Consider the following 144,179-nt stretch of genomic DNA (forward strand, 5'->3'; position numbering starts at 1 on the left):
AGGATAAAAAAATCTTCGAAAATCTTAAAAAATACTTGGGTTAAGAAAAATGTTTACCTGATGCCTACTTAAAACTAGGCAGAGTAATTTCTGTAATGAGAAAATATAAATATAAAAGAATATATTATATCAAGATTCTCTAAATACTCTGAACCCCCAAAGAAGTCTCTGAATGTAAGATTTAATTTAATAAATGTCTTTTTTGTTTATAGTATATCTTTTTGTCTGAACATTAAACTTCTAATAATTTCACCCATACTGTACTCAACAGCAAAGTTTGAAAGAATCAAAATTTTAAAAATTGTGATTTTAAAGAAAGTAAAAAGTTCTCTGATTAACTGAAAGAACTTTCACAAAGCTCATGTCCTTTATATCATGGATGAGGCCTTCAGACTCTCACTCAGAGACTATTTACTTTTATTTTGTCAAGAACACTTACAAGCTCAGTGGCTATGTTTCCAAACTGATATAAGCTTCAAAAGGCTTATGAGATCATTTCTGTTGTAACCCCAGTACTTACCACAAAACCTAGCACAGAGAGTGGGCTCAATAAATGTTTGTTAACTAATGAGAAGATTAGAAGCAGTATTTAGTAGTTGGTGTTGTTGGCTGGGAGAAATGATAGCCTGAGATCCATAGAAAGAGTGAGAAAAATCACAACAACCAGACACAAAGCTCACCAATTTAAAAACACACAGTCCCGTACATCTTACTAACCGCTGAGAGATTAGAGCACAGATACAAAAGCAACTGCCATTCTACAGTGATGATCCTGAGTCATTAGGAAAATATTCAACTTTGTTTAATTCTTGTTTAATAAAAGTCAGGGAGCTATAGAACGCACGTCTAAAATATTTCCATCGGAGAGGATTAAAATAGTCCCTCAGTGGGAACCTTTAGTCCCCTCTCTTGCTGAGATTTCCTTTTGAAAATATAATCTTGATGGTTTAATATTGCATATCTTTAAAAAAATAGACCTTGGTTCTATTCCAGGATGTCTAATTCCACAGTATCTTTTGTAGACATAGAAAGTATGCTTTTTCCTCGTCTTTTTGATTTATTAAGCTTCTCGGTAAAGACTCTGAATACATTCCACATATCCGATCTTCCTGTTTCAGTTACAAAACAGTACAGAATTGGATCAGCAACACAATTTAAACTTGTTAATGCAACTGTGATTCTATAGATTTTATAACTCTGCTTCCCAGGCTTGTTATGGTCAAACATATGTTTATCTAAGTTCATATCATGCTCTAAAACGCTGCGAATCAGCAACATCACATGAAAGGGAGTAAAACACAAGATAAAAGTCAACGTGATACTAACAAGTAGTTTTATGATTCTCTTCTTTTCCCTGTTTTCTGTGGCTTGATTTTGCTGCACAGCTTTGTAGACTTTCTGGTTGCAAGCCATTATGATGACCAAAGGTATCATATAGCCTACACACGTCCTAGCAAAGTTAAACCTGATTTGCCATTTCTCCAGAGGATATTTGTCGTAGCATAAAGTAAAGTTAGACTTTGTGGCATCACAATATTCAACAGCTGTTTCGTCTTCCCACAAAAGGACAGCATTGAAGATGGTCTCCAATATCCAGATGAAAAGGCTCACCATGAACGCACATCTTCTTGACCTTAGAAAAGAAAACATCAAAGGGTAGACAACTGCTAAATACCGATCAATCGCAATGCAGGTGAGGAAAGCTGTGCTACTGTAAAAGTTCATGTACATGAAGAAGGCACTCCATTTGCACAGGGCAGGAGAGAATGTCCAGTTGTCTTTATTCCAAGTATAATCAATCCATAGAGGGAGAGTTAAGGCATACAGCAGATCCGATAAGGATAAACTGAAGAGATAAATGCCTAATTCATTTTCCTTCTTTGCTTGCAGAAAAGACACACATAGAGAACCAATGTTGGCTGGAATGCTGACTATTACCACAAAGATGTAAACAATTGGAAACAAATAGTGATCCAAGTCATGCTGTTCTTCAATACATGTGCTGTTCATTTTTTCTTTTTTAGGTGCTGATTTTATATTCGTTCTTAGACAGTAAGTAGCAAAATAAGTCTTGCCTCTTGGTAGTTTGTTTTCAACACCTAACTCTCTTTTACTAAGATTTCTTCAGTTTTCCTTTGCTTTCAAAAGTTCTGATTGATTCATCAATGGTCTTAAAGGATGAATGGAGATCAATTTTCACACAGATATCGATGGCTGGAAGTCAGGATCCAGCCTCCTGGCAGTTACTAAAGCGATCAGTCGATTTTAATGTGCAGAAGTCCATGTGCTTATTCTCACGGCCTGCTGATGAAGAACCCTGGAGGATTCGCCACATTATCCATCAGTTTTCATAGAATGCTGTCTTCAGTTTGGTTTTCTTCACGAAACTCAGAGGAGATTGGTGCAAACGTGACTATATAAGGCTTTATTTTCACAAAGGTTGACATCTCTTTTTAAAATGCCTTCGTTTCTGTAATGAAAGACAAACTAGAATAGTTTGGATGCTTAAAAGAGACATCATGATTTTTGAAACAATCTTATTTTATTTCATTTATTGAGGATATCAAAATGCGTTAAATTGCATACAATGAAGGTGTTTAAAAAGGGAAAATTGTCTAATTGACTTCAGTAAATGAAATCAGGCTGAGATATTTGACCTTTTTCAAATAAGGATTATCCAAGGGATGCTAGGTTAGAGAGAATTATGTTTCTCACTAGACACAATCTAAGCACACAAAACTAAAGTTAAAAGTCATTTTAGAAGCTAATTTTAAAAAAGATGGCGAATTCAATTATTTGTTTGTAATCAGTAAATGCATTTGAGTATATGGTAAACTGTATGATTATAGGACTTCAAATTTTTTATTTCATATGCAATCTATGTATAAGGCACTTATTTTCAAAATATGCTTATTAGCCAAGAAAAAGTTGTCACAAGAAGTTTGATAAAGTGAAGCACTTAAAAATGTAACAGCTTGCTGAAACTTTGTAAATAATTAGACAACACTACCTCATTTGTTTCTCCTTTGCTTTCTTTGTGGGCTAATTTACTTTAACTTTCTCGTACTCTTGTGAAAGAGAGGGCAGAATGTGCTCCATTCTGGGTAAAATCTTGTGATCATCAGTTTCTACATCTATACCTGATTGTTTACTAGGTTCGTTTTTTAAAAACGTCTGATGTACATTCATGCAGGAACAGAGAATCCATCCTTCTCTCCATATTGGAATAGAAAAATACTATCTTTATTCCTCTGCTAGTGAGGCCTGTTGGTGCTTTGGATGATTTATTTGAGGGGAATCTTCACAGAAAGCTTTGTAGAGTCACCATGTAGGGGAAGGAAGACATGTCCTCTTCCTGTGTGCTGTGAGGCCTACAGGACCTCAAAACTGCCCCCTTCCAAGTGTTGATAAGCCCTTAGCACAAAAGAGACCCGCCACCACAAGGCACCAGTATTCTGCTGGGAGATTAAACCATATCCAGAGCCCACAGGATATGTCATTCTTAACACAAAATGGAGAACTAAAATTCCTGAAATCACCTAGTTTTTCCACACCTAAAAATATGAATAAACAGCCTTTTATTTTTATTTTTTTAATTTTTATTGGAATATAGTTGATTTACAAATGTTGTGTTAGTTTCAGGTGTACAGCAAAGTGAATCAGTTATACGCATACATATAGCCACTCTTTTTTTTTTTTAAGATTCTTTTCCCATATAGGCCATTACAAAGTATTGAGTAGAGTTCCCTGTGCTATACGGCAGGTTTTTATTAGTTATCTATTTTATATATAGTAGTGTTTATATGCCAATCCCAATCTCCCAATTTATCCCTTCCCCTCTTAAACAGCCTTTAAATAAATAGGGAAACCTTCCAGAGTGGAAAAAATGGAAGCAGGAGCTAAGATCAGAGAGGTAAGTGAGCAGTAAAGCTCTGGGTACCCTAAGGCATACGTGGATCTGGAGGAACTAACTAGAGCTTTGACTGCAGAGAACCAGTGACAGAGCATGGGCCAGTGATAAAGCATGGGCCAGTGACAGAGCATGAGCCAGTGGCAGAGCATGGGCCAGTGACAGAGCATGGATCAGTGGCAGGGCATGGGCCAGTGACAGAGCATGGGCCAGTGGCAGAGCATGGGCCAGTGGCAGAGCATGGGCCGGTGATAGAGCATGGGCCCACACAGGTAGCAAGGGGTCCTCGACATCCCACTCATGCTGGGATCCAGGAGCCTCAGCCATCAAAATAAACAAAATAAAATAACAAACTTTACAGATATTTGCAGACAGACAGCAGGGAAAGTTGGCAAGTTCCCTGTCTTAGCTTTGTTTCTGTGAGGAGCTATCACAAAAAAAAACAATCCCTGAGTACTCATGGCCTCTGGCTGTCCTCACTTGGGAATGGGGTCTGAGTCTATACTATTAATCCGGTTCCATAAACTTCAGGCCAATAGTGAATTAATATTGGATCTATGCGCTCAACTTCACTAGTCGTCAGAAATCTACGAACTAAAACCACAGAGAGATACAACTACACACCCACCAGAATAAACGAAATGAAAAAGACAGCAAATACCAAGTCTTAGTGAGGAGGTAGAGCACCTGGAACTCTCATATACTGTTGGCTAGAAAACTGTTTGGCTCTTATGCAAATCATGTGGTTCAGCAACTCTACTTCTAGGTATATGCTCAACAGGAATACATGCATGTGGTTCCCAAAAGACGTATGGTAGAATTAGAATGTTCACAGTAGCACTATTTGTAATATTCCCCAACTGGAATGCCTATTAGCATTAAGAGAGGTAAATAGATTGTGGTATATTAACACAATTAAAATCTATACACTAATGAAAATGAACAAATTATTGTTACATGCAATAACATGGTTGAGGCTCAGAAACAATGCAGAGGGATAGAAAAAGGCAGGCAGAAAGGGTACATATTATTTGATTAAGAACCAGGTAGTGTTAATCTATGCTGTCAGAAATCAGGGTAGCAATCCATTTACTGAGGGCTTTCTGTGTGCTGGACTCCATGTAAAATGGCGTGCATATTTATTATAATTTATGTTTTACTGTAATTCTGTGCTGTTTATTACAATCTTATATTACAAAGAAGAATTGAGCCACATATTAGGCAATTAGCCCCATATTGCCTGTCTAATCTTGGTAGAACTTGGCTGCAATCCTAGGTTTAACTCTAAAGCCTCTTGACTCAACTATTTTGTCTTCTGCCTTTTACATAAAAATACCTTAGACGTCTGAGGTATTTTTGCAACAGCACAGACTGGCTTTGTTGAAAAGGAAGAGAATATTTTCTACTTTCCACCTAAATAGTAGCACTGATGGATTAGTACAGGTCTTTCAACTATAATAGCTCTTCTAATTAAAGAAAATGACGTGAATGAAAATTTCTGCAAACTAGATATAAAATAATCAACCCTACATTTTCTAAAAGACGTCACTTTTATGTTCTCTATTAAACTGCGTGGACTCTAAATAAACTTGTGAAAATCATAACCTTACATCATGTCTCACACTCTGACAATGTGTCCTTATGTTTCCGTATATCTGTCAACACATTTTCTTTGGAAGGTTAAACATGTTCCTTTTCAGTAATTTATATAATGGATAAGGCAACAATTTTATTTAGGCTTTTATTTTTCCTGTACTTGATTTTAGAAACAGATGGCTAAAAAGGAGCAAATATCCTGCTACCACGGGTGGCGGGGGGCGGGGAGGAGAAGATCTCCCAGTTTTTTGAGTCAGGAGGCTGAATTTTGAAGGGTCTATTGTTTAGATCAGGAAACATCTGTGAATTGTTTTAAAGCCGAAATTAATTATCTTTCACCACTCACAATGTGGTAATGAAAAAAATGTAAATAAGACCAATTGGAAGTGGGAAGAACCATCATGCATTCCCTTTCTTCTCAACAAAGCCCACCTACATTGTTGCAAACAACCATGTAGAATGTCATATTAAACATTTAGTTGTTATAAAAAAACAGAGAAAGAGGAGTCAGGTGGCTGTTATCTTTTGGGGGTGTGTGGGTGGGTGAGTGATGACAGGAAGAGGGCACCAGGAGGACTTCTGAGAACTGGGTAACGTTTTGTTTCTTGATATGAGTGTTGATGCCATGAACAAGTTCAGTCTGTAAAAATGTATCATGCTGTACACTTAGGATATGTTCCTTTTTTCTGCATGCAGGTTATATTGCAATTAAGGTTAAAAAGTGAAATCAAAAGGCTATGTGAGATGAGATGTAAAGAATCTTGACAATTAACATCTGAATAACCTGCAGATAGAGCATATATGTCTTCCTAAGAAATGATATGATTTCACTTCTTTCCTGACATATAAAAAGTAATTTATAGAAACACAACAAAACAAACAATAAACAACTTAAATAATCTGAAAATAAATTCACCCACAATAAAAGTTTACCATATGAAAGAATAAGTATTCTAGGCACGTGGAGGAAGTAAATACAAATCATGCCTTGAGGAAAGCTCCCTCAACCCAGGCTTTAAAGAATTCTCACAGATCGCGTTCTAACAAATATGAGCTGATTAAAACACCCCAACCCTAAACACACTCGCTTTTAAAAATAGATGGATAAAAAGAACAAATATCCTGTTACCACACTAGAAGAAAACACACACATACACTTACACACATACATACAGAAATTAGCTGCTATGTGTGAGATTCAGCAAAAGCAAGAAAGAAGAGTACTAGATCCACAAAAGCTTTAGAGATAAAATTAATAGATATATAACACAAAACAAGTACGTTTAATACATTTAAAGAAATAAAAGAAGGAATCTGAACACATGAGTAAGGATCAAGAGACTATAAAAGATGACTAGGCATACTTTTTAAAAGGTTGAAATAGACCTTTCAGAAATAAAAAATACAATAATTTAAAATTAAAAATTAACACAGGGGGCTTCCCTGGTGGCGCAGTGGTTGAGAATCTGCCTGCCAATGCAGGGGACACGGGTTCAAGCCCTGGTCTGGGAAGATCCCACATGCCACGGAGCAACTGGGCCCGTGAGCCACAACTACTGAGCCTGCGCGTCTGGAGCCTGTGCTCCGCAACAAGAGAGGCCGCGACGGTGAGAGGCCCGCGCACTGCGATGAAGAGTGGTCCCCACTTGCCGCAACTATAGAAAGCCCTCGCACAGAAACGAAGACTCAACACAGTCATAAATAAATAAATAAATAAATAAATAAATAAATAAATAAAAGAACATGAATTTCTTTAAAAAAAAAAAAAATTAACACAGGGGCTCACCAACTGCCTAGCTCCAGCTGAGGAGAAAATTAGTATATTGTAAGATAGAGCTAAAGAAATAACACAAAATTGTCAGAGTGTTAAAGAGATGGGAAAATACCACAGAGACATGGAGGATAAAGTGAAAAGGTCAGCATATGTATAATTGAAGTTCATAAGGACAGAAGAGAGAAAGTAAGGGAGAGGCGATATTAGAAAAGATGCTGACTGAGAGATGGCATCCTCAGACTTATGAAGCTCAGCAAACCCCAAATAAGATTAGAAACAAACAAACAGAGATGGAAATCTATACTTAGTCACATTGCAATCAAGCTGCAGATCACCAAAGACCAAGGAACAAAAGAGCCAGAGAGAAAAAATGGACTACCTACAAAGGATGAAATTTCGACCGACAAAGACATTTTCAACAATGATAACATAAACCAGAAGACAGTGGATTGATACTTGCAAATTGTTATGAAAATATATGTCATCCTATAATTGTATACCCAACAGAACTAAATTTCAAAATGAGAGCACAAATAAGGATATTTTAAGATAAACTACCACTGAGAACATTGACCCCCAAAATCCTCATTAAAGAGACTTCTAAAGAACGTAAGCGAAGAAGGAAAATGACACTCAAAAAATGTCTGAGATGCACAAAATGGAAAAAGCTATAGAGGGTGGAACTCTGATGGTTACGCAACATCACGTCTATCACTAGACTCATGCGTCTGGGGAAGAACACTTAAACCATGAAAATATTCTTCCTTAGAAGGAGGACTGGGAGAGCTGGGTGATGAGCAGGAAGGTGCCCCTTCCTGCTTTGTCCATGTTACTCCACAAATACTCATCTTAAAAAAAAAAAAGATAAGAAGGGTCAAATGGAAAAATAGTTTTGAGAGGACTTACAAAATTCTCAGTGGAATAAATTTCTTTCTCTGTAGAAATATTTCCTGCCTTAACTAAAACAACCATAAGACTGAATGGTTTAATGAAGCAGATACTGGGTGTCTTCTGGGTTGGGCAACAGAGGCAGTGTTTCTGGAGGCTTGTGGTTACATGTGTGACTCCAGGGCTCTGGAGACTCAAAGGCTCTCAGCAGCTCTTGGGGGATTTGTGACCATATGTGTTCCTTCACCTCTGTAAGTTTCAATTTTCACAGGTGTTAGATAGCAACCATTTCATAGAATTCTTGTGAGGATGAAATAACACATGAAGCTCAGTACCTAGCACATGGTAAGCCTTCATGACATGTTAACTGATATTGTTCTAATGACAACACTGGTAGTCTGTGTTGTCCCTTACATTTCCTGAAAGCAGATCATGTTTGGCCATCTAGCCAGAGCATAGCAGAGAAACCACAGGCACTCAGAATATAATTTATATAATAACATTTCACATATGATACCAAACGCTGCAGAGGAGAGCTGTTAAATTAATTTGTGTGAATCTGAGATTTTAACAGAATACATAATTCTTATTATTCATACATCTTTTCAGATATTACTTTGATCGCTTTAATCATATTTTGAGAAAACTGTTTTTAGATCCAGTGCTGAGAAATTTGGATAAGTTTTTAATTCTGATTTTAATTTTTACCTGATGCCCAAAGAAGATAATCCACAGCTCCTAAAACAGTACCAACCATTGACGACAATGATCAGAAGATAAAATGTTATAGGAAACATTTGCCTTCATTTATCAGTTGAATAGCTACTTATTAAGACTCTACTGTGTGTCAATGTGATAGTCATCTATTAAGAATTATTAATTAATTAATACATACTAGAAATATTATTAATTAATACTGGAAATATTATTTTCAAATTTCACATAGTTTCTGATGGTATAAAAACATATCACTAGACCTTTATACTGATGAGGAAGTGGTGCTAGATAGCTCTACAGCCAGGAGTTGGTACATTTCTTCCCAAACCACTTAATTTTCATTTTGCCAATATACTGTTTCCTGTAGGGGAAATGGAGCATAAACATTCTTCTTTTATATTTTGATAGTGTTACCTATTTCTAAATGTAAATTTTGACATCCTTTACTACTGCTCAAAGTAGAGAAACCATGTGTCATCCTCATTTCTCCCTGTCTTATAATACTTTGCATGACCACATTTATAGAGCCCATACTAGAAAAAATGTTGCAAATATTACTGACAATCATTCAAAAGTATGTTATCTACTTAAAGTCTTATTTTTTAATCTTACACTTACCCATGTTTCTTGGGATGATGATTTTCTTGACCGAGGAGCCAGATAAATCTGCTTGCACCCAGAAGAGAAACCAACATTATTGAGGGGACAGGAAATTGCACTCATATTTCGTCACAAACCAATGAGGAAGCAGCATCTTAATGAGAAGCTTGTACATTATCCAAATTTGAGCAACAGAAGTCTCCTAAGTATTTTAAAAGATGTTTTATGTATTATTTACTGTAGTATAATTTTTATTACTCACTCTTCTCTTTGCATCTTAATTACAATTATATACTGATACTATATGTGCTTTATTTGATAGAATATGTACTAGAATCTCATTCATTCATTCACTCCCTCCCTCACTCATTTATCTGTCAACACATATATCTATCCTCCTCTCCTAAGAGACCACTGTGCTGGGAGATATATAGGACCTGGCCCTAACCCATAAGGAGCTTATCACTTAGTGAAGGAGAAAGCACTAATAACCACAATGCGATGGTAAAAATGGATAAATACTCCAAGAGAGGTACAAAAAGATAGGATGAGTCGTTGGATGTGTGGAATAGGAAAGGATGTTGTAGATGGAATCAGGGTGATCAACATCCTGGGAGAAAAACAACAGGGAGAGAATGCAGATGTGTGTATAAAGAGCATGTGCATTGCTTAATGGCATGATGGTGGCGTCAAGGTAGCCAACTAGGTAAAAGTTTTTTATTTTTGTTTTTGTTTTTTTTAAAAGGGATTATATATTAGCTCTATAGTATTTTATTGTAGGACCATTTTCTCCTTTGATTTTCCTCTTGGAAGAGAAGATTCCATCAGAAATTGCTAAACCGTGCTAAAGCCACTTGAACTAACTGGCTTAGGCAAATCAATAATTTTATGAGACTTGAACATTTATTTGAGAAAGACATGGGATGTTACAATGAAAATTCACTTAGTATAGTGACGCTTTGACAGTTGTTGCCAAATCTGTAAGTGATTTAATGTGAAGTGAAATTAGCTCCTGGAAATTTTGAGATATAAAAAAGCCAGAGACATCACTTTTGAACCTTGCCTTAATAAACTTTTATTACACATGAAGGGGAAATTTTTACTTTATAAGGACATAATTAATTTGGGATGGCAAAATTTAACTTCATTTTTAAAACTGTAATCATGACAATTTGAGCCCGCCTTTGTAAAAGGACATTAGAAGTTCCTGTTGGTAGGGTTTTTAAAATTTCTCCCCAGAACTGGAAAAGATGATCTCATGATATAACCAAGACTTTTAACCTTGAGGTTATTCAGGATGTAACGAGTGTAATGGGTTTCCTATACTTCCTTTGTAGGTCTTTTATTGAAAGTGATAAATGTAATCATTTAGATTTATAAAGTACATTTGCAAAGTAATTTAGCATATAGGAACTTAAAAATTCAGTATGCTTTCTATTTTTACTGAAATAATAAAAAATTTAAGTACAATGTAGAAAATTAATAGTAAGACAAGCCTTAAAAAAAAAATGAAAGCAATGATTTCAGTTTACTCGTCACTCTAATCCAAAATTCTCATTTTTGTTTGGTTTTGCACATCCACTCATCTGTGGCTTCTATACATGGGTGTCTCATGACACTCACAATTTCTTATTTTACCTAAATAGACTATACTTCTGCTTTTAGGGAAATGGCATCTTAATATCCACATCAGATTTTTATGTATTTTGCTCTTCAAAAGAAAAAAAGGATGTTGTTAAAAAACCCAGGAAACGCAAACTTTCACTTCTGATTAATTAGCAGAAAAATTGTGGCTACCCTATGCTGAAACTTTGTCAGTTCCACATAATAAGACACTTAAGAACCTTTAATAACTCTGCTTCTTATTTAGTCCAGAATATTTGACAATACTGTATTTTCAACCACAGAGCCAGCTGATGAAGAGATGGAAATTTCAGAGCGTTGAGTCTCTGACATTTAAACAACTCCAAGGTGAGAAAAAGCCAACTAGCAGCATTCAGAATACTACCTTGAGGGGTTTGGTGTTCCTGGCATGTCGGTATCTGGTTTTCTGAGGCCACAGAATGGACCCCCAACACTGGCCCGTGGCAGGGCACTTGGGCTGCCCATGGGGAAAAGGGGAAGTGAATGTGGTCCTGCTCGGCTCCAACTTCTCCGTGGGGCAGACAGTGGAAGAACCTAATCTGCTGACGAAGGGTCCTTTGCATCAAAAGTTTCCACTTGCTGCAATTTCACTAGTTAAAGCAGTGACTAAACATGGCAGGGGACATTCTGAAATACTGATTTATTTCCCCAGCCTTACTTCCTTTTACCCCATCCCTATTCCCCCACACACTCGATTAGCCATTTTGCATTTATTGCCTCAAGAGAAGGAATTCTTGGCAGAAAAATGTGGGGTTGGGAGGAGAAGACAATCCTAGGCTTAGAGTTTCAAAAGATTCATGCAACTCAGGAGAATGAAAAAGACTGAGGTGCAGACAATCTGCTTGGAAGAATATCTGTTGAGCTAAAGCAAAGCTTCCGGCCCCCAAGAACAGATAAAAGGTTTTGCCTGCTGGCGGGGCTGGGGCTTAGGGTTGTGAGAAAGGAAGTCACGAGAGTTCAGATGTGGTGGCCTGACACAGGGACACTGCATCCTGAATGCCTGTACCCTCTCCCTGCAATTCCTGAGGTGGGGGTGGGGTGACAGTCACTCTGATGAACTGCATGATGTGGGGAGGAGGGTGATCTCGTCTCTCATGTCCAGGGTGAAGTCCAGATAGGAGGCTGTCTCCGGACTACACGTGTGAGAGGCCTGAGACAGCCTTACCACATTCCCCTGTGCCCAGCACAGTGCTGGTCAGGGCACATGAGGGGCGCACAGAAGTGATGCAAGGCCTCAGCCCACCTCATGGCGCTTCCAATGGCCCAGTGTGTCACAGAAGAAGCCTTGTCCCCGTTGATGGGGGACAACCCAGGTGAGTCCTGCATGGGCTAACTACTGAGGACCAGAAGGGAATGAGGACATCTCACGAGAGGCCAGCATGCACAGAGGGCAGCCTTGAGAATTGGGGGTTGAGCTAAACCTCTCCAGCCTTAGCTACATACAAACTCCCTGAATCCTAGATGGTGTTATGGGCTGACTTGCATCCCCTTACCTCTCTGCCAAAATCCATATGTTGAGGTCTTAATCCCTGGTACCTCATAATGTGACTGTACTTGGAGTTAGGCTCTTCAAAAAGATGATTAAGTTAAAATAAAACTGTTAGCATGGGTCCTGATGCAATCTGATCGGTGGTGTCCTTATAAGAAGAGGAGATTTGGACCCACAAAGAGACACCAGGGATGCGCATGCACAGAGGAAAGACCAGGTGAGGACAGAGAGAGTAGGTAGACATCTGCACGCCAAGGAGAGAGACCTCAGAAGAAACCAACCCTACTGACACCTTGGTTTTGGACTTCCAGCCTCTAGAACTGTGAGAAAATAAATTTCTGTTGGTTACACCACCCAGTCTGTGGTGTTTTGTAATGGCAGCCCTAGCAAAGTACACACAGGCAGAATCCAGAGGAAGAAGAGGTAGGATCCTGAATTGACTGTGATTAAGTGCCCACCAGTTTGGTAGAATGGGGTATTGAAATGGAATTTTAGTTGAGTTACAGAAAGATAAAGAATATTTTATTTCTTGCATCTCTGATTATGGCCTGAGATTGGAATCCACTTCATGTGTTTGACCTAAAAGGTGTAATTCAGCAAATATTTATTAAGCCTTTGAATAGGACTACTGAGCAAAAATATTTTTCTCATTACTTGTCAAGGGGCCTAAAATGTAACGATTAGGTGACTTTTATTTTGGGGGGGTCTTGAAACTTTTACCAGCAAGCTTCCTTTCTAAAGATGTAAATATATTCCTTGTGTTGGGGGGGGTGGAATATTAAGTTGTCAGATAAGACCTTACTTGGCTTCTACATCATGGCAAAGCTCCCTGAGATCCATTTACATCAATGGTTCTCCAAGTGTGCTTCTTGGATTAGCAGCGTCAATGTCACCTCTGAACATTTGAGAATTAAAGTTCTCAGTCTCACCCCAGGCCCAGGGAATCAGAAGCTCTGGGGCTGGAGTTCAGTGATGTGCGTTATAAAAAGCACTCCAAGTAGTTTTGATGCTCCAAAAAATTTTTTTTTTTAAGGAACAAAGTTATTTTTTACAATAAATTTATTTATTTATTTATTTATTTATTTATTTATGGCTGTGTTGGGTCTTCGCTGCTGCGTGAGGGCTTCCTCTAGTTGAGGCGAGCAGGGGCTACTCTTTGTTGCGGTGCGCAGGCTTCTCATTGCGGTGGTTTCTCTTGTTGCGGAGCACAGGCTCTAGGCGTGCGGGCTTCAGTAGTTGTGCCACGTGGGCTCAGATGCCCCAAAGTTTGAGAACAACTGGTGTACAGGATGGTTGCCTGGGTAAGAGACTGGGGAGGTGGGTGGTAGAGAGGCAGGGAGAACAGAACCTCTAAAAAGGGAAGAGTATGGAAACACTTTATGTTCAAATTCTTGCTTGGTTTTGGTACTTTAACCCTGTCAGAAAGGAAGAAATTTTTCTCTACCCTTCTATGTTCCTCTGGCTGGTCCAAGAATGAAATTGACATGAGACAGATTAACAGGAGAAAATAAAACAAAAATTTAATAGCATGTATGCATGGGAGAGGCCCAGGAAAACTGAGTAACTCACTAAAATGGCTGAAATCCTCACCTTAAGTATTATCTTCAGTTAAAGACAAAAGAGGATGTTGGGGGTAGTTGTTCAGGACTGCAAAAGGGAGGAAGGCAATTCATGTGGAGATGGAAAAGCAAATGTTTGGTAAACAAATGTTTGCTGGGTCGTGCAGAGACAATGGGGCACAGAGAGGACTCTGATCTCTAGGCTCTGCTGAGTTTCCCCCATCACACTTAGTCCGTATTTGCAGATATCTCTGGTGATAGCTCTAATCTGGGAACAGGCCCTTTATCCAAATTCCCTTAGACAGTTAAGGGGGGAGGTAGCAAGAAAAACTTCCCAAGTCTTCTGTTTCTTAAAAATAGTCAGTCTAAATCAATCCTCATACCAAAGAGACACATTTTGGGGTGGCAGATTTTGTTCCCCTACAGCCCTATTATCCCTTCATCAGTATTTAAATTCCATTCAGCATCATTGTACCATTAGTTCACTTGGCTCTGTCCTTTTCAAAAAAGTTGAGCTAATACAGCCTCTCATTTCAGACTTGTAAATGATTTTAACTTAAAGCTTAAGTCAGAACGTAAGTATAGTAACAGTTAAAATGGAGATATGTTATCAAACTAAGGACTAGAGTCTTTAATATCTTAAATACCTTTTCAGAAGATCTAATATGTATTTCATGATGTCTGTAAATTACATAAATGCCTTTTAATGCCTTTGTTATACTCATTTATTGAAATAACCAAATTTAAGAAGATTAACTCCAAATAGTTTCCTCTGATGTACTGCGGATGTGCAGACTGCTGATTAGCTTAATTTTTAAAGTCAGGATAATAAGTGTAAGTCCTTGTGGAATTATCTGTTGAGTTTGCTTATGGTAGAGATAACCAGCTAATCATTTAAGATTTAGGATCCAAAAAATATTTCATGAATTTAGGTTTAACCAAGACATGCACTAATATTTAAGGAGGTTCAATCCAAAGGATAGGGCAGAGAAGCAGAAATGATTGGCAAAAAATTGAGTCAACTGGGGCAGAGGGGCTAGGGACAGACAGGAGGGAGGATCTGAAGCCAGCTTAAGTGTTGTGGGTTCTACGGCATCTGGACTGGGGAAGGCAGGTTCTGTTACCCAAAGCTGTGGGTCATACCAGAATCCATAGAATGAGCAGAGCAGAGCAGAGATTATAGTGAAAATCCAAGAGTGATAGGAATACCTGTCATTTTACAGAAAATAATGCTAGAGTCTTTATTTTCCTTGGTGCTTTTTTAGAGGATGCTAAAGTATCTTTGCAAATGTGCAGTAATTGAGTAAATCCCTTATGTCATTTTATCGTACTCATTCTATGAATAAGCCCACAAAATATTAGTTACTGCAATATTTAATACTACATCATATGAGTGGTTTGCTGACATGCATCATGGGTAAGTGTTGTGATTTTAAAATATGTTCACAAATTCCTTGGCACTCCTCCTTTCAAGAGGTGGAGCCCTATTTCCCTCCCCTGGAGTGTCGGCTAGACTAAATGACTCATTCCTAGCAAATAAAGCAGAAATGATGGTGCACTATTTTGGAGACTACGTCAGAATAATCCTGTGAATTCCTCCTCCTGCTCTCTTTCTCTCTGCTCACTTGGTCTTGAGGGACGCCAGCTGCCCTGTCGTGAGAAAAGGTCCACGTGGTGGGGATCTGAGTGAGCCAACAGTACTGAGTAACCATCTTGGAAGTACATCTTCAAGCCTCCAGATAATTACAGCTCCTGCTAACATCCCTACCGTAACCTCACTAGGGATCCTGAGCTAGAACCACTCAGTGAAGGTGATCCTGAATTCCCGACCCACAGAAACTGAGAGATACTAAATATTTGTTGCTTTCAGCTACTGAACTTTGGATACTTTGTGACACAGGAACAGATAACAAATTCAGTATATATATTATTGAATTGATGTGAATGTTGGGACATGGAGACTGGGTGCCAGTAGTCCGATGTAGACATAAATTATGAACTTGGGATTAATTCAGGCAAGTGTCAGTATTCAAGAAATTTTCCCTTTTTATAACCAAAATACTCTGTTAACTCTCTGGGTTTATGGCATATACTTAACTCATTTTAAACAAAATTTCCTAATAATCATGGTTACTTATTGCTGATTAAAAGACTACTGTCTGAAAAAAAAAAGAAATTTTAATCCTATGGTTTAGACATGCAAGCAGTACAGACAGACAGTAGGCTTATAAGTCATCTCAGGCTGTCATGACAAAATACCATAGACTGGGAGGTTTCAACAGTAGAAGCCTTGATTTTCTCATACTTCTGGAGGCTGGAAGTCCAAGATCAAGGTATTTGCCATTCAGTTTCTGGTAGGGGATCTTTTCCTGTCTTGCAGACAGCCGTCTTCTCACTGTGTTCTCACATGGTGGAGGTGGTGGGGTAGAAGGGATGAAGTGAGAGAGAGAGGATGCGAGGGCAGGGGGAGGGGGGAGAGAGAGCCCGCAAGAGCGCACTCTGGTGTCTCTTCTTATAAGGACCCTAATCTTATTGTATCAGGGCCCCATCCTTATGATCTCATTTAACTTTAATCACCTCCTTATAGTTTCTATCTCCAAATCCAGTCACAATGGAGGTTAGGACTTCAACATATGAATTTTAGAGGGAAACAATTTAGCCAGTAATCAAAGTCTGAGATGGGGTGGGAAAGCAGGTTGTTGTCCAAATTATCCTCTCCTGAGGTTGGGGAGAAGTGCAGTGAGTGGGGGATGGAAACCAAACAGCATCTGAGGCTTCCTTGGGGTCAGAATGCAGGAGGGGGAGGTCTTTCATCCAAACTGTTGGTGTCAAAATCAATTAAGCAAAGTGAGAAGCCTGGGCTGCTGAAGTAGCCTGTGACTGGAGGGAGAGAGCCCAAAACAATACTGACAGTCAGAGTATGGAGACAGGAGTCGGAAATCTAGGGAGGAAGATCACAGCAGTGAATGTAGAACAAATACTGGTAGGTAATTCTTACAAATAGGCATGAATGCACATAGTGGGGTTATGTTTGCTGCAGGCTGGTGCCTGGGACGACTGGCCACTACTGTTCTGTTTCTCCCTGCAGGACACCTCTGACACCCAGTGTGTGTGGGTTTTCCTTCCAGCAACAACCAGTTCTCCAGTACTCCAGACACCAGCTAGATGTCCTCCAATTTAGTTCAATTCTGACACTAATTACCTGGAGTAAGCACCAGATTCCACAAGGTAAGAGCTCCGTCCCACAGGACTGTTTCCACTTCAGATGCCGGTCACAAGACCTCAGTCTCCAGTACTTCGGACCAACTGGCTGTAATCTGGGGGTTCCCACAACCCCCTCCTCAGGTTCAATAATTTGCCAGAATGGCTCTCGGAACTCAGGAAAGCATTTAACTGACATTTACCAGTTTGTTATAACTGAACCACTGTTAGATATTGTTACAAGCTGAGTTTTGTCCGCCTCAAATTCGTATGTTGAAGCTCTAACCCCAGTACCTCAGAATGTGACTGTATTTGGAGATAGGGCCTTTATAGATGTGATTAAGTTAAAATGAAATTGTTAGCATGGGCCCTAATCCAATCTGACTGGTATCCTTATAAGAAGAGGAAATTTGGATACACGAAGAGACACCAGGGATGCGCATGCACAGAGGGGAGACCGTGTGCGGATGCAGAGGGATGGTGGCCACCTGCATGCCAAGGAGAGAGACCTCAGAAAAAGCCCAAGTTCCCAACACCTTGATGCTGAATTTCAGAACTCTCAGAAAATAAATTTCTGTTGTTTAAACCACTGTTTTGTTGTACTTTGTTATGGCAGCCCCAGCAAAGAGTGGATATTCTTCAATCTCATCTTTAGCAGCCAGAGGCAAAAGTTTACTGTGTGCCTAACCCAGGGCCTGGCATACATGAGATCTGCTCAGTCCAACCCCGGCGCCACTGGCCACATGTGGCTATTGTGCACTTGACATGGGGCTAATCTGAATTGAGGTGTGCTATCTGTGTAAAACACACTCTAGATTTTTGAAACCTTCATATGAAAAAAACCCCACAAAATCTTTTATTAATATATTTTCATATTGATTACATATTTATCAATAATATTTTGGATATCTGGGGTTAAATAAAATGTATCATCAAAAATTAATCTCACCTTTTTTTAACTTTAATGTGGCTATTAGAAAATTTCAAATTATGTATGTGCTTTGCCTTACATATGTTGGACAGAATTGTACTAGATGTTTAAAAAAAATCTTTTGAGCCATGGGAACCTCTTGTACTCTTATTTTCTTCATGCCTAAGACTTGAAATTAGGTGGACTCTAGAATTCTTCCCCTGGTAGGAGTGCAGAAAGCGGTATTGACAACCCAAAGAAGAATAGACATATCACAGGTGAAACAGGAGGACAGCAAAACTTCCTGGAGTTCCTTTATTGGAACTAATCCACGCATTAACAATTACCAACAGTGACTTCCCTGCCGGTCCAGTGGTTAGGACTCCGCGCTTCCACTGCACTGGGTGTGGGTTCAATCCCTGGTGGGGGAACTAAGATCCCACATGCCGTGCAGTACGGCCAAAAGAAAAACAAAAAACCAAAAACAACAACAACAAAAAACCCCAAAAAACCAACAAATTACCAACAAAAGAACTACAGGTGGTGAAGGCAGTGTTTAAAGCGGGGTAAATGCAGACCCAGAGGCTGAGAATTCTTTGCGATGATCACATCTGGTCTTGATTATTACCTGGTGTTTCAGTCAGGGTTCTTAGCTGCAGACAACAGCACCATCTTTGGCTAACCTGAGCAAAAATGAAAGACTTAGAAAGATATCAAGATATGGCACAGAATTGCTGCTGAGGCTGCAGAACCCGTCTTGGGAAATGGGCTAGAGCCAAAGGACTAGAAAGACAGCCCAGGTCATCCTGCCTGAGCAATAGGTTAGGATGGCACTTCTCACCCTACTGCTCCTGGCACTTGAGGCCCATCTGATGGAGCCTCTATGCCACCACCTCCTCTGCACTCTGACACTGCTCCAGGGTGCTTTCTCAGCTGTCCATACATCTAATCACTCTTCCAAGATCAAAGTCACAGGTTTGGGGAACTGACTGAGGGAGCTGGGTCACTGGGGCTCTAGAGTCCATGCTGCTGGGGGTGAGAAGAGGGAGGATGTGGCGCCTTAACTCCTGAAAGAGGTGGAATCTGCCTCCCACCAAGACTCACATGAGGGGAATCAGCCACACGGGACATGGATTTGGATGAGTGTAGACAACAAAAAAAGAAAAAAAAATTCAGACCAGTACAAAGACAGGAAGAATCCTTTTCCTCAGGACTGTCTTAGTTTTGTGGAGAGCAATAAACTCAAGAGTTACACTATAGTTAACTGTATTCTATGTATGTTATTATTTATATAATAAATGCTTTTATAGCATGCAGTGTGATATATATATATATATATATATAAATATGGTGGTCATTCTTCTAAATGTTACATAAATATTAATTCTGCTAACCTTCATATCAACTTCTCTATCATCACCTCTATTTATGGATGGTTAAACTGAAGCCCAAATTAGTAAAGTAACTTGGCCAAAATCACACAGCTAGTGGGTGGTAGGAGAGATTTGAAGCTGTGTAGTCTGGGGCTCCAGGGCTGATGGTTTAACTACTATACCACACTTCTCCTTACTATAGCAATTTTTATCTGTAGTTATACTTAAGAAGATGTTTAGGAAGCAATATATAATTTATTCCATTATGTGGGTTCTGTCCTTTGAATCATCTTTACTGTCTTTATATATAAAGCCCTGAGGTTACAGAGAGAAGTCATTGAATAGGGGGTGATGTAATTAACAACTGCAATCAAGCAACTTACGTACAAGTTGAAAAGATCAGATAAATGACAGATGTTACAGGATAGTTCATGATAAGAAAATACTTCATACTTTTGGCCCCAGAGGACTCTTACTTTAAGAAATGTTTCCAACTTCTTTTATAAATAATTCTTTTTTCTTACCCCCTTATATGATTATTCAGTCATTTTCTAAAAATCAAACTTTTATTTTGTTGTGTCAAGATACTGAGTCCTATCCAGACCCCTGGTTATACAGGAATTTACTCATGTTTTCTAATAGAACTTGTAAAGTTTCATTTATTTACATTTAGAGTTTTATCCATTTGGCGGTTATACTTATGTGTGGTGTGAGGTATAGATGTAAAATTTGATCTTTTCCCAAATAGTTATCCAGTTGTCCCAATATCATGTTTTAAAAAGCCCATCCTTTTTCAGTGATTTAAGGCACCATCACCACAGTGATTTCTGTTTCTTTAAGTTCAACTTAACTAATATATATATATATTGAGTACCCACCATGGGTTGGACACTGCACTTAAGAAGTACAAAGAAGAAGAAGACTTGGCCTCTGGCCTTGAACTTGTGGCAGCCTAATTCAGACTTCTAAAAGTAAAGCCATTTCTTAAAGTGAGACAACAGACTTTATCAATAACGTTTCATTAAAAGGCAAGATCGCTCAATTTTCTCAAGACCATCTGATTTTGATCACATTTTTCACTTTAGAAAACTGAGAAATTTGCCGTGGCTGAAGTACAGCTATGATACTCAGAAACATTGCTTATTTAAGAGAAAAACTGTCCTTACTTTTTAAACTCATCTGACTTTTGAGAACTGTGAGATGCTTCTTTCCTACTGTCTGGTGTATTTCAGGGACCCTGAAACCACAGAAGCAAGGGAAGCCAAACACACAATCACTTGTCTGATAACGGCCGTTTCCCTTTATCTCACGTCTTGAGCACATCTGAGTGCTGTGCCCAGCAGTTCAAGGATGTCTCTTTCTCAGCTTGTATTTACTGCTTTTTTATTAGAAACTTTCTTGTCTAATGGTTTCCTTAGCATAGATTAGAAATTTGCAACAAGAGACATGTTCCCTGGTAAGGAATTACTTTGGTTATGAACTAATAGGAACTAGTGGTACATACTTACTGTTAAATATTCTGTTTCCTCTTTTACAAATATCACACATTGCACAAATATTTGTGGTGTGCCTTCCAAATACAAGGTGCAACAGTGTGCTACAGAATGACATATGCTGGGTTCTGGTTTCAACTTCCCAGTTTTGCTTGTATGGTATTTTTTCCTCTATTTTCTTCTAGTTACATGATTATGCAGCTGTTACATGCATATCCCAGATATAAAACCTCAGGGTTGGTAGGAAGCTTAGCATTTACTTGATTTATCAGCCACGTCTTGCATCCACTGGTGCTCCGCTCATGTTTAAAATTTTATTAGAACAGATGGATCAGAGTGAGTTCAGAGAAGGTAAATCTATGGAACTTGACTAGTTACTGACTTGAATCATAGAATGGTGATTGTAAGGAAGGTAGTTCAGATAAGTGCTGTATGGGGAAAAGAAGAAATGGAAGAAAACAAGTGGCCAATATACAGGGAACTATATAATTTATCATACAAGCTAGAACATTTTTGAGGGTGAAAGGGATACTATTAATAATTATGTTAGGACAATAGACACAAGCTGGGACTGTCCTTGGTAAATCATAATAGACCTATAGTAATTTAGGAAGATGGAAAGAGTAAGCATACTGTCCATTAAGAACCTAGAGATATCGTAAGGGCCTGACGAGTGTTTACGGGACTGCCCAGATAAATTTTTCCTCCTGGTATAATCGTAGTCTTGACACTTAAATTTACGTTTGCAGTTAAGGGGCAAAACAATCAGATCTGGGGATCAGAGATGCTTTCTCTGAAGCCTCTCAGTAGTCTCTTCAATTTGCTTCAATACCAAGGAAATCAGAAATCTCAGAACAATGCCGGATGTGGCAGGAATCCCAGGACAATTCACAACTTCCCTGCCAATTTAGGGTTATCTGCCTGGAACCATTTCAACTGGCAGCGGCAAGTACCTTATAAAGCAACCAGGATGAAGTTGTTACCAGGATGAAGTTGTTACCAGGATGAAGAACCATGTCAGCTAAGGCTTGCTAAGTGTGTAACGCATTCAGCTAAGATTTACTGCCTGTCTGTTGCCTTACTCGTATTTCATTTAATCATATGTCCCCATGCGGCTGCTCTTCTTGCTTCATCTTACGTAAGAGGAAACTCAGGCTCAGAAAGCTAAGTGACTCCACCAAGGTGACAGCTGCACGCGGACTAGGATAGAGACTGCAAGCCCGCTCCTCTTTCTCGTTCTGCCACGTACTGGCAGGTGGCAGAAGCGCCCGGAGATGTCCGGGGAGGTCCATAGTAGGCCATGCACTGCCCTGCTCCCTTGGCCTTGGACATCCACCTCCCCTTCGATAAAGTGCTCCGGTGGGTGAAGCCGAAGGAGAGGCAGCGAACGGATACACGCGAAGGCTGAACTCGGACCCTGAACTTGGGCCGACTAGGAAAGGCTCGCTCCGCCCTCCCTCAACACTACTGCGGCTGCGTCAGCGAGCTGCGGCCCACACTCAACATGGCGGCGGCGGCGCCGGCGGCCTCCTGCCCTTCTCCATCATGGCGGTAACCGGACCCGCCTCCGTGGGCGCCGGAGTCATGTGACCCACACAATGGCTGAGCGCCTACTCCAGGCTTCCCGGCAACGCCGAGTGAAAGCCATGACGGCCGCCGCGGGTTCGGCGGGCCAAGCCGCGGTGCCCCTGCTGCTGTGCGCGCTGCTGGCGCCCGGTGGCGCGTACGTGCTCGACGACTCCGACGGGCTGGGCCGGGAGTTCGACGGCATCGGAGCGGTCAGCGGCGGCGGGGTGAGCAGCGGGGAGGTGGGACGCGCGGGTGGCGTCAGGGGACCGCTCCGTCTCGCCCCACAAGCCCCCGCGGCGTAGCCCCAAGTTTCGACGCTCTCCCTTCGCGGCCCGGTTCCCGGCGGGCCCCCCTCGCCTGGCTGTCCAGACCCGCCGGCCGCGGGGCTGGAACCTGCGTTTGCTGGTTTAAAATGAACTTGTAGAGCCAGTTAGATTTAACAGATCCGGGCGTCCACCGAGTAAGTGACAGGTCTAGATAGTGACAAGGCTGGGGCCCAAACCCTTCCTTTCCCTGGGCAGCTGGGCCTGTGTGTGTGTGTGTGTGTGTGTAGGGGGGGGTCTCTTCGCCTTGGAGAGGGCACTCTGGGAGGGTCGCTCCAGAGACGGCCAGGGAGCCGAGGAGCATCCGTCTGCTGAAGAGGATGCCCCAGTCGGATGCTTTGGCTGTGCCTCTTCTTTTTTAGGGAGGGGGGTCGGGGAGTCCTGGACCAGTACTGCAGGATGCGGTTGGGCCCTTTCAAAGGGTCAAGTACCGGATAAGTTTTTGTTTGGAGGCACAGCAGGTATCTCAAGGCCTCTTTAGGAAGGTGAGAGGCTAGAAACTGTCTGGGACTTTTAATCTTTTTCTAATGATAGGCTACACCAGTACCAACTGATAGTTTAGGATTGTTTACTGTTGGAGGATTGTTTTCCCCTCGGATGGCAAAGGCCTAAGGGGGTGAGTTGCCCTCTGGAAGGGGCAATGCCTCATTGGTGGCTATTTATGTGTGTGAGGAGAGGGAAACGATGGGTCACCAGTCAAGATAGTGACTCACCACCGTTAAGATGCATAAGAATCACCTGGTCCGTTTGTTTAAATGCAGACTCTGGCCTCCCCGCCAGCTCCCATTCTGACTTTACAGTTCTGGAGTGGGGCCTGAGAATCTGCTTTTTAACAAATGCGCCAGTGGCTTCTCATACTAAATGTTGAGAGAACTATTTTCCTTATTCAAGGATCTCTGGAGCAAGCGGTTTCTTGTTTTTTAAATAAAATCTTAATTTAAAGATAGTTTTAGATTTTCAGAAAAGTTCCCAAGACAATACAGAGTTCTCATATACCCTGCAGCCAGTTTTCTCCTGTTACCAGCATCCCACATTAGTACGGGACATTTGTCCCAACCAATATTGATTACGTTAATGAAAGTCTGTACTTCCTTTCATATTTCCTTAGTTGTTACCTAATGCTCTTTTTCGGTTTCAGGATCCCATCCAGGATACTTATTGCATTTAATTGGCATGTCTCTTTAGTCTTTTCTAGGCTGTGTCACTTGGGATAAGTTCGTATTATCTGGGCATTCTAAAATACTTATGTTAAGGGAGACATGAGGGCCATTCCAGCTTAATGCAAAATTTGTGTGGGCACAGCTGGTAATTTCCTTAGTTCCCTAGTCATGCTGATGGGTGGCTCCTAGGCCTGGGAGCTGGCCACAGTAGCATGATTGTTCTTGGCTCCTAACAATTTACTTAGTCCTGTCTCATGCTCTTTGTAACCATTGTCTTGTCTTTGTTTTATCCCCTTGTGTTTATAGCTTTTGGGTCCATGGGGTTTATGGTGGCATATCTTTGGGTGAGAGGGATTTTCTTTTTTATACCCCAGATCATAGCTAGAACTGATTTTATTTGAAAATGGTAAGGCAGAACTCTTGAATGGGTTGAATGGGTTGTTTGTTGGGTTGAGTCAGATTGGTGCTTGTATCCTTAGATGCAATTCAGAACCAGCTTGAATGCTTGCTTGCTGGGTGGATGTTTTGGGCTGGTCTCAGCCTGTTGATAACCAGTGCTGTGGAGGGACTGGCCCTTGTGCTTCTTTTTTTTTTTTTTTTTTTTTTAACGTTTTTATTGGAGTATAACTGCTTTACAATGGTGTGTTAGTTTCTGCTTTATAACGAAGTGAATCAGTTATACATATACATATATCCCCATATCTCTTCCCTCTTGCGTCTCCCTCCCACCCTCCATCCCTATCCCACCCTTCTAGCTGGTCACAAAGCACCGAGCTGATCTCCCTGTGCTATGCGGCTACTTCCCACTAGCTATCTATTTTACATTTGGTAGTGTGTATATGTCCATATATACACTACCACTCTCTCACCTTGTCCCAGCTTACCCTTCCCCCTCCCTGTGTCCTCAAGTCCATTCTCTAGTAGGTCTGCGTCTTTATTCCCATCTTGCCCCTAGGTTCTTCATGACCTTTTTTTTTTTCTTTTTTTTTAGATTCCATATATATGTGTTAGCATGTGTTAGCATTTGTTATGTTATGTTAGCATTTGTTTTTCTCTTTCTGACTTACTTCACTCTGTGTGACAGACTCTAGGTCCATCCACCTCACTACAAATAATTCAATTTTGTTCCTTTTTATGACTGAGTAATATTCCATTGTATATATGTGCCACATTATCCATTCATCTGTTGATGGACACTTAGGTTGCTTCCATGTCCTGGCTATTGTAAATAGAGCTGCAATGAACATTGTGGTACATGACTCTTTTTGAATTATGGTTTACTCACGGTATATGCCCAGTAGTGGGATTGCTGGGTCGTATGGTAGTTCTTTTTTTATTTTTTTAAGGAACCTCCATACTGTTCTCCATAGTGGCTGCACCAATTTACATTTCCACCAACAGTGCAAGAGGGTTCCCTTTTCTCCACACCCTCTCCAGCATTTATTGTTTGTAGATTTTTTGATGATAGCCATTCTGACCGCTGTGAGATGATATCTCATTGTAGATTTGATTTGAATTTCTCTAATGATTAATGATGTTGAGCATTCTTTCATGTGTTTGTTGGCAATCTGTATATGTTCTTTGGAGAAATGTCTATTTAGGTCTTCTGCCCATTTTTGAATTGGGTTGTTTGTTTTTTTGATATTGAGCTGCATGAGCTGCTTGTGAATTTTGGAGATTAATCCTTTGTCAGTTGCTTCATTTGCAAATATTTTCTCCCATTCTGAAGGTTGTCTTTTCATCTTGTTTATGGTTTCCTTTGCTGTGCAAAAGCTTTTAAGTTTCATTAGGTCCTGCTTGTTTATTTTTGTTTTTATTTCCATTTCTCTAGGAAGTGGGTCAAAAAGGATTTTGCTGTGGTTTATGTCATACAGTGTTCTGCTTATGTTTTCCTCTAAGAGTTTGGTAGTATCTGGCCTTACATTTAGGTCTTTAATCCATTTTGAGTTTATTTTTGTGTGTGGTCTTAGGGAGTGTTCTAATTTCATTCTTTTACATGTAGCTGTCCAGTTTTCCCAGCACCACTTATTGAAGAGGCTGTCTTTTCTCCACTGTATATTCTTGCATCCTTTATCAAAGATAAGTTGACCATATGTGCGTGGGTTTATCTCTGGGCTTTCTATCCTGTTCCATTGATCTATATTTCTGTTTTTGTGCCAGTACCATACTGTCTTGATTACTGTAGCTTTGTAGTATAGTCTGAAGTCTGGGAGCATGATTCTTCCAGCTCCGTTTTTCTTTCTCAGGATTGCTTTGGTTATTCAGGGTCTTTTGTGTTTCCATACAAACTGTGAAATTTTTTGTTCTAGTTCTGTGAAAAATGCCATTGGTAGTTTGATAGGGATTGCATTGAATCTGTAGATTGCTTTGGGTAGTAGAGTCATTTTCACAATGTTGATTCTTCCAATCCAGGAACATGGTATATCTCTCCATCTATTTGTATCATCTTTAATTTCTTTCATCAGTGTCATAATTTTCTGCATACAGGTCTTTAGTCTCCTTAGGTAGGTTTATTCCTAGATATTTTATTCTTTTTGTAGCAATGATAAATGGAAGTGTTTTCTTAATTTCACTTTCAGATTTTTCATCATTAGTATATAGGAATGCAAGAGATTTCTGTGCATTAATTTTGTATCCTGCTACCTTACCAAATTCATTGATTAGCTCTGGTACTTTTCTGGTAGCATCTTTAGGATTCTTTGTGTATAGTGTCATGTCATCTGCAAACAGTGACAGCTTTACTTCTTCTTTTCCAATTTGGATTCCTTTTATTTATTTTTCTTCTCTGATTGCTGTGGCTAAAACTTCCAAAACTATGTTGAATAATAGTGGTGAGGGTGGGCAGCCTTGTCTTGTTCCTGATCTTAGTGGAAATGGTTTCAGTTTTTCACCATTGAGGACGATGTTGGCTGTGGCTTTGTCATATATGGCCTTTATTATGTTGATGTAAGTTCCCTCTATGCCTACTTTCTGGAAGGTTTTTATCATAAATTGGTGTTGAATTTTGTCGAAAGCTTTCTGTGCATCTATTGAGATGATCATATGGTTTTTATCCTTCAATTTGTTAGTATGGTGTATCACATCGATTGATTTTGCGTATATTGAAGAATCCTTGCATTCCTGGGATAAAACCCTCTTGATCATGGTGTATGACCCTTTTAATGTGCTGTTGGATTCTGTTTGCTAGTATTTTGTTGAGGATTTTTGCATCTGTGTTTATCAGTGATACTGGTCTGTAGTTTTCTTTTTTTGTGACATCTTTGTCTGGTTTTGGTATCAGGGTGATGGTAGCATCATAGAATGAGTTTGGGAGTGTTCCTCCCTCTGCTATATTTTGGAAGAGTTTGAGAAGGATGGGTGTTAGCTCTTCTCTAAATGTTTGATAGACTTCTCCTGTGAAGCCATCTGCTCCTGGGCTTTTGCTTGTTGGAAGACTTTTAATCACAGTTTCAATTTCAGTGCTTGTGATTGGTCTGTTCATATTTTCTATTTCTTCATGGTTCAGTCTTGGAAGGTTGTGCATTTCTAAGACTTTGTCCATTTCTTTCAGGTTCTCCATTTTATTGGCATATAGTTGCTTGTAGTAATCTCTCATGTTCCTTTGTATTTCTGCAGTGTCAGTTGTTACTTCCCCTTTTTCATTTCTAATTCTATTGATTTGAGTCTTCTCCCTTTTTTTCTTGATGATTCTGGCTAATGGTTTATGAATTTTGTTTATCTTCTCAAAGAACCAGCTTTTAGTTTTATTGATCTTTGCTATTGTTTCCTTATTTCTTTTTCATTTATTTTTGATCTGATCTTTATGATTTCTTTCCTTCTGCTAACTTTGGGGTTTTTTTCTTCTTCTTTCTTTAATTGTGTTAAGTGTAATGTTAGGTTGTTTATTTGAGATGTTTCTTAAGGTAGGATTGTAGTGCTATAAATTTCCCTCTTAAAACTGCTTTTGCTGCATCCCAAAAGTTTTGGGTCGTCGTGTTTTCATTGTCATTTGTCTCTAGGTATTTTTTGATTTCCTCTTTGATTTCTTCAGTGATCCTTTGGTTATTAAGTAGAGTATTGTTTAGCCTCCATGTGTTTGTATTTTTTACATATTTTTTCCTATAATTGATACCTAGTCTCATAGCATTGTGGGCAGAAAAGATACTTGATACGACTTCAGTTTTCTTAAGTTTACCAAAGCTTGACTTGTGACCCAAGATATGATCTATCCTGGAGAATGTTCCATGAGCACTTGAGAAGAAAGTATATTATGTTGTTTTTGGGTGGAATGTCCTGTAAATATCAATTAAGTCCATGTTGTTTAATGTATCATTTAAAGCTTGTGTTCCCTTATTTATTTTCATTTTGGATGATCTGTCCATTGGTGAAAGTGGGGTGTTAAAGTCCCCTACTATGATTGTGTTACTGTTAATTTCCCCTTTTATGGCTGTTAGTATTTGCCTTATATATTGAGGTGCTCCTATGTTGGGTGCATAAATATTTACAGTTGTTATATCTTCTTCATGCATTGATCCCTTGATCATTATGTAGTGTTCTTCTTTGTCTCTTGTAATACTCTTTGTTTTAAAGTCTATTCTGTCTGATATGAGAATTGCTACTCCATCTTTCTTTTGATTCCATTTGCATGGAATATCTTTTTCCATCCCCTCACTTTCAGTCTGTATGTGTCCCTAGGTCTGAAGTGGGTCTCTTGTAGACAGCATATATACGGGTCTTGTTTTTGTATCCATTCAGCTAGTCTGTGTCTTTTGGTTGGAGCATTTAATCCATTTACATTTTAGGTAATTACCGATACGTATGTTCCTATTACCATTTTCTTAATTGTTTTGGGTTTGTTATTGTAGGTCTTTTCCTTGTGTTGTGTTTCCTGCCTAGAGAAGTTCCTTTAGCCTTTGTTGTAAAGCTGGTTTGGTGGTGCTGAATTCTGTTAGTTTTTGCTTGTCTGTAAAGGTTTTAATTTCTCTGTCAAATCTGAATGAGATCCTTGCTGGATAGAGTAATCTTGGTTGTAGGTTTTTCCCTTTCATCACTTTAAATATGTCCTGCCACTCCCTTCTGGCTTGCAGAGTTTCTGCTGAAAGATCAGCTGTTAACCTTATGGGATTCCCTTGTATGTTATTTGTTGTTTTTCCCTTGCTGCTTTTAATATTTTTTCTTTGTATTTAATTTTTGATAGTTTGATTAATATGTATCTTGGCGTGTTTCTCCTTGGATTTATCCTGTATGGAACTCTCTGTGCTTCCTGCATTTGAGTAACTATTTCCTTACCCATATTAGGGAAGTTTTAAACTATAATGTCTTCAAATATTTTCTCAGTCCCTTTCTTTTTCTCTTCTTCTGCAACCCCTATAATTCGAATGTTGGTGCGTTTTATATTGTCCCAGAGGTCTCTGAGACTGTCCTCAATTCTTTTCATTCTTTTTTCTTTATTCTGCTCTGCGATAGTTATTTCCTCTATTTTATCTTCCAGGTCACTTATCCATCCTTCTGCCTGTTATTCTGCTATTGATTCCTTCTAGAGAGTTTTTAATTTCATTTATTGTGTTGTTCCTCATTGTTTGTTTGCTCTTTAGTTCTTCTAGGTCCTTTTTAAACGTTTCTTGTATTTTCTCCTTTCTATTTCCAAGATTTTGGATCATCTTTACTATCATTATTCTGAATTCTTTTTCAGGTAGACTGCCTATTTCCTCTTCATTTATTATGTCTGGTGGGTTTTCACCTTGCTCCTTCATCTGCTGTGTGTTTCCTTGTCTTATTTTGCTTAACCTACTGGTTTTCAGGTCTCCTTTTTGCAGGCTGCAGGTTCATAGTTCCCGTTGTTTTTGGTGTGTGCCTCCAGTGGCTAAGGTTGGTTCAGTGGGTTGTGTAGGCTTCTTGGTGGAGGGGACTAGTGCCTGTGTTCTGGTGGATGAGGCTGTATCTTGTCTTTCTGGTGGGCAGGTCCATGTCTCGTGTTGTGTTTTGGGATGTCTGTGGCCTTATTATGATTTTAGGCAGCCTCTCTGCTAATGGGTGGAGTTGTGTTCCTGTCTTGCTAGTTGTTTGGCATAGGGTGTCCAGCACTGTAGCTTGCTGGTCATTGAGTGGAGCTGGGTCTTGGCGTGAGATGGAGAGCTCTGGGAGATTTTCGCCATTTGATATTATGTGGAGCTGGGAGGTCTCTGTTAGACCAGTGTCTTGAACTTGGCTGTCCCATGTCAGAGGCACAGCCCTGACGCCTGACTGGAGCACCAAGAGCCTGTTATCCACACTCAGAATAAAAGGGAGAAAAAAAGAAAGAAAGAAAGAAAAAGATAAAATAAAATAAAATAAGATAAAATAAAAAAATTATTAACATAAAAACCAAAAAATAATTATTAAAAATTTTTTTTAAAGTAATTAAAAAAAAAAGAAAGAAAGAAGAGAACAACTAAACCAAAAAGCAAATCCACCAATGATAGCAAGTGCTGAATAGTTTATTAAAAAGAGAAAAGAAAAAAAAAAGGACAGAACCCTAGGTCAAATGGTAAAAGCAAAGCTATACAGACAAAATCACACACAGAATCATATGCATACACTCACAAAAAGAGAAAAGGGGAAAAATATATATATATCGTTACTCCCAAAATCCACCTCCTCAATTTGGGGTGATTCGTTGTCTATTCAGGTATTCCACAGATGCAGGGTACATCAAGTTGATTGTTGAGATTTAATTCGCTGCTCCTGACGCTGCTGGGAGAGATTTCCCTTTCTCTTCTTTGTTCGCACAGCTCCCGGGGTTCAGCTTTGGCCCCGCCTCTGTGTGTAGGTGGCCTGAGGGCGTGTGTTCTTCGCTCAGAGAGGACGGGGTTAAAGAAGCAGCTGCTTCGGGGGCTCTGGCTCACTCAGGCCGGGGGGAGGGACGGGTACGGATGCGGGGCGAGCCTGCGGTGGCAGAGGCCACTGTGATGTTGCACCAGCCAGAGGCGCGCCGTGTGTTCTCCCGGGGAAGTTGTCCCTGGATCACGGGACCCTGGCAGTGGCGGGCTGCACAGGCTCCCGGGAGGGGAGGTGTGGAGAGTGACCTGTGCTCGCACACAGGCTTCTTGGTGGCTGCAGCAGCAGCCTTAGCGTCTCATGCCCGTCTCTGGGGTCCGCACTGATAGCCGCGGCTTGCCCCCGTCTCTGGAGCTCCTTTAAGCAGCGCTCTTAATCCCCTCTCCTCGTGCACCAGGAAACAAATAGGCAAGAAAAAGTCTCTTGCCTTTTCAGCAGTTCCAGACCTTTTCCCGTATACTCCCTCCTGGCTAGCTGTGGCCCACTAGCCCCCTTCAGGCTGTGTTCACGCAGCTCCCTCCAACTGGTGCAGGTCCCATCCCTATTCTTTTGTGTCTGTTTTTTCTTTTTTCTTTTGCCCTACCCAGGTACGTGGGGAGTTTCTTGCCTTTTGGGAGGTCTGAGGTCTTCTGCCAGCATTCGGTAGGTGTTCTGTAGGAGTTGCTCCACATGTAGATGTATTTCTGATGTATCTGTGGGCAGGAAGGTGATCTCCACGTCTTACTCTTCTGTCATCTTGAAGCTTCTCTGTGTGCTTTTTACTATGATTGCAAGATGCCCTCAGTGATAACCGTCAGAAAACTTTGAAAATAAAAAGTTTATTACTCACAGGTCCTGGAAAGCACTTGGCATACCTCGGCCACACAGGGAGGTTGTAGGTAGAGAGGGGGGTGTGGGCCTGGGGTTCTGCTTTCATTAGGGCCAAGGGTGAGGCCTAGGGTTTTGTGGGCTTACTTTTTATTGGTGAGTTCAAAACTTAAGAGTAGAAATTTAGTGCAGGAAGAGAAAAAATAAGTGACCCTAATGATGGTCAGTTATTGAAATCAACCAAGATCGCTAAAACAAAGAATCCCCCCCACCCGCTCCCGCCAACCCCGGCCGGCCTGGCTCTTTATCTGGTTCTGTGGCTGGCAGTGTGTTTATCTGAGATAGGTGCCTGTGAAGTGGATAATTCTGGGTGGATGCCTTGCAGTCAGAGCTTCAGTCCTGCCCGTTACAAACAAGGAGCAACCGGCTGTTGGGGACCGCACTGCAATCCACCCTTGGTGCCTGGGCATCGGAGTCAGCGGTGAAGACGTTAACTGCCCGAGTAGCTGATTTACTAAAAGTCAGGGATAAGGGCCTCTTGTAACCTAGAAAGGATTTTAGTAGCACTCCTATAATAATTATATTGTACAAACGATAGTCCTGAAATCCAGCTGGTAGCCATTGACCCAAGCTTAAAGGGTCACACCTTGAAACGAGGTCAGTGATCTTGGGGCCCTAGGGATCCGTTCAAAGATTAGAAAATGTTATGATTAACATCTTGGGACATCTGGTGTAAGTAGGTTTCAGTCTGTGCTGAGTTGGTGGATTGCTCCATATCGCACCCAACCACTCTCTTAGAATAGGTCAGTTCAATTAAAGGATTGTGTCTCATTTGAGGAGGCAGCGATGCAGGTGTGTTTATAAAGTTAGGCCTCTATGGTGCAAATATTTGATTCAGGTTATTTCATAAGAGGCATTTCTACGGAAACAAAAGAAAAACAATGGTTAGTGGTTGGAGCAGATTATAAACCTAGTCTGAGTCCTGAGGGTAGCCAGTTGAGATTTCTAGATGTAGGACTTGAAGCATCTTCAGACGGGGTGGGGACAGATGGTGGCGGTCATAGATTTTCCTGGTTTGTAGTTTGAATATCTCTGGTGGTGGTGGGGTTCTTTCTGAGTGGTCCATACAGCAAGAGGCACGAAGATTGTTCATACATGAACTGTTGTAGTGATTTCTCTGGAGTTTATATCTAGTTGTCCCACTTTAGCTTGCATGGCTTCAGGAAAAGGGCAATTTTAGTTCTCAATAATTCCAAGTCAGAAAGGTGGGAAAAAATTGGAAACAATATCTGGAGAGTTGTAGCCAGATATTAGAGGAAGTGAGAAGAATTCAGTATTCAGTCCAGTTTACAAGTAGAAAACAAACCTCAAAGGCAATTAACAGGACTAAAATCTGATATCCACAGGGTGTCCTATAGTTTCCCCTTCCCCCCACCTTTTATCAGAGATAACCCAAATAAGGCTAATTTACTTGCAAAATAAGTCTGGCCTGATTATTTAATAATTAATTTATTTATTATTTATTAAGTGCAACAAGAATAGTGATAGACCATATAGGCTCTTTCAAGTATACTCTGCTGGACCTTCACACAAGGAATCACAGATTGGACTCTTAGAAGTCTCTCTCAAGGTAGGAAGCCAAGCTATGAGCTTACCATCAGACTTTCCCTGCAGTACTGATAGATTTGGGTGAATTCCTTTCTTCTCGAGGTCTGCCAAATATCCTGAGGTTCCTACATCTGCCAGGAAGCGACCTTCCTTACTCACCTGGTAAGGCTTCTGTAAGCAAGTTGCCAGGCTGATTTTTCCAAGGAGCTTTATTGGCTCCATGAGTCAACCTTAGTTCCTTAATTCTGCCTGGTCATATCTGAGTCTATGTGCATCTCTCTCAAATATGACATTCCAGTTAAAACCTTGGTAATATAATCAGTGTTTCCAATTGTGTCCTGTTACAAGGAGGACAGATTCTTAGGAACTTATGCAAATAAATATATTGCTATGAAAATGAGAATACTCACTAAGAGTTTCTAAATTCTTAAGGGATCAGGTAGGGAGAAATTTGTTTTATCTTTGTTTACAAGGGTACACTTTACCAAATTGCTGTAAGTCATAGACAGCTTAGAAAAAAAGGTTTCCTTAAGTCTGGGGGAAAAAAAAAAACCATTCAAGAACTAACAATGTTTCAGATAAAAAATCATAAAAATTATAATTATCCTCATCAGTTCATTCAGTTCCTTGTAATTAATTCTGATTGATCTTGATCTTTAGTTAGCAGTTTTATGAATCTTTTTTTACCTTAGAGTTCTGTAAATTCTTACCCAGTTGAGCAATATGATCTGAAAATTATCAGAATCCTGTACTTTAAGTTAGAGTCCTTTCCACAAGTCTTCTTGAAGATGAAGTGCTTTTTGACGAACACTTTTGCAAAAGCATCAGAGTAAAACAATAACTGTCTGTAAATGGCAAAAAGACTTAAACACGACCATGTTAAAGATCTGATAAAGTTTATTATAATGCAAATGACAAGGAAATTAGGTTATTTCTGTGACATACAACATTTTAATATAATAACTAGAATTACAAGTGATAACATTATACCAGGATATAGCAGGTATCTAGGAATTTCATGTAATTTCTGAAACACATATATTAGTAACATATATCAATACAAATATAACCTAAAGAAGGTTTAGCATTATGTCTTTGACAGTGCTTCCCATGCAATTTAACATACCAAATAAGCCTAATTAGTTTAATGTCTGTCTTTTTATAAGGAGAAAGACCACATCTTTTGAGATGTTCCAGGGCCCATCTGGAAAAATCTCAAAGTTATTTTGAGGTCAAAAAGACTTCATTTAGAATTTGATTTTGGGAAGTTTGTCAAAATATCAAAAGGTGTTAAAACACTTGATTAAATAGGATTGTTGGTCACTGTGAAATAATACTTAGTTATCCATTTAACCAAAATGACAAGAACTTCACAGGCAAATACAAAAAGTTACTTATTTTAATCCCAGTTTAACCGCCCCAAACACACAACCTTAGCTCTTTTAATAGAGAAGACTCAGGTTTTTTGTTTTTTTTTTTAAGTAATTAAAGATTCAGTAAAGATAATGTGAAGCATAGAATATTATTTTGATAAAACACAGAATCTTTATTTCCTAGGCAGGTTACTTAAAAGGTAAAGAAAAACCTTTCACAGGCTTATCAAGGGCAGACCAATAGTCTAATAAAAATTTGTCTTTTTAGCAGATGAAAGATAATTAAGTTTTAGTTTTACATAAGTACACTATTAAAGTTTATTTTAAAAAATCCTTCTAATAAATTTATTTCATTTTTAGCTAGCTTGACTACGCAGGTAAAATTCCCTCTCTTCTTCTCTCTGTCTTTCTCTTTCCCCAGCTTCTATATCCATTCATTTTGTCTACTTTAGGACAAAATTACTTTCATTTCCCTAACAAAAATACATCTCCCTACCTCATACCTTTTCTTAGCCAAAATACATCCTACTTTCCTTGATAGAATTGTTTCTCTTATTATTTCTAGTATTTTAATTACATATATTAGTTAGAATGCTTGACTCTTATAAACCTTAATTTCTAGTGAAAACTAGGAAGTAAACAATTGTGAGCTGTTATACCAGTATTCTGTAGGTTGGCAAATTTATGAATACATTTTATAATTTCTAGAAGCATATGCTTCTTTTTTTGTACAGTTTTTCATTGTAGCACAAGACATGTTTACTAACAGATCTAAATATCTTTTGTTTCTCTGTGATAAGAAACCAAAAGTAGATAAACCTATGTTCAGTAATTAATGTTTTAGCATTTTATATTATTTGGAAATTTTCTATATATTTAATGAATTTCCATCATTTAACTTAGCAAAACTCTAAGGTTTCAAGTTACCAATGAGATTTGGGTGACTATTTTTAAGTAGACATACCATAAAACATAATTATTTTTGAAAAGTGGATGTCTCGGCGATCAGAGCTTAAGTTATGCATTTGTATTACAAGAAGGAAAACCCAGTGGATAACTTGGTCTGTAGTCTGATCACAGATCTGACCTTCTACTGTGGGAAAAAAAATCTTTTCCCTAACCCAGCTGATTTTTACACTTTTATTTCCTAATGTTGCAACCTCACTCATAGGTGCTGGTGCATATTTCAAGGTAAACAGTAGACTAATGGGCTAATGTATTTATTCTTTACTACTACCATCCTCCTTTTTATTTTTGTGGTTTAAACCTGGAATAGCCAGTATTTCATAAAATGAGGACTCATAATGTCCTAATATCTTTACTTTGATATTAAATCCATTGTTTAACTTGCTGAAAATGGAAATGTTTTGTTATTTTATGTTTATTAGCTCAGTTTAAAATTATTAAAATGAGAAGAATTGTTTCATAACTCAGAATAGGAGACTGTTATCTATTCTAATAGTGTCCTTATGTGTAATGCATCACTCATCTTAGAAGTTCGGTGAATGCCGATTGAATGAAAATGGTTGCAACGCTATATTTGTACACCACTTTCAACTTCTTTCTGAAGTCCCTGGTACCTAGCACAGTTTGTGGCAGTAAGTGTTTGGAATCTTGATATTTGATAGGGAAGGCAGTATGGTGCACGTGGACTTAAGAGCAGATTGCTAGGGATCTGTTCTGGGCCATGCCACTCACTGTACAGCCTTGGGCAGGTTATGCAACCTCCCTGTATCTCAGGTTTTTTTCTGGGGACACGGTGATACCTACCTGGTAGGAACATTGTGAGGATAGATGTCAAAGCACAGGATGGCATCTGTCACATGACTAATTTTGGTTAATATCATTCTGTTTCCTAGATTAGTGGGGAGGAAGTTATTCCAAGGATTTTAAATGAAAAACGTGTTCCGGTTTGGTTATACGATGCCTGCCATTTGTTGAGAGCTTACTATGTTCCAGCTACTGTGCTAAGGCTTCCTGGGCTGCTTGTAAAGAGCTCCAGGCCTTATTCAGGGAGCGTGATTAGTAATTTGGTAATTTGTTACTGCTTCATGGTACAATTCAACGTTTGGCTGTACTGCTCCTAACTGACTGTTGCCATTGACTAATGCTTTTGCATTGGGTGTGACTATAGGCTTGCGATAGAGTAATGATGTGGTGTGGTTACTCAAAGTTGGCACTTTCTGTGTTAGGGATACAAGAGCACAGAGAGCAAAATAACCGCCAAACAGTGAAACACATTGTTCTAACAACAATGTATATCGTTAGCATAATGCAGAGCAGGCAGCATTGTTTACCTGGGGTCAAGGATAGGTTAGTGTGCATATACAGCAGTCATTCACTTTAATATTTGAGCCTCTGCTAGTCCGTAAGCTCTTTGAGAAAGTGACTCTATTTTAAAAAACAATTTGTGTATACAGTGCCTGTCAATTCTTGGGAGCTTACTATGTGCCAGCTACTGTGCTAAGTCCTTTACATATACCTTATTTTAGTCTTAGGACAGCTGAATGAATAAGATAACCCACTTTATGATAAATTGCCCTTGGTCACATTGCTTGTAAATGATGTAATCAGGATACCAGCTTCATGGACGCAAAGCCTATATTATGTTGCCTGTGCAGTGCGACAAATGATAACATAAAAGATATTAAATAAATGGTTATTGAATAATAGAATAAATGGGGATATGAACTTGAATAAGACAGAGTCCTTGTCCTCAAGGAACTTAGAGGTGAAACAGAAAAGTAAAGCAGTGATGAGGGTGCAGGGACAGAAGAGTTATGGTAGCCACGTGGACCTTGTGCCGAGGGAGTCCACAGTCCAATCTGCGTCACCCTCCCCGACCCTTTTGGCACCAGGGACCGGTTTCGTGGAAGACAGTTTTCCCATGGACCGGGGGAGGGGGGATGGTTTCGGGATGATTCAAGTGCATTACATTTATTGTGCATTTTATTTCTATTATTATTACATTGTAATATATAATGAAATAATTATACAACCCACCATAATGCTGACAGGAGGTGGAGCTCAGGTGGTAATGTGAGCAATGGGGAGCGTCTGTAAATATAGATGAAGCTTCGCTCGCTCGCCCACCACTCACCTCCTGCTGTGCAGCCCCCTTCCTAATAGGCCACCGACTGTACCGGTCTGTGGCCCGGGAGTTGGGGACCCCTGACTTAAGTCAAGAAGGTATTCTTCCTTGAAGAGGTGGCGTTTGACCTGAAAGCTGAAGGATGAATTGGATTTGGCCAAATGAGGGTGTAGAATGCACTCCAGACAGAAGAAAGAGAAAAATTAGTTTGTTAGACCTAGATAGATGGTGTGAGAGTGATAAGGGGTAAAGTGTCAGAGTTAGAATCCAGATAATTAAGGGATTTGGGTATAAAACTGAACAATCTGAACTTTATCCTGAAAGCTCTTGGGGGAGGGAAGTCTTGGCAGGTTTAAACAGAGTAGTTTCATGGTTAGGTTTTTGTTTAGGGAAGATTAATCTGGCAAGTAGTATGGAGGATAAAATATGGGGAGGCAGATGGGAGACCCTGAAACCATTTAGGCTGTTCTAATAATTGAGGAGAGCCTAGATGAAAGTAGTGGAGTTGAAGATGAGGGGATGGATTTGAGAGATATTAAGGAGGTCTTGGTGACTGAAGATAGATGGAAAGTTTGATGAAAGGGTGACCCTAAATTTATGGCTCAGACAGGTGTTGTTCTTTACTAAGATAGCAAATACATGAGAAGGAAACAGATTTAGGAAAAAGTGCTATGTTTGGTTGGGGATGTGTTGAGCTTGAGGTGGCTAGAGAGTAGCTCCATGGGCCTGTGTGTCAGTGGCAGGGGCTGGGAAGGTCCTGGGTCTGAGACACCACCAGAATGTCAGCGGTAGCATATATGAGAGTCAAATAGAACATCAAGCCCCATGGAAGTCAAGTCTTGCCCTTGGCATGCACCTGGCACGGTGCTGGTTGTTTCATGTTAAAACCTATCTCTTTATTGCCCTAGCTCCTGTTGCTCCCCAAAGTATACATAATTGCTGGGTTACTGATTTTGTGGTTTCTTTGTTGAAGCAGTCATCAGCCATGGTTTAGGTGTGATCAAGTGTTATTTCCTGCATCTTCCACCTCTCTCTTTCCATTCTGATGGAAAGTCTTGTGTGAGGTTTCCTTAGTACAGCCTGGCCTGGGGAATCACTGTGTGGTCATTCTTAATAGCAAGAGGTAACACCTATAAATCTCTAATAAGAATGAGGAGAGTGGAGGTTCCTTTAAGCAGTGCTGCTTGTAATATTTTCTTGCAAGATGTTGAGGGGAAAAATTACCTGAGATTCATCTTTCCTATTCTGGCCCCCCAGATATTGTAGTTGACAAACAGCCTTAAGACAGAGAAACTGTTTCATTTCTTCTAAAAACCACTCTGTGAGTCAAGCTCCTCAAGATAAATTTGTAATAATGAGATTCATCAATAGACTTAGCAAGCTTACCTCCCAGCCAACCCTCATCTCAGTAGAAGAGAAACCTGGTTGTTGCTTGGAACCTATGTCTTAGCTATGGGACAGACAACAGCCGTATTTGCCCAATGATGGGCAAAACCAAGACAGGCAAACAGATAACCTGGGAAATGACTTTCCACAGCTCAGCGCTGCCCAAGAACTGGCTAAATATGGGCATGCTAGATGGCATGCATAAGCACTCTGAAAAGGTGTTCATTATTGGATTTGTTTTATTCATACTTTTGAAAACTTTTTTTATTTTTTAGGCCACCTCCCGACTTCTAGTAAATTACCCAGAGCCCTATCGTTCTCAAATACTGGATTATCTCTTTAAGGTAATGAAAAAATAATTATTTAATGGTATCTGTGATATCTTAGAAACTGTGGTGAATTTCACCAGTAGTCTTTAGTACCTTCACAATTCTAGTTTTTAAAAAACTAGGCAAATTACTTTTAGAATAAGATGCTGTTTATTTGAAGTTTTGCTTTGGTTTTCTCATCTGCAAAACCAAAGGCAGTGATTAGTAATTGTCTTAAAGTGTTTTGTCCTTCGTACAATGAATCACAGTGTAAATATTGTTACTTCTTTCCCCAGCCAAACTTCGGTGCCTCTTTGCATATTCTGAAAGTTGAAATAGGTGGTGATGGGCAGACAACAGGTAGGAGTATTTGTGGAATGGCATCGTTTTCCCCCAATATTTAAACCTATACTTAAACTTATGGACTGTGGTTTCAGAATATAAAGAATGCCAACATTTTTGTTGTTGATTACTGCTTAGATTGTTCTTTATTGTTCCTTCTTCATTCTAATTATTTTTAAAATATTATATCGAAATATGCATTTTTTCCATACAAAGCAGCTTGTGGACTTTAGATTGCTTATTTAGTTGAAGTACTAAGTAGTAAACAAATCCACAGTTTTTTATAAACTAATATTTACTAGACAGAGCATAGGGAGAGTTTGGAATTTTACTCAGAAGTTAAAAAAAGAAAGATTTTAATGTATAAAATATGTAAGATGTTATTAGCTTTAAATAAAATATGTGGCAAAAATATAAGTAATTTCAGAGATATTTCAGAGACAGCTTTTTTGTGTTTTAAAAATAAAATCATTTTTAACCACTAAATTTTCAATCTTCATTGTCATAATTTTGGCTTTGTGTAGTACATGTAGTCAATTAAAAAATTTATAGGTCTCTGGTTTTCAGGAAGAAGAAATTTCTCTCAGTGATTGTATATAACTTACTTTTTATCAGTTAGATTCCATTATAGTGAACCTTAGAGTATTGTCTATATACCCGTGTACCTGTTAGTGACTTGGAAGTGACTTTTGTTAAATAGATATATCTGTGTAGTGGAATTGGTATTTAATTCATGCTGAAGGAAACAATGCAAATGGAAAACAAAAGAAAATCCCATAACGAAACTATCCCCAACCTGTTATAAGAAGACATGCATTTTATTGTCAAACCCTATTTTGCAGAATTGATAATGACTGGCCATCTTCATTTGCTGAAGCTAAATTAGAGGTAGAGATACAGAAGCAGGTAGTTATTGTGAATTCTGATGTTTACCTTTAAGAAGAAAAGAGCTAGGGCCCCTCTCCTTCTGAGGCCCTTCTTAACAAGGGCAGATGTTTGTGAAATGTGGTAACACGTGAGGACTGATGTCACTTACCTACCTTGACACCCTGTAGAGGTTAGTATAGAATTTTCTTACAGTGGGAAAGTGTACTTGTTCCTTTTTTTCTCAAAATTCCGTTGTCTTGATTTAACAAGGCATATTACAGGCTCAAGGCATGGGGTATGGAAATTGGGGCTTTGGAGCCCAGGATTCACATCTAGGATTGAGAAGCTGGAAGCTGAGGTGATCTGAACTTAAAGTTGGACATAGGGATTTGAAAACCCCAGAGAGACCAAATCCCAGCAGAATATAGTCCTAGGAATTTTCAATTATATGAGTTGATAACACTTCTCTTAACACTGCTTACAATAGAAAGTTATGGTTTTATTATTTAAGACCTTTATGATGCTTATGGTAATGAAAAAATGAAATAATATGCTTTGATCATCCATCCTTAAGTTATATAAGATTATTCTTATGTGCCCTACATCAGGATTGGATCTGGGATACTACTTCTCTGAAATGTGTGTATGTGTGTAGGGGAGAGTGGCCTACAAAGCACCATTAACAGACAGTTTCCTTTCTGTTTTGCTCTCTCCCATTCAGATGGCACCGAGCCCTCCCACATGCACTATGAATTAGATGAGAATTATTTCCGAGGATATGAGTGGTGGTTAATGAAGGAAGCTAAGAAGCGGAACCCTAATATCACACTCATGGGTAAGAAGTGAAGTTTGATGTACTTTTGTAGTCTGTTTTCCTTTAATTTTTAAATTCTGAATCATGTATGTGGAGTATCTATTAATACTGTAGTATTAATAATGTTGTTAATACTACCAGTATGCTACCAGCAGCAAAGCACGTGCCAGGCATGATTCTTTCTTTGCTCATATATATTGTGTCTGATATTTATCATATCTCTGGAGTAAGACATTACTCTTCTCATTTTACAGAAACAGTGGAGGCTTTGAGAGCTTACACCACTGACTTAAGGTCAGAAAATTAGTAAATGTCAGAATCAGGTTTAGAACCTTATTCTGTTGTTTTTGATTTTTTGTTTTTTTCGTGGTGCTGTACTAATTTCCTGAACAAAATTTCTCATCAAAATTTGTAAAAGGGCAATACTATTTATACAATTGTATACTGTATGCAGCAGTATATCCCAACTATTTGCAAAAATTGTGTGCTACCTGCAGTAGTAGACCCCATTTCTAGATGAGGTACATACAAAAGTGTTTTTTGGTTTGTAGGTTTGTTTGTTTTGAACCTCAAGGATGTGGTGGTCACTGTTCTAGGCATTGGGGGTGCCTAGAACAATTCAGCCCCCCAGTTCCTGTCCTCGTGGAGCTTAGATTCCGGTGGCAGGATGGTTTCTTAAATGGGACTGTACTCCTTGCACTGTTCTCCTGTAGCAGTGCACAGACCTATAGAAGATTTCACACATACACAGTGGTGACTTACTTTTATCATTTGAAATGAATTTGATTCTTTTTTTTGTTTTTTTTTTTGAATTTGATTCTTTTAAACAGGCTTACACATTCAGGCTAAATTACACGAGTTAATGAGATCCATTTTATAGGACTTAATTTCAAGTTATTTTTAAAATCATTTTCAACCATCCAGTTAAAGGACAAGCATAAGTTTTTCTAAGTTAAAAAAAATGAGGAGGTCAGTGTGTTCTTTCTAAATGGACTTTTGTAAGAGATTCCAGAAATGTTTTGAGCAGTAAAAAAGCATCATTGACTTCAGCACATACTTGCCCACTGTGCTGTTTTCAAGGTCAGTTCTCATTTAAATGCAGAAAATCTGGCATGCTGAGCCATGTCCTAACAAAGACTTCACGTGGTGGGCCTTCAGAATGTATTTGGCATTTCATTGTCTTAAAACATTCCATTATTTTAATGTCACATTTATTATGTAGATACACTTAGGCATTCTTCTAGAGTTTAGAAAAATAAGCATTTTGTCACTTTGATTTTAATTTTTTTCAGTGGTGAACTAGATTGGTAATATATATTAACAGTTAAGGAACTTAATGTTGACCTTATTTTAATATTAATATATTAGTAAGAGAATTAGGATTTAGAATCACAATTAGTGCTTCTCTACTCTTCTCATTTTTTTTTTTTGATTAATAATAACTGGGGTATTGGAAGAATGTGGATTATTTGTTCTATATCGTGTAACAAAGGTATATTTCCCTATTGAGTCAATGGCATTTGTATTGACATAGGACAAACTAGTTTTGTTAAATTTGATTACCTGACTAATTAGTCTTTAAATAGCTTCAAGTTGTAAGAAGATGCACTAGTGAATAAGGAATTTGTATTGTACTTACCTCACAGAAATAGTTAAGCATAAGCCTTTCAAAACTCTTTGATTTGACCTTAGAGAACAAAAATTGAACATTGCATATCTTTTTAGCAGGAGGTGGGGAAGTTAAGTTAAATTGTAGGTTACATTTCTTTATATTGGTAAGTATCATTGAGAGAGGTGTTTGTTTTTATTTCTTTTTCTTGAAAGAGCATTTGGAATTATGGAACCTGACTCTTGGGATCAATAAGGAATTACTGTGTTCATAAACTGGAAGGGATTTTGAGAATTTGTGCATGGTGTGTAATCTTTCCTTTAGTCAGATCTTTATTGGCTTTTGGCTTAGCCTGTGTTCGTTCTTTTTGATTTATTTTGCTTTGTTTTTAATAGTGCCAGCACTGTTATACCTACTCCAACTTCGCCTCTTCCTCTCTGCAGGGCTGCCATGGTCGTTCCCTGGATGGCTGGGGAAGGGTTTCAACTGGCCTTATGTAAATCTTCAGCTGACTGCCTACTACGTCGTGACCTGGATTGTGGGCGCCAAGCATTATCATGATCTGGACATTGATTATATCGGAGTTAGTAATATATTTTTTAGAACATGATTAACCTTTGGACATTTATTTACAATTTTTTAAAGTAATTTGTGGCACTTTGTTGACTACTTTGTGTCATGAGACTAATTTGTTCTATTGGTGTCTATTAACAAATTAACTACATGTCACCATTTATTCTTTCTCTCTGCCCATCCAAATTCTTCCCACTTTCGAAAACTGTACTTAGTATATGCCTCCCGGAACTATTTCTTTGTTTTTGTTATTGGTACTACCCCAGCTCAAATTCTCCTTCTTCCAAGCTTTCCCTAGTTTCTCTAGTTCTTACAACAATATTGTGTTTACTGTATGGTTTAATGAATGATTACTCTCATTTTGCTCCATGAGTCTTCCGTGGTCCTAAACCAGAGGGTGGCTGACTTCTTCTTAAAGGGCCAGAGAGTAAATATTTTAGGCTTTGTGGATCAAAAGGCAATATTAAGGATATTATGTAGGTAATTATATAACCATTTAAAATGTAACCACTTAAAACTGTTAAAATCCATTTTTAGCTTTCAGGCTGTAAAAAGTACAAATGGCGGGCCAGATTTGGCAAGGTGGCAGAAATCTGCCTACCCTTTTCCTAAACAGTTATTTAACACCTTTTAATGATTTAAGAATGTAAGACATGATATCTTGTGTTTCTAGCTGGTCTGTTGGCAGGCTGGAGGGATACGTCGCCCTGCACTGTACCCCATAGAGCCTCACACACACTCATAGTGGGTCTCTATACACTTTTGCTTGTTAATATGCTGTCTGTCAAAACTGATTTTAAAAGTTTTTGTGCAATTAGCAAGCAGTTATTGAGCTTCTATTGTGTTGCAGGCATTGTGACTATTATGTTTTAGGGATACCAAGATTAATAAGCTCTTGAGGAGTTCAGTGAGAGAGGCAGACACTGGAACAGATAAAGTACAGTATCACAGGACATGATATAGGACATTAGGATGAGCCAAGGGCTCTAGGAAGCCAGAAGCAAGAATATACTTGTTTTTGTTATCCTTCCCCAGATTACAACAAAATTGTTTGAGAACTTTCTTAAATGTCAGGGTATGTTTAACCCATAGCGAAACTAAATGTAGGTTTGGGTCGAGCAGCATTCTATGGTAAAGTCACACTTAGAAAATGTTTCTGGTAAATAATGGGTTAGTCACATCTCTTTTAGACTCTTGATAATCACAATCTATGGTGAGGAAGCTTCTTTGATAAGAACACTTTCCAGTATCAGTGGAGGCTGAAAAGAGTACCTGGAGGCCAGGCCCATCTCTCAGCTGCAAACTGAAAGTCGTGGAAGTTCTCTTTCAACTCTAAAACCTCCTGCTACATGATTCTAAGCCTGAGAGATTTCTGCATGTTCCTTTTATCTGTCTTCATTAAGAGTTTGCTTTTGTTATGTAGCACATCGTTGTGATTCTGTGTGTGCGCTAAAAATATTACTCCTGTACATTGTCCTTATTAATACTTGGCTTTTGGGTGTGTGTGTAGGGGTCTTATAAGAATTATTATAACAATCCCATGTCTGTTAGGTCTCCAGTGCCTGCTATAGTCCTTGGCTTACATTGCCTTGTCAATCTTTGTTGAATGATTGAATGGATATTCCATTTTTAGAAATCTCTGGAATTAAGTGACTTTTTGAAAAATACCCACCTAATATTTTAAGGTTTTTAAAAATAATATTTTAATTAAAAATTATGTTGTCTTGTAAATATCTATCAATTTTATAACAGGACATTCCCTTAAGTAAGAAAAATGGATTTTCAGATGATAAGAAAGATGATGAGAGATAATATTAATGGGGAAAGTTTAATATTAATGATAATATTTGCTTTCTGACACAAAAACTTTCAATTCTGACATTTTGACTTTCTGTTTTGCAGATTTGGAATGAGAGGGCATTTGACATCAATTATATCAAGGTCTGTACAACTTTAAAATCTTTTTATCTTTAAGTTATTAGTGAAAAATTCCTTTATGGTTCCATGGAAATTAGTAGTAGGAACACCGTATTTTTTATAGCACAGTTATTTGTTTTGCTAGTTATAATATAAAATTCAAGCAAAATATTAATAATATTTATATTCCTGATTAAAGCATATGTAATTCCCTCTATGCCCCAAATTGCCTCTGTCCGTAGAGTTGTGTTGAGTTTTCCTACTTAAATATTCATTATTTGTGGAATTATGATAATCGTTATAAAAACAATTGTATCATTTTAGATTTTTAGGACTTCAAGAAATGTAGATTTTTCTTTCACTGTCATATATCAAAATTTATAGTATATAATCTCATTCTTGTTTTCTTTGGAATGCCTGTTATATTGGAGTGTGTTGGATGTTTCTATTTGTGATTAGCAAATAGGTACCAAGTAACATTTGCAAAGTGTGTTACTTTTTGAGGCACTTTCCCTAAATATTTATCTCTATTTAATTCTTACTACCTCCTTTATGAGGTAACTACTATTATTTCTATTTTTCAGTAAAGGAAAACCTGAGAATAATAACCCCTTCTGTCATTGGAAAACAAATGGCAGTTTAACTTTTCAGGTGGAGATATTCTTTAGTTTACTTTATGGTTATATTTGTCTTGTTTTATGTGTCTTTTCTCCAAGAAATATAATTTTGTGGTTATATTTTCTTTCAGTTTTAAAAATTTTTTTCTTTAAATTGAGTGTCTTATGTTTTTAGGCAGGTAATATCCACTAAATTTCTTTCATTTATTTATTCATTCAGTCTACCAGGAAGCATTTACTCAACACCTACTTTGTCAGGCATTGTGTACATGCTTGGAATACAAGGATAAAAAGTACTGTTTCTGCCCCAAAAGAGTTAACATCTGGGGACTAGAGTCCCATATGAACAACTAAGATATCAGCTATAATTTCTTTGGCACAATAATGCACAGGGTTGTCAGAAGGTACAGAGAGGAGGTGACACCTCTGCGTGAGTGGATTTGGGAAGTCTGTTGGAAGACTAGTTGGAATCTTCAAGGTGGGATGGATAGGAACTCCCCAAGTTGCTAAGGCAGGGCCATGCCTTTGATAAGAAGTGAAGACTGGGAGGTAAAGGGATTTGGGGGAAGAGCAAGTGGAGAAAGATGGATTAGACAAGTGGGGGCACTGAGCCATCAGTAGGCCATTATGTTCACTGCAGTAATGGCACAATTTAATCACTAGTTGTGGGGAGGAGAAGGCATAGATTTAGAGGACTGAATGCAGCCAGAGCCAGGTAACTCAAAGTTAACTCCATGCTGTAGGCCTTACCAGTGAAGTGATGAGAGTGTGGTGGTGTGGAGGTGGGACAGTGGAACTAGTGTAAGATTGAAGCACGAGAGTTGTTCATGGAAAGTTATGACTGCTGTGAGTATAGGTCTGATGAGAGCAGCAGGAGGACAGGGCAGAAGCCAAGTTAGTGGCTGTGTCCTGGGTAACCCTATCGTCAGGTGGACCGTGTTGCTGCAGTCATGGACTTTCCTCTTCCCAAATTTGACATTTCGTAGTTTTTTTTTTTCTCCTTGGGATTATACATGTCTCTTTAATTGTGTTCATTTCATTTGATGGAAACATGAGAAGCATTAGAATTTAGTTTCCTTTTGGAAAGTTTCCTAATGGTCTGCAACTAAGGTGGTTATTTTATTTTATTTATTTACTTTTTTACTATTAAGAGTCTGTTACTGATTCCATTGCATTCTAATTCAGCTTACCTGATTTGAAAGACTGTAGTTCCTGTTCTAAGACTCATCATCAGTGTTTCAAACAGTTCAGACTTCATTTCCTTTTCCCTGAAACTTTAGTTTACCTGCAGTAACATGTCTCAGGAAATAACTTTTAGTTTGCATTTGCCATTTTTGTAGCAAGATTTTATTGGAATCTGTGTCCTGTTTGTTAAAATGCCTATTGAAAGGGTTCAGTAATGGCAGATGAATGTAGGTGTTCAGGTTCGATAAGCTTAATGAATACATATTCCATATAGTATAATAAGATGGCCCCTGGAAATAATGAGGATTTGTTTTTAAGAGTAGAAATAAATACAGTACAAACAAGCAATGTATGTAAAGGTGGCAAGCCTATTATTTCTTTTTATTTTTGCTATTTACATTGTATTTATGATTTACTCTGGTTTTCAGTGATGTTTTTAAATTGTGTCTGGAAAATCCTGTCTAGGATCTGAGGGTGGTGGATGGAAATGGATGTGTGAGTCTCTGGACCCTCATTCAGTCCAATCAGAACAGCTTCCTTTTCATTTATCTTATAGGTAGGGTTTCTATCTAGGCTTTTTAGGGGGCAGAAAGGGATGGGTTCCACAGCAAAAACATTTGGAATACATTAGATGAAACTTTGCTCAAAGAATGCTGCTATTCATACTGATTTTGGCAATCTATTGTAAAACACAGCTTATAGACTTGTATATTTTGGAGTATTATTTGAATATATACTTACTTAAAAGTAAGCAATCTTAGAGGTGATGGTCTAGGAATAGCACTAGAAAAATAGATATAATATTGCGATAAATGCAAATGTGACTAAGTTGTTCTCCTTCCTCTCTGTAAGAATAAGAAAGAATTTCAGGGTGATGAAACTCAAGATTGGTCTCCTAATAGAGAGCTTGGGAGTCTCAATCCTACTGAATCTTGAGAGTTGGTCTTTATTTACTATTAAGGATCTGTTCAGATTTCTTCCAGAGTGGAATTGATTCATTATTTGCCTCCTAAAAGAGCACATTAATTGGAAATTTCTTTAGTTCAGAAAAGTTAGAAAGTGAAAAGAGAGCTTGTGAAATTCTTTGTTCTTTCTTACCTTAATTAATTCAACCAATGTTTATTGAGTACCTGCTACTATGAACCTGACAGTTCAGAGTGCTTGGGGGTATAGCAGTGGGTTTATTCACACCCATTGATCAAGAACTACTTCTGGGGCTTCCCTGGTGGCGCAGTGGTTGAGAATCTGCCTGCTAATGCAGGGGACACGGGTTCGAGCCCTGGTCTGGGAAGATCCCACATGCCGCGGAGCAGCTGGGCCCGTGAGCCACAACTACTGAGCCTGCGCGTCTGGAGCCTGTGCTCCGCAACAAGAGAGGCCGCGATAGTGAAGAGGCCCGCGCACCGCGATGAAGAGAGGCCCCCGCTTGCCGCAACTAGAGGAAGCCCTCGCACAGAAATGAAGACCCAACACAGCCAAAAATAAATATAAAAATAAATAAATAAATAAAAGAGCCTTCCCTAAAATTAAAAAAAAAAGAAAAGCAGCTTCATTATATATATATATAAAAAAAAAAAACAGAACTACTTCTGTTTTGAAACTAACATGGTATTGTGAAGCAATTATACTCGAATAAATATCTATTAAAAAAAAAAAAACAACTTCTGTTTCGAAATCTGAACCTCCTTCTCCTAGGTGAAATAATGTCTTCTTTTCTCTTGTCTTGTTTTATATATTGGCAATCCATACATTTCAGTATATACTACTCTCTGATTTTCTAGGACATTCTGTTAGTTTTAGTGTCCTGGTGAGTGTTTGCCACCTAACGGTGAGGACCCCATCTTGTGCTTTTTTTAGAGTCCTCATGGGGCCCAGGTACAGAACTAAATACCAGAGTAGGCACTCTGTGCTTTGTTCATTTATTTCCTGTTACAGTTTAGCTTGTTACTTTTAATCTGGTGGGTGGATAGTCCTACAGGCAGATTTTATTGCCTGTCTTGTGTATACCTATTAAAGACTTGAGGGTAACAGCAGAATATTTCTTATTTCTACTTCTAGTATGGTACAAAATACTAAGAACTGTAATATTTTCAGTAATGGCAGAATATTTAAAGACATTGGAAAATACTCAAAATAAACTAAGTTAAAGCATTTTATTTACCAAATGGTATATTTAATTTGATCCCAATTTATTGTGTCTGCGTAAGAGAATTCATGAAAGAATGCATACCAGGATAATAGTGTTTTATTTATGGGTAGTACTGGTCTGATTTTTAAAAAAAAATTTCCACCCTTGCACCCAAATTTTCTATGGCTAAACATAATTTTAAATTCAGAGGGAAAAATCCCTCTAAAACATTTTTACCTCTTCAGTTTTTTTTTTTTCTCCTTACATTCCCATGAAGTAGATTATCTTAGTGATAATGCTTTTTCCCCCCAACACGAGGCACATTTCTATTGAGGAATCATATTGACACTATCATCCAGGATGCTGAGTTTGAAGACATTTTAGCTTTCTTCGTTGTAATTCAGCCGCTGAAAACTCATTTTTAACCTTTCCTGTGTTCTGCTTATCTCTCTGAAAGGTGTTAAGAAGAATGCTGAACTATCAAGGTCTCCAGCAAGTGAAAATCATAGCAAGTGATAATCTCTGGGAGCCCATTTCTGCTTCTATGCTGCTTGACTCTGAGCTCTTGAAGGTGATTGATGTTATAGGGTAAGGAATGTTTTACTTTGAAAACTAACAGTTTCTGATTGCTTGCTGTGGATATTGACTGTGCCTTTGTTTTTGCCTGCTTCTCCCTATTTGATTATATTTTCAGAAGGTAGCTTTCTTGTATTTATTTAACCAAAGCACGTATGAATGATATTTCATTCCTTTTTTCTTTGAAGTGTTTATACTTCGGGAATCTTTCTATGACAATGGAATAATGTACTGGTAACTTAAAATATTGTTTTAATGTTTGGAGTAATAAAACATGGCTTTGTTTAGATTAAGGGGCAGAGTAGTGTTTACATGTTAGAAATTATAAAGGCAGTGTTGTGAAATTAGTTCCTAACCCTCAGACTTCCTGTGCTTGGGCGTTCATGAACACTTAGGTAAATGGTATGGTATGATCACTGACCGTGACTTTTGTCACATATCCTTAGCAGTATGGCTTTGACCCTGCTCCTTAGTCCAGTTCTGCCTTTCAGCCTTTGGGGCCTCGACCTCACTGGGTTCCAGCAGTATTTTTTTTTTTTTAAGTGTATTTGAATTTTGTCTATCATGATAATGTATATAAACATTTGAAAAATAGAATACATATATATGTGGAGTTTGTTCTTTATTCAGTGTGAAGGCTGTACTTGAACTATGTGTGCTTTTTTTTTTAACGAAGAATTTTCAGTGTGCACAAAAGTAGGCAGAATAATATGGTAGATATTCATGTTCCCATCATTCAACCTCCATAACTATGAACCCATGAACAATTCTCCATTCACATGCCTATCCATTCCTCTTTTCTTCCTCCTCACATTATTCTGAAGCAAATCCCAGACATTATATTATTTCTTCCATAAAAATTTTACCATTTATCTCTCAAGATAAAAACTCTTTCGTTTCACCATAAATAATACCATTATCACATCTAAATATGTGATGGTTTCTTGATATTATCAAATATCTGTTATTATTATTTTATAGTTTTATTTGATTGAATCTGGATCCAATTTAGATTCATACATTATGATTAGTTGATATCTAAGTCTTTTCTAATTTTTTGGTTCTTGCTCCATCTCTTTTTTTTTCCTTTTATTTGTTGAAGAAACTGGATTGTTTGTCCTGTAAAGCTTCTCACAGTCTGGATTTTACTGATTTCATCTTTGTAGTTAAGTTTAAAATGCTCATCTATCCTGTTTCTTGTTAGAAATTGGTAGAGGCGTGATTAGATTAGATTTAGGCTTATTTATTTATTTATTTTTTGGCAAGAAAAGTAAAATGTATTTTAATATTTTATACATTGAAATTAGAATGTAATTTTTGCCTTTATTGTTAAAACTTGCATAAATAGGTCAAATCTTGAGGGAAAAAAGTTGTGTTGATCTTGAATATATTTGGCTAGGAAAAAATAAATGAAAGTATGGGTTTCAGTGTATCTTCATGAAGAAGTTGGATGTTTAATTCATTTTATCTTTATTGATGTTGGTATCTTATGCAATGAATTCTCCTCTGAGCACTGCTTTAGGTCTATCTCATAGAGTCTGTTTTTTTATCATTATTTTCTAATTTATTGCATTGTGGTCATTTGATGCTGAATGTATTATTTAATTTTTTTCATAAAATTTCCCAAGGTCTTCTTTTTATCTTATTATATTAGGGTATATTTTCTATCAGGATACGAGAACTGAGTGTGTATTATCCACCTTACTGATTGCATTGTTTCACTATTCTGTATTCTAATTATTCTGCTCACTTAAACTATCCAAGTTTACTAAGAGTGTTAGTTTCCTCTTATTAGTGAGTTTCTATTTTTCCTTTCAATCTCATGCAATTTCTGCTGTTTGAAAGTTGTTGCTGTGTTATTTGGTACATAGGTATTAGTAATGTTTTATCTTTATTATGGTTTGTAACTATTATTATTAGAAAAAGTCATTCTTTGTCTCATATTATGCTTCTTGGTTGAATTTTGCTTTGCATGTAACTAAGATAGAGAACTCTGCCTTTTTTTTTTTCATTTGTATTTGCCTGATAGATCTTTGCCCATACTTTTATTCTTTACCTTTCAAGGTAATTTTGTTTTAGGTGTGATGCTGCATATAGCATAGGTTTAGATTTTGTTCTAAAAATCTTAATATTTTAGTGAGTTTAACTCATTTATATTTATTGATATAACTGAAGGTTTTGTTTTCTTTTCTATTGTGTTTCTTATTTAATGATTTGTACCATATATATATATATATATATATATTTATATATATATAATACACCCCCACACACATTCTTTTGCTATGTGATTTGTTTTCTTTGCTCTTTTTAAATGAAGTGTCTTTTTTGTTATTTAACAAGTTTTGATTCTATTGATTACATTTATGCTGATACCTTTATACCAGTAGTTCTCAACTGGGGATAATTTTGCCTCCTACAGAACATTTGGCAATAACTGAAAATATTTTTAACTGTCACTGGCGTAGGTGCTACTGGCATCTGATGGGTGGGGGCCAGGGTTGCTTCTCAGCATCTTTCAATGCACAGGATAACTCCCCCACAACAATGAATTATCCAGCCAAAATATCAGTAGTGCTGAAGTTGAGATCTGCTCTATATTAATAATCTTGGTTCTCTATTTAGATATTGTCTATTCATTTACTATAATTAATATTAAAATTATTTTATAACCACTTCTTTCTCCCCCTCTCTCCTACAATGGAATTTTAATTACCAGAGTTTCTTAATCTTTGTGCTTTTACATGAACATAAGCTTGTATGATCTTGATTTGTCAGCTGCAAGTTGTAATCTTTTACTCCCAGCTAACTGGCAAACTTAGTTTACATTTCACTTTCTTTCCTCCTTTTATTTTGTGTCAACTATATTAGTTATACATTATTAGAAAATGTAATGTTTATGTACTATTTAATTACCCTTTCTTTTATTCGAGCTCTACTGTTAAGCATATTCAATGCTCACCTGTAAGTCTTTTGCTGAAGTATCTCCTTTAGTCTCTTGAGTGTCAGGAGCTATATTTCTCAGGAAGTGCTAATGGAAACAATATTTCTTGAGCTTTTACATATTTATTACTATATATCTTTGGCCTTTAGACTCAAAGGACAGTTTGGCTGGGTATAAAATCCTTGACTCATATTTTCTTAATTCTTGAGTATCATAAAATTTGCTCCATTGGTTACTTACATAAAATGTTGCTGTTGAGAATTCTGATGCCAGACTTATTTTTTCTTATAAATGACTTGGCATAATTCTGGTATGTCCAAAGAATATTTCTCCATAACTTCAGAGTCTACTACTTTTATACTGTTTACCATTTCCCAGTAAGTAGTGTGCACCCTTTGAATATCTATATTTCAGTATTTTCTTTTTTCAGTAAGTTTTACTTAAATCTTAGTTTAAATAATCATCCTGCTCCATTACTTTGGTTTTCTTTGTAGAAAGCCCAGTTACACATATTGGATCTCCTTTGCATATTGTCTTTATTCTATATTTCTCTCAAATCTTTTTTATCTCTTTATTTATTAGACAGTGTCTAATCTGTGTTCCTTCTACTTTAGTCGTCATTTCTAAAATGCTTTTTCTTTTTAAAATAATTATTCTGTAATTCTCTCACTTTAGTTTTATATACCTCTGTTGTCTAATAATTTCATTTCCTTACAAATTATTAAGTATAACATACAAACACACACACATACATACATACAGAAGATCATAAGAGTATAGCTTAATGAATTATTGTAAAGTGAACATACCTATACAACTACCACCTAGGTCAAGAAATAGAAAATTATCAGTATCTATGAAGCTCTCCTCTTGGAAATCTTTCTAATCAGTAGCCTCTCATTTTGCACCAAAGGCAACTACTAATCTAACCTCTATTATCATAGACTAATTTTTCCTGTTTAAAAACTATTTAAATGGCATCTTAGAGTATCTATTATTTTGGTCAACACTATATTTATAAGATTAACTCATGTTGATTTTAATTGCTGTTTCAAATTCAGTTGTAGGAATATAACACAATTTATCCATCTAATCTTTGTTAAAGGTCATTTGGATTGTTTCCAATTTTTGGCTATTGTGGTACAATGGAATTTTGTTTAGGAGATGTTTATTCTGTGGCTCCCACCTCCATAGAAAGAGTATGCCTCCCTGCCCCATTCATGTTGTGCTTGACCTGCGCTATGTTTGCAGATTTTTGTTTTGCAGTTACAGTACTTTCTGGGGTCTGCTTCCTCTGGGCCCCATTCTCCCTACTGTCTAAATGTTGTCTCTCCCTCATCCTAAGGTGTTCCTGTCTTATTCAATTTGGATTCTAATTTAAGCAGCTTATTCTTAAGGTGAAACTCTACCATTGCAGAAAGGACTGTTTGCTACCTATTTCTGAAATAGTTAAGGGTTTAAGCTTGTATTGTCCAATATGGTAACCACTAGCCACATGTGTTTATGGAGCACTTGAAATATGGCTAGTCTGAATGTAGGTATGTTATAAGTGTAAAGTATGCATTGGATTTTAGAGATGTAATATAAAAAAGTAAGTTATTAATTTTTTATATTGATTTTATGTTGAATGATAATATTTTGGATATATTGGGTTAAACAGTATATAATTAAAATTTCTCTTCTGCTTTTTAACAAATGTAGCTACTGGAAGATGTAAAATTATCTGTACACTTCACATTGCATTTCTATTGGACAAATCTGGTTTAAACTGTCACAGTATTGTGTTTAATCTCTTAGTGAATTTACTGTTTTTGGCACTTGGCCCCAATTTCAAGCCTGTGAAGACATTTTCACTTTAGCCAGTTGTCCTCAATTCTTCCATTCAGGATAGAGTCTGCTCCTGGGGGTGGGTGAGTACCTGTTAGTCCCCTTTCACTTCCACTGTTTCCATATTCTGTCTGTTGATCCCGGCCAGGCCTGATGCTGCAAGGCTTGCGGGGATTCCCTGTCACCTAGTTTTGATGCGGATATTGTCTGTGGGTTTTTACTTTCCGTCATCAGGTTGGTCTGTTTGGTTTCAGGAGGAGTGCCGGGGGAGTTTCAGAAAGTAGGCTACCATGATCCACCTCATTCATAAGTTCTATTTTTCTTTTAATACACATGTATTTTTCTGTTAGGATAAACTTGGGTTTACTTTCATTGATCTTAATCTTGTCATTTAAAGTTTGAAAAATCATGCCATGAAATGTTGGAGATGTTTTTGCCTAATTATATGCATTTAAAAAATTATATTCTTAAAGAACTTTTAAATTTTGTTGAACTATGGATCTGGACATTGGGAGAGACCTGGATTTTAGTATCAGTTCTGCCCCTCTTTTCTCAGATCATTTGATAAATCAATCAGGTTTAAAATGTAACAGTTTCATTGTTTTCTGAATGAGGGATATAATGCCTATTTCTGTAACTTTAAAAGAGATACTTTTTCAGATTTTAAAAATAGTGCATGCTCACTGTAGAAAATTTGGAAAATGTAGAAAACCATAAAGATAGAGTTAGAACTTACTCATAATCTTAATATCTAGAGATCATTAATAACATAATATATTATTTTCCAGCCTGTTTTTTTTTTATATAAGTATTTTTTACCAGAGACACACCAAATATACATTTGGCTGAGTGATAACTAGATGAGTCTTAAAATTAGTATTTGGTTGAGATGTCAAAACCAAATATCATACCATAGAATGAAGTTCTGGGATATAGAATAAATCTAAAATGTAAAAGTTTATTAAAATTATATAATTTCAAAGAATAGTAGTCAGATTTTCCAAGTTGGGAATTGTAGTACCAAAACAATAATTTCTTAACCCTGTTAGGTGCTGGCTTGCTCTTGGGGTCTCTGTTGTATATGTTTACAATACTGAATAGATGCCTGTTTTCAACTGGGTTCAGTGACTCAACAAAATCTTGGTGGAATCTCATTTTTTCCCTAATTCTTTATATTCTTTATTATTTATCCATTTCTTCCTTATGAAATCCTGGAATGCCAAATTAATGTTGTGCCTTAATTCGTCTTTACTAGTATAATTAATTCCCAAGTAGGATATTTTTTTCTTAAAAGATTCATGATCTAAATGGAATTAAATAAGTAAAAACTAAAATAGGTTTTCACAATCATTCTTTTAATGTTATGAATACTAGTACACCAAACGACAAAGATTAGAATTATGATATAATCCAATCTGCGTTATTCTGCTTGTATTATTGTTAACTTATTTGTAAATAGTTGTTGGCCTAGAAAATATAACTCCTGACCCTAAAGTTATTTGGTTCATGTGCTCTCTAATTCTTATACTAACTGTTGGTCTATTTTCTATTTTCCATTTGAAATTTCTTAATTGTTTTTATATTCAATAATCAGTCACTTCCACAATCATCATTATGGCAGTATTTTACGCTTGGAACAATAAATATACATTTATATTTAGGCTGACTCCTCTCAAATGCTAGAACAAGGGAGGGGTTCATTAGTCTGGGGCAGGGTTTCTCAACCTCTGCACTACTGATATTTTTCACTGGATAATTCTTTGTTGTTGGGACCTGTCATGGGTGTTACAGGATGTTTAGCAGTATCTCTGGCCTCTGCTCACTAGATGCCAATAGCAAATCCTGCCCTGCCCTGCCTTCTCTACCAGGCAAAAAGCATTCAAGTTGAGAACTACACTGCTCTGGGATAATAACTTCTAGTTTTCCCAAGATAGTTTATTCTTTTTATTCAAAGAAGAATTCTCTGTGCATTTTTGTTTGTTTTAGTGTTTTTCTTTTTACCTGGGAATAAACAATAAATGCCTCTCTGTCTACGAGGGGTGGGAGCAGGGGAGGAGATACTACATTACATAATAGACTCATTAGTCTTATTTTTGGTTTCCTTCCTACTGTCCAAGCTCTCTATTTCCCCTGGGAAGTCTAAATCCTGTCTCCACCTCATTCATCTTTGGAGTGTTCTAGGCCTCTTCTGCTGCCTCCACCTGTCAACATGCTTCCCTCCATGTTATGGTTTCCAGAAAGAAATTTCTCATCCATTGCTATCTTCCTTCCCATTCTGTGTGTTATAGGTTTATCTCATTCTAAGGGTGTTCTGAGACACAAGGGTGGGAAGAGGATGCTTACAGTCTGACAGCCACCTGGAAGCTGCCCATTATTTTAAAATAGAAATCTTGGAGAAGATATGTATTTTTATTCACTCAATAAATAGTTACAAGTGCCATGTTCTGACCTTTTTACATTTCCCCCCACCCTTTCTTTTCTAGAGCTCATTACCCTGGGACCCGTACAGTAAAGGATGCTAGGTTGACTGGGAAGAAGCTTTGGTCTTCTGAAGATTTTAGCACTTTAAATAGTGATGTGGGTGCAGGCTGCTGGGGTCGCATATTGAATCAGAATTATATCAATGGCTACATGACTGCGTAAGTTATTAGAAACTTTTAAAGGTTTTTATTTTGAAAAATTTCAAAACACAATAAGTAGAAAAAAGTACAATGGACTTTCATAGTCTCACAACCTAAATTCAATGATTGTAAACATTTGCCTTACTTTCTTCATCTATACCTATATCTATACCTAAGCTGTGTCAACTCAAAAAAAAAAAAAAAAAAAGCAAGAAGCTGCAAATAATAGAGCTTATTTGGAGTCTGATATATTGTCTCAGATATGGTTAAGTTATCTCCCTGGCCTGATAATAGCTGTTTGTTCTTATGTTCTTTTACTCCCTTAAAATCACTTACTACTGAGACCTGTTCTGTAAGGGCAAGCATTGTGGCCAGGCTTAGATCACAAAATGGCTTAGGCCTAAAATGGCTTCTCTTATGTCAAGAAAGTTATGTCTGGTTCTCTTCCTCTGGGGAACCCTTACCCTATCTGCCTACACCATCATTTGAACCCTGGCAGTCTGACTCTAAGAGTTCTCATTTGTAAAACTTTGCAACAGCTCAGAGTGAAGTTCATAAAATTATGTCTTGAAATTGGGGCACTTAGAATGCTGACCGTCAAAAGGAAAGCCAAGTATGGATAAAGCCTTTATTTGTATTTGACTCACATTTGTGACATGTCTGGTACTGGTAGGTCATGATTCATCTTCTGGTTACACCATTCGTCAGTAAAATTATACACCTCATATACATTTGTATTTTTTATTATATGATTCACCATTAAAAATACTTAGATGCATCCAACACTTGATTCTTCAAAATGTGGGTGAACTTTAGGCAACTTATATTTTCTTGTTTTGGGTGGTAATTTTTTGTCATTTACATATATTTGTGTAAACTCTGATAAGGTCTTTTTTACTATAGGCTTGTAGATATTTACCTTTTTATTACAAGCTTCTTTGGTGTTTCCTTTTTATCAAACAAATCTTTTAGCACAATTGCTTGGAATTTGGTGGCTAGTTACTATGAACAGTTGCCGTACGGGCGTTGTGGACTGATGACTGCTCAGGAGCCCTGGAGCGGGCACTATGTAGTAGAAGCTCCTATCTGGATAGCAGGTATGATTCAGATTCCACCTTTCAATCCCTAACTTCCTCTCTAAGAGACAAAGCAGGAAACACTTAGAGGGGATTATATGAACACTGTGTGTGTGCGTGTGTGTTAGTTTTAAGTGTGTCTCTGTTTCAAGCAAGATATGTCATAGTGTTTTGTAAGAATCATTTGGGTAACTAGGCTACTTTCTGTATTCCATTCTCAATTATTCTAAGACCAGGCTTTTTTTTAGTTGATATATTTTTCTCAGAGATTTGTAGTCATGACATTATGTAACCATGACATTATTCTAAACTCAGGTTGTTCTTTCAAAAATATGGAAATGTTAAGTTGGATTTGTATATCCTGGTTGGTTAACCCCTTAAATGTTGAAATAGTTGGTCCCACATTATCTACATGAACTAATGTACTTTTCTAATTTTGTCACCGGTTAATTGTGTCACCTCCCAAAACGGACAAGGAATATTGCTCAGTACATTTTCAGGACCAACTTTGGAGGTGCCCAATAAATACATATTGTGGAAATAAACTTGTTTGAAACCATAAAGCTTAGTTTTTGGAATATTTTGTTAACTTTTTAAAAACCATATTCTTTGTAGTTATATTAGGATGGGTTAAATAGAGATCATCAAAAGTTGGGAGGGGATAACTTTATTTTTTACTCTTGGAAAAAAAAGGTTTACTCAGTAGTCTTGAACTGACAGAGTGTGGTTCATTTATTTTCACCAGTCATTCTAAGAATATTCCCATAATTGTACCATTTAACTAGAAGTTGAAACATGAGACTGGCAAGTATTCTTCTCCAAAATAGAAAATAGCTGTTAGACTCAATTAGACTTGGGGTGGAAAAGTTTTCCTTCTACCCTTCTAGGTTCTTTGGCTAATCTAATAATTAAATGGATATAAGGCAGATCACCAGGAAAAAAACTACATTTAATTTTGTACATAAAAATATGAGACTTAAATTTGCAGTCAGGCAGTTGAGGTTTATAATGCCATCCTGAGCTAAGGAATGGAATAGGGACCTGGAGCTTCAAAGGGGAGGAAGACAGTTCACAGGAAGAGAAGAGCAGATGTTTACCCTGCCATGCAGGTGAATCTTTCAGATACAAAGTTGTCTCTGGTAGTAGCTGTCTTTCTGTGCCAGGTCCCCTATCTAAATTCTTTCAGGCAGTTAAAGGAGAGAGAAAAGTTTTTCTTTTGTCTGCTAGGTCTTGATTGCCATCAGCTCAAAATAATCCACATGCTAAAGTGGCACATTTTGGGGTGGCATGTTCTGTTTTCTTTCAGACTCAAATCAGTAAACAGCTTTTTATTTTTTGATGAAATCCTATTATCACAATTTTAATCTTATTTGGGTCTTTCTCTGCTTGTCTATAGCTCATACCACTCAGTTTACTCAACCAGGTTGGTATTACCTGAAGACAGTTGGCCATTTAGAAAAAGGAGGAAGCTATGTAGCTCTGACGGATGGCTTAGGTAACCTCACCATCATCATTGAAACTATGGTAATTCTTTGTTGTTTTTATTGGATTAATTCACTTTGTTAGTATTGGAAAATATAGCATAAAACACAACTGAACACCTTTTTAAAAACAAAAAAAACAGGGGAGCTTTTCTCCTCTGCATAGGATCCCAGGACTGGGACAGCCAGTCTGTGGCTTGACCTGCTCACTCTCCAGGTTGAGAGCAAACCTTCTCTTCCTTTCAGATCCCTCCCAGGGGTGGAGGACCCAACCTTATGCCTTTTTTTCCATTCTACCCAGTTACGTGGAAATCCTTCTTGCAGCTTTGGTTGTATAGAAGTTCTTCTGCCAGTTCCTAGTTAGTTTTCTTTGAGAATTGTTCCACAGGTAGATGTACTTTTGACACGTTTGTGGGGGGGGGGGGTGAGCTCCGCATCCTCCTACTCCACCATCTTGATCCAACCTCCTCTGTTTGTTTCTTTGAATCTAAGTTGTCTTTCTTTTTGACAGCATATAGTTGGATCTTGCTTTTTGAAAAATTTAGTCTGACCTTTTGATTCAATTGCTTAATCCATTTACATTTAATGTTAATATTGATATAGTTGGATTTACATCTTTCAGCTTACTTTTTAGTTGCTATACATCTCATTATTTTGGTTCATCTATTCTTCTGTTACTGTTTTCTTTTGCAATAAGTCAATATTTTGTGATGTAATATTTAAATTATTTTATTTTATTTTTTTACTATATTTTAGTGAGTTATTTTCTTAAGTGGTTGTTCCAGGATTTAGTGTAGAAATCTTGACTTATTAGAGTCTACTTCAGATTTATATTAACTGCATTCCAGTGAGATATTCATTTTTTGAAAGGTAGTTTTGCTTAATATAAAATTCTAGGCTGACAGTTTTTCCTTGAATGTGCTGTCTTCCATTGTTTCTGGTGATAAACCAACTGTCAATCTTATTGAGGTTCACTTGTAAATGATCTTGTTCCTTTCAAGATTTTCTTCTTTTCTTTGACTTTCAGCATTTTTACTGGGTGTCTGTATGTGCATCTCTTTGTATTTATTCCTCTTGGAGTTTGTTGAGCCTCTTGGATCTGTAGATTAATGTTTTTCATCAAATTTGGAAAGTTTTTAGCTACTTTTCTTTGAATATTTTTTCTGCTCCTTTCTCCACTGTTTTCTACTGTCCCATTGTATATATTTTGGTGTATTTAATGGTATCCCACATTTCTCTGAGGTTCTGTTCATTATTCTTTATCTTTTGTTTTTTTTTTCCCCTCAGTTCCTCAGGTTGCACAATTTCTATCACTTGTTTTCAAATCCTCTAATTCATCTGCTATTTCAAATCTACTGTTGACCCCTCTAGTGAATTTTTCATTTCAGTTATTATATTTTTCAATTTCAGAATTTCCATTTGGTTCTTTAAAAATTTTTTTGTCACATAATTGATATTGTCTACTTGATGAGACATTGTGATTATATCTTCCTTTACTTCTCTAAGCCTTGTTTCCTTTAGTTCTTTAAATGTATTTATATTGGTTACTTTGAAGTCTTCAACTGTTAAATCCAGCATCTGGTTGCTCTCATAGGTGGTTTCTGTTGCCTAGTTTTTGTGTATGGGTCACACTTTTCTGTTGCTTTGAATGTCTCCTAATTTTATGTTGAAAGGCAGACCTTTTATATAATATATTGTGGTAACTCTGGGTACTGATTCCCTCCTTTCCTGGGGTTTGTTGTTTGCTTGCTTGTTTGCTTAGTGATTAGCTGGAGTAATTTAGTGAAGTTTATTCCACTAAATAAATAATTTAAGAGCACCCTTACTCTTGAACTTCCCCATGCTCTGCATTAAGTACAATCAGTTTCTTTGGGGAGACTTTCTGAACTCTTTGTTTTATGACCTGTCTCTCTCCCTGGACAAAATCTCTGAGCTGAAGCTTGGAGTTGGGGATGGGGACAAGGGTGCGTTTCTCTCTTAGTGACACCTCTGAGTTAGGAGTATGGTGCTGGGTGGGGGTTTGGAACCCCCATATTCTCAGTGTGCCTTGTTTAAGGTGAGTCTGTGAATGGAACCTGGGCAGAGGAAGGGAACCCTCAGCCTCTTGGCCACACTTATGGCTACTTGTCCTCAGCATCAGGTAGCTGAGGGGAAGGGGGGAGAGAAATGCTGATACTCTGCTTCTCTCACGAAGATATTGTTGTCTTCACCTGGGAGCTGGGAGTGAGGGAGTCCTGTGTTCTTGGCTGTACCTACTTGGCATGGAGTTTCTGTCACTCTAGGCTGAGAGGGACAGGGAGGGAGTGGATCATGGTTTAAATGCCATGAGTTTTAGTAGATTTTATTGAATAAATGTTTCTATGTTTGTTGCATGGCCTTAGGACCATTTCCAGAGACTTTATTGTAATTATTATTTAAATAATTTTCACCAGGTTCACTGGGAGCAGGTTCATGGAGCTCCTCCCATTGCCATTCTGGAAGCAGATCTCTTCTTTATTCATTATTCATTCAGTTCTTTGAACATATTTAAATACCTGATTTAATGTCTTTGTCTAGGAAGTCTAATATCTAATAAGCAATGACTGGGGTTTCTCAGACATAGTTTCTGTCAACTGCTTTTATGCCTGTGTATGGGCCATTCTTTCCTGGTTCTCTGCAAATCTCATAATGATTTGTTGAAAATTAGACACATTACATAAAATAACATGGAGACTCTGGAGATCAGATTCTTCCTCCTATCTAGCATTTGTGGTTGTTGCTCTTTGTCGTGGTTGTTGCTATTTATTTGTTTTGTGACTTTCCTGAACAAATTCTGTAGTTTGTAAGCTTTATCATTTGTGGCCACTGAAGCCTCTGCTCAATTATCTTAGTGGTCAGATCATGATTGTACAGATTTCCTTATGTTTGGAACTAGCAAGTGTTCCAGCCTTTGCTGATGGGCTCTGTGTGCATAGTTGGGGCATACCTCAATACTCAGGCAGGTGGTTTACAACTCTGCCTTAGCTCTTACTTCCTGTTTGAGCAAAGCTCCCAGGTCGACTTGAATTTCCCAGTAAAGCCATCTGGGACCACAATTTTCTCTGTGGGAAACTTTTTAACTATAGTTGCAACTTCCTTTACAGATATTGGGCTATTCAGTTTGTCCATGTCTTCTTCAGTGAGCACTGGGTTTTTGTGTCTTCAAAGAAATTTGTCTGTTTAAGTTGTTAAATTTCTGGGCACAAAGTTATTGATATTATTCCCCACTATTCTTTTAATATCTATATACTCTGTATTGATGTCACCTTTCTTAATGTTCATAATTGCAACTTGTGTTTTCTTTTTATCCTGATTTCCTAATTAGTCTGGCTAGAAGTTTATTCAATTCTATTAATCTTCTCAAAGAGTCAGCTTTTGTTTCTCAATTATTCTCTCTTGTTTTTCTGTTTTTTGTTTGATTTATCCTTTCATCTCTATTATTTTCTTTCCTCTGCTTACTTTGTTTTTTTAAAAATTTAATTAAATTTTTTAATTAAAATGTAGTCAATTTACAATATTATATTAGCTTCAGATGCACAGCATAGTGATTCAGTATTTTTATAGATTATTCTCCCTTTAAAATTATTAAAAAATAATGTCTATATTTTCCTGTGCTGTACAGTATATCCTTGCTGCTTATCTATTTTATACATAGTAGTTCGTATCTCTTAATCCCATACATACCCCATGCTTACTTTGGTTTTAATTTGCTCTTCTTTTCCTAGTATCTTAAGCTAAAGTCTCAAATCCTTTCTTCATTTCTAATCTAGGTGTTCAGTGCTATACATTTTTTTCTAACTACTCTTTTAGTGGCATCCCACAAATCCTGATGTGTTGTGTTTTGCTTTTCATACAGCTCAAAATTCTTTCCAATTTCACCTTTTATTTTAATTTTTTTCTTTGAGACATGAATTATTTAGAAATTTGTTATTTAGTTTTTAAATATTTTGGAATTTTTCCAGAGATTTTTGTTACTCATTTCTGATTTAGTTTTATTGTGGTCAGAGAACAGACTTTCTGTGACTTGAATCTTTTTGAATTTATGGAGACTTCTTTTATGGCTAAGATTATGGTGTACTTCGGTAAATGTTCCCTGTGCAATTGAAAGGAATATGCATTCTGCAATTGCTGGATGAAGTGATCTATAGATGTCAGTCCAGGCAAGTTACTTGGTAGTGTTGTTCAAATCACCTGTGTCTTTGTTGATCTTCTGTCTAGTGGTATCTCAGTTATTGAGGAAAGGTATTGAAATCTCTAACTATAATTGTAATTTAAAATTTTCCCACAAAGCCTGTCCCAGAACCTTATTGTAAGTCCTCTGTGATTGTTGAATCCCCTAAAGTAGGGATGATGTCTCAGACTTCTTTTGATCCCAGCCCATTGTAGTGATTATTTTGAAAAAAATGATGCTGGCAGTGAGATTTGTTATATGTATTTAGCTGACCTCAGTTGTGTATTTGAAGGTTATATATAGGTGAGATGCCTTTTCAGTGAAAATGTCCCAAGATTTACTTCTTTTTTGATGTATATTACTTGGAAAACAGAACATAAAAATTAATCTGTGTGCCATCAAATGACTGGAATTCAAAGTTTGATTCAGTCAAAATGCCATTGAGGTTTACTTTGACTAGGCATACACAATAGGCATTCAATAAAGGTTTTTAAGAAAAAAGTCTTTAAAAGTTTGAAATAAACAGTTATTTGTCACCTATTATGTGTCATTTCTGCTAATCTATAGGCATTAAATGTTTGTTTGTTTTTTTCCCCCCAAAATGGCTTGTATATCATTCGGATAACTTACATGATTCTTTTTTTTTTCTACTCAGAGTCATAAGCATTCCATGTGTATACGGCCACTTCTTCCCTATTTCAATGTTTCACAACAATTTGCTACCTTCATTCTTAAGGGTTCTTTTGTAAGTAAATAAGTGGAACTTTTATTTTGATTTTGATTTGAGAATTTATATATTTTATCATGGGCTAGCAGTTCTTAAGTGAAGTCTTACATTACAGGTGATTAAGAATTTGCGTATGAATGGGTAAATGCCTTGGTGTCTTATGTCTCCTGACTAGTTTGAGTCAAACATACAGAAGCCACTAGGAGGTAATGCTCTTTGTGGTTTTGAAGAATCCTAACAAAGGTCACTTGCAAGAAAGTTGTCCTTTTTGGTAGAGCATAATTTGTGTAGTTGAGGGAACTTTCAAACATTGATCTTTACAGTACTCTGTACAAAAAAAAGAGTCAAGATTCTTGTTATTTCTACCTATTGTTAGATTTGAATACAGAAATACAGTGCTCTTTCTACTAATCGTGTAAGAATTGTTTTTTCATGCCAGAAAATTCTTAAAAAGCTTTTTACATAGGTATAATAATGAGTATTTTTGAAGCAAAGACACTAAAATCTTTTTGAACATTTGCCAAAAATCTGCAGTGTTTTTAGGAAATAAAGTATTTGCTTGAATAATGTCTTCCTACTTTCAAAATGTTTACTATTTAAGATTTGAGGTGGATCTTTCGGTAAATAGAAATAGAATGCACGTTGTCATTGGTTCATTCTTGCTGGTACAAATTTTAGAAATCCTCAGAGGAGATGATGAATCACTCAACTATGCTTTGTTTGTGTTTTCTCCTTAGAGTGAAATACCAGAGCTGCAGGTGTGGTATACCAAACTTGGAAAACCATCAGAGAGATTTCTTTTCAAACAACTGGATTCTCTATGGGTAGTTTTAAATAAATTCCTATAGTGTGAGCATTGCAACAGTAAAGGGAACAGAAATTTGATTAATGAATTAATTTTTAATTTCATAACTGATTTTATGGCTGAAGCATAATAGAGGTAAAGTTTGCCCCCCATTTTTTAAAATAGAAGTCCTCTTCAAGGCAGTATGGTTTAGTAGATGTGTTTGTTCTTGGTATTTAGTTTGTCTTGGTGAATGGTACCAACCATCACTCGGTTGCTCAAGTCAGAAATTTGAGTCTCGTTTGAGACTGTCATTCCCACTCACTCTTTGTATACCATCAGTGATCAAGTATAGACAATATCACCCACATATTTCTCCTACCCATTCCTTATTTTCCATTCCCACGGCTACTGCTTGTTTCAGTTCCTCATTATGTCTCTCTTGGATTTCGGAAACCATCTCTTGTTTTTTCAGTCTCCCCGCCACCCATCACACTGCTACCAGAATGATGCGTCTAAATGCAGATCTGATTTTTGTCAGTCCCTGCTCAAATGCCTTAGTGATTTTTCCTATAAGTTCACATTCCTTAGTGTGGCGTGTGACCCACGTTATCACCTCACTAGGTAAAAGACTGCTTTCCTTTCTAGATGCATGTCCTACTAAACTGACCTTTCCTCACAGACTAAACATCTTGCATTTTTCAGAGCATGGCATGCCAAGTTAATTACTTCTGTGACTTTGCACATGCTTTTTCTTCGTCCTAGAATGCCTTCTGTTCATATCTTTGTCATCCTTCAAGACTCAGCCCAAGTGTTGCTTCCTCTGAAGCCTTCCCCACCAGCCTTAGGTCATAGCCACCTAGGGATATGTACTTACCTAGTAAACACTTTCCCCACTACACTGGATGCCTCGAGGATTGGGTCCCAGCCTTATATACCTTTTTTTCCCGGTGCCTAGTGTAGAGCTTAGCAAATGGTGGTTTCTCATGAGTAAATGTTTCAAAGAATGAATTGGCCCATGCAAGCACATCACTTCACCTAACTGACACAAATCTGCTACTTTTTATGGTAATTATTAAAGTTCTGTGACTCAACTAGTCAGTATCAATAACTGAATGCCCATTGTATATTCAATTTGAAAAAAGGAATAGTCTCTAATTTTTGCACAACACATTGCTAGAAATAGCATAATAAAACTGATTTTCCCCATAGGAAAAATAATATCATTTGGAGTTCTTCCTAAGCCAGAATATGGTATTAGATATTTCATAGATCTGACCAACAATTTATTAAAGCAAAGGTATGATATACACTTCTAATATAAAGTAGAAATAAAGAGCTACTCAGATTTCGTAAAGTGGACATAATGTTTAGTGCCTGTGTCAATTATGCAAAGGACTTCAGTGTCTTCAGAAGCCTGCTTTTACCATAGGACACCTATGATGTAGGGAAGGTTTCTCGTAGGTCACTCACTGAGCTTAGAACTTTATAAACATTTTCTCATTTAATCCTCACAATAACCCTATGAACTATGTTTTCTTCCCCTCATTTTATAGATGACGAGATTATGGCTTTATATGCCAAGGTCATAAATGTGACATAAATGTAATTTGTTAATTGAAATACATATTGAACATGTAATGAGTAGGACTTTTTTTATATAGTAAACGTTTTCTGTGTTTAACAGCTGAGTCAACAATAAGATTTTATGGATTTTTCTACCTTAGCAAAGTCCTAAAAAATAAATAAGCACATCTCTTAGTTACATGTATTGAATTATACACAGGCTTTAAGGATAGTACAGTCTAATGGAAAAGACAGAGTAATGGAAATGGATTTGGGGATCATCTAGTCCTTCTTCCTTCTGTGAAAAGAAATTCTTCTCATATCCTTTCTAGAATGTTTAATTGTATAAAGTCTTATAAATAACTTAAGAAAAAAGATTCCAAAGGCCTTGATATTGAGTGTGTCCTTCACAAGTAGTTAGGAAATTCTAAAAGAAATGAGTTTGGCCTGTCTTAAGCTTATTTTTTTTTTAGAAATTCACGTTCTTTTATTTATTTATTTATTTATTTATGACTGTGTTGGGTCTCCCTTTCTGTGCGAGGGCTTTCTCTAGTTGTGGCAAGTGGGGACCACTCTTCATCGCGGTGCGCAGGCCTCCCACCATCGCGGCCTCTCTTGTTGCGGAGCACAGGCTCCAGACGCGCAGGCTCAGTAATTGTGGCTCACGGGCCCAGTTGCTCCGCGGCATGTGGGATCTTCCCAGACCAGGGCTCGAACCCGTGTCCCCTGAATTGGCAGGCAGATTCTCAACCACTGCGCCACCAGGGAAGCCCTTAAGCTTATTTTTTAAAAAGCTGTTTGACCCGAATGGGATGAGCCAAAGCCCTTGGCTTGAACGCAGCATCGCTTCTTTCTCAGCTCCTAGACAGCGGCGGCCGCTTCACGCTGGACCTGCAGGAGGACGGGCTGCTCACGCTCACCACGCTCAGCACCGGCAGCAAAGGCAGTCACCCGCTGCCTCCGAGGTCCCAGCCCTTTCCCCGCGTCTATAAGGATGACTTCAATGTCGGTACGTTTTTGTGCTAAAACTTAACTTGGTTTCCACTTTCAGCAGTCGTGGGTAGATTTCTCCCTGTCAAACCGGTGCCTGATGGAGTGGTTGTGAGAACTACATTAATTTAGCTCTAAATCTCTACATGGTAAACGGGAGCTAATTTTTGTGTTACTTCAAAATAAATCGCAACTTGAGGGTCCTGTAATTTTCAGTGCCAGAAAAAATGTAGAGGTTATGATTGGAATGAAAGTTATACAGGCCTTCCTCAACTTACGGTGGGGTTAGGTCCTGATAAACCCATCGTAAGTTGAAAATATCATAAGTCAAAAATACCAAACCTCAGAACTCGGTCTAGCCTACCTTACCTGTGCTCAGAACACTTACGTGAGCCTACAGTTGGGCAAAATCATCTAACACGAAGCCTGATAAGGTGTGGCATATGTCATGTTGTTTATTGAAGACTGTACTGAAAGTGAAAAGCAAAGTGTCTGTCTGGGTACAGAATGGTTCTGAGTGTATCTGTTGTTCGCCCTCGTGATTGCATGGCTGACGGGGGTGTGGCTCACTGCAGCTCGCTGCCACTCCCCGGCGTCACAGGAGGGCATCCTGATCAAAGTTCAGAAGTTGAGGTACAGTTTCTACTGAATGCATACTGCTTTCGTACCTTTGAGAAGCTGAAAACTTGTCAGGGCCGTTAAGCGACTTGCCTGGGGAACCCACTGAGCTAGAATCCGAACCCAGGTCTACTTATTCCAGAACTCATGATCTTTCCTCTTAAACAGTTGCATGGATTAAGTATGTAAAGTCTGTAGGTCAAACTGATCCCATTGATGTTTAATAAAGATGATATAAAAGTCAATAGCTCTTTAGTAACCTAAACCCTAAACTTTGACTGTTTATAAGTATCATTTACTTATTTAAAACTTTTCAAAAGTATATCAAAATGTACCAGAAACTATCAGAGAGGAGAGATTCTGTAAGATTTGATACTAAACAAAGAATTTATTGTGTTCTGAACAGATTACCCATTTTTTAGTGAAGCTCCGAATTTTGCTGATCAGACTGGTGTATTTGAATACTTTATGAATATTGAAGACCCTGGAGAGCATCGCTTCACGCTGCGCCAGGTTCTCAATCAAAGGCCCATTACTTGGGCTGCTGATGCATTCAACACCATCAGTATTATAGGAGATTACAAATGGTATGTAAAATTGACATCCTTATGTAGGTCTGGCTGAAATAACCTTGTAAGGTTGTCAGGTACATTCTGAAGCCAGGACTTTTCAACAGTTCTCCTGTCCAAGAACCTGATAGGTGTGTTATAATTGTTGAATATCGCGGTGGCCATAAACCAGCCAATTGTTTTATTGCCTAAGTGTCCTTCCCTCAGATTTGCCCCAATTTAATAGTAATTGTTGGAGGATCAGATTGATTTTGATATAAAAATTGAGGACTTTTGGACCCAGTTATAATTTAAAATTTATTTATAAGCAGACTTTGTGATTTGCATGTCGTTTTTAAGTTTTTGTTTTTGCCGGAGAGTTGATTTGTTGAAATGGTGTTGCCACCTGCTGGATTCATACTTGAATTACATTGTTTTAGCTTTTGTGGAAAATCTGTTTACCAGGTGACAGTAGATGGCAACAGTAAAAAGCAAATCAGCTTTTAGTTGGCTAGAGAATTCCACTCTTTTATTTAGGCATTTGATAAAGAGAGAAGATGTATTTATTCTTCACTCAAAATATAATGGCCAAAGCAAAACTGAGAAGTCAGTTATGGAATTCCCATGTACTGACTAATTATAACTGTTTTAGGTGTTTCTTTTCTATTTTTTCTTTTAACTAGTATAATGCTACTGTGAAACATAAAACACAAGCATTTCAGGCTTAGTGATAGTAACTATTAATGTCAGGTCACCAAATAGCCATATCTGTAGCTTGGAAATTGGACAGGGAAGGGAAGATAATTTGGAAAAGAGCTTTAAATTGTTTATCTGTAGAATGCTGCAGAAAGTCTCTATCCTTTCTGTATTGCCTTACTCCCTGTTATAAATCCCAATTCTAGGCCCAAGCTCAGATAGTAAGTCTTAAGAAACTCCTATCCAGAGTTTCTAGAACCCTTACAGCTCCTTGGAGAGTTATTGGGGGTAGAGTAAAGAATTCTTGCTTAATTTAGAATAACTTCAATGGCTTATCTTTTTTACAACAGAAATACTGTTTATCCCAACATCTCTGTACCAGACACTTTATCTGGACATTCTGGTCATGTCAGCGGGGTTTGTGATTTCCTCATTTGTTACTAATGGTCTTACAGTAAGACAGGTGGCTGCGTTTAAATGTCTAAGGGATGGACCCTGTTATTTTGATCACCGGTCTGGAAGCCAGCCACCATAGAAAACCTTTAAGTTTCTGTGACAGCCCATATCCCGCACGCTCATGAACACTACATAGGGCTCTTTCTAAACCCCAAATCTATTGTTTCTGGCTGGGACTCCAGAAAAACTGAGAGACTCTTTCATTGTAGTAGTAGAGAGATGATGTAGAGCACCATCTACAGATTAGACAAAACTCTTCATAACTTTGAAGGTTTTGCAGTATTTAAATAGCAATACTCAATCTTTACTATTGCAGTGTGTAAGGAGGTGGAGAAGAGGAGGATGGGGGAAAGTGGGGAGAGAAGGAAAGAGTGACATATTCTGAAAGCAAAAGAACCACGAAATGGCAATTATGCATGTCAAGAAAGGACTGTTTTCGTCTTTCTTAAGCCCTACTTTCATCATGTTCTTTCTCTGCTCAAGAATATGCAGTGACTCTTTCCTGCTACCGAACCAGATCTGCACTTCTATGCCTGACTTCCAAGATCTTTTAAAATTTAGTCTCACCCTATTTATTTTGTGTTATTTCCCATTATCCTATCCTGGATTCAAGGGAGCCAGATCTGTTTAGAGATGTACACACATCCCATGTTCATTCCTGTTCTCTGGCTGTGATGCCCATTTATTGCAGGGAAAGGAGGGAATGAAAACTGGGTAACACTAAACACTGGTATGAGCTTCCCGTAGCTACCTTTTGGCAAAGGTAGCATCCTCTTTACCGTATAGACTGGGAAACAGAGGCTTCGGGGTAAGATTTGTTCAAGATCCCATACTTTTAAATTCCAGAATCAGGGCAAGAGGCCAGGTCTGTTTGGTGCTGTAGCCCACGCTCTTGGACTATACCTCACAGCCTTGTTTTCATCATTGTCTTCTTCCTGAGAGTAGGAAAGGGAAAGTCAGTAAGTCAGTGGAGTTTATCCATAGTGCTATTCTAGTAAATCGGCTCTATGTGAGCACGGTGCCATCAGTTCTTAGAACTATGTTTACGACAGACCTTCTCTCATATTTAGATTTAGTTAAGTATCAGCACAGTAATTTGACTATAAATGGTAGACTTTACCAAAGCTGTTAAAGATTTCCATCTTGTTAGTTAGCTTTGGTTGGGATCTGAGGACAATCACAAAATTATCTTTGGCTGCACAGACCTGAATTCTGCATCCTTTTGATCAGATTTGCTTCATTATGTTGGCTGGTTTTTGTTCTCTCAGCACTTCCAAGAGATTATGGCTGTGGAAGACTAAACCAAACTTTTATTCTATTTTATTCATTATCTGTAAAATTGCCTGTAAGTTGTGATGCAAGAATCACTTATTCTGGACTGTGATGTGAAAAAGGAAAGCATTTGATCTTCTCTCACTCTGACTCTAAATAGAATAAGTTTTTGGTGCTGACAGGATCTGTAGCACTTTCAAACTTCTGATGAGCCAGCAGGGAGGTAGGGGATGTAAGGAACAAGGCTGATCCTTGGTGGTTTCATGCTGGTGATAATCTACAGAGAGAAAAACTCCCTCTGCTGTGGCAGGACATACAAGAGAGACTGGGCTTTAGTTACTTAGCATTTGATTTTCCCGTAAAGTAGCCCAGCTTTGATTAAATGATTAAATGTAGATTTTCCTGATTGTTGTGTACCTGCTGTAGGTGCTTCTTTTTTATGTTTTCCTTTACAAAGTAAAATTTCACTGTGCAAAATTCACTGACAGGAAACTCTGAGAAATGTAAAAGTCACATAATTCTGGATCCAATTTCTCCCCATTTCCAAAATATATTTCTTGGCATTCTTAGTTTTATTTTAGATAAATTGCTTGCTTTATTACTTGACTGTGTGCAAGCTTTCTAATTCTTTTCCATTTGCACTTAGAATTTGAGTGGGAGGGGAATTATTTTCAGAGGTCGTATTGGATTGGGGTGGTTGTATCATTGCAGAAGGAATCCAGTAGCATTTGTAAAAGGAAGCCCGGAGCAGATCTCATTGTTAAAGCTCTGGTAGTTCCTGGTTGGCTGAACCTTTCTCGTCCTTTGATCTCCTGTCAGTGATACCAAAACCGGGGTTTTACTGCCTCTGCACAGACCTAGGTACTCTGTAGGGGAAAACGGTCCCCCGAGTGAGATTCCTGGGCCAGAAGCATCAGCATCGCCTGGCAGTTTGTTAGACTTGCACATCGAGGGGCCCACCCTAGACCTACTGAATCGGACCCTGAGGGGTCGGGCCCCACACTGAACTGAATAAGCCCTCCAGGGTGATTGCAATACTGCTCAAGCCTGAAAAGCCCTACTGTAGAGTCAACATAGAGTTGGCTGTGTCTTGTTAGGGTTAAATGTAAAAATTAGCCTCAAAGCAGCTTTTGTTCTCCCAGAGGCTCCTCATAGTCTCCACTGCTTCTCTTTGCTGATGGAAATGTCATAAACCTTTTTGTTCAGAATTATGTGGAAACTTATCTTTTACGTATTCCTAGAAAAAATGGCTTCTTCTTATATTCTTAGAATGAGAAATTATTTTATTAAGAAAGATAGGAAATATATTCTTAAGAAGCTTAAAAACAGTAAATATTATTTTCCAAGAGTAAGTCATTAAAAGAGACAATGAAATGACTTGACTTCAGTCATGTAAAACTTTAAAAAACCATCATCAATGAAGCCCATCCCTGTATAAGTGTGGACTTAGCAAATCACATACCTTGATTAGAAGTTTGGAAGCATGTGACTGTGAAATGAACCATTTGTGCTACATTTGAAATGACATAATTAAAAGCACTAACACTTTGATTCTGCAGGTCCAATTTGACGGTAAAGTGTGATGTGTACATAGAGACCCCTGAGAAGGGAGGTGTGTTCATTGCTGGAAGAGTGAATAAAGGTGGTATTTTGATTAGAAGTGCCAGGGGAGTTTTCTTCTGGATATTTGCAAATGGAATCTACAGAGTTACAGGTGATCTAGGTAAGTGGCTTCTTCTATAGCACATGGTTACTACGTGATACGTTGCTATATCTGTTTGTTACTTATGGGAGTAATGAAGGAGCTTTATACCTCATCGTGTTCGAACATCTAACTGAGAAGAGATTCAACATGTGTAAGCGAACGCCAAACGATTCAAAATTATAGTGTTAATTAGTACAGACAGAGGCAGCTCAGTGAAAGAGAAAATTGTGCAAAGCTTTTTGGGTATTGTAGAGTTGAGCTAGGCTGTCAGAGTAGGATTACCAGAGATTGGGGTGTGGTGGTAGTAGTAGGGAGAGAATACGCAGGAAACACTAAATAAAAGCAGGACTATAAGAATGTTGCTTGTGTGCTTATGGAAATACAAAAGGAAGGATTGATTTGCTTAAGATGGAGAATTCCTATTTCCTAATTTAGTCAATAACTTGAAAACAGCTGGACTTTTCTCATTCATCTTAACAGTCCTTGTCTTATGTAGAATAGTATTTTATCCAGAATAGGTGCTTAGAATCCGTTCAAGTTGAATTCCATCCACTTCACTTTGGTTTGGGTACACACCGCTCTGTTGAAACTAGACCTTATTGGTGGTGACTCTTCTTGATTCATAGTCTCTTGACTTTTGTCCTGCATTAATAAAAAATCTTCTCTCCTATAGTTTGTTCCCCTTTGCCTCTTCCTAAGGTGAAAAGGGCTCCAATAATAAAATAAAAATTAAAGAGGGAGTGGGTAATGAGGACATTAGAATAGGAATTGCATAATCATAGCATGACTGATCTGGAAGGTACCTTGCATTTTCCAATCCAAAAGAGAGTGCCAGAGAGGTTAATTGCTTTACCCAAGGTCCCAAAATGAGGTAGTGGCAGAATTGGAACTAGGGATTTAAATCTCTGACTTCAGTCCCCAGTGCTCTGTGTCTTAAACTGCCCATTGGACAGCTCATCCTGGCTTTCTCTCAGGCATTCAAATGTAATACATTCAAAAATTAGCTTATTATTTTCTCTCTAATTCTCAGCGAATGCTATTACCACGTAGCCAGGTACACTAGCTGGAAATCTTATGGTAGGTTTTGACTCTTCCTCCTTATCCTCCATATTCAATCCAACCAGGTGTACATGCAGACCTGAACTATACACGCTAATGCGTCATTGCACCATGCTTGGTTTGTAAGTTTATTTTGCTCGTTCTCTTGTGAGCTCACATATGGCTCAGAGTAGGACCTCTCTGCATGCTGGATGGATGCCTGAATGAAGGGTGTTTTGTTTTAAGTCAATTGTAGGTATGGAAATGTCGATCTTTATCAAGGCTGACTTTACTACATACAAATGCACGTAAGAACCCCCACTGAGTTTCGGGATTCTGTGATTTAGATTTTAAAAATACATCAACTGGGATAATCTCTTTGTGTTACAGCTGGATGGATCATATATACTTCAGGACACGCTGACGTTACAGCAAAAAAATGGTATACACTCACTTTAACTATTAATGTAAGTATTGCTGATCAGAATGCCTGAGGTAAAAATATTCTTTTCTTGTGCTTTTCTAACGTTTTCGGTTATCAAAGGGGGAAAGTAAGATAAATAGTGGAAAATAGGCAGAGAGTCTGCCGTGATACCAGCAAACCACCAGTCCCTGGGATGATAGCGTGTGTCTGGGTAAACCCACCCGAGAAGCAGCTGACTTTATCACCCCCAGTGTTTTTTTTTTTTTTGTTTTTGTTTTTGTTTTTGTTTTTTAAACTCAGGAGTAATTGGCAGAGTCAATAACTGAACTATTTTTTTTTCAAGTTTTCTTAAACCAAGACTATTATTGGAGCTAATAGGTAAAGCAAAGTCACATACATTTATTTTTTGATGGTTAAGAATGATTTGGTTTTCAGCTATAAGCACACTTTTTTAGAAGTTAGTTTCCATGACTCTTTGTCAGAGATGATACCAGATTGACTGTAGTATCATGGAAATCTAAAAATATTTGTCAGAATTATTGGTTGATCATGAGTTATTGATTGACATGCTTCCAAGGGATGCTGTGTAGAGAAATTCTTCTGTATAATATACTGCTCTCTGCCAAGACAGTGCTGTCATAATTTTGTTTAGGTTACAATAGAGATAAAAAATGGAATTCAAATAACTTTTTGAACTTGTTCTCTTCTCTTACTCAACCACCAAAAGTGACAGTACTAATTTTTCTGGCGGTAACAATATGTACTGAAAATCCAGTTTGGGTGTAACACAGTTTATATAACTATAACCACACTTGATGGGCATAACCTTGTTCCTAGTTCTTCCCTTTTGCAGTGAACTGAGGCAGTAAGGGCTGGCTTACCTGCAGATAGAGGGGAGGCATCTTTTATGTGCCTCTTGGGGGGGTACACATGTGCTGTTATTTGTTTAGGCAGATATTAGGTCTTGGAATTGGATTTTAAATTTTAACAGATCCTGCCCCTATTGCTAGCCAAACTATATCAATTTTTATAGCAGTTATAATAATATTTGATATTACTGATTTTAAAGATTTTTTTCAAATTAATAGACATGATTTTTATTTCCTTGATAATTAGGGAGGTTAAACATCTTACTATGTTTATTGGCTATTTGTGTTTTTTCTTCTCTGAAGTTACCTATTCACACTCTTTCCTCATTTTCCTATTGTGTTGTCTTTTTCTGATGGATTTGTATAAATTCATTATATATTCTGGGTAGTAACTCGTTGTCTGTTATATATGTCACAAATATTTGCTTCTATTCTGTCACATGTATTTCAATTTGCTTATGGTATGTTTCGTGAATAGAAGTTTTAAATTTTGCTACTGTCATATATTTCACTTCTTTTCATTGCTTTTATGTTTTATTTAAGAAGGCCTTCCCCTTTCTCAAGGTCAGGAACATTTTTTCCCCAAAACCAAACAAAGTTTAGGATTTTTTTAAATGTTTAAGTCTTTAATCCATCTGGAATGTATTTGTGGATCATAAGAAGAGCCCAACATAATTTTTTAAAAACAAGTGGATAGCCATCATATTTATTACATAGACTGTCCTTTTGCCCATGATTTAAAAGCCATGTTTTCGACATAACAAATCATCATGTGTACATAGGCTTATTTCTGAGCCTTTTTTCTGTTTAATTGCTTTGTTTGTTATTATCCAACATCACACCTTAAATTGTGTTTACTTTCTAAAATCTTTGATTACATGGTTTACTCCCTTACTTCCTTCAGAGTTCCTTCCTGACCACCTTATATAAGATAGCACCCCGTCTCACTCTCTGCCCCTCTTCCCTTCCTTAATTTTTCTCTGAAGCTCTTGTTAACCTCCTGACATCTTACATGTTCTGTTGATCGCTGTGTGTTTGTCCTGCTCCGTTCACTAAAACCAGGCTCCTTTAATGACAGGCGTCTGTTTTATTCACTGCTGGCTCTCTGGCACCTAGAAAAGTGCCTGGTGCACACACAGTCAGAGCAAGAGCCCTTGTAGAATGAATGAGTGGATATCCGGTGAGGCAAGTTCCTCATTATTTCTTTTTAAAAATTACCTTTGCTATTTCAATAGTATATTTACTCTCCTATTTGAATTTTTAAAACATCTTTTCAATTCCATGAAAAATGCTGCTAGCAAAAAAAAAAAAAAAAAAAAAGATGCTGCTAGCATTACACTGAATTTATACATCAATTTGGGCAAAAATAATATATTCTTTTAGAATAATGTGTTTCCAGGGACTTCCCTGGCGGTCCAGTGGTTAAGACTTCGCCTTCCAATGTTGGGGGTATGGGTTCGATCCCTGTTTGGGGAGCTGGGATCCCACATGCCTTGTGGCCAAAAGGCCAAAACATAAGATAGAAGCAATATTGTAACAAATTCAGTAAAGACTTTTTTTCTAAAAAAAAAGAATAGTGTGTTTCCCCATTCAAGAACATGGTAGCAAGAACATGCTGCATCTTACCATTTATTAAGATCTCCCACTATGTCCTTCAGTTTTATTTTTGTAGTTCTTCCACCTTACTTATTAGGCTTATTTTTAGTAATTTTATGAATTTTTTGAAATTTTGAATAGGATTTAAAAAGGTAAATTTCCTTAATTTTATTAGATATTTTGCATACATGTTTTAAAAAAAGGGCTTATCGAAAACACCTGCCTCCTTCCTCATGGCTGTTCCTGCCGCCTCACCCCATTCTGTGTTCTGCTCCTCTGACACAGCCACTTTGAACTATTTCAGCTGTTTTCTTCTGGTATGTCTTTTATATAAAGTGATTTACTACTTTCAAAAATTAGCTCCGCTCTTGCTACTGGGATGGACGGGGATATTGGTGACTTACACCTGCTCCACCCCCTACCCCATTATTTCTTGTTCCACCAACTCTGGGCATTCTGCTTCTCCCTTGCGTCTCAACTCTGTGCACATAATCCAGAGCGGTCTCTGAGGCACCCATCATCACATCAGCCTGTTTTAATTCTTCACATGCCACTTATCGCTTAGCTCTTAGGTATTGTGTGTGTTTGTGTGTCTCCTTCTACTAGAATGTAAGCTGTATAAGAGCAGGGACCTTGTTTTTCTTGTTCATCCTAAATTCCCAGGGATTTAAGCAACATTTGGCATATAAATATTTGTTGCATAAATGAAAAACAAAACAAAACAACATCTTTTATGATGTTCATTTTCCAAATGACTGCTAATATGAGGATTTTATGATTTTGAAATTGGCCATTTTTGAATTCTTCTCAGCACACATCAGATGCTTTATCTTAGTGCTGTTGCGTGGGGGTTAGAACGATACACTTTGAAGTCTATTAATAGTCACTTGCAGATATTTTATGTTGCTCCGCTTCTGTTTTACCATCATAATCTCATGAAGACACACGCTTATGCAGATTGAATGGTATCATATATAAATATATATACATGAAAGTTTGGTACAGTACCCAATATGTGGTGAGCACTTTAATGAGTCAAGTTAATATTCTTAGGAGTAGGTAGGTGTGTTAGGAACCAGACAGGTCAGCATTCATATTTCCTTACTGATATATGCTGAGACTCCCAGCAAGTTATTTCACGTTTTTGAGCCTCTGTTTCCTTATCTGTAAAATGGAGGTAAGCTCTGTAGGTTGTTCTAGAGTTAGATGTTTTTTATTCTTCATTCGACACATTTTTATTAATAGCATCTGTTACATGCACTCTTCTAAGTACTGGGGATACAACAGTGAACAAGACAGACAAGGTTCCAGCTCTCTCAGAGCCTGTATTCTTCTAGGACAGGGATTATTAAACTTTTTTTTTTCTTTAAAGAGCCAAAGAGTCAATATTTTAGGCCTTGTGAGCCCTATGGTCTACGTTGCAGTTGTTCAGCTCTGCTTTTGTAGTGAGAAAGGAGCCGTAGACTGTAGGTAGATGAATGGGGGTGGCTGTGTTCCAATAATATTTAATTTATAAAAATAGGTGGCTGGCCTGTGGGCCATGGTTGGCTCACTCCTGCTCTAAATAAACAAATAAACAAAATTATGAAGGAAAAATGAGATAATGAGATAAAGTAGCTTCCCTGCCAGATTCTCTAGATAGGTCAGGGAAGGCCTCTTGAAGTGGGTGATGTTTGAGCCGAGAGCTGAGTGGTGGGAAGAGCGGTCTGCGCACAGGGCACTGCTGTGACTGGCCTTGTGTGACGAGCTGCCAGACGCTAGGCTGGCTGACACCTGGGGGGTGAGGGGCAGGGGGAGGATGGGCTTTAGTGCTTAATATAATTTGTGTACATAAGCTCCTTGGCTCAGTGTTAATATTCACTATCCCCTAAGTGGCAGAAGATGTTCAATAAACACTTCTGGAGCTGAAGGTAGCTGTGCAGGTGTGTAGTAGCAGAAATGTATGTGGCTCTGAATGTGGAGTTGGGCAACTCAAATTCAAGTCCTAACGTTGCTGGTAAATCTGTGACTTTGATTTTTAGTCTCATTAAGTCACCGTGTCTCCATCCATAAAATAAAAGAAGTAAATGAAGGCCCCTTCCATTATAATTTTATGACTTAAGAGCAGATTTTATTTTGATTCTTGGCCTAGTCCTTTGGATCTTTCGCTCTTCACCCTTTGAAATTAGCTAGTTTTAAATGTAGCTGGAATGAGTGTGCTGTGGATATATGCTCATAAGCATGCTATAATAATGATAGTAAGAGCTGTGTGCCAGGTTAGCTGAGTAGGAATGGCAGCTGTCTGAGGAGGACATTATTTTTATCTTTCTCTGTCAGTGACTAGTAAGTTGTTTCTGTGGATATTTCTCTTCTTCTATCCACTCAACCCCCCGCCTCTCCCCAGTCATCAGTTTAACTGATGGTTACTGTTTTTCTAACTTATGGGTAGGCTCTTGATACAACTTTGAAGTGGTATTCTGTACATGAGGATAAAACAATAAAACAAAGGTTAATTACTCCTCTCCCAGCTGGGCTGAGGCTCCTTAATGAAGACCTTAAATAAACATTTTGAGGGACTTCCCTGGTGGCGCAGTGGTTAAGACTCTGCGCTCCCAGCACAGGGGGCCTGGCTTCGATCCCTGCTCAGGGAACTAGATCCCACATGCTATGCCACAACTAAGAGTTCGCATGCCACAACTAAGGAGCTGGCGAGCTGCAGCAGGCAAGCGGAAACTAACACCTGGTGCAACCAAATGAATGAATGAATGAATGAATAAATAAATAAAAAAGAAAAGCCTTTTAAATAAATAAATAAATAAAACACTTTGACCCCAGCAGTCCTGTCTGAAGAGCTGGTGGCTGTAAGCTGTCAATACAATGCATGTACATGCTACTACGTGTAAATGACAAATGTTTTTTTATTTTAGTGAGCTTTTATCTAAAATTTTATCATAATGTTATGAAAAGTGTTACATTTCTGCAGGTTTTACAGCATTTTGGTGGAGTACAAGGAACTATTGAGGTATTCTTGTACCTTGGAAACTGTTTATATAAATAGTTAAGAATCTCCTTTGAGAAAATTTTTTCTGTATTTCAAACTTTTGCTCAAACTTGTGGAATCATTTTGCTGTGGTAAATCTTAAGTGAGAAGGATATTTGTTGCACTAAGTAGGTGGGCCATCCATTAAGAAACAGACTTCAGAGGATCAGTTTCACATGTTTTTAAGGGATGTGTTTCTCCCCACTCCAGGGTGGTTTCTCTTCTGGCACGCTGAATGGCAAGCCTCTCTGGAAGAACGTCTCTGTGAACTTCCCGAAGAATGGCTGGGCTGCGATTGGAACTCACTCCTTTGAATTTGCACAGTTTGATAACTTTCGTGTGGAAGCCATACACTAATACAGAGTGCCATAGAACACTCTCTGGATTTTCTTTCTTTTTGGTTTTGGTTCAGAGCCATTTCTGGTTTTGATGGATCAATATAGGAGCCTTTTGGAAGCTACAAATAATGAAGAGTAAATGAGGAGAAAAATATATTTTTGCTTGATCATCTTGAAGATTTTTTTTTTTAGAATTCCAAGGGGAAACAGATGAATCTTTAATATGACCTGATAACGTCCGTAGATAGGACACTAGGTACGTTGGTCCCATCCTGCAGAGTGGTTTGGGTGTTCAGACCTCGAAGGCTTGTGTTAATGCTGAGGTAGCTCTCGTCATCTTATTTGCACATGATCATGCAGATGGCAAGGACTTGATCATCACTGTGATGTATCTATTCATGCTGACTGTGTATCTAGTGAGCTGGTGTCCTCGTCGTGGGTAATGCTGCTGTAACAGGAAGCTGAAGAACACTGGAAATACTGCTTTTTTTGTTGTTGTTGTTGTTCGTATTACCTTTATTTTATTTTTATTTAAAATAATTTTTTTTAACATCTTTATTGGAGTATAATTGCTTTATAATGGTGTGTTAGTTTCTGCTTTATAACAAAGTGAATCAGCTATACATATACATATATCCCCATATCTCTTCCCTCTTGCATCTCCCTCCTTCCCACCCTCCCTATCCCACCCCTCTAGGTGGTCACAAAGCACTGAGCTGATCTCCCTGTGCTATGCGGCTGCTTCCCACTAGCTATCTGTTTTACATTTGGTAGTATATATATGTCTATGCCACTCTCTCACTTTGTCCCAGCTTACTCTTTCCCCTCCCCGTATCCTCAAGTCCATTCTCTAGTAGGTCTGCATCTTTATTCCCGTCTTGCCCCTAGGTTCTTCATGACCATTTTTTTTCTTTTTTTTAGATTCCATATATATGTGTTAGCATACGGTATTTGTTTTTCTCTTTCTGACTTACTTCACTCTGTATGACGGACTCTAGGTCCATCCACCTCACTACAAATAACTCAATTTCGTTCCTTTTTATGGCTGAGTAATATTCCATTGTATATATCTGCCACATCTTCTTTATCCATTCATCTGTCGATGGACATTTAGGTGGCTTCCACGTCCTGGCTATTGTAAATAGAGCTGCAATGAACATTGTGGTACATGACTCTTTTTGAATTATGGTTTTCTTGGGGTATATGCCCAGTAGTGGGATTGCTGGGTGGTATGGTAGTTCTATTTTTAGTTTTTTAAGGAACCTCCATACTGTTCTCTGTAGTGGCTGCACCAATTTACATTCCCACCAAGAGTGCAAGAGGGTTCCCTTTTCTCCACACCCTCTCCAGCATTTATTATTTATAGATTTTTTGATGATGGCCATTCTGACCAGTGTGAGATGATATCTCAATGTAGTTTTGATTTGCATTTCTCTAATGATTAATGATGTTGAGCATTCTTTCATGTGTTTGTTGGCAATCTGTATATCTTCTTTGGAGAAATGTCTATTTAGGTCTTCTGCCCATTTTTGGATTGAGTTGTTTGTTTTTTTGATACTGAGCTGCATGAGCTGCTTGTAAATTTTGGAGATTAATCCTTTGTCAGTTGCTTCATTTGCAAATATTTTCTCCCATTCTGAGGGTTGTCTTTTCATCTTGTTTCTGGTTTCCTTTGCTGTGCAGAAGCTTTGAAGTTTCATTAGGTCCCATTTGTTTATTTTTGTTTGTATTTCCATTTCTCTAGGAGGTGGGTCAAAAAGGATCTTGCTGTGATGTATGTCATAGAGTGTTCTGCCTATGTTTTCCTCTAAGAGTTTGATAGTGTCTGGCCTTACATTTAGGCCTTTAATCCATTTTGAGTTTATTTTTGTGTATGGTGTTAGGGAGTGTTCTAATTTCATTCATTTACATGTAGCTGTCCAGTTTTCCCAGCACCACTTATGAAGAGGCTGTCTTTTCTCCATTGTATATTCTTGCCTCCTTTATCAAAGATAAGGTGACCATATGTGCATGGGTTTATCTCTAGGCTTTCTATCCTGTTCCATTGATCTATATTTCTGTTTTTGTGCCAGTACCATACTGTCTTGATTACTGTTGCTTTGTAGTATAGTCAGAAGTTGGGGAGCCTGATTCTTCCATCTCCGTTTTTCTTTCTCAAGACTGCTTTGGCTATTCGCGGTCTTTATGTTTCCATACAAATTGTGAAATTTGGAAATTCTGCTTTTTGAAAACCACTTCAACATGTTATGCTTACACTCTAAAAAGTATTTTTTCTTTTCCTTTTTAAGATGATGCTTTTGAATTATGGATATAAGGAGTGGGATGATTTGAAAAATGCCCCATTAATAAACTACCTCTAAAGCTATTTCTACAGTAATAAATATTAGCAGATTAATTAGGTTATCTGCATTTTTTAATTCTCTTGGGTCCGACTTTTAGTCTCGTGACCCTTATAACTCTCTGTGATCATTTTCCCAGGTGACTGGAAGGAGGAAGAAAACCCTATGTAGCCAGTGCTGTGAGTGGGTCCAAAGGTAAAATTGTAGCAGTTTTCTTGTGTTTCATTTCATTGTGCCTTTCATGGTCTGTCTTCTCTTGTGGCACTGGTGACAAACTAAAATAACTAATGAACACTTTTATCTCCTCATGCCTGGAATAAAAGGAACACCTATCTAGTTCATAGAATTGGATCATCCTCTAATATTTTGTGTGGTTAGAAGCATTTCTTTTGTTAAAGTACAAATATATTTAAGTATAGGTGAGCATATTTCTCATGCAGTATAATTTATATCTAATCATTAGTGTACCTCCTAGAAGCAAATCAATTATTCATGTGGATAAAGTAAATTCTGGAATTTTTTATAATGAAAGTTTAAAACTATTGAACTAATTCTACAATTTTGGAATTTGTAGTGATTTAATGTAGACTAAACTGACATGAAGTTTTGTATTACTATTGGAGACAAGAAGCTAAATATTAGAGTAAATCAGATTACAGAGAAAATTTTAAAATTAAAACCAAGTCTAAGTGATTTCCAGTTTAGGTCCCTACATATTTTTTAAAATTAACTTTATTGAGGTATAGCTTACATACAATAAAATGTTCCCATTTTAAGTTTACAGTTCAATGAGTCTTGATAAATGGATATAACCAAGATATTGAACATTTCCATCACTCCAGAAAGTTCTCTTGTATACCTGTGCAGTCATTTCCCCTCATCCCCACCCCGATCCCAGGCAACCATCAATCTGATTTCTATTACTGTTGATAAGTTTTCTTTGTTCCAAAACATTATAAAAGTGGCATCATACACTTTGTACCCTTTTATGAATGGTTTCTTTTACTCAGCATAAAGTGTTTGAGATTTGTTTATGTGCTGTGTATATCAAAGGTTTGCTCCTAATTTCAAAGAGTATTCCATTGAAGGGGTGTACCACAGTTTGTCCCCCCAATTTTTGGTATTACAAATAAAGCTGTTGTGAACATTTGTGTACAAGTCTTTGTGTGGACATATGTTTTCACTTTTTCTGGGTAAATACCAAGGAGTGAAATTGCTTGATCTTTTTGGAAAGTGTATGTTTAACTTTATAGGAAACTATCAAACTATCAAACTGTTTTCCAAAATAATTGTATGATGTTACACTCCCATTAGAAATGTTTGAGAGTTTCCGTTGCTCTGCATTCTTGACAGTGCTTCCTATTGTTATTCTTTTTAATTTTAACCCTTTCTTGTGAGTTTGTAGTAGGTGCATTAGCTGCTGGGCATCTTTTCAAGGACTTATTTCTCATTCATATATTTTTTTTGTGAAATGATTGTTCCAATCTTTTTCTTTTTTTTTTGTTCAAATCTTTTGCTCATTTAAAAAATGTGGTTCTCTGTCTTATTACTGAGTTGTAAGAGCTCTTTATACATTCCAGGTGCAATTTTTCTTTTAAATCAGTTATGTATTTTGTCAGTTTTCTCCAAGTCTATGTCTTTTGAAGAGTACAAAATTTTAATTTGGAAGTCCAATTTATCATGTTTTCCTTTCATGGTAGGTGTTTTTTTGGTGTTCTGAGAAATCTTTGTATGCCCCAAGTTCACAAGGATTTTCTCTTTTGTCTTCGAGAAGTGTAATATATTTAGCTTTTACATTCAGGTCTGTGATCCACTTTGCATTATTTTTGTACATGATGAGAGGTGAGGATTGAGGTTCAGTTTTTTCCTATATGGATATTCAGTTTTTCCAGCATCATTTGTTGAAAAGACCTTTCTTGGTCAAAAATCAATTGACCATATATGTGTACAACCAATAATAAACTCTCTATTCTGTTCTACTGATCTGTGTGTCTATCCTTAGGCAAATACCACATTGTCTTCATTACTATAGCTTTATAGTACATTTTGAACTCAGTTTAAATCCCCCAACTTTGTTCTTCAGAATTGTTTTGGATAATTTAGGTCCTTTACACTTCCATAAATTTTAGACTCATTTCTGCAAAGGCCTTTTTGGAATTTTGATTGGGATCACACTGAAAGTACAGATGGGGAGAATGGATATCTTAATAATATTGACCCTTCAATCCGTGAGCATGTTCCATCTCCATGTTTTTAGGCTTTCTATAATATCTCTCAGCAATTTCTGTAGTTTTCAGTGTACAGGTCTTACACATATTTTATTAGATTTATCCTTAAATCTTTTATTTTTTGATGCTATTGTAAATGTTGTTTTCTCATTTTATTTTTCAGTTCTTTGTTTTGCATACATTGAAATACAGTTGATTTTCTTTTGTCAACCTGCAGTCCTACTGCATTTCTAAATTCACTTATTTTAGTAGCATTAAAAAAAAATAAAATCCTTAGAATTTTCTACATGTACAATAATATCATCTGTGAGTACAGATAGTTTTACTTCTTCCTTTCTGAAACATATAGGTGTCGTTTCGGGGGGCTCTGAGGAGCCCAGTCCTTTATGTCTCAGTGCAGAAAGAATTCAGTGAGAGGCAAAGTGATAGATAAGAAGTGGTTTATTAGAACAGGACGTTTTTGAGGCTTACAAGTGGGTGGGCAAGAGGGTGCTGTGCCCTAGAACTTGGTGGGCTACAGCTTTATAATCAAAGGAAAACTGGGGAGGGGAAAAGACCACTTTCTTCATTCTTGAGTAGACGTCATGCTTTCATCATCAGCTTCTCCTCCAGGTTGGGCAGGGGAGTTTTTTGGCCTTACATGGTCAAGCCAGGACTGTAAAAATTATTTCAGGTCTCTGTACAATGAGCACCTTTCCATAAATTATTGTTTTTTATGTGTGCAGAGAGCATGTCCTAGGGATCATTAACTTACTGAGCTCACTGGGCAAGATGTGAGTCTCCTGCCACCATTGTTTTATTGTTTTGGGGCATGTCTTGTGCTTTTGTTGCATGGTTTTGCTGCTAGGCAGGCCTGCTTGGTTTTGTGGTTAAGTAAACCTGCTTTCTTGAGTGATCATTAACTTACAGGGGCCTCCCATACATTTTTTTTTTTTTTACTTACAATACCCTAATGGGATTAACTATTTAATTACCTAGTTTGTCCCTTTACTCTGTCCCTATCATTTCCAGTGTGTCTGCTTTATTTCTGATGTTCTTGTCTTATTGCACTGGTTAGGACTTCCAGTACAAGGCAGGGAAGAAGTGGTAAGACCAGATGTCCTCACCTTATTCCTGATCTTAGGAGAAAAGTGTCTTTTGTCATTGAGTGTGATGTTAGCTGTAGAGTTTCTTTTTTGTAGATTTCCTTTATCTAAGGAAAGTTACCTTCTATTTACAGTGTGCTGAGAATTTTATTATGAATAGAGATTTAATTTATTAAATGCTTTTCCTATACCTAATAACATAGTTATATGATTTTTCTCCTTTATTTTATTAAGGTGGTATATCACATATTTGATATTTACATATTAAAACAACTTTGCATTCATGAGATATAGCATGACCAACTGGGGTTTATTACCCTGTTTATATAGTAGTGAATTTGATTTCTGGGTATTTGGTTAAGGGTTTTTGTGTCTATGTTTATGTGGAATATTGGTCTAGTTTTTTTTTTTTTTCGTATAATGTCTTTGTTTGGTTTTGGTAACAGGATGGTGCTTTATAAAATCAGTTGGGAAGTGTTCCCTCCTCTTCTTTATTTTTTGAAAGAGTTTGTGAGTTTCTTAAATCTTAGATGGAATTCATCAGTTGTATCGGTCAGGGTCCAGTCACGAGGCAGAAGCTACACTAGGAAAAACTTAACGTAAAGAGTTACTAACTAGTAACAGGATTAACTACTAAGGGGTAAGGAGACCCCAAAAGAATACAGAAATGGCAGATGTAGAGACCAGCCACTTCCTTGACTGGGGCAAAGTGCTCAAGGAAGGAGCACATTTGGAAGAGGGCTTCCTTGCAAGGCTGGGATTCAGATCTCATTGGAGGCGGGACGGCTGTGGCACTGTGGATGGCATAGGAGTTTGCTGGGATGGTGAGCACTGGGTCTGGCAAGCAGGAAACTGCCTTCCGGGCTGTATTTGAGACTCATTGGGAAACTGCCTCCCGGGATGCTGCTGAAACTCTCTAGAAAGTTACCTTTTGTGGTGCTGGTGAAACTGTCTGGGAAAACTCTTGGAGTGTTGGTGAAAATCACTGGAGGGTAAGTACTGGCTGTCCCAGCCCTCACTGGAAGGGGTGCATCACAGGGTGTCGCCAGGACTGCTATTAGCCCCACACCACAGGAGCAGGAAGAAGAAAGCACATGGTCTCAAGGATGAAAGCTCCTTTCCTCTGAATGTCCCTGCGTTACCCTCCTTGCTCTCTGGCAAAAGAGAAGTGTTAACAGGCCCCAGCTCCAGTATCACAAAGCAGGTCAAAGAAGAGGAGTTGGGGCTGAGAATCTGTAACAGAAACAGGGTTCTCCAATTTTTAAATTCCTTATGTCAGTTTGGCAATTTGTGTTTTTCAAGGAATTTGTCCATTTTATATAAATTGTCTATTGGCATAAACTGGTTTACAGTATTTCCTTTTTATTGTCTGTAAGACATTCCTGATATGGCCACTTTGTGCATTTTCTCTTTTTATATTTATTAGTATAGTTAGAGTTTTGTAAATTTTATTTATCTTTCAAAGAACGAGATTTTGGTTTCTTAGATTTTTTTCCTTAGGTTTCTTTATTTTCTATTTTATTGATTGCTGCTTGTACCTTTGTTATTTATTTTCTTCAACTTTGGGTTTAATTTTCTCTTTTTCTAGCATCTTAAGATGTCAGCTTAGATTTTTGATTTTGGATCTTCTTTTTCTTAGATATAGGCATTTAATACTAAAATTTTCTCTAACCACTAATGTAACTGGATCTCCCATATCTTGATATGTCATGTTTTTATTTTCATTCAGTTCAAAATGTTTTCTAATTTCCCTTGTGTTTTTTGACCTTTGTGTTAATTAGAAGCATGGTGGTTAATTTCCAATTATTTGAGGATGTTTTAGATTTCTTTTTTATTATTGATATTTAACTTCATTATGTTAGAGAATATGCTTTGGTCAGAGAATATTCTGTTTGATTTCAATTATTTAAAATATATATCAACTTGTTTTATGACCCAATTTATCTTAGTTGATGTCCCCTTGAAAAAGAATACAGATTCTGCCGTGTATGACTGTAATGTTTTAAAATATTAAGTCATGTTGGTTGATAGTGTTGTTTAAGAAGTCTATGTCCTTATTGATTTTCTGTCCACTTGTTCTATAAATTATTGAGAGGGGAGTGTTAAAGTCTCTGAATACAATTGTGTTTTCTATTTCTCCTTTCAGCTCTGACAGTTTGATTCTTTTGGAGCTTTTAGAGCTTTGTCAGGGCAGATCCAGAGTAGCCTTTACTCCAGGTCTGGAGTAGCTCTGTTCTTAAAGCGTGGAATTCTCTGGGAGTTGAATGAGTTCACCACTATACAGCTCCACTATAGTTCAGATCTTGAGGATCTCCCAGCTCTGTGAGAATTTTATTGGTTGTTCAGCTACTAGGTCCTTTGTAACTATTCTCTCCCTGGTGATGCTTTGCCTGGCCCATGGAGATTCACACTATGAATACATAGCTTAGCCTAGAGCCAAAGATGCAAATGGACCCCTCTGCAGATTTCTGGACCTCATTCTGCGTAGCCTCCTTCTCCCAGGTGCTCTGCACTGCAAATTTCAGGTGTCTCAGCCTCCTTCAACTCTGAACCTTATCTCCACGGCTCTATAAGACCCCGCCCCCATACTCTGTATTTCCCCTCTGTGTACTGGAATCTGATAAATTCCTCCACGTAGAAATAGGGGATCACAGGGCTTGCCTCATTTATTTCCCTTCTTTCAGGGATCACAGTCCTGGGGTGTGTTGTCTACTTTCTGAAACAGTCGGTTACAGCGGAAGGACTGGTCCATTTCTAGTTACTATTCTTTCATGGCTGAAAATGGAACTCTCCATTCGTTTAATTTAATATTTAGCCTTCATGGTCTTTTCCAAAATCTTTTAACACTAATAATATGAACCACATGTCATTATAACTTTCACGCTGTTTCAGGTGGCAGTATGATCTTCTCGAGTAGCTTTTAACCCTTTGGGTGAGGAATGTCTCATGCTTCTGCATTCCCTGTATTGGTGCACAGTATTAATAGGTGCTCAGCAAGGACTTGATTTCTGGTCAGGTTTGATTTGATACACTGTGTTTATATATGGGTACTGGGAACCATGAATTGTATTTATTAAAGCAGACAAACCAAGCCTCTAGATGAAAACACTTTGTAAATGGCTAAAGTTACTTCACATACTGTCTTAGCTATTTGGCTGCTAGAACAAAACACCACACACTGGGTGGCTTATAAACAACAAACATTTATTTCTTACAGTTCTGGAGGCTGTGAAGTCCAAGATCCAGGCACTAGCATGCGCCCCTTCTGGTGAGGGCTCCCCTTCTGGCTCATAGCGGCTCTTCACTGAGTCCTCATGCAGTGGAAGGGGCTAGGGAGCTCTCTGGAGCCCTTTTATGAAAATAATAATCCCTTACCCTCATGACCTAATCACCTCCCAAATGCCCCACATCCCAATACCATCATATTGGGCATTAGGATTTCAACATATGAATTTGGGGGAGACATAAACATTCAGATCATAGCAGACACCTAAAAGTCACACTTGGAGGAGCGCCACGATAATGGTATTGAACGTGAGTCCTAAGGTCTGGGTTCAACGCCTGCTCTCTTACTCATTGGCTGATTGAATCTCTTAAGCCTTCTGGGCTGAAGCTGCTGTTTCTATAAGCAGAGAAGCGAGGCTGCTTGCTGAGACTCCTTCCAGCTCTTGCTCTGTAATTCTGTGGCTTGTAAATCTGCGTTTCTTTATTTAATTCAAATCTTGCTTACCTGAAGAGGTAATTTTTTTTCCAAATCAGTACGGTTTGCTATCCATTGTTTCCCATAGTGCAGATGACCATACAATGCCTTGTACGTTTTCACTCCAGCAAAATGGCTTCCTCGAGTGAAATCATTTTGCAAATGGTATTTTACTTCCTTCTAAAGTAACATAGATAAGCTTTATGGCAGATGCCATTCTTCGAGATATGTGACCTGCTTAAAAAAGACTAGTTTATCATTCTCACAGGACTATTAGTAATATTTCAAACTATCATGGCGTCCAAACATTGTGGTAAGTTAGACTAGAGTCAAGCGGTAATCAAGAGGCATGATTTAGAAGCCCCAGTTTTGCTCATAGGTGGATTCTTTCTAACACTTGATTTTTCTCTTATCTTGATATTTTTCTTTCACTTGAAAGAAATACTTGTTTTCTCTGTATGTCAGAAGTATTATAATTTGATTTTATTATTCTGAAAATAGCCTTTTTGCTTTATTCTAGCCCATGGATAGTTTGAAGCTGTTTTAAAACACGTTCTCCTCCTCCTCCTCCTTCTTCTCCTTCTTTTTCTCCTCCTCATCATCACGTCACCATCATCCTCCTTCTCCTCCCCCTCCTCCTCCTCATCCTTCTTCCTCAGCCCCCTCCTTCTTCCTCTTCTCCTTCCTCTTCCTTCTCCTCCTCCTTCTCCCTCCTGTTCCACCTTATTGTTCCTTCCTTCTCTCTTCCTCCCTTTTTCCTTCCTTCTCCAAAAAAATTGAACTTGATGCTCCATATACTTGATAATTGTTACTCAACTAGAAAAAAATGCAAACACTTTGAGGAATTGTGGGGATTGTTGGGCGAGAAGCTTGAAGTGATTTTATTCCAACAGGATATTTATAATTTTCACATTCACTGAGGGAGGGAAGCATGAAATTCAGCGATTTGAAGATTATACTGGAGAGACAGTTTATTACTTTCTGCATCTGTTTCACAGATTGCACTGATTAATGTTTTTGAATTGTGTGGTAGGTATTGAACACAATGTGGGGAGTGTTTTTAAGCCCGTGTTAAAGATTGATATGCAAGGTGGTATCATGTGCTTTGGGAATCAGTGTGGACTTTGGCATTTATGATATTGCTGCAGTGGATTTACTGCTCTGTTTCATAACAAACAGGCTGTCAGCCAATCAATTGCAAGACCCTACTAGACATAGGCAGAGGATACAATTTCCCTTAAAGTATGTAAATGATACTAAACTTACCTGTGTATGGCTCTTCAGTGTGGGGGACACTATGGCATCCTCCCAGGTGGGGTTGCACACTTTCTGGCCCTGAAGGCTCATAAGATTTCTCAGCTGTTTTTGATACTGTCTAACAGGGGTGGGAATATGGTCAGATTGTTTACAAATGGGATTCAGGGTATCTCTACCCTCTTGTCTCTTTCCAATTGCTCTGGAGACTAGAGGTGTGCCTGGCTACTCCTTCTGTGTAACTGGTAACAACCCCAGGATCATCTGAGAATTTCCTGTAAGACTGGGTAAGTTGAAGATCAGTTTCTCAGGTATAGCCTCCCCCGGCCAGTCCAGGCCACAGAGCCTCCCAAAGTCTCTTCCTGCATACCCTCTGTGACAGATTTACATAAACTGTGATTACCTTCGCAAATAATTAAGGTTTGCAAAGAAAATTACCTAAGATGCTAGAATGTTTAATTTTATGTGTCAACTTGGCTAAGCCATGATACCCAGATATTTGGTCAAGTATTATTCTAGATGTTTCTGTGAAGGTATTTTTTAGATGAGACGAACATTTAAATGAGTAGACTTTTAGTGAAGCAGATTACCCTCCATAACGTGCATGAGCCTCATGCAGTCAGCTGAAGGCCTTAATTTAAAAAAAGACTGAACTTCCTTGAAGAAGAGGGAAATCTGCCAGTGGATGGCTTTTGGACTCAAACTGCAACTCTTCCCTGGGTCTCCAGCCTGCTGGCCTACTCGGCAGATTTTGGACTTGCCAAGCCTTCCCAGTTGTGCGAGCCAATTCCTTAAAATAGATCTCTCTCTCTAGATGTATACATCATGGTGGTCCTGTTTCTCTGGAGAGCTCTAATACAGATGCCTTTATCATAGAAGTGCATTTTGGCATTCTTAAATGGAAGTAGATAAAATCTTCCATTTGGAGTACTGCATTACATTTTCTAATAAAAATGTAACTTAAGACACAAGGATTTTTGGCTATTTTTTATAGAGGATAGAAGAGTGCATGGGAAACCTTCAATGATCATAAACATTTGTGAATGAAAGTCGAATGAAAAGCCTACAATTACTCTGTGATGACATTTCCCTCCCCTAGCAGTATAAAGGGTGTAAGAACCATTTACCTAATCCTCTAAAGAGAGTGCATATGGCTTGTTGGCTTATGGTGATGTTTAAGTAAAAAGCTTGCTAAAAATAATTGACTTTTGAAAATTACTCTTTTGCATGTTTCAGTAGCATTTTTCTTCCCATATATGCTTCTTGTTGACTGCTCTTCCTGAGGGGAAAAAGGGCCTGGCCCTTCCCATTTGAGAAGGTGTACTGGAAAGACCAATGGACATGTCATTGACTGGAATTTAGTGACATTCTAGCCAGAGTCACCAGAGAGGCTGGGAATTAAGGTCTTTTAGCTGTGCACGTTGACACTCCAAATAAATTTGGGTTCAGTTGCCCAGGAGAAAGGGCAAGTGAATATTGGGGCCAACAGCTACCAGCCTCTGCCACCTGGTGCTTATCTTTGTTAGTGTTATTTAAGATCTCAATCTGTGGAAAAGCATTTTGCCTAGTGATTTTCAGTACTGCTATAGTAAATCTGGCAGACCTGAATCATCATTGTTTTTAGGGAAAAACAAAAGCCACATACACACACTTAAAATTACTGGAAAATGTTGGAGCTGGCAGGGATCTTAGAGTCTGGCACATTATCTTCATTTGGCGGAGGAAGAAACTAAAGCACAGAGACGCGAAGTGACTTAAAAGTTATAATGCACTGCGAAGACTTCTTGGAAGCAGGAAGTTGGTTGTCTCAGCCTATACCTGTACCCACCCCCTGCCCCAAACCCTGTCATTTCAAGTTTAATTGAAGTCAGAAAGCTATCCAGCCCTTCAGGGCTGCATTTGTTTCTTTCCATGAAACTTAACTCTGCAAATACCTGCCATCTGGGAATAAGCAAGCCCAAGTAAAAAGCTGCAAATTCCTACTGTACCGCTCACACTATTTATTTTTAGCAGCGAAAGGATCATTCCCACTCTTAGCATCTTGAAATAATAAAAGCCGGCATCTATTGAGAATTAGTTTGTAAGCTCCATGGAAGCAGGGATCAAGTTTGATTTTCCTCATCACTCTATCCGTTGTGCCTAGCCCAGTCCGTGATGCATACTACAGAACACAACAAATAAATAGCTGTTGGATGAGTGGACGTAGTGTTTACGAGGCGGCAGGCACTGTCTGAAGCACTTTTCATGAGTTATCTCATTCCATCTTCATAACTATCCCATGATGTAGGTAATATTTAAAACTAAAATTTGAAAACGTGCCCAAGGATAGAAACATAGTGAGTGTTAGGACGTGGATTACTCTGTCTGACTCCATCCTGAATTACTAGGGAGGCTGGAGGTTTCGGGGTTGCCATTGATTATCATATGAAATGTATAAAACTACTGTTAGCTTAAATGTGGGGAATTTTAAAAGCCTGACTAGCTGACATGTTATCCAGCACTAAAGATAAGTTACTGAGCCTTAAAAAATAATGGAAGAATAAAATAGGAAAAGACTGACCTGCTGGGTTAGTTAAAGATGGTTGGGTATTTGGGGAGGAAAAGAATGAGGTTGAGTGGAGAATAATTGTGCAATAAAGTTTCTACCTTATCTTGTTTGAGAGTCAAGGGACTTTCTTCCGAACCGTATGTTCCATTTGAAAATGCCATCCTGTGGCGTATCACTTCTAGATCATAGATGAGAGACATTGAAATCTTATTTCCAGGGTTTATTCCCATGATGCTAAACCTTTCAGAGGAAATGGTGCCTTTGCGCAGACGCAGAGGAGAGCAGTGAGCCCCAAGAACTGACTCTGGTTTCTATGCCTCAGGCACTGCTCTTCCACCTTGTTGGGACAGAAGTTTTCGATTTTTGTGTATGGGATTTTTTATTTTCCCCCTGAGGCATTACTAATGCCAGAAGTCTGTGTTAGGTGGTGAGGATGAGATCCTGTTTGTCAGACTCCTACGGCGAGACCTAAGCCACTGTGTCTGGAACAGAACCCCTAAAGCTGATCCATGGGACTGACTTGATCTAGGGCTCAAGTCTTTGAGTGGATGTGGGTTGGAGACCATGATGCCACATTCCTTTAAAGGTTTTATTTTTTCCCTCCCTCCATATTTCTAGAGCCTGGTTGTTCTGGACCATGGGTGCACATAGAATCATCATCTGAGGACACCTAAAATATGGATGCCCAGGTTCCACCCCTAAGGGTCTGGTTTTAGTAGTTTGGAGAGAGGTCCAGGCACTGGCATTTATTTTAAAAGCATCCCAGGTGATTCTGATGTGTAGTCGGCGTTGAGAGTCATTCTTGTGGGCTCCTGCCCCAGTGACCATTGTTTTTCTTTGCCTTTCTCCCCTTCCTGTGTCCTGGCTCATGTAGCCTGGGGGCTTCTGCTCATATTGGGCGGCATTTGTAAGGACTGTTAAAGACCGTGCATTCGGTTGGGGTGCGGAGGACAGGGCACGGAAGGCTTCTATGAAATCACAGAGTGAGGTATATATAACAGTGGACTATTTTTCTTTTTAATTAAAACTTAATGAATAAACCTAAGGAAAGAAATAATTAAAGCTAAACAAATGTGAACTAGAAAATTTTTATGGCTTTTCTGTAACCAGTAAATCTGAGCACAGATTATCTTCTAACAAGTGGAAAAAATAGGCTAAATGAATGCTTTTGTAAGAAATGGCCTTAATAAAACTGACTCAAGATGAATTGAAAAGAAAAAAGAAAGCGATCAATTATCATGGAAGAAATTGAGCCATTTGCTGTAAAACATCAGGCACAAACAGTGTCCGCTTGGATAATTTTAAAATATTGAGGACCAGATGGTTCCAAGGCTGTTTAAAAGGGTTCTAGAACAGAGAAAAAGAAGTAAAGCTTCTGAATTATCTTTCTGAAGCAAGCACACCATTGGTATAAAATAATGGGTGAGGGTATCTCTTAAAAACAGTTAGTTAAGGGATATATGTATATGTGTAGCTGATTCACTTTTTCATAAAGCAGAAACTGACACACCATTGTAAAGCAATTATACTCCAATAAATATGTTTAAAAAAAAACAAAACAGTTAGTTAAGCAATTTAATCTTTCCTAAGAACACTGATATAAAATTCCCAAATAAAGCATAAGCAACTAAAGCATAGCAATGCATAAAAGGTTAGCACCGTGGCCTAGAGAGGTTCATTTTAACAAATCAAAGATGGATCAATAGGGGAAATCTGCTAGAGTAATTGTCTATTTTGATGGATAAAGAAGAGGGAAAAGTATGGTGATTTCAATAGATGTGGCAAAGGCATTTGATAAAAGTCAGTATATATTCTGGATAAATAAAACAGTAAAATAGTAATAGATCACATTAGGGAAATTTCAATAGGTTTTCATTATGCTTGATGGTGAAACACTAGAACCAGTTTTTAAAGTTAGAAATAGATGGGATGCCCACAGCAATAACCAATATGATTTAACAGATGTGACAACAAGTTTAGAGCACCAGGTGAACAATGCTTTCTATGTTCCAGGCAAATCATTGAATTCTCCCAACACCTTGCAAGAGAAATGCTACTATTCACATTTTACTGATGAGAAAATAAAAGCACAGAGAAGTAACTTGCCCAAAGTCACACCGCCAGGAAGTGATAGTACTAGGACTGGACTTTGTGCCTACATTGCCCCTTTAGGAACAAAATTCTTGATAATAGTAGACTTGAATAAATGCAGATTGGAAGATACTTTTGTAAGGATGACATTCCCTCTAAATTTATTAATGAATTAAGCAATTCTCTGATTGTAATTCCAGTAAGATTTTCTTCTCTTGAAAAAACAATTCTAAAGTTCCTCTAGAGAAATAGATATTCAAGAATAGCCAGAAAAGACTTGTAAAGAAGTATAATGAGAAAGAGTTTAAAGTTGTAGTCATGCAGTGAGCATGATAATGGCCCAGGAATAAACAAATAGGGGATGTAGAACAGGGGTCGGTAATCTAAGACTAGCAGGCCAAATACAGCCACGCCCATCCATTTACATATAATCTATGGCAACTTTCATGGTACAAATGCAGAGCTGAGTAGTTGCAATGGAGACCATTTGAGCAGTCCAAAAAATATTTACTGTCTGTTCCTTTACAGAAAAAATTTGCCAACCCTTGTGATAGAATGAAGTCTGCATTCAAGTGTCTATAGATGACATTTAAAAATCACCGGGATTATTTGATTACAGCAGTTGTCATAGTTCTTGTGCCCCTCTCTCCTCCAATACACACATACAAATTGCAAATAGTAAGTAATAATTGTACTGAAAGAAAATATAGCATTTATCAACTTGCCATGGAAAAACTTTTTCCAGGGATGCCATAAATGAAGATAAAGAGTTTTAAAATATGACTACAAACAAAATATTGTTTAAATGGCAAGGGAACAGCAGAAACAGTATTGTAAGTTAAATGGCAAACTTGGAAAAATATTTTAAGACATGTTTAGCATGGTTTAACATTTAGTGGTTCAGTTGCAGATTATAGAACCCACTCTGGCTCGTTAAGCAGGAAGGGATTTACTACAAGGAATTAAGCGGTTCCTGAATTGTTGGGAGGGCAGACGGAGGAGATCTCAGAGCTGGCCTGCCAGGGCAACTGCTGCTCTGGTTCACCGAGGAAGCTGCAGAGGAAGCTGCTGTCTCCTGCCATGGTCACTGGATCCCAGGGTCACTGTTGTGAGCCAAAGATCAAGAAGCTTTAGCCAGCACTGTTGACTCACAAGCCCCATGGAGCCCAGTGACACCAGAGCAACAAACGTGAATGCCACATGTACCTGGTGTGCCGACTCAATTTCTCAAGTTTCCTGCCAGCATGTCCCAGGGGTAGAACAATAGCACATTTGCAATCTTAGCTGCAAGGGGGTCTGGAAAGTGTGGTTTTCAGCTCTCCTGGAACAGGAGGAGGTTAGGGTAGGTGCTGAAGGAGCCAATCTACTGCCCATATTGATGCCCCCTGGCATGTACACAGTGAGAGCTGTGAGAAGTTAACCAGGAAAAGATAAGGGTGCTAATTTAAAAAAACAGGCAAAGGAAAAGACATGTAACTCAAAAGAAGAAAACCAGGAGGTCAATAGAAATGAAAAGCTGTCAACCTTTTTACAGTCAAAAACTGCAACTGAAATTACCAATGACAAAATTGGTATCGGCCAGGATGTGGGCGGAAGAGGCACCCTCATTCCACTGTAAGGTCAGAAAACCTTTGTAAAAGGCAGATCAATCCCCTGATTTAGCAATCCTGCTTTGAGGAGTCTCTGCCAAAGAAGGAAATCATCTCACGACGGTAACAGGAGGCATATCCAAGCATCAGAGTACTGCTATCAGAGTGTTGCTTTCAGTTGCAAAATATTGCAAACTAAATGCCCATCAAATGGGGACTGAGGAAATAAATGGCAGTGCATTTACACCACAAAATAGCCTTTGAAAAAGAGGGGCATTCTCAGGGACAGTGTCATGTGGCAATTAAGTGCACAGGCTTTGGAACTAGAGAGCCTGGGTTTGAACCCCGATTCTACCACTTACTAGCTTTGAGATCTTGGAATGTACTCAGTTTTGCCATTTGGAAAATAGAGATAATAACAGCAAAGTAGACATAATAGATAACCTTCTTGACTGGGGTTTTATGAGAATTAAATGAGTTAATACAATGTCTCCTTTTGAGCTCTCAATGAATATTAGATGTTATTATGTTTGTTGCTCAAGATCAATGACCATCACATGACATTTCAAGAGATAAATTAAGGTTTCAAAAGATCAAGTACATTATGATCCATTTTATGTAAAAAGCGGTGTACATGTGAGCCCACACACATTAAATAATAGAGGCAACAAGAGAATTTTCCAGAGTATGTTCACAACATTAACAGAAGTCCTCTTTGAATGGGATTTCTGGTGATTTTACTTACTTTGCACTGTCTTGTATTTGTGTATGTGTAGGTATGTGTGTTTATAATGTACCACGTAGCGTTTCAAACAGAACCCCAAGGTCCCTGAAGAGAAACTGGGAGTGTCAGCCATGAACACGCTGGACCACAGCAGGGAGCCCGGGTCTCATAGCAGGAGTCAGGCACCAGCTCAAATCACCATGGCAACCACAAAGGAAAGTTAAAAAAAGTAGTTTTGCGGGAAGAAAGCGCCTCTCTTTATCATTAGTGACATAAAAATAAGAAGTTATATTTTAAATATTTTTGACAGCAACCTTCTTTCCTCCATCACTGAAGCCTCAAAGCAAGAATTCCAGTCCTTTGGCCATAGGTGCAGGCAAATAATGAATAATTTGACATATAAGCTCTTTTCATAAACAGTGCTCTTTGGCAGATTTTTCCTGTTCTGATGATCTGTGGATTCTAGAGATTACTGTTCAATACACGTGTTGGAAATGAGGCATCCAAACGAGTGGTACTCTCTTCAGAACAGAATCAGCAAATCTTCGAGTTACTTGGAAGGTGTTTCGGAGGCTGGATGAGAGGAGAACCCCTGCTTCTGCAGCTCTGACCTGTGATGGTTTAGCTGCTGCCTGATCCCTCTAATGATAGGTGTCCCTACTTGCCTGGAGATGTCTTCATTGTAGGAAAGTTACGATCATTAGAAATTAGTTGTTTTGAGCCCCAAATCTGCCTTTCTAGAACTGCCACCAATTGTTTCTAATTCTAGGTCAGAATCAACTTCCAGGAAGTGTAATTCTTGTCCCACTCCAAAGCTTTTCAAATACAGAAAGGTGGCTGGCATGGACCATTTTGGATAATGGTATCCATTTATTGTCTGTGGAGGTGATTTCCGGGGTCCTCAGGTCTTGGGCATGTGAAGGTGAAGCAGACACCCCCTTATAGTCTTGTTTGAAAAGCTGATGTATTGTCTCCTCGGCTCATCTCCTCCTGACATTTCCCTCTTGATCTAGCTATGCTTCAAAAATCAGGACATATGCTATGCCTCTGAGAAGGTTTCTTGGTTCTCTCGGGAGCTGCCAGCCTCTGCTGTGGCGCTTTCCCCTATGGCGAGGGGGTTTGTTGTTGGATCCATTTCCCCCCTAAGGCTCACAGTCACTCAAGGTGGTGGTGGTGGGGTGCCGTCCATGTTTGATTCCCAAGTGCCCATCCGACTCTGGGACTCGGTAACTGTCGAATGTTCGGTGTGGCTGGCACTGAGAACAGGGAGACAAGCCCCCCATGTCTGGTGCCCCTGCTGGTGCCACCTAAGGTGACATTCCTGTTCTGTTGGTTGTTAGTGAGTGTGTGGTTGAGCTGCTGACAGATGAGTTGTTACCAGCTGAGATGTCACCGAGCTTTGATGGCTCCAACCAGGGAACCAGGGGGTCCTCCCTTGGGCTTTTCCCATCTTTTCAGTGTGATATGTTTGAATTCTGATGCTCTCACCCATTTGGTCTTGAGCTGTTAAAATAGTGTAACAGCCTGGTGTTGGCCGTGGAGTGCAATCATCTCTCCCTAGAATTGCCCACAAAGCCCCATGGCTGACACCCAATGATGCTAAGGACCCCATGTTCCAAATTCAGAGAACTGCTAGCAGGTGGACCCAGCCCCTCTCTGCAGGGCTTTCCAAGATAACACCAGCTGGAGAAGTGGCCTTATCCTGTCGCCCTAACCCTCTCCTGGTGGAGAGGGGCTGGGGGCAAGGGAGAGGCAGCCTCTTGATGTGTGTATGTGTGTGTGAGCATTATTGGTGAAGAGAGACTATTCCTTTTGCTCTCTGTCCCAAAATAAGGGGTAGGAGGCTCCCAAATCCAAAGAAGGAGTCTAAACCATCCCGTCTCCCACTAGTGTGGGAACTAGTGGTCTCCTCCGCCTGGGCTCCCAGGCTGCTGGGCTGTGCAGGTGGAATTCCCAGAGACAGCTCCGCTGAAGCTGCCTGCACAACCTCTGTGGGCCCGGCAGGGACATCCTTTGTTCTAGGACATGGCCCAGAAGGGGTGGCTGGCTGCCTTTCTCAGATCTCCCTGAGAGAGAGTACCTACTGGAGATGGGTCCCTGCAGCCTCCTCTGGGGTGCCTCCTCTGGGGTTGCTGAGGGAGCCGGGATAAGGACAGACCCAGCAGGACTTCCTGGGGGCAGAGGCCCTGAGGACTACTCTCCCTCACAAGAATCCACAAATGTGCTCCTGAGAGTCCGTTTTGAAGCCCCATCCCCTGGAGACGACTGATGTCTAGTCAGCCTTTGACAGAGAAACAGGGGCCACCAACTGAGAGGGGCTGGTCCTCGGCCCCAGGCAGCTCTCTGTCCTCCTGTTCCAACACCACAGCAGTAGGAAACAGAAAAGAGACAGAGAGAGTGGGGGGGACCCACAGGGCAGAGGATCTAGGCTGCCTTGCAGAGAGGGCTTTGAATCAAGTATGAGTCTGAAGAGTTAAAATGAAGATTGAGTCTTCAGGAACTGGAACTATATTGTTCTAATAATTGAAAGTGACCAAAAAGTGATGGAATGGGCTGAGATATTATTACAATCCCCTTCTCCAGCAGGGAGATATTTGCAGAGCAGATTCTTTTGGGGCAGGGAAGTTACTGGAGAAAATAAGTCCATTCCATGTTCGTATCACCACTGAGTGGGACCACCAGAGAATCGGCTTCTTTGGATATATTTATAAAACAGCTAATGAATCCATGGAACTGTACTGTCATGGTCATGGAGGCTGCTGGGAGGCTGGATCATCTTCCCATTTTTAGCAAGTCACCTAGAAGTCACCCGGTCTGGTGAATGAGGTTGGGAAGAGAAGATCTCTCCTTACTATATGGGTGTGGTGTCATGATTGTGTGGAATGGGCCTTGGGGGCCTGCAAAGAGTGGGGTCCTTTTCCGGATCAAAGGAAGGAGATTGATTAGGAATGTAAGATGGAGTTACCCAGCCAATTAGCTATGAATAAGGCACGTTCCTTAGACCAGACAATCACAGTGGGTCGGATGAAATTAGGAGTGTGGAGAAGTTGCAGCATCCATTCTTTCTTGTTTCTTCATTTCTTACTCCCTTCCTCCCTTCCTCTCCATCTCTCTCTCTTTCTTTCCTTCCTCCTTCCTTCCTCCCTTCCATCCTTCCTCCCTCCCTCCTTTCCTTCCTTCCTTCCTTCCTCCCTTCCCTTCCTCCCTCCCTCCTTTCCTTCCTTCCTTCCTTCCTTTCTTCCTTCCTTTCTCCCTCCCTTCCTCCCTTCCTTCCTTCCTCCCTTCCTCCCTCCCTCCTTTCCTTCCTTCCTTCCTCCCTCCCTCCCTCCCTTCCTTCCTTTCTTTCTCCCTCTCTCCCTTCCTCCCTCTCTCCCTCTCTCCCTCCCTTTCTTCCTACCTCCCTCCCTCCCTTCCTTCCTCCCTCCCTCCCTTCCTTTCTTCCTCCCTCCTTCCCTCCCTTTCTTCCTACCTCCCTCCCTTCCTTCCTTTCTTCCTCCCTCCTTCCCTCCCTTCCTTCCTCCCTTCCTCCCTCCCTTCCTTCCTACCTCCCTCTCTTTCTTTCATTGTGTTTCCCTCCCTGTGCTTCTCCTTCGTAGAATTTACAAGCACATAAACATTTGTTTAATTTCTGTTTTTTGTCTGCCTTCTCCACTAGACCACAAGCTTCCAAAAACACAGCCATGTCTGTTGGGCTCATTATTCTATCTCTGTTACCCTCCCAATAATGGGCATATGGCAGGCACACAATCAATATATACTGAATGAATAAATACATGAATACTCGATGGTGATCATTAAAATAATAACCTTTAAATTGCTAATTTTATTATAAGCTAAATGTCCTGGTCTCAAAAGTGTGATCCAAAATAAGGTCATGTTTTCCTTTTCAAGTACCCACACTGTAATGTTCTGCACTGTCTAAGCCATAGGCGTCCCCTCCCCAGGGGAATTCTGGGAGTTGTGTGAGGGGCTGTCTGTCAATATATTTATGGTCTGTGTAAATGGTCAGACCATAAATATTTTAGGCTTTGCAGGCCATGGGTCTCTGGGTACAACTCTCAACTCTGCTGTTTCTGTACTAAAGCGTCCATAGATAAAATATAAATGAGTGGACATGACTGTCTCCAACAGAACTTTATTTATGAAACAGATGGTTGGCCTGGGTGTTGTAGTTCGTTGATTCCTGTTCTAGACAATAAAACAGATATTTAACATGGCGGGTATGACAAAGTGCTAAGAATAAAAACAAGACATGGTGGACAGCAGAGGACAGATTGTGCAGGAAGTTATGCTGAGTGAGATTGGAAATCCTTGGAAGATTTAAACAGGGAAATGGTCTGCTCTGACTCCCAGGTCCAGTGGAGCACATTGCAGAAAGGGTGGAAACTTGGAGACCAGTAGGAAGGTTATTGTGATGGTCCAGATGCAGAGGGGTGGAGGTTGGTACCGGGATGGGAGTGATGAGGTGGTAACAAGCGGTTGCATTCTAGATAGACTTAGAAGTTGACCAATAGGCTTTGCTGATGGTCTAAATAAAAGAGGGAAGTTCAAGGATGACTCTGAGATTTTAGTCTGAGCAGTTGGAAGAATGGTTTTTCCATCTACTGAGATGAATAAGAGGGGAGGAGGTATGGGTTTTGGTCAGAAGACCAAGAGTTCTGTTTGGGACATGTTAAGTTTGAGATGCCTGTCAGACACCCAAATACAGCTGCTGAGCAGGCAGGTGGATAGATGAGTCGGGGATAAAGGGGAGAGTCATCAGCATGTGGATGGTCCTTGCAGCGTGGATGAGATCAGCTAAAGAGTGAGAATTGTGTGGAAGAGAGGTCCAAGGATTGAGCCCTGGGATGTTCTGAGTTTGGAGGTCAGGAAGAGGAGAGCAGGGAGAGGAGAAATCAGCCAAGGAGGCTGAGGGGTGGGGGTGGGGGTGGGGTGGGGGGAGGGCAGTGTGATAGCAGAAAGGCAAGGGAGAGCCGGCTCAGGGCGGGGAACATGAATGGCATGCCCGATGCTGCTGGTGGGGCTACCGGGATGCAGGCTGAGAACATCTGCTTCTTAAGCCCTGCACCCGGGGCTTCCTGTGATTAGATGCTGGAGCTCAGCTGGAGAGCTCTTTGCATTGCCTCTTGGACTCTGCATTTCATGTCCCCCTGTGGTTCTGGCTGCTGCTTTCAGCAGACTCCTGGGCCATCACTCTTCCCTGATCCTTTTATTGCCTCACCAGTTGCATTTTCTTTGCAACTTGGCAGGGAAATCGTACCTCCCAAATTGCTCATAATCCTTGGCTAAGCTGACTCCTTTTGTACTGAAAAAAGGAAGCCAGCAGAGCCAGAGAATGATTTCTGGAACAAAGAGGAACATTTTCTAACAAAAATACAGGCACATCATATACCCTCCACCCCCTTTCCCTATGCCCTGGGGCAGGATGAACTCTCCTGGCCAAGAGAGCAGCTTTCCCCTTACAGGGTGAAAACGCAGCTCCCCTGAGGGCTGTGGGAAGCATCCTCAGTTTCCCACGGAGGCAGGAGCAACAGGAATGGTCTTTTCTGAGCCTGTGATTGTGTGCACAGAGCAAATGTGGGGTGAGAGGGAGGGTGGACAGAGGTGAGAGAGAAGGGCCCGGGGGCGCGAGGAGGCCGGCGAGAGGAGAAATACCGAGGGAGAAACCCTGAAACTGGAGGCAGCAGGCTTTTTGTGTATCATCTTGAGTATCTGTGACCGAGAACTGGCCCCATGTTTAAGGTCGTGGCTCCAGGGAGTTGGTCCCCTCCTTCCTCTCTCCTTTTTCCATCACAACAAAGATGACACCTGGCATTCTGGGCTCACATCTGCTCATGCTTTTGTTCTATTTTTTCCTACTCTGTTCTATTCGGGTGTCTGGCATGAGGGACTGAGGTTTGAAAGCGACACTCCAGCTGTCCCCTCCGTGCCCACTCCTCCTGAATTATCCTGAAATCCCTCCTGCTGGCATGATCCCCTCTGGTTCCCCCTAAGAAGAGTCTGGGGCACGGAATCATGCACTTGGCACTCCACGCCCCCCAACAGTCTTCTTGGATTTTTTTTTTAATTTAATAAATGTAATTTGCAGGCATTAACCTAGGGAATTATTTCTGTGTAAACAGAGAAGAGTTTAGGTCTTTGGTCAGAGATGTAGAATTCACATGTGTTTGGGGACAACGTTTCTGACAATAGAACAGGAAAGGAAAAAATCATAAGCTAGCTCACAGAAGATAATCACGTGTCTTTGTGTTTAAAACAATCTCTTCCGTTAAATTCAGTATTTCGGGCTATTCAATTTATATCCAATACACTTACTTCTGGCATACTTATGAAGAAGCGAATGTAACAGCTATGTGTTTCTTTGGCTGGCAAGTTAAAGAAACAAATGAAAATTGGAATTTTATCTTTTAAATCATTAAATAAACTATTACAGGGATGCTTTTTTTCCCCCCCAAATTAATAAAACTAAACTGCTTTCTGGAGAGAAGATTATTTTTAAACCTAATGTATGAACATCCATCATCACAAGGTAATATTTTTAATAGTACGAGCATATTCTTAATTTATTTAAAAAATTTTATGCTGGTCATTTTGTCAGATTATTCTTATTTATGTTTCAATTCCTACTTTTAGAGAAACATCAAATACAATTTATATTCTTTACCAGATATTTCTAATACCTGAAGTCTTTTTTAAAAATTGAAATATAGTGACATATAATATATGTTAGCTTCAGGTGTACTACATAGGGATTTGACAGTTGCATACATTATGAAATGATCACCATGATAGGTCTGGTAACCATCTGTCACCATACAAACTTATTACAACATTATTGAACTCATCTCTTATGCTGTATATTACATCCCTGTGACTTATTTATCATAAGCGGTTTGTACCTCTTTTTTTTTTTAACATCTTAGTTGGAGTATAATTGCTTTAAAATGTTGTGTTAGTTGCTGCTGTATGACAAAGTGAATCAGCTATATGTATACATATATCCCCATATTTCCTCCCTCTTGCGTCTCCCTCCCACCCTCCCTATACCACCCCTTTAGCTGGTCACAAAGCACTGAGCTGATCTCCCTGTGCTATGCGGCTGCTTCCCACTAGCTATAGGTTTTACATTTGGTAGTGTATATATGTCAATGCTACTCTCTCACTTTGTCGCAGCTTACACTTCCTCCTCCCTGTGTCCTCAAGTCCATTCTCTAGTAAGTCTGCGTCTTTATTCCCATCCTGCCCCTAGGTTCTTCATGACCATTTTAAAATTTTATTTAGATTCTATATATATGTGTTAGCATACGGTATTTGTTTTTCTCTTTCTGACTTACTTCACTCTGTATGACAGACTCTAGGTCCATCCACCTCACTACAAATAACTCAATTTCGTTTCTTTTTATGGCTGAGTAATATTCCATTGTATATATGTGCCACATCTTCTTTATCCATTTATCTGTCGATGGACACAGGTTGCTTCCACATCCTGGCTATTGTAAATAGAGCTGCAATGAACATTGTGGTACATGACTTTTTTTGAATTATGGTTTTCTTGCGGTATATGCCCAGTAGTGGGATTGCTGGGTCGTATGGTAGTTCTATTTTTAGTTTTTTAAGGAACCTCCATAGTGTTCTCCATAGTGGCTGTATCAATTTACATTCCCACCAACAGTGCAAGAGGGTTCCCTTTTCTCCACACCCTCTCCATCAATTACTGTTTGTAGATTTTTTGTTGATGGCCATTCTGACCGGTGTGAGGTGATATCTCATTGTAGTTTTGATTTGCATTTCTCTAATGATTAATGATGTTGAGCATTCTTTCATGTGTTTGTTGGCAATCTGTATATGTTCTTTGGAGAAATGTCTATTTAGGTCTTCTGCCCATTTTTGGATTGGGTTGTTTGTTTTTTTGATATTGAGCTGCATGAGTTGCTTGTAAATTTTGGAGATTAATCCTTTGTCAGTTGCTTCGTTTGCAAATATTTTCTCCCATTCTGAGGGTTTTCCTTTCATCTTGTTTATGGTTTCAATTGCTGTGCAAAAGCTTTGAAGTTTCATTAGGTCCCATTTGTTTATTTTTGTTTTTATTTCCATTTCTCTAGGAGGTGGGTCAAAAAGGATCTTGCTGTGATGTATGTCATAGAGTGTTCTGCCTATTTTTTCCTGTAAGACTTTTATAGTATCTGGCCTTAAAAGTCTTTAATCCATTTTGAGTTTATTTTTGTGTATGGTGTTAGGGAGTCTTCTAATTTCATTCTTTTACATGTAGCTGTGCAGTTTTCCCAGCACCACTTATTGAAGAGGCTGTCTTTTCTCCATTGTCCATTCTCACCTCCATTGTCAAAGATAAGGTGACCATATGTGTGTGGGTTTATCTCTGGGCTTTCTACCCTGTTCCATTGATCTATATTTCTGTTTTTGTGCCAGTACCATTCTGTCTTGATTACTGTAGCTTTGTACTATAGTCTGAAGTCCAGGAGCCTGATTACTCCACCTCTGTTTTTCTTTCTCAAGATTGCTTTGGCTATTTGGGGTCTTTTGTGTTTCCATACAAATTGTGAAATTTTTTGTTCTAGTTCTGTGAAAAATGCCATTGGTAGTTTGATAGGGATTGCATTGAATCTGTAGATGGCTTTGGGTAGTATAGTCATTTTCACAATGTTGATTCTTCCAATCCAAGAACATGATATATCTCTCCATCTGTATCATCCTTAATTTCTTTCATCAGTGTCTTACAGTTTTCTGCATACAGGTCTTTTATCTCCGTAAGTAGGTTTATTCCTAGGTATTTTATTCTTTTTGTTGCAATGGTAAATGAGAGTATTTCCTTAATTTTACTTTCAGATATTTTCATCATTAGTGTATAGGAATGCAAGAGGTTTCTGTGCATTAATTTTGTATCCTGCTACTTTACCAAATTCATTGATTAGCTCTAGTAGTTTTCTGGTAGCATCTTTAGGATTCTCTATGTATAGTATCATGTCATCTGCAAACAGTGACAGCTTTACTTCTTCTTTTCTGATTTGGATTCCTTTTATTTCTTTTTCTTCTCAGATTGCTGTGGCTAAAATTTGCAAAACAATGTTGAATAATAGTGGTGAGAGTGGACAACCTTGTCTTGTTCCTGATCTTAGTGGAAATGGTTTCAATTTTTCACCATTGAGGATGATGTTAGCTGTAGGTTTGTCATATGTGGCCTTTATTGTGTAGATGTAAGTTCCCTCTATGCCTACTTTCTGGAGGGTTTTTATCATAAACTGGTGTTGAATTTTGTCAAAAGCTTTTTCTGCATCTATTGAGATGATCATATCATTTTTATTCTTCAGTTTGTTAATATGGTGTATCATATGGATTGATTTGCATATATTGAAGAATCCTTGCATTCCTGGGATAAACCTCACTTGCTCATGGTGTCTGATCCTTTTAATGTGCTGTTGGATTCTGTTTGCTAGTATTCTGTTGAGGATTTTTGCATCTATGTTCATCAGTGATATTGGCCTGTAGTTTTCTCTTTTTTTGTGACATCTTTGTCTGGTTTTGGTATCAGGGTGATGGTGGCCTCACAGAATGAGTTTGGGAGTGTTCCTCCCTCTGCTATATTTTGGAAAAGGTTGAGAAGGATAGGTGTTAGCTCTTCTTTAAATGTTTGATAGAAATTGCCTGTGAAGCCATCCATTCCTGGGCTTTTGTTTGTTGGAAGATTTTTAATCACAGTTTCAATTTCAGTGCTTATGATTGGTCTGTTTATATTTTCTATTTCTTCCTGGTTCAATCTCAGAAAGTTGTGCTTTTCTAAGAATTTGTCCATTTCTTCCAGGTTGTTCATTTTATTGGCATATAGTTGCTTGTAGTTATCTCTCATGATCCTTTGTATTTCTGCAGTGTCATTTGTTACTTCTCCTTTTTCATTTCTAATTCTATTGACTTGAGTCTTCTCCCATTTTTTCTTAGTGAGTCTGGCTAATGGTTTATCATTTTGGTTTATCTTCTCAAAGAACCAACTTCTAGGGCTTCCCTGGTGGCGCAGTGGTTAAGAATCCACCTGTCAAGGCAGGGGACACGGGTTTGAGCCCTGGTCTGGGAAGATCCCACATGCCATGGAGCAACTAAACCTGTGCGCAACAACTACTGGGCATGTGCTCTAGACCGTGCAAGCCACAACTGCTGAAGCTCGTGCTCCTAGAGCCTGTGCTCCACAACAGGACAAGCCACCACAATGAGAAGCCCGTGCAGAGCAATGAAGAGTAGCCCTCGCTCGCCGCAACTAGAGAAAGGCCGTGCATAGCAACGAAGACTGAATGCAGCCAAAAATAAATAAATTAATTTAAAAAAAGAAGAAAGACAGATACTGCATGTTTCCATTAAAAAAAAAAAAAAAGAAACAGCTTTTAGTTTTATTGATCTTGGCTGTTGCTTCCTTCATTTCTTTTTCATTTATTTCTGATCTGATCTTTATGATTTCTTTCCTTCTGCTAACTTTGGGGTTTTTTTTTTTTTTTTTTTCTTTCTCTAATTGCTTTAGGTGTAAGGTTAGGTTCTTTATTTGAGATTTTTCTTGTTTCTTGCAGTAGGGTTGTATTGCTATAAACTTTCCTCTTAGAATTGCTTTTCCTGCATCTCATAGGTTTTGGGTCGTCATGTTTTCATTGTCATTTGTTTCTAGTATTTTTTGATTTCCTCTTTGATTTCTTCAGTGATCTCTTGTTTATTTAGTAGTGTATTGTTTAGCCTCCATGTGTTTGTATTTTTTTACAGATCTTTTCCTGTAATTGATATCTAGTCTCATAGCATTGTGATCAGAAAAGATACTTGATACAATTTCAGTTTTCTTAAATTTACCAAGGCTTGATTTGTGACCCAAGATGATGTATCCTGGAGGATGTTCCATGAGCACTTGAGAAGAAAGTGTATTCTGTTGTTTCTGGATGGAATATCCTATAAATATCAATTAAATCCATCTTGTTTAATATGTCATTTAAAGCTTGTGTTTATTTATTTTCATTTTGGACGATCTGTCTATTGGTGAAAGTGGTGTGTTAAGTTCCCCTACTATGATTGTGTTACTGTTGATTTCCCCTTTTATGGGTATTAGCATTTGTCTTATGTATTGAGGTGCTCCTATGTTGGGTGCATAAATATTTACAATTGTTTTATCTTCTTCTTGGATTGACCCCTTGATCATTATGTAGTGTCCTTCTTTGTCTCTTGTTATAGTCTTTATTTTAAAGTCATTTTTTCTGATATGAGAATTGCTACTCCAGCTTTCTTTTGATTTCCATTTGCATGGAATATCTTTTTCTATCCCCTAACTTTCAGTCTGTATGTGTCCCTAGGTCTGAGGTGGGTCTCTTGTAGACAGCATATATATGGGTCTTTTTTTTGTATGCATTCAGCCAGTCTATGTCTTTTGGTTGGAGCATTTAATCCATTTACATTTAAGGTAATTATCGATATGTATGTTCCTATTACTATTTTCTTAATTGTTTTGGGTTTGTTTTTGTAGGTCTTTTCTTTCCTTGTGTTTCCTGCCTATAGAAGTTCCTTTAGCATTTGTTGTAAAGCTGGTTTGGTGGTGCTGAATTCTCTTAAATTTTGATTGTCTGTAAAGATTTTAATTTCTCCTTCAAATCTGAATGAGATCCTTACTGGTTAGAGTAATCTTGGTTGTAGGTTTTTCCCTTTCATCACTTTAAATATGTCCTGCCACTCCCTTCTGGCTTGCAGAGTTTCAGCTGAAAGATCAGCTGTTAACCTTATGGGGATTCCCTTGTATATTATGTTGTTATTTCCTTGCTGCTTTTAATGTTTTTTCTTTGTATTTAATTTTTGATGGTTTGATTAATATATGTCTCAGTGTGTTTCTCTTTGGGTTTATCCTGTATGATACTCTCTGTGCTTCCTGGACTTGATTGACTCTTTCCTTTCCCATGTTAAGGCAGTTTTTGACTATAATCTCTTCAAATATTTTCTCAGACCCTTTCTTTTTCTCTTCTTCTTCTGGGACCTCTATAATTCGAATATTGGTGCATTTAACATTGTCCCAGATGTCTCTCAGACTGTCCTCAATTCTTTTCATTCTTTTGTCTTTATTCTGCTCTGCGGGTAGTTATTTCCACAATTTTTTCTTCCAGGTCAGTTTTCCGTTCTTCTGCCTCAGTTATTCTGCTATTGATTCCTTCTAGGGAGTTTTTAATTTCATTTATTGTATTGTTCATCACTGTTTGTTTGCTCTTTAGTTCTTCTAGGTCCTTGTTAAGCGCTTCTTGTATTTTCTCCATTCTATTTCCAAGATTTTGTATCATCTCTACTATCATTACTCTGAATTCTTTTTCAGGTAGACTGCCTATTTCCTCTTCATTTGTTTCATCTGGTGGGTTTTTACCTTGCTCCTTTATGTGTTGCATATTTCTCTGTCTTCTCATTTTTTTAACTTCTGTGTTTGTTGTCTCCTTTTGCCAGGCTGCAGGTTCATATTCCCCATTGTTTTTGATGTCTGCCTCCAATGAGTGAGATTGGTTCAGTGGCTTGTGTAGGCTTCCTGGTGGAGGGGGCTGGTGCCTGTGTTCTGGTGGGTTTGGCTGGATCTTGTCTTTCTGGTGGGCAGGCCTGCTTCTGGTGGTGTGTTTTCGGGTGTCTGTGAACTTAGTATGATTTTAGGCAGCTTCTCTGCTAATGGGTGGTGTTGTGTTCTTGTCTTGCTAGTTGTTTGGCATGGGGCGTCCAGCACTGGAGCTTGCTGGCTGTTGGGTGGAGCTGGGTCTTAGCGTTCAGGTGGAGATCTCTGGGAAAGCTCTCACCGATTGATATTACATGGGGCCAGGAGGTCTCTGGTGGTCCAATGTCCTGAGCTCAGCTCTCCCACCTCAGAGGCTCAGGCCTGACAGCAGGCCAGAGCACCAAGACCGTGTCAGCCACATGGCTCAGAAGAAAAGGGAGAAAAAAGGAAAGAAAAAAAATTATTAAAATGAAAAAATAAAATAAAAATTTAGAGCAACAAAGACAATAACAAAATCCACCAGTGATAACAAGCGCTAAAAACTATGCTAAGGTAAACATAAAAATCAGAAAGAAATCAGTCACAGACAGCAAACCCCAAGTCTACAGTTGCTCCCAAAGTCCACTGCCTCAATTTTGGGATGATTCATTGTCTATTCAGGTATTCCACAGATGCAGGTACATCAAGTTGATTGTGAGGATTTAATCTGCTGCTCCTGAGGCTGCACGGAGAAATTTCCCTTTTTCTTCTTTGTTTGCAGAGATCCTGGGGTTCAGCTTTGGATTTGGACCTGCCTCTGCATGTAGGTCACACTCAGGCATCTATTCCCACCCAGACAGGATGGGGTTAAAGCAGCAGCTGATTAGGGGGCTCTTGCTCATTCAGGCCTGGGGGGAGGATGGGGTACAGTAGTTATAACTGGAATGCAGGGCGAGCCTGTGGTGGCAGAGGCTGGCATGACATTGCAACAGCCTGAGTTGCACCGTGTGTTCTCCTGGGGAAGTTGTCTCTGGATCATGGAACCCTGGCAATGGTGTGCTGCACAGGCTCCTGGGGGGGGCGTGGATAGTGACTTGTGCTTGGACACAGGATTCTTGGTGGCTGCAGCAGCAGCATTAGCGTTTTATGCCCATCTGTGGTGTCTGAGCTAATAACCACGGCTTGTGCCTGTCTCTGGAGCTCGTTTAGGCAGTGCTCTGACTTCTGTGGGCACACAGGGGAGGAATCCCCTCTCCTCGTGCACCACGAAACAATGGTCTTTTGCCTCTTAGGCAGGTCCAGACTTTTTCCTGGACTCCCTCCCGGCTAGCTGTGGTGCACTAGCCCCCTTCAGGCTGTGTTCATGCAGCCAACCCTAGTCCTTTCCCTGGGATCTGACCTCCGAAGCCTGAGTCTCAGCTCCCAGCCCCTGCCCGTCCTGGCAGGTGAGCAGACAAGCCTCTCGGGCTGGTGAGTGCTGGTCGGCACTGATCCTCTGTGCAGGAATCTCTCCAATTTGCCCTCTGCACCCCTGTTGCTGCACTCTCCTCCATGGCTCCGAAGCTTCCCCCCCGCCCACCCCCTCATCTCCACCAGTGAAGGGGCTTCCTAGTGTGTGTGGAAACTTTTCCTCCTTCACAGCTCCCTCCCAGAGGTGCAGGTCCTGTCCCTATTCTTTTGTCTCTGTTTTTTCTCTTTTCTTTTGCCCTACCCAGGTACGTGGGGATTTTCTTGCCTTTTGGGAAGTCTGAGATCTTCTGTCAGCGTTCAGAAGGTGTTCTGTAGGAGTTGTTCCACATGTAGATGTATTTTTGATGTATTTGTGGGGAGGAAGGTGATCTCCACATCTTACTCCTCCACCATCTTGAAGGTCCCCCCAAGTTCCATATTTTTTTGATTATTTCAGCTTTGTAGTATAGTTTGATAGTTTGAAGTCAGGGAGTGTGACACCTCCAACTTTGTTCTTTCTAAAGCTTGCTTTGGCTATTTGGGTTATTTTGTGTTTCCATGAAATTTTAGAATTATTTGTTCTAGTTTTGTGAAAAATGCCCTTGATATTTTGATAGGGATTTCATGAATCTGTAGATTGCTTTGGGTATTATGGTCATTTTAACAATATTAATTCTTGCAATCCATGAACATGATATATGTTTTTATTTGTTTGCATCATCTTCAATTTCTTTTATCAATGTCTTGTAGTTTTCAGAGTACAAGTCTTTTACCTCCTTGGTTAGATTTATTTCTAGGTATTTTATTCTTTTTGATGCAGTTGTAAATGGGATTATTTTCTTAATTTTTCTTTCTTCTTGGGTTACTGAACATCTGCCTTCTAGGCTTCAAATCTTGTGTTTGAGGGTTGACCAGCTGTCCCTGAATAGAACTGAGTGCCATGGAATCGATGGGGATTCTGGATGGTTTGGATCCCAAGCCAAGGAATATACAGGTAAACTCTTTGTGTTTAACACAACCTAGGCCAGTAAAGTCCTTTAGATTAGTGGGATACCCATAAAGATAGAATGGTTTTAAACTTAATTAATGATTCTTTGTGTTACTGGGCTTTATCAAATCCAGAATATGGCTTTTGTTTATTGTCCTGGCTACCAGGACAAAGTAGGTCAGGGAGAAAATAGGCATGAAAAAAGTAGGGAAGAGAGAAGCATGTAGGGAAAGAATGTATTATTTTAACATCTGCTACTGGAAATATTCCCAGGAAGGGAGCTATTTTAGGAAAGTATCTTGAGAAGTCATCTGGGAATGAAGGTGGAAGCACTGAGGGTTTTTAGGAGTCAAGACAACCCAAGGAATTTCAAAAGTGTTGTGTATAGATATCAGGACTTGGGGAGAAGGAGAAGGGAGGGTGAAGCTGGAGAGGGGGCCAGAGGCCAAAGAAGTATGAGGTGCTTCTATTCTGTTAGTCAGTGTTCTCCAGAGAAACAAAACCAACAGGGTATGGATGTATATGTATATGTACATGTACATGTATATGTAAATCTAGAAAGAGATTTATTATAGGGAATTGGCTCCCATAATTATGGAGGCTGAGAAATCCTATGATCTGCTCTTTGCGAGATGGAGTTTCCAGTCCAAGTCTGAAGGCCTGAGAACCAGGAGCACCAAAGACAGAAAACCAATGTCCCAGCTCAAACAGTCAGGCTGAGTGAATTCAACTTTTCTCCACTTTTTTGTTCTATGCAGGCCCTCAACAGATTGGATGATGCCCACCCACACCTGAGGAGGGCCATCTGCCTTAGTCCATCGATTCAAATGCTAATCTCTTTGAGAAACCTTCTCACAGACACACCCCAAGATAATGTTTAACTTGATATCTGGGCATCTTGTGACCTTGTCAGGGTGACACATACAGTTAACCATCATGGTACCCCTGTTGGTAAGGAGCTCGAAGGGATTTTATGCACAGAGATGACAAATGCTCAACACCAAGGGGCTGCATGTTAGTAATGTAGCTCTCCCCCCTTCCCAATTTGTTGAAATCTTTGGTGAAGTATACTGTGCACCCAAGCGTATGCTTTTTCTATGTGGTGTGCTTGTGTGAGTGTATACGTGCATGTGTGTGCATGTGAATGCAGGCATGGTTGTGTGTATGCATGTATGATGTATGTAAGCATGTGTGTGTCTGAGAGAGAGAAATTGAGAGAGACAGAAAAAGAGAAAAGGTGGTTTGTGCAGATGCAGGAAACTGCGATGTCCCCGGGGAGGGCTGGTGCCGAGCAGAACAGGGATCAGATGAGGAGATAATCCAGAAATTTAGCAAATTCGGCAGAAGCAGGACTCTAAATCAGAGGCCATGGAAAGGCATGAATCCCCAGAAATCTTGTGGATGGTTGAAATGAAATGGGAGTTACAGCCAATCTTGTCTGGATTATCAGGGACATGGTGATGCCAGTGATGAATTCTCCATGTGTTATGGATTTTCCATTAACTTTTGGTAGAATATAAAGGCCTGAGGCTAAAAGATTGATAATCTGACCATAATTGCCCTCCACTCTCAACAAAGCAAATAATCTGGATTGTTCTTCTACCGTTATATTCCTCTGTAGTTATCATCTTTATGACAACTTCCCGTCTCCTCATTTATCAAAGACACTTTAACCTAATTTTAGCAGACAAAATTGTTGGGGGTGAGGGTGTGATTTCTGTAGTGGCTTGGGATGCAGGGCCCTTTCAATACTTTTCGGGGGCCAAAAAGTATAATTCAATAACAGCAACTTGTTTTACTTGGAACATCTAGGACACCAGTTGTGTAAGATGAATTATATTTTCATGCAAGGTTCTGAGTGGCCAAATGACAAAACACGAGTACAGTGTTTTCTCGAAGACTTAAATGGCTTTGCAGATGTGAATTAGTCTAGAACATCACAGGCACTCTTTTCGTGTGGGTCACACCACCCCTTCCCTATTCCACTGTTGTAGACAGAATCATTAGTATGTGTCAGCCGCTGAACTTGAGTCATCAAATACTAATCAGATAAGAAATGGATTAGCAAGGAATCATATAAACTGTATTTTCAGAGTGAAAATAAAAGCAGTGCACATTTAAAATTCACAGTGAAGCTACCACAGCTATTTAGGATGCAATAAAAGTCCATTTTAATAAGTATCACATAGTTTACCTGTAGCCCATTAACTGCGTTTCAGAGATAGGCAAAGTGAAAAGTGTAATCTGCTTTTAAGCATTTTCCACTAATATAAATTACCCAAATGAAGTATTTGGGCATGCTTGCTCTGTTAAACAAGGCAGAAAACTTTACCAAACTTTTATGTTAATACTCCATAGGTGCTCGGCTGCGTTAGCAATGAATCATGCAATATAAGTGACCGCCCCCTGCCCCCCATCGTTGGGTTTGGGAATCCAAACAGACCTCCCTCACCTCTGCCTTTTGTTCTCTGATCTTGGGCACAACACTTCCCTTCTTTGGGCTGCAGGTTCCTCATGTGTGAAACTAGGTAAATTAATCCTGTAAGTATGGTTATCAGGTTAAATGAGATTATGCACGCATGGAATATACTAAGTACTCTGGAAATGAGAACTATCATTACTATAAACTTGTAGTACGTGTATTTAATTCAACACTTATTTTTAGTGTTCTATTTATTTTAACCATTTAAGATGGAAATTTTAAATAAATTCTGCTCTTCGTGCTTGTTAGGTCAAATTTTATCTGTTATAAGAACACATTATAACAATGGAAAGGACATTTTAAAAATTTAAAATAATTCTCCATAATACTTATATCCTAACAACAAAGCAATTTTCCTCTTTCTGGATTCCTTTGCCCATGTATAGGCACATTTTGACATCGTCATAATCAGTCTTCAAAGCATTATTCTATAGTTTGCAATTTTGTAAAATGTACTGTATTTTTCTGTGGCTTCATAATTGTAATTTTTAGTGGCCATGTTACATTCAGTTGAGGTTGTGGACCCTAATCTAATAGTCCCTGTTTTCAGTCATTTTGATTGCTTCTGGTTTTTATATACATGGCAGAGATGAGTATCTTCAGTCTAACGCTCTCCCAACTGAGCTATTTCGGCCACCTAAGATGAATATCCTTTGTAGAAGGAGTCAAGGGATTCTAGATTTGGAGAATTGAAAGAGCTGGGTCCTTTTGCTTGGGGCTGGGCAGAGGGCTTTGTAGCTGAGGTGTTTCAAGAGGGAAGACTGGGGCTCCTGAGTGCTTCAGGAGATGCAGCAGCAGTGGGGGTGGGCTTGGGGTTTCCAAAGGAGAACACCCCACTGGGCTGGCATACAAGGCTGCAGGTTATGGAGAGAGGCAGAGGAAACCTTAAGGTTGCCTTCTAGGTGGACCTACTCACTTCAGCAGAGAAGGAAAAGACCCAGGGAACAGGGGCAGAAGTTCCTTCCAGTAAGGAGGAGAGGGAGTCAGCATCTTGGAGGCAGCCTCTGCTTCTGCTACTTTCGAAGTGAGCTCTTTTAATCCTGTAAAGTACTATTTGCAGAAAGTAAGGCACAGAGAGGTGGCGTAAGTAGCCCAAGTCAAGAAGCTGACACCTTGGGTGGGTGTGTGTGTGTGTGTCCAGCTCCCCAGGCTTCCCCAAGCTGGGAGCTGCAGATCCCTAAGGGGCACCCATCTGAGTGCCTCTGGGAGTCCTGTGAACAGCCTTCGACCAGTAAAGGGCCAGTTCTGTATTACAATTAAAACCAAAAGCTCGCCTTTCCTGCTGAGTGAATGGGGACACCTCAGAGCAAACAGAGACAAGATGGCCCCAGGGGCTCAGCAGTGGTTGGTCACATCCTCAGGAGTGTTGCCTTGGAGGGTGATGAATTTCAGAACAGAGCACCCCGGGGTGTGCGGGTAAAACAGTTCTTCCCTTGAGGACCTCTGCAAAGCCTGCAGGATCCATGGAGAATGGCCTTTTTAGCAGTTTGTGGTAAGGAAGCCACCTTAGCTGCCATTCCCAAGCGGAGACCAAGTCAACCAAAGCATTCTGATGGTCACCGTGTGAGACTTGCATTGCTCTAGTGCACAGGAGATATCACGAAAATGTATAGGTTAATTAAAATAATAAAAAGACAGCATATTTTGGCTTATCACTTTGGCAAATACATATATATATAAATATTTATACATTATATATTATTTTATGTATAGCAGGCAATGTATAAATTAATACATTGTGTATGTTATGTATTTATTCGTATTACATGTTTATCTATTTATATATGTTTGTAATCCTGGCACAGTACTTGCTTTGTTCATAGGGCAGTAAAGCTCACCTATGTAGGTAGATGTACCTGAATGTGCTTTTGAATGAGGAGTTACTTTCATCATCTAATGCCCCTGCCCTTTTGGCAGAAGGAGAAACTAAGGCTCGGAGAGAGGACTCCTTCAGGGTGCACAGCTGGGGAAGGAGCCCAGCTTCTCTGCTTTTTCATTCACGTCCTTCCTCCTCCGTGGTGTGACCTCAGCCCTGCAGCCATGCATGTAAAGGGGCTAAAGCAAAACATCTCTTTCCAAACAGTAGCACTTTTGTCACACAACAATGTTCATAAATGTCTCAGGACAACAACAAAAAGAAAAAAAAAGAGGAAGCGATTGGCCAGAGTTTCCGTTTGAGGTCTAGCTCCTCAAAGACACGCCATGGAGCTCAACAAAAGGCAGGCGATTGCCCCTCTGATGGTGCTTCTTTCCAGGGGACATCTTCTCTCTTGTGAGAAGCGTCTCATTTTTAGACAAAAGCAGATAAACAGAAATTCTATTCTGACTCACCGAGTGTCACTGACATATTTGAAAATATCTTTCTACCAAGACAGGAGAAAGGGATAGTGTAAGAATTCTCTGAAATACACTCTAGGAAATCTATAAAGGAATTCCACAAATTAACCTCCTAAGGGAAAAGCGATGTCTGACACGAACCTTAGCACTTTAAATCCTTTCTTAACAATTTCCAGGAGATGGAAGAACAGCAGTTCTAAGGGATGTCCACTAGATGACAGCATGACTATGGTTAAAGTCTCAGTAGCTTTCTCTGGCACGGGAAAGGGCATTTATTACTCTGATCAGAGGTTGGAAGTCAAAGGTTTTATGGATACGAATATGCTGTTAAAATATTATAAACTAAACTATATATTTACATATATCTAATATATAATTCTTACTATTATTGTGTGAAGTATCATATTGGCTTTCTTACCATAATTCGTATTATCATTACTCAGATCCATGTGTGATTTAGGCAGGCTTAATGCTATGACTAAAAGTCCTTTGCTGGCTGCCACCACCCTTACTTGAATAATCCCAATGTTTGCCTTTGTTCTTCAAATGCTAATTTATTAAATGGCTTTAGTGTACATTAGCCACACCTCTGTGATCCTGCTAATTACTGGTCAATCCTAATTTTCACTCAGTTGTATGATAATAGTAGTCAATTGCTTCTTTTTCTACCACATTTTAATATTAACTATAGTCCGATTTTTGATATTTCGTGGATGCAATATGTTAAGTCATTATGTTTTCAGTGAGTGCCAGGCCGTGTGAGCTGTTGGCAATGCAGACCAAGGTTTTCATGGTGGTTACACGCTAATGAAATATACCACGACACGTAGGTAAAGTACGTCCTTCAGTACTAAGTAAATTCTTTTTTACAAGTCCTTTTAAGATTTAGATACTTTCCCTGTTGATGATGGAAAGTTCTTTTGGAAAGAGCTGGGTGATGAGGAAAAGGGTTTGGACCTGACAGCATCAGAGGTGGCTTTCCAAGTTTAAGGATTATTAGGAGAACACCGACACCAGACATGTTCTTTAGGGGCCAGGACTGGCCTGCAGCTGTCCGCTATTGTCACCATCTGTCATCTTTAGGAGACATCCACATGGACAAGGCAAAATGTTCGAAATATGTAGACAGTCTGGTGAATTTAGTTAGCTGAATAAATGAATACACACACAGACTGGTGACAAATAGAGCAAGCTGTGCTAGGCAAAATAATTCTTTCCTGTTTTAAAGCACTTGATAGTTGATAAAGCGTGTTCAGATGTATTACATGTGAGTTTAACAACACTATGTCCAGAAAATGCAGCAATCTGCCCCAGCTGCCAGTGAAGAAAGAATTCAGAAGTAGAAGGATAAAACATGTCAAGTGCCCATCGGAGGTACCCCATCAACTGCTATTTTACTGTGGCTACTATTTACTAGGAGTCAGGTCATTGGTATCCAGGCACAGCAATCTTACATCATGCTCCATCTGGTTCAAGACTTTAGGACTTGAGGTCTCCAGTGATTCTTTAAGTTGCAGCTTTGACTGTGTGTGTGTGCCTGATCTTCACATTCTGCCCCTGGGGTCTCTGTGTATCTGTTCCACTTGTGTTTTGGTGAGTCGTGAAGGAGGGGGCGTGCCTTGTCCAGCTGGGGTTGGCAGGACCTGAAACCAAACCAGTATTGTTACTGGGCAGAGGGTAAATTAAACAACAGGTTTTTCCAGAGAAGATGTATGGAAGGACTACCCTGCATGTGATTAGCCTGGAACAGGCTTTTCTTGCTGTGGCGAGTGGGACTTAAGAGCGATGCTTATTTATAACTCGGGGCAGCAGGAGGGCTCGGCGGTGCAGTGGCTATGAAAGAACATTGAAGTGTTAGAGGGAAAAGCTGTTCGCCATAACCTTATAAAACGGGCTTTCTGTTTCCAACAACAAAAACAAGCAAACAGAAAAAGAAATCTGCAAAAAAGTAAAAACAGCAAAATGCTGAAGGGGTGTGAGTCAGTTCAGAGGAAAGGTGCCAGGGTTTCTAGGGGTTGAATTTTCCATAAACAAATATATTTAGAAAGTGGCAGTACCTTTTGACATTTGCTAAGTGATTTCGATGATTGACTTTTCAATTGAGTTTCTGTAGCGAGCAAAGGAGTGGTGTGAGGAAAAAGCAATTTTCCCAATGGGAGTATAAAACCCTTCAGCTTAATGAAATGTTTTCTCTGGTTTAGAGATAACAACCCACTTTTGGATTTTATGCCTAATATTGATTCTTTGTGTATTTTTTATAGAGGCCTTGATGAAATTCAGTTAATTGTATTTTATTAGACTGAGAGATTGTCTTTTTTAATATTCTCCAATCCTCCTCACCCATGGTTCTTCCTACCTTCTCCTTTCTCCCTATCAATAGTTTAACTTTGATGGGTGGTTTGTGGAGGTTAAAAAAAAAAATCAAATTCTCCTTCTACCTTTTTGATCTGCTTGCTGTTTGCACAGTTGCAAAAGTGCTGAAAAAGCCAAGTTCCTTTAAGCAATAAGATGCTGAAATATGGTCATTAAATCCCGATGGGTTTTTCATTCTGCATCTCATAATTTTAAGGAGAACCACTTTCTGAGATGGTTGGATAAATGCAGAAAATATAATAAGGGGAAAGTGAGGTCCCAAGGCAGCTTTTCAATCTGCAGGGTGCTGAGTTTATTTACAAACACCAGAAGAACTCGTGAGTTATCAGGGTTGCCTTGCCAAACCATGGTGACTCTGGAATACAATATGGCAGGTTTGGGGGAGTCAGCAGTTTGGGGGCTGGCAGCAGGGGCTGCGGTGTCTTCCATCTTTTTACGTGTCGGTGTTTTATCTAGAGAAGGAATTATCTTGAGAGAACTACTTTGCTGTTGGGCAATAAGATGACTTAGTTCTTGGCATAAAGGGTCTTGTAAAAGAATTGGGCAAGAAGACAGTGGTTTATAGAAACTGTAATCTTTCTTGACTGATGGGGTGGGCATGGGAAGCAGAACTAAATTTAGAATTGCTCAAAAGATAAAAAGGTTCAGATTTATTTAAACCCAAAGAATAATGAAAATGAAAGGTAATAGAGAGACAGGATATTATGGTGCAAAGAGTTCTGCCTTGGTATTTATAAATTTATTTATTTATTTTATTTTTGGCTGCGTTGGGTCTTCGCTGCTGCGCATGCACTTTCTCTAGTTGCGGCGAGCAGGGGCTACTCTTCCTTGTGGTGCGCGGGCTTCTCATTGCGGTGGCTTCTCTTGTTGCAGATCACAGGCCCTAGAGCGTGCAGGCTTCAGTTGTTGTGGCACTCGGGCTCAGCAGTTGTGGCTCACGGGCTCTAGAGGGCAGGGTCAGTAGTTGTGGCGCATGGGCTTAGGTGCTCTGCGGCATGTGGGATCTTCCCGGACCAGGGCTCGAACCCGTGTGCCCTGCATTGGCAGGCGGATTCTTAACCACTGCGCCACCAGGGAAGCCCCTGCCTTAGTATTTAGAAGCCTTGGATTTTAGTCCTGGTTTTGTGACTTAGAAGCCAAATGTCCTTAGGGAAATCACTTAACTTCTCTGAGCTTCAGTTTTCCTATCATATAAAAGGGTTTTCTGGGGGCTTCTTCGGGGCTGGATGAAGAACTCTACATGTGTTCTCTAATTTAACCATCTCAAGAACCTCATGAAGCAGGAACTATTGTGATGATTTCTATTGCACGGATGAAGAAACCGAGGATTATCAAAGGTTAGTAACTTTCCTGAGTCAGTGACTGGGGCAGGATTTGCACAGTCTAAGGCTGGTGTCTGAAACATACATACTGCTATGGGAGAGCCATGCTAGAGACACAATCCTTGCCTTGCTTACATGATTGTGGTATGATCAGATAAGTTTATACTGGTAAAAAGTGCCTATAAAATAAAAACTTATGCACACAAGTAAGTTGGTATTGTTTCCAGTTTCTTATTAGTAGCTTCCTTAATGCTGGCTGTGGAGAATGTGTCTCCCTTAGACTGTAGACTCAAGTGCCTTGAGGTTGTTCTGCACTGTGGGTGTGCTATTTTCCTAGGGCCTCTGAAACAAAGTACCACACTCTGGGTCGCTTAGAACAGTTCAGTTTTATTGTCTCAGAGTTCAGGAGGTTGGAAGTTCAAAGTCAAGTTGTTGGCAGGGCCATGCTCCCTCTGAAGGTGTGAGGACTGTTCCAGGCATCTCTCCTAGCTTCTGGTAGCCTCAGGCGTTCCCCGGCTTGTAGATGGCTGTCTTCTCCCTATGTCTCTTCATATCATCTTCCCTCTGTGCACGTCTGTGGTCAAATTCCCCCTTTTATAAGGATACCAATCACTTTGGATTAGTGCCCACCCTAATGACCTCAATTTACCTGGATCATCTGCAAAGACCTTATTTCTAATGAAGGTAACATTTACAGATACTGGGGATTAGGATTTCAACATTATTATTATTATTTTTTGAGGTTAGGGAGGCGGGGACACAATTCAAACCACAACAGTGAGAAAGCACAGGATGAAATCTGGAGTCAGGCACACCACAGTTCAAATCCAGCCTCCATTGTTTACTAATGTGAGGTGACTGTGTTAGTTTCCTATTGCTGCTGTAATAAGTTACACACAGGTAGTGGCTTAAAACAATACAGTTTTTCTATCTTAGAGTTCTGGAGGTCAGAAGTCCAAAAGGGGTCCCAGTGGGCTAACATCAAGGTGTCAGCAGGGCTGTGTTCCTGCTGGAGATTCTGGCAGAGAATCCATTTCTTGCCTTTTCCAGCTTCTAGGGCCTGCCTGGACTCCTTGGCTTATGGCCCCTTCCTCCACCTTCAAAGCCAGCAATGTAACGTCTTCAAATCTGCCTTTGAATTTGACTTTACCCTCTGCCTGCCTCTTCCATATTTTAAGTCTCCTTGTGATTCCATTGTGATTTCAAGGATCCTTGTGATTACCACCTGGATCATCTATCATCATCTCCCCATGTCAAGATCCTGAACTTAATCTCATCTGCAACGTCTTTTTGCCATGTAGCTTACTCACAGGTTCCAGGGATGAGGATGTGAACATCTCTGGGGAGAATTATTCTGCCTACCATGGTGACTATCCTAAGCCTCCTCTGTAACTCGGGAATCCTCCTGGTTTTACTTCAGAGTATTATTGAGAAGGTTGAAGGAAGCCTTTCTTTTGATGCGCTCAGGCCAGCGCCCGGCAAAGAGCAGCGACTCCTTTCCTGTTAGCTGCTGACATTATTATCCTTTTCACCCATGTAATGGTTGAATGGAAAACTTTCTTTTTAAATTCTTTTAGGTAGAGGGGAAACCTGTGCAAATATTTCTAATGTTTGTATGTATCCAAAACAAAGCATAGGCATTATCTTTTCTGAGCAATCAGTGAAGCTCCATGTACCTAACGGTGTGTGTGGGGGGGCTTGAACATCATTTGTGTTGCCTACGTGTCAGTTTGTTCGGTTCACTATTCAGTCAAGTGGCAATTACCAGAGATTGTGCTTGGGAAAATAGCCAGTTTCACTTGGCGATCTTAATATAGTTAAATATTCCATTTTTAGGAATCTTAATGTTTAAGACATTTTAATGGCTGCTGTAACACTTATTCTATCACCTCCCAATTCCCAGCCTCAGTTTAAATCATTTTGGAGTGTTTAATGTGTCTTATATAAGCAGCCCAAAGCCGTACCAATAGAAGGGAATAATAAAAATTACTGTTTTTTACAACTACAATAACAATATAAATAATTGAAGAATACTTTATCGTTTTACAAAAGGCTTTCTCATAGACTATCAAATAAATGACTGATTTGATGGTTACACAAGCCTTCTAGTGTCTAATGAGGAGAGTGATTGGGGTGCTGGCCTCAGAATGAGCTTTTTAATCCAACCGTTGCCCCTTATGGACTCTGTGATCCCAGCCAAGTCACCTGGTCCTCTCTGAGCTTCAGTCTCCTCATCTGTCAAGTGAGGCAAACAGCACAACTTCCTCATGGGTTGTAGTGAGGATTCAATGAGAGAATACTCATAAAGCACTTGGTCCAGTGCCCAGTACATCTTAGTGACTGATCAGTATTGGCTGCCATTGTTACTATTATTGTTAATAGAGGCTACCATCCAAAGTAAGGTGGAAAACCACAGGCAAGACTGTGAACTAAACTTGGGTTCTGACTTCCTCCTAACCACTCACCTCCAGCCTCAAAGAAGTTGGAAAGATGGGCAAGAGGGTAGGAGATGAAAAAGAGAACTGAAGATGGAGTTGTTGGGGGGTGGTGAGTTGGTCTCATAAGGGTGCTTCACCTCAGGTCCAGAGAGGAGGGCTGTAAGGAGTCTACCCAGAGAATGTACTATGTGTCTCTGGCAGTTTGGTGGATACCACAGACTGGTACACGACTCATCTCCAGGATCCCAGAGGGCGAGAGACTGGCCAGTTGCTGAGAGGATGGAGTGATGGAGAGATTGCGGCTGCCTTGGGGTCAGCTGCACTCCCAGCGCTTCTCTAGGCAAAGGAAGCGGGCCCTATGGAGCAGATGGGGCCGAGCTTGTGGACGGTGGGGCTGTCTTAGGTTTTAACCAGGATGTTAAAACCAGCAGGGGTGAGGTGGCTCCCACCAGAGAGGAGTGGGGGGTCTGGATTTCCAGGGGCTAAAGCAGGATGTGTGAATGTTGGCTGGAAGAGAGGCATTTGTCCAAGTCAACAGAACTACAGCAGAGCAACCCCCAGCTATGGGGCCAGGGAGAGCATGTTTCAGAGGCTCAGGGGAGAGCCCCAGGAGGGAAGCTGGGGGTTCACGCCAGGTCATCCCGAGATGAAACTCCTTTTCTTCTCTCCCTCCCTCAAGCTCTGATCCAGAAGGGTCAGAAACCATGATTAACAAGCTTGAGGAGAAGGGATGAATGTGCAGGATGGGAAAGAGAAGGCAAACGCTACCTCCTCCCAGGCAGGCAGCCCATCTTCTTGCCCACAGTGAACACAGAGAAGCTGTGAGTGAACAAAGAAGTGAAAAGTTTTATTTATCCATTCAGACCCAAAGATATGAATTACCCAACCAAGACTTGTTTCATTACTTTAAGGTGTCTGGAAGAATCATGAGACTTGCCCTAAATCTGATACAGGGGCAAGAAAAAACCAGTTCTGGGAGATGAACCCATAGAGCTGGTGAGAACTGAATCTGCCCCTTGATCATATCCCACAAGTTATGTTTGTGTGACACAGTGCTTCCGTCATTACTTCTCACAATAACCCGGGAGGCAAGTATTGCTGTGGGAAGTGATAGTCGTTCCACAGATGAGGTCATCAAAGCTCAGAAGCCTGAGGGGTTTGTGCAAAATCCCAGAATGAAAACAAGCAGAGACAGGACCTGAGCCCCAGATTCCTGATTCTATTTGTTCCACAGACCTCAGGGCTCCCAGACCCTGGTGGAAATGGTTACGGAACCAAAGTCCGTGAGGACCCTGGAGCCCAGAGCGTACTGTTGGAAAGTCAGAGATTTCTTGGCAGGAGCCCTGCATCTGGTTTGCAAGGTGGTAGCATCATCCTAGGTCAATATGTGTTGAAATCGGTTGTTTTGTGATAAAATCCAGATCAAGTCTATGCGCTTTTCTTTTAGCACAGGTATGTTTTAGGGGATTTTGTTTGAAGGAGGTGGTGCCATCTTTCTTAGAGAAGAATGCGCCATGAGTCATTTATTTTCTTAAATACCTCAATTGTATTGCTTTGTGAATTAGGGCATCGTAAATGGTATTCTCTACAGGAGAGCCAAGATGGTGAAAATGGAAACTGTTATAGGAGATCATGGGTCAGATTCCCTTCAGGGGCCTGAAGACCCCACAGGGGCTCACCTGGAAGGAAGAACTCTTCCTTTTTCATGAGAACAAATTGGCTTAACCCAGCATGGTCACTGTTCTTGTGCTCAGGGCCTTTCCCCTGGGATATTTACAGCGTTCCTGTGACAGGGGGCTCCCGTGTCTGGAAGTTATGTCTGCCTGCATCTCTGGAGATGGACAGGAACCTCCCCTGAATGCCTTGGATGAGACAGGAATGTTTCTGCCCTGGGGAGGAAACCAAAGGTCATGCTCCCCCTACCCCATTGAAGCAGCTTCCTGGTCATGCATGGGGTTGGCTGCGGGGTGTGGGCTACCACTGTGTGTCGCCCCCTGTGTGTAAGTGAGCGGTGCCAGCTTAGGGGACCACGGCTGTCCTTCATTCAAGTCATCACTCCCTTGACCGTGGGCTGCAAGCAGCGATTAGAAGAGCTAGATATTGCATTGCACTGTCTTGAGTAGTAACTGAAGGAAAAGAAAAGCAAACCCCGAATCTGTGACCAGCTTCTCTCTCTGTGTCCCGAGGCGTCTGTCTTGCTGAGACGGCAGGAATCAAATCAAGGCGGCAGCCAGTTAGGGAGTCATCTCCGGTTCTGACAGATCCTAACACAGAAACCTGGTCTCACCAAGGGTGGTTGAAAAAGAGGAATGTGAGACAAAGAGACAAAGAAAAACAGGGAGGAGGCAGGAACGCTTCATCGCCTGGAGGGGGCATAGGTTTGTTCTCTGTGACCTCAGAGATCGGGAACGGGAACGGGGTTGAGGTCATGTGCAGACAGACTTGGGGCTCAACAAAATGAATGCTTTTCTAGCTCATCCCAAGAAGTCATCGTGTTCTTTGCAGAGCAGCACAAAACGATGGGCTGAGCAGTTCTCACTCTGCCTCCAGCCTTTCTGCCCCATCTCTCCCCAGAGCTAGTTGTTATGCTACCCTCAAACTGAGTCATCATCAGGGACTGAGGATGGGGTGGAACGCTTTTCTGGATGACAGTATTTTGAGGGGACGGCAGATAGAGTTTGATAGTTTTCTCCCCGCTCAGTGGGGTTACAGAAGAGAGCATGGATTTTGGAAGCAGACTGCTCTTGGTTCCACCCAAGACTCTGCCACTCATAAAATGGGTGACTTTAAGCAAGTTATTTAAGCTCTCCAAGCCTTAGTTTCCCCAATTGTAAAATGAGGAAAATAAAAATCACTGGTGTATTTGTACAGTTGTTATAATTAAATGTTTATCATGGCCTGGGGCCTTCTACATAGATGGCAACCTCAAAAGGCACACCTTATTATTATTTTTTTTATTTTTAAAAAATTTTATTGAAGTATAGTTGATTTATAGTGTTGTGTTAATTTCTGCTGAACAGCAAAGTGATTCAGTTATACATATATATATATTCTTTTCCATTATGATTTATCACAAGATATTGAATATAGTTCCCTGTGCTATACAGTAAGGCCTTGTTGTTTATCCATCCTATATATAATAGTTTGCATCTGCTAACCCCAAACTCCCAATTCTTCCTTCCCCCACTCCCCCTCCCCCTTGGCAACCACAAGTCTGTTCTCTATGTCTGTGAGTCTGTTTCTGTTCCATAGATAAGTTCATTCGTGTTGTATTTTAGATTTCACATATAAGTGATATCATATGGTATTTGTCTTTGTCTTTCTGACTTACTTCACTTATATGATAATCTCTAGATCCATCCATGTTGCTGCTGGCATTATTTCATTCTTTTTTATGGCTGAGTAATATTCCATATTTTATAGGTATGTATATATATATGTATACACACACACACACATACACACACACACACCACATCTTCATTTGTCGATGGACATTTAGGTTGTTTCCATGTCTTGGCTATTGTAAATAGTGCTGCTATGAACAGAGAGGTGCATGTATCTTTTCGAATTAGAGTTTTATCTGGGTATATGCCCAGGAGTGGGATTGCAGGATCATATAGTAACTCTATTTTTAGTTTTTTAAGGAACCTCCATCTGTTCTCCATAGTGGCTGTACCAATTTACATTCCCACCAACAGTGTAGGAGGGTTCCCTTTTCTCCACACCCTCTCCAGCATTTATTATTTGTCGACTTTTTAGTGACGGCCACTCTGACCGGTGTGAGGTGGTACCTCATTGTAGTTTTGATTTGCATTTCTCTAATAATTAGCAATGATGAGCATCTTTGCATGTAAGTCACCTCTTATCTGTTCCCATTTACAATGCTTAGAAATATTGAATATAACGAAACGATACATTCCATAAAACATGATAACATTATAATCACAGGTCCAAATACCTAGGGTTTTTAATTAAGCAATTGTATCTTGGGCATTGATGATCCTGAGCTTTGCTGTTAATATCAATTCTTTCTAGTTCTTTTGTGTGGTCCTCTGCTAGCACACACCAGCAGACATGTGATAATAGATTCCCAAAGTATAAGAAAGAACACTGAGAGAAAATTTAACTTTTATATAGTTTTAGATGTTAAATTCAATGTAATTATTTTTGGACTCAAACTGGGTTTGAAGTCCCGTTTGGCTAGGAATTAGCTTTACAGCTTTGGACAAATTACTTAACCACTTTAAGTAATTGGTGGGTTAATGTTCAGATGTTGGCAGGGCTGGTTCCTTCTGGAGAATCTAGGGGAGAATGCATTTTGTTGCCTTTCATAGCTTCTGGAGGCCACCTGCATTCTTTGGCTTGTGATCCCTTCCTCCCAGCACTCAGTCTCTTGCTTCCATCATCAAATTGTCTATTTCCGTATTCAGATCTTCATCTAATAAGGATACTTGTGAGTCCTTGGGCCCACCTGCATGACCAAGGATAATCTCCCCCTCTCAAACTCCTTAACTTAATCACACCTGCAAAGTCCTTTTTTGCCATATGAAGTGATGTTCATTGGTTCTGGGGATTTGGGCATGGACATCTTGGGGGCGAGGAATGGTAGAGCATGATTCTTGTACTGGCTGGACGCCTATTTGGGAGGGACACATGAGCATTTAGAAACTGATTATAAATGAAAGACAATAGGGAAAATTGTACCACCCCTAAATGAAAGAATTTCTCTTTTCTTCTCTGCCCTGTGCTGTAATGTTTCATCTCAACTCAGCAAACTTTTTATCTGTAATTGCATTTTCTTGGGGTTATGTTTCGGCCAACTTGTACTAATCCACAAGCCAGTTGAGCCCCTCTCCTACTCTTTTTGGGGTTCTCCCATTCTTCTGACACTCCTCTCTTTTATACTCTCTAGCTCAAAACTGACAGGCCTATTATACTTATATAGCATTTGTATACCATCTCCGTTCTAAACACTTTATATACTTTAACTCATTTAATATTCAAAATATTCTATGATGGATGTATCCCCATTTTTGAGGATGAGGGAACTGAGAAGGGGTATAACTTTCTCAAAATCTCAAGTGAGTGTTCAAAGCCTTTCTGGCTCTAGAGCCCAGATTTTTTTTTTTTAATTTTTTAAAATTTTTATTTATTTATTTTTATTTTTGGCTGTGTTGGGTCTTCGTTTCTGTGCAAGGGCTTTCTCTAGTTGCGGCGAGCGGGGGCCACTCTTCATCGCGGTGCGCGGGCCTCTCACTATCGTGGCCTCTCTTGTTGGGAGCACAGGCTCCAGACGCGCAGGCTCAGTAGTTGTGGCTCACGGGCCTAGTTGCTCCGCGGCATGTGGGATCTTCCCAGACCAGGGCTCGAACCCGTGTCCCCTGCATTAGCAGGCAGATTCTCAACCACTGCGCCACCAGGGAAGCCCTAGAGCCCAGATTTTAACCACTGTCCTCCACTGCCTCTCTGCAAGAAGTACTCAGTAAATGGTCACTATTACTCTTTTTATAGAGCCCAGAAATAAATGTTTTGGAGTCCGACTCCTGTAGTTCTGCTCTGCTTTCTCTCAGAATAAGAAAGACACAGAAGAAAGGGAAAGAGAAGAGAGCGGGAGATGTTCTTATTGACTTGATGTGGGAGTCACATCCATCCTGTGGCTGAGCCACGCACATGCGGGTGACACCGCCAGTAAGCAATTAACTGATTTCATAGACTAGCATTCAAGTTAGTGCCAAGCAGATGTTGATAGAAAAAAATTCAGAGAAACATCATAAAATGATGATTAAGCGAATAAGAATTTGAGTGGGAAAATCTTAGCGTCTTACATCTGTAAATTTATGACTGCTCTGTGCCTTTGCTCTGTGCCTTTAAATTCAACCTTAAATCTGTAGCTGTGATGAGAATTTGGAAAGGCAGAGAGTGGGTGTGGTGGTGGGAGATGACTGTGTCCGTCTCCCCTCTGGCGGACCTCCCTCCTGCTCACAGAGGTGGTGAGAAGTACAAGACAGCACACCGCACGGTGGGTAACAATTGAAGCTCTGGGGCCAGATGGTCTGTGTTCAAATTCTGACACCACCATATACTAGCCGTGTGACCATGACCAGGTTTACTAACCCTTTCTGTGCCTTAGTTTCCTCAGGAGAAAATGAGCATAATAATGGTAACAACCTTATAAGGTTTTGTTAAATGGTTAATATCCATCAGCCATTTGTCTCCCACATAAGTACTCAATACATGTTAACAGTTATTATTATGCCCTTATCATAGCTTATGGGCTTGGGAGATCATCATGCATTTGGGAAGAGGGAGATGTTTTTCTTTGGATGGAAATTGTAAGGGAGTCACTCATTGCTTGGGGGAGGAAAAGAGACAGATAACAAGCTGTCTTAGTGAGCTCGGGCTGCTACAACAAAATACCACACTGAATGGCTTAAACTCAGACATTTATTTCCCACCATTCTGGAGGCTGGAGTCTGAGATCAAGGTGTCACCAGGTTGGGTTCTGGTGAGGGCCCTCTTCCTGGCTTACCGATGGCTGTCTTCTCACTGTGTCCTCGTATGGCAGAGAGGGAGAGAGAGAGAGAGCTCTGGTCTCTCTTCCTCCTCTTATAAGGGCACTAATCCCATCGTAGGGGCCCTACTCTCATGATCTCATCTAAGTCTAATTCTCTCCCAAAGGCCCCACCTCCAAATACCATCACATTGAGGGTTAGGGCTTCAACATATACATTTTGGGGGAGCACTAACATTCAGTCCACGCTATTAGCAAACAGAAAATTTAAGAGATGGTTTCAGAGTGCGGTAAATGCCAGGAAGGAAATGTTTCATAAGAATGGGCTTGTTTGTGCCTGGGAAGGGGGTGGGACAGAGAAATCTACTCCAGTTGGGTAGGCAGGGTGGGCCTCTTTGGGCTGGAATCTGAGTGAGAGCAAGGATCTGGGAGGAGGATTTCGGCCATGGAAGCAGGAGGGCGAAGGCCCTGAGATGGGGAAGAGCTTGGGGTGTTGGGGAAAGAACAGCGTAAGAAGCCCCGTGAGGCTGGGGGGAAAATGCATGGAGACGGGAAGGGAATGACGCTTGGGAGTCAGGCAGGAGCTGGACGGTGTGTGATAGGGAGGGCGTTTGATCCTAAGTGCGATGAGAGGCCGCTGAGGGTTTTAGCCAAGTGGAGACATGCCCTGATCGTGTTTCAGACTTGATATCACTTGATGTGCTTTTAGTGTGCTGTAATTTATGTTCACATTATTACTATAGGTAGATGCATTTAGTAAGTACTTATTTATTAAGCACATGCTTGGCATGTGCTGGCAAATGCGCACATGTGATAGGAAGTAAACTGGAAATTCCAATAAAGGCATCAGGATACCATAGACGTGAAATTCCAAAGTGAGATGCCAGACTAAATGCAGATTTTCAAAGGAGCAGGGGCTCGGTGGTGGGCACACCCACCCGTAGGATGTAAAGGGTAGAAAGAGCGGATTTGTGAAGAGGATTTCTTTGGAGACAGCTGATGCCAGACTCCTTCCCTTCCTCCCCCCACAACTGGGGGCTTCAGTGGGACTACTTGGAGAGTGGATTGTCTGTGCTGGCAATTTGGGGGCACATTGAGATTGGGTGGGTCTGATGTGGGAGAGGGGGCAGGAGGGAGGAGGAAATAGGGAAGCAGGTCAAAGAAAAGTACATGAATAGTTGGCCAGAGATACAGACTGGTGGGAATATTGGGTCTAAGGTCATTTAGAAGGAGACAACCCAAGAGGACCCTCTAGAGGGACAGAGTCTTTGTGCAATAGACACTGGCTTGCCGAGGGGAGAAGATTCGAAAACAAGTCACACGTGACTATTGTCTAGAACCAGACCTTCCCATTTCTGAATTGAGATGGTATTTGAGAAGTGATTGGATGGATTTTATCATCTAGGGCTCATGAGTTGTGGGCCAGGGTTCAGACAGACCTCCATCAACTGCAAAGAAAAAACCTCTCCCACTGAATACATTCTGAAGAGAAGCTCTGAGTTTTGATTACAACCTTTGAAACTCTCTTGTTCCAACAATACTGGTTATATACGGTAGTTCATTCAAAAACCCCACCACTGGACAGTCTGACAATGAACTGCTGGAAATAGCTCACAGGTGGTGGGTTTTGAATTTTTTAAGAAGGAAGGATGTCAGCCAAGGTACCAAGCTTGATCCTCCCTCTCTCAACTGAGGACAACTTGAAAAGCTCCCCAGAATCAAGTGGAACTTTGGCCCCACGGCTTGGCATTTTCTCTCATACATTCCAAGAGGGCAGAGCTGGGCCTTTAGGGAGATGGGGAAGAAGGGGGTGCTTCTTTCTCCCTACCTCCTGTGGTACTCTCTCCCTTGCTGTGTATGCTCCCCAATGCTAGCTTCAGGGAGGACCCAGACTATAAGTTCAGGGCCAGGGCTGTGATTGTTCACCCAGGTCTCCATCTTGTGTCCACTTTGCTGAGCTTTGCAGGGTTGGGGGGCAGTTCTAAAGCCACAGAGCCATGCTGGAGAGGTGAGGAATTCTATTTTTCAGAGGGGCTCTCAGGGACCTCTCCCTGCTGCTTTGTTACCTTTCTCAGGGAACATCCTGAAACCAGCTTCATTGGTGTGTGCCACCATCCCCTGTATAAAGCTGTTGTTAAACGCCCATTGTTAGGATCATGGCTATCAGATAAATAAAATACTGCTGTATAATCAAGCATGGCCTTTACAGCATTATATTAAAACAATAAATCAAGCATCACAGGCTCAGCGTTTGAGCCAGCTTTTATTGCATTATTCCATTCTCTCCATTATCCAGCTTTAAAAATCCCTCCCCCTGCATTTATGATTCTGAAACATTACATCAGTTATGTCCCCATGGCACTTTAATCTAATCCAACACTTTAAGGGGGTAGGTAAGTGTTTAGGACACCGGGCCAGGCTCTGATCATTTTATGAAACTGTTGTTTTATAGAAGAACATTACCTTTATTACCAGATTCTATGGCGTGTTTGGGGGGACAATCTGGTTACAATTACAAATAGCATTTCTTAAGAGTTGCAGTAGAAAACTCAGCCATTTGAAGATGAGCTATGGCTTCCTCGGTGGGTTGGAGCATATTGGTGCAAGATGTCAGAAGCATGCCAATGCTGCAGCCTAGCGCTTTTCCTGGGGGATTTTAGGTTAACTCTTGGTGCAGGTGGTTCCAGTGGAAAAACTTGACTCTGGGCCCTGCAGTAATGTTAGTTTTTCTTAGCACAGTTGTCACCTATATGAAGGGAGGGCGTTTACGTACTGGCTAATGCAGTCTGTTAAATTCACCCCAAATGAAGTGACGCCATTAAACCTTTAGAGCAACGGGCTCCTTCTTACAAGATGGAAGGTCAGACTCCTGGAAGAGGGATCACCTTCTGCGGGTCTGCTTCTCCATCTCTCGGGGAAGAAATAGGCGTCTGTCTCCATCAACTTTCAAGCAGCTGCCAATATCCATGTGTGTAGTTCCTCGATACCCATTTCTTTTATTTTACTTGTATTGGGGGGATAGTCCATAGGTAAAGTAGTTTTCAACAATAACCCAAACTGGGTCAGTAGGATACTGTTTAAAATTCAAGTGGCCTGTATTTCATATACCATGAGCCTCAGGGAAGCCAATAAATGTCAAAGAAATGTCATATTCTGTATGTATTTATTGGGGCCACGGTGAGTTTCTGAGGAAGCCTTGTGGTGTTTGGTCATCGCATTCTTTGAAGGCAAGAGAAAGAGTAAGGGCCATAAATACATCAAACGAATCTCAGCATCTACCTCTGTACAATCAACAGTTCAGCGTTAGAGAATGTGCAAGGCTCTTCCCTCTCGGGGGTTGCCTTTGCCAGATGATTCTTTTAGCTCTGATGTTGAAAGCAGGTGGGCAGACATGTTCCAACAATCAGTGAGGAAGGCCCAAGTTTAGATGGTCTTTGATGTTCTGAGCCCTTATGGTGGAAGCCTTTTAACGTTCCAGGTGACTTGAGCAATCACCTGTGGAGGCGGGGAAGGTAAGCAGGTAGGTGGTGCCATGAAGAAAAGTGGGAAGAGCGTGGTGTTGGCAGCTGGTGTCAGCAAGGGCTTTCTGAGACCACTCTGGCCCCTGCCTAGGAGGACATGTGCGTCTTTCTCTCTGCTTCTTGTACAGAAAGACCCCCTGAGGAGCCCAGGTTTTTCTGAGTCAGCACGGCCTTCAGGGACAGAGCTGAGCTGAGCTGAATTCACAGGCAGCCAGTTTAAATATGTCTTTTTTCTCTTTATTAAAACCGAAAGCGAATGTGTCAAACTTCTTATAAAAATGCTGCATCAGTATGAAGAATAAATTATTTTCTTTTCAGTAGATCTCTTCCCGCAACCTTTCTCTCAAACTACCTGAATTCTATAGCCCAATTTTTCCTTTTCTAATATCGAGGATTCAACATTTACGGAGTACCTACTATGTGACAGGCACTGCGCTCAGCCATTTATGTTTATATTATCTCTAGTTAAGCCTGCAAGACATGTGGAATTATCCCCATTTTACAAGGAATGAAACTGAGACTCCAGTTTGCCGAAATAACTTAACCTACTCAGTGCCAAAGCAAGTGTTTGAAGCAAAGTTTTCCTGGACCCCAGTCTACTTTCTGCTCATCACCCCAGGAGATGCCCAGGAAACGCCTGCTCCTGAATTTGGGGGGCCTTTCTGAACAAATATATTCAAAGCTGTTCAGCTCTGAGCCGTATCCAGAAGCAGAATAATTGCAGAGGGCCTCAAACCACACCCATGTTTACCCAGCAATTTTTCATCGGAAATGGAGTCCCAGTCTCTTTGCCAGCACGTTATGGGGAGGATGTGAGGTTGATCGTCATCAGTCAGTGTGGTTCAAGGCAAAAAGGATGAAGAATAGGATAAACTGAAATCGAGAAGAGTGTGGCCAACTGTAGTGATTGTGTTATAAGTTATTTATTTGAAGCTTTAAAGAAAAATGGAGTCTTGAATGGGCAGTGACTGGCCATCAAGGAAAAGCATGAAGTGTGGTAATGCAGAGGAGTGAGCCTGGACAAGTCCTGTATGTAAAATGTGCTAAGAGGTTTCAAAGGGTTTTTCATTTGACTATCTCACTGTTATTAAAAGGGGGTGACCACAAACTCCACGTGAACAAAGTCACGTTTGTGAAAGAGCTTTGGAATTTTAGAAAGAAAACTTCTTTGGAAGGAGACTCCATCAATCTAGTTTTATCATTAGAATAACTCTTCATTCTCCATTTGATAAACTGCCCTCATTTGTTCTGTCTCCCTTGAGCCTATCGTGAAACCGGTTTGCACTCGAATCAACTTGCAAATTATTCTTCAGCTTGGCCTTGTAGGAGATGCAGATTCTGATCCAGCGGCCACTTAGTCAGGTCCTGCACTAGACATTTGCTTCTATGTCCTTCTGAGATATTTCTCCCCTGTAGAATTCCACTGACCAGTTTCTTACAGGGGCATCCCTCATGGTGGAAGACAAGGGGCATTTTCTGGCTTCTTCCCTGGAATTGCACTAATGGAAAGGATTGTGTCTTAAAAAAAAAAGCCCAGATACCCAGTGAAATTGTTAGGCAAACCCTGCTTTACCCCTACTTAGAAGAACATTAATAATTTGGACCTCACTAATGTAGAATCTACTTCAAGTCAGACATAAGCTTGAAAAATTACATTTATCAATAACAAAAACTAGCTGCAGAGTACATGGTTGACCTCCCCTGAGAACACGTTATTTGAAAATCCATTCGGCACCTATTTCCATATCAGTAATTGATGTGCTGTTTACTGATCATTTAAATCTGATTATTAAAGCAGATCCTGAAAGAAATTGACTTGCTACTTTGTAGCAATCCTGTTTGGGCTAAAATATATAGCTGGACTTAATAAGCTTGCATATCTTTAAATATCCAATAATTCAGGATTATTTTCTCTGATGGATCTTTTGCAGAATCAATCTAATTAATGAGATTATTCTGTATTTCAGTGTTGACAGCTTTCTTTTCATATGTTTGAATTTTATATTCAAGAATTTTCATTCCTAGAAATATAAACAGATGACACAGGGGTTTTGAAAATATTAATAAAAGGCAACTACAGAAGGGTTTTGTAAGGGGAATTAGAGATGCTTTGAGGTTCATTTCTGAACCATGGCTGCCATCACAGGTGTGATGGTTGATTTTATGAGTCAACTTGGCTAGGCCATGGTGCCCAGATATTTGGTCAAACATTATTTTGGATGTTCCTACGCAGGTATTTTTTAGATGAGATTAGCAATAAATTGGTAGATTTTGAGTAAAGCAGATGGCCATCCATGATGTGGAGGTGCCTCATCCAGTTGCTGGAGACCCGAATAGAGCAAAGACTGATCTCCCCTGAGCAGGAAGAAATTCTGCCAGCAAATGGCCTTTGAACTGGACTGCAAGTCTTCCCTAGGTTTCCAGGTGGCCGGCCTTCTCTGTAGATTTTGGACTTGCATCTCCACAACTGTGTGAGCCAATTCTTTAAACTCAATCTCGCTCTCTCTCGTATCTATCTATATTTCTTCTTGGTTCTGTGTCTCTGGAGAGCCTTGACTAATACAACAGGCTTTTCAGAATACTAACAATCTGTGAAAGCACCTAGTCCCACTCGTGGCACATTTTAGAAGATGACTGTTCAAAGCTTTCTGACTGTGGTGTGTTGCTGGCTTTTAGGTCTGATGCAGAACGACACTTCATATAGTTTACTTGTCTCTATTATCAGTTTGATGTTTGTCTAGTATTTAGCACAATGGTAATGACTAGTAAACATATGCAAGAATTTTGTAGAACAACTGGATGAGAGAGGGCAAAGCAGTCCAATGGCATAAAACCAGAGAGAAAATAAACTTTTATTTCTTGGGCGGGATTCCATTCCAGAAACGGTTTCAAGCGGTTTCTAAACGTCAGGCTTAAACCAGCACATGTGAAAAGTGGAAGAGAATAGATTGTTGAATTTAAGTAGAAGATGTTAATTTTTTATGTGTTTAAGGGAACTTTGAAGTATTTAAACAAGAGCAGTTGGCCTCCACTGTATAGTTCAGATATTAAGAGAAATGCTGGTTTCTGTGCAATCAACTGATAAAACAGGTCATATTCATTTTATGAAAGAATATTTTTTTCCTTCATAAAAGTGCTGCATGGGAATATATAGACAATTTGGAAAATACAGGAAGATAGAAAGTAGGGTAGGAATCACTTTTAGAACATGACAATTATCAACATGTTGGAGTATTTCTTTCCATTTGTTTTTCTATGCTTTGTTATTTTAGTGTTTGGATTTTGCCTAGTTGTATTACATTGTAATACACAAAATCATTTGCATGATTCTTTTTTTCTGTTTATGTGAAATGAATATTTATTGAGAATTTATGGAAGTGTGGGCAAATTGTCCAAGGAGTGGAGCTCACTTTTCTGGAAATCAGAGCAAAAGACTGTAAAACATTTAATAAGAACACATGTCATTACTGTCAGAACCTTTTTTCTCTTTCCGGTTGGTAGTTAGTGTCTCTGTGAGTCTCTCTGGACTATAAACCCCAGTGGTGTTTTCAAGGCGAGCAGTCCAGACTGGCAGTCAAGTGTAGCTCTGGTTCAAACCCCAGTGCTCACCTGTGGATAAACTTGGCCAAGTTTTCTCCTCAGTAAACTGGGGATGATAAAACTTCCTCTTGTAACTGTTGCAAGGATAACATAAAAACATGGAAAAAACTCCTAGAACAGTGCTTAAAACATACTGACAGACCTGTTTGACTGTGCTTCCTGGATACTGCATTTTTCACCGATTGAAAGTTTGTGGCAACCCTGTGTCAAGCAAGTCTATTGGTGCCATTTTCTCACAGCAGTTGCCCGCTTCATGTCTCTTTGTCACAGTTTGGTAATTCTTTGCAGTATTTCAAACCCTCCACCCTCAGATGATGGTTAGCACTTTTTAGCAATAAAGTATTTTTAAATTAAGATATGTACATTGTTTTTTTTAGAGATAATGCTATTGCACACTTAATAGACTACAGTATAGTGTAAACATAGTTTTTATACGCATTGGGAAACCAAAAAATTCACGTGACTCACTTAATTTTGATATTTGCTTTATTGAGGTGGTCTGGAACCAAACCCACAATGTCTCCGACGTCTGCCTGTAGTAAGCTCTCAGTTAGTGAAAGCTATTATTAGATAGCATGAGACTTCTTCTAATCACATCATTAACATAATTTTCAAAGACAGTAATAAGGCCCTAGTTAGTGAGTGCAATGTATTAAGCACTTTGCCTACATACCCATTAGCTCATCTGTTCATTATGACAGTTTGTGATATAGGCATCGGTATGCCCATTTTGCAGATGAGCGAACTGAGGCTTGGATAAGTTACATAGCTTTCCCAAAGTATCCCAGCGGGTAAGTGGCAAGACAAACCACTAATTTTTCAGGACCTCCTTTTGGCCTTTAAAACAAGTAAAACTCAGCTACCTCCAGTTTCACCTGTGCAGATGTGGGAGCAGCTGCCATTGGAGAAGGAAGTGGAAGGGAGAAGGAAAAGGGGGGTTTTAAAGGAAGTTTGTTGTGATCTACAAGGGGTCTGGAAATTCACATAAAGAAAGGGAGTTATTGTGAAATCTCTTTTAGTGGCTGTACTCATTCTTTCAGCCCTGCTACTCTGAGACCAGACCATGTAAGTTACAAAAACAACAAAAGGAGAATGTCTGTTCTTCATGAGGAATTGCAGAAAAGGAGGACACACTTTTCTTTCTTCAGTTTTCTCTAGGAAATAAGTCATTGTATCTGAGAATGGTAGCTGAGAACGAGAGTCAGTTCTTATGAGTGATTATGTCATCGGCAAACAGCTTTGAAAGAAACGCCCAGGGTAATTTATCAAAGAAACTGCTTTTGAGTCTAGTTTTTTCCCTAGGGTTTATGAAACTTCAGCAGGTGGCATTTTGGTGTTTAGCATGACAAGCTTGTGAAATTGCAACAGACAGCAAGGAGAGGGGCAAGTTGATTTGGCTTCCTTCAAACAGGAAGGAGAAGGGGGAAAAGAAACTAATATGTATCCAGCTCTTGAACAGACTTAATCATAGGCTATGGGCTGTAACATACATCTAATTTAGGTCTAATTTCACATGCATCTCATTAAATTGTCACAGCATTCCTTTAGTCATTCAGCTTACATTTATTAAGTGCCTACCCATAAGCAGAAAATAGGTCAGATGCTGGGTCTACAAGGTGAGCACACAGGTCTCATGGTGCCAGGCTGCACGTAGAGGGTGATTTGAGAATGAACAGCAGGGGCCCCTCCCCAAATAGGGTTTGCAATTGAGATAATTGGGGCTTAGGGTCATTAACACGATTGTGCTGACCAGTAAGTAATGAGGCCAGGATTCCTTGTGATTCTTCAAAGCCACTCTCAGAGGGTCTTCTGGGAGTCCATTTAAAACGCTGTATTTCCTACAGATGGCCAATGGGCACATGGAAAGATGTTCAACATTGCTAATTATTAGAGAAATGCAAATCAAAACTACAATCAGGTACCACCTCACACCAGTCAGAATGGCCATCATTAAAACGTCTACAAATCACAAATGCTGGAGAGGGTGTGGAGAAAGGGAGCCCTCCTACACTGTTGGTGGGAATGTAAGTTGGTGCAGCCACTATGGAAAACAGTATGGATGTTCCTCAGAAAACTAAAAATAGACTTACCATATGATCCTGCAATCCCACTCCTGGGCATATATCCAGAAAAAACTGTAATTCAAAAAGATACATGCACCCCTATGTTTATAGCAGCACTATTTACAATCACCAAGACACGGAAACAACCTAAATGTCCACCGACAGGTGAATGGATAAAGAAGATGTGGTACACATATACATACATTGGAATACTATTCAGCCATAAAAAAGAACAAAATAACGCCATTTGCAGCAACATGGATACAACTAGAAATTACCATACGAAGTGAAGTAAGTCAGAAAGAGAAAGACAAATACCATATGATATCACTTATATGTGGAATCTAAAATATGACACAAATGAACCTACCTACAAAACAGAAACAGACTCACAGGCATAGAGAACAGACGTGTGGTTGCCAAGGCGGGGGTGGTGGGCAGGGAAGGATGGAGGGGGAGCTTGGGGGGAGCAGATGTAAGCTTTTATATATAGAATGGATAAGAGAACTATATTCAATATCCTATTATAAACCATAATGGAAAACAATATAAAAAAAGAATGTATATATATATATATGTATGTGTATATATATATATATATATATATATGAATCACTTTGCTGTACAGCAGTAATTAACACAACATACATCATTGTAAATCAACTTTAAAAAATTTAAGAAAAATTTAAAAAATTAAATGCTGTATTTCCTAACTTTCTTCCTCATGATCATAAGTGCTTTGTCTCACCTGCCCCCATTTAGGAAGTGTGACCATGCTCCTTTTTATCCTGTGTATTTTTCTTCTATCTCTTTGTTCCTCATTCTCTCCCCTCTCTTAATCATCCCTTTAGGGCTGAAGATATGGTGATGACAAAGTAGCACAAATAATCCTAACAATAAAACAAGACCTCTATTTACAGATTGTCAGCTGCTCTTGCCTGCCTGTAAGCCCCAGCAGTGGAAAAGCTTGGCTCCTGGATCTCCTTCCCAGGTTTTACAATGGGGATCATAGTGGTTCACTGTTGCAGATATTTCCTACTGATTTAAATGGTGTGATAAGAGGCTATAGAGCAGGGGTCTGCAGACTTTTTCTGTAGAGGGCCAGATAGTAAATATCGTAGGGTTTGTGGACCTTGCAGTGTCTGTCACAACTGCTCCCCTGTGCTATTGCAGTGCCAATGCAGCCAAACACAATTCATAAACCAGTGGGCATGGGTGTGTACCAACAAAAGTTTATTTATGGACCGTGAAATTTGAATTTCATAGAGCTTCTATATGTTATGAGATATTGTTCTTCTTTTGACTTTTTCAGCCATTTAAAAAACGTAGAAGCCACTCGTATCCCCTGAGCTATACGAGGACAGGTGATGGGCTGGATGTGGCCCAGGGGCCACAGTTTGCCAACCCCCTGCTGAAGAGCATTATAGGTAATATCCCAGGCCCAGGGGCTAGACCTGAATTCAAATCCCAGTTCTACAAGTTACTAGCTGGGTGAACCTGGCAACTTAGCTGCTTTGAGCCTCAGCTTCTGCACTGACCCTTGTTTTTGTGACTATGCGAAGCTTTTTCTTGCTTCAGGCCTTTGTCCTCATGGTAGCTTCTGCTTGGACTGCTCTTCCCCCAGAACTCTGCATTATGGGATATTTTTCATTAATCAGATCTCAGCCCAAAGAGGCCACCCTCTACCTCAGTCACTCACTGTCCCATTACCTTGCTTTATTTCCCTCATAGCATTTATCAAATCTGAAACTATCATATTCATTTACTTGTTTACTCATTTACTGTTTAGCTTTCCCAGTAGAATAAGCTCCATGAAAGCAGCAAGATTTTTTTTTTAATGCTTTATTTACCACTGTATCCCTAGGGCTTCAGTGTTCAGCATATCAGTGTTCAGCATATAGTAGGTGCTTGATTAATACTGTGAACAAACAAACCTATAAGAAAGTGGATGATTTCTACATTCTCCATGATAGGATTTCTACTTTATAGGATTTTGGTGAGGAGTAAATGAAATGATATATGTACTTGCTGCACAGTAAAGGCTTAAGAAAGGGTAACTATTTTTATTAAAATTGTTATGAATAAACATTAATAAAGGAAGGTTAGTAAACTAAAATGGGATCTGTCAAGTTATGCACGTCATTACAACAATAGAGTCTTGATAATCTTAGAACTGGAAAGAAACGTAGAGATTAGTTAACAAGGTAACCTGTCTTTTGCTTTTGTTCATCCTCACTTTTTGCACATAAGGAAACTGTTGTGGGAGAGCTTAAGTAACCTGTGTGAGGACACGAGCTTTTGAGAACATTGATAAGCATTATCTATCTATCTATCTATCTGTCTATCATCTATCTATTATCTATCATCTATCTATCTATCTACCCATCTATCTATCTATCTATGTAACTACCCTTATACATACATAACTAATTTGTATGTTTGAGGGAGGAGAGGGGAAGGGTATATTAGTTTTCTTTCACTGTATAACAGTTCACTTACACAGTGGCTTACGACAATGCCATTTATTATCTCACAGTTTCTTAGCTCAGAAGTTCAGCATGGCTCAACTGGATTCTCTGCTCAGGGACCTACACTCAAGGTCTCAGGTGGCCGCAGTCTCTTCTGAGGCTCTGAGGAAGAGTGTGCTTCTAAGTGCATTCAGGTTGTTGGTAGAATTCAGTTCCTTGTGATGTAGGGCTGAGGTCCCCACTTCCTGGCTGTCAGAGGTCAGCTGCTCTCAGCTACTAGGGGGCAAGTTTCTTGTCATCAACCTTATCACGGGGCATCTTACCTCATCACAGTGGTGGCAGAATCCCTTAAGTTGAATTCCCCTTCAGACTCTGAATTACTCTCACTCCTTCCTCTGCCACAGCTGGAGAAAACGCTGGCTCACCCAGATAATCTCCCTTTTGATCAACCCAAAGTCAGCTGACTGGTAACTTTAATTACATCTGCAAGAATTCCTTTTGCTCTATAATGTAACATAGTCACAGGAGTGATAGCTCATGATATTCACAGGTATCCCGTATACTCAAGGGGAGGAGATTATGTGAGGGTGATGTCATGGGAGTTATCTTAGAATTCTGCCTACCACATCATGGCTCCCTGTTACAGTGACGGGGTAATAAATGATGTCCTGGGTAAAGTCTAGCTCACAGTTGGCCCACAGGCTCCATGGACACCTTTAGCTGTTATTTCCACAAGATTTCCCTGGGCTCTTCCAGCCAATGGCTGAGCACAGTGGGGACACAGATGAAGTTCCATTTCTGCAAGATGCAGCGCTCCTCCGATAGGTAACATTGGCTCAAGGATTCCCTGACAGCCTGATGGAACTTTCCTTAGACTGCATGGCAGTCCAAGACACTTCACCCGAACGTTTTCCTTCTGTCTCTTTTTCAGACGGGTCAGACCTGCATTGTGGTCTGACAGCTCTCCCAGCCTCCACCTACTCCTTTCCCATTTTCCCTCAGTGGCAGTTTCCCCAATAAATCTCTTGCTCATCTAATCCCATTTTGGCATTTATACCTTGGAGAACCCAAACTAACACAATAGAAGTTGACGACAGGGTCTCTCGTTTATGCACGTAGCTGAGCAGCTGTTCCATTGGAGTCTTGCTTTATTTTTACTTTTTAGCGCTGACAAATTTCTTTCCTTTTTTTAATTTTCTCTGTTTTTCCTTTATTCCCCCTTTTAATTTTTTTTTTCTGGCTTAGTTTCTTTCTTCTTGTTTTCTAGATTTTTTTATTGGAATATAGTTGCTTTACAATGTTGTGTTAACATGCGGGTCAAATCACATGTTCCTTCTGTCAGCATAAAGCAGCCGAGTGAAATGTGTTCGGTAGCTGGCAGAGCTGTGGTCACGTCAGGAGGTGATGCCACATTTACTCCACTGTCATCTCAGATATTTTCTTACTCAATGATTTCAGTCTGCTCTTCAGCAAAGTAGGTTTTGCCAAAGAAAGCCTCTCAATATCTCGAAATATCAACTCCTCACTGGGACACTTCTTTTTGTGAGGATGCAACAAATCAAACCCCTTTCCCAGGGACTCAGCATTGATCTGTTTCCTTCTGAA

The 144,179-nt window shown here is 39.5% G+C and overlaps 2 protein-coding genes across 8 annotated transcripts; one reads left to right on the top strand and one right to left on the bottom strand.

The window, feature by feature from the left end:
- Positions 1-784: 784 nt before the first annotated feature.
- On the bottom strand, positions 785-13,617 carry GPR65 (G protein-coupled receptor 65). Its single transcript, XM_082383732.1, has 2 exons — positions 9,504-13,617; positions 785-2,470 (listed from the first exon to the last, which is right to left on the bottom strand). Exon 2 carries the CDS (start codon positions 2,008-2,010, stop codon positions 985-987), a length of 1,026 nt encoding a protein of 341 aa, XP_082239858.1. The 5' UTR covers positions 2,011-2,470; positions 9,504-13,617; the 3' UTR covers positions 785-984.
- Positions 13,618-13,698: 81 nt separating this feature from the next.
- On the top strand, positions 13,699-119,007 carry GALC (galactosylceramidase). 7 transcript variants are annotated; one of them, XR_014242222.1, is made up of 20 exons: positions 13,702-22,947; positions 39,542-39,610; positions 39,871-39,934; positions 41,505-41,618; positions 43,650-43,789; positions 45,682-45,720; positions 50,084-50,214; positions 57,457-57,612; positions 58,567-58,691; positions 60,067-60,194; positions 64,996-65,085; positions 65,805-65,891; positions 68,276-68,426; positions 69,432-69,612; positions 73,557-73,720; positions 75,131-75,207; positions 80,859-81,242; positions 83,465-83,520; positions 113,353-113,462; positions 114,215-119,007. XR_014242222.1 is itself a non-coding variant. In XM_082383674.1 (17 exons), exons 1-17 carry the CDS (start codon positions 22,753-22,755, stop codon positions 81,003-81,005), a joined length of 2,058 nt encoding a protein of 685 aa, XP_082239800.1. In that variant the 5' UTR covers positions 13,702-22,752; the 3' UTR covers positions 81,006-81,540. The 7 variants fall into 7 exon arrangements, 1 of the variants encoding a protein (XP_082239800.1); XR_014242221.1 differs by having other exon boundaries at positions 113,353-119,007; XR_014242223.1 differs by lacking the exons at positions 113,353-113,462; positions 114,215-119,007 and having other exon boundaries at positions 83,465-84,486.
- Positions 119,008-144,179: the final 25,172 nt, after the last annotated feature.

The sequence above is a fragment of the Balaenoptera borealis genome (genome assembly GCF_965194805.1).
Source record: "Balaenoptera borealis genome assembly, chromosome: 3".
In the NCBI taxonomy this organism is placed as follows: Eukaryota; Metazoa; Chordata; class Mammalia; order Artiodactyla; family Balaenopteridae; genus Balaenoptera; species Balaenoptera borealis.

What these genes read in the sequence shown, in the direction of transcription:
- GPR65 (XM_082383732.1), bottom strand. Translation starts at nt 2,010, where the DNA reads ATGAACAGCACATGTATTGAAGAACAGCATGACTTGGATCACTATTTG.
- GALC (XM_082383674.1), top strand. Translation starts at nt 22,753, where the DNA reads ATGGCTGAGCGCCTACTCCAGGCTTCCCGGCAACGCCGAGTGAAAGCC. An exon ending in TTGACATCAATTATATCAAG is followed by an intron (nt 45,721 to 50,083) that starts GTCTGTACAACT and finishes TCTCTCTGAAAG; the next exon opens with GTGTTAAGAAGAATGCTGAA. An exon ending in AAGGTGATTGATGTTATAGG is followed by an intron (nt 50,215 to 57,456) that starts GTAAGGAATGTT and finishes TTTCTTTTCTAG; the next exon opens with AGCTCATTACCCTGGGACCC.